General features: G+C 42.5%; 4 protein-coding genes and 1 pseudogene across 17 annotated transcripts in view; 3 read left to right on the top strand and 2 right to left on the bottom strand.

The window, feature by feature from the left end:
- CHD9 (chromodomain helicase DNA binding protein 9) overlaps nucleotides 1-16,540 on the top strand; it is a 215,238-nt gene extending 198,698 nt beyond the window's left edge. For all 11 annotated transcript variants that reach the window (XM_035025212.1, XM_035025216.1, XM_035025214.1 and 8 more), the window contains 5 exons: nucleotides 3,064-3,203; nucleotides 3,497-3,718; nucleotides 7,174-7,302; nucleotides 9,860-9,964; nucleotides 13,015-16,540. In XM_035025212.1, coding sequence (XP_034881103.1) covers nucleotides 3,064-3,203; nucleotides 3,497-3,718; nucleotides 7,174-7,302; nucleotides 9,860-9,964; nucleotides 13,015-13,893 — 1,475 coding nt within the window. In that variant the 3' untranslated portion in view covers nucleotides 13,894-16,540. The remainder of the gene's footprint in view (nucleotides 1-3,063; nucleotides 3,204-3,496; nucleotides 3,719-7,173; nucleotides 7,303-9,859; nucleotides 9,965-13,014) is intronic.
- A 22,628-nt stretch (nucleotides 16,541-39,168) lies between these two features.
- RBL2 (RB transcriptional corepressor like 2) lies at nucleotides 39,169-88,879 on the top strand. Of its 2 annotated transcripts, none has more exons than XM_035025202.1 (22): nucleotides 39,169-39,505; nucleotides 42,009-42,139; nucleotides 44,436-44,636; nucleotides 48,577-48,641; nucleotides 52,382-52,510; nucleotides 55,532-55,692; nucleotides 55,785-55,849; nucleotides 56,477-56,663; nucleotides 60,511-60,677; nucleotides 64,191-64,297; nucleotides 65,213-65,316; nucleotides 67,127-67,264; nucleotides 68,401-68,565; nucleotides 69,096-69,207; nucleotides 71,785-72,054; nucleotides 72,233-72,513; nucleotides 72,601-72,777; nucleotides 76,339-76,410; nucleotides 77,089-77,194; nucleotides 77,806-78,011; nucleotides 78,609-78,773; nucleotides 87,417-88,879. In XM_035025202.1, the coding sequence occupies exons 1-22, from the start codon at nucleotides 39,266-39,268 to the stop codon at nucleotides 87,585-87,587; spliced, it is 3,420 nt and encodes a 1,139-aa protein (XP_034881093.1). In that variant the 5' UTR covers nucleotides 39,169-39,265; the 3' UTR covers nucleotides 87,588-88,879. The 2 variants fall into 2 exon arrangements, with proteins under 2 accessions (XP_034881093.1, XP_034881094.1); XM_035025203.1 differs by lacking the exon at nucleotides 39,169-39,505 and adding an exon at nucleotides 39,814-40,454.
- On the bottom strand, nucleotides 54,181-55,023 carry LOC118023787 (60S ribosomal protein L5-like). The gene is given in 2 exon segments (XM_035025204.1): nucleotides 54,181-54,346; nucleotides 54,348-55,023. Coding segments are annotated over 2 exon segments (744 nt in total). The 5' UTR covers nucleotides 54,926-55,023.
- LOC118023786 lies at nucleotides 60,685-63,635 on the top strand (annotated as a pseudogene).
- A 40-nt stretch (nucleotides 88,880-88,919) lies between the features above and the next one.
- Nucleotides 88,920-98,128, bottom strand: AKTIP (AKT interacting protein). 3 transcript variants are annotated; one of them, XM_035025205.1, is made up of 10 exons: nucleotides 98,005-98,128; nucleotides 95,422-95,535; nucleotides 93,916-94,121; nucleotides 91,903-91,967; nucleotides 91,718-91,818; nucleotides 91,136-91,224; nucleotides 90,961-91,059; nucleotides 90,761-90,868; nucleotides 89,907-89,967; nucleotides 88,920-89,753 (listed from the first exon to the last, which is right to left on the bottom strand). In XM_035025205.1, exons 2-10 carry the CDS (start codon nucleotides 95,461-95,463, stop codon nucleotides 89,643-89,645), a joined length of 882 nt encoding a protein of 293 aa, XP_034881096.1. In that variant the 5' UTR covers nucleotides 95,464-95,535; nucleotides 98,005-98,128; the 3' UTR covers nucleotides 88,920-89,642. The 3 variants fall into 3 exon arrangements, with proteins under 3 accessions (XP_034881096.1, XP_034881098.1, XP_034881097.1); XM_035025207.1 differs by having other exon boundaries at nucleotides 88,920-89,750; XM_035025206.1 differs by lacking the exon at nucleotides 98,005-98,128 and adding an exon at nucleotides 97,553-97,787.
- Nucleotides 98,129-144,179: the final 46,051 nt, after the last annotated feature.

Raw genomic sequence — 144,179 nt, 5'->3', positions numbered from 1 at the left:
CGGGAAGCCTGCTTCTCCCTCTCCCTGTTCCCCTGCTTGTGTTCCCTCTCTCGCTGTGTCTCTCTCTGTCAAATAAATAAATATAATCTTTAAAAAATAATAAGTCAGTAATGTTTCTAAAAATCACTCAGAAATAAGTCAAGGTAGCTGGGTTGTTTGTTTTTTGTTTTTTTAAGAATTTATTTGAGAGAGAGAGCGAGAAAGAGCACGAAGGGGTGGGGAGAGGGAGAAGCAGACTCCCCGCTGAGCAGGGAGCCTGACACGGGCTCGATCCCAGGACCCTGGGATCATGACCTGAACCAAAACCAAGAGTCAGACACTTAACTGAATGAGCCACGCAGGCGCCCGGTAGCTGGGTTTTTTTTAAGAAGGAAAAAGAAAGGGGCGCCTGGGTGGCTCAGTCGTTAAGCGTCTGCCCTCAGCTCAGGTCATGATCCCAGGGTCCTGGGATTGAGCCCCACATGGGGCTCCCTGCTCAGTGGGAAGCCTGCTTCTCCCTCTCCCACTCCCCCTGCTTGTGTTCCCTCTCTTGCTGTCTCTCTGTCAAATAAATAAATAAAATATTTAAAAAAAAAAAAAAAGGAAAAGAAAGACAGACAGACATCACGATAGTATCTAACTGGCTAAATAGAATTATGTTTATGAAAGGCCAAATAGGGTATGTTTATAAATGTACACTTCGGTGTGTATACAATTGTTTTTCCAGAGATAATTATATTAAGTACTTTTTTATATAACATTGGAATAGCAGTAAAGGGAAAGTAAAAAGTAATGTAAGACACTCTCTCTGCCTTTCAGTTGCTTGGTAGACCAAGGCCTACATGTTAAAATATTAGACAAGTCATTAAAAAAACAAGATAATATGTTTTGCTACACAGCACATTATAGTTAAAAAATACTGAAGAAGAGGGAAGTCACTACTGTCTAGAAACTTAGGCAAAGTCCTCTGGAAGAGGTAGAATTGAACAGGATCTGTAAGAGGAAGATCAGATAATGGTCCTTCTGGAAAGTGACATCCGTGGGAAGGGGGAAAGGGGCAGGGAACAGCATGGAGCAGAGACTTGATAGCAGACTTTGTGATAAGACTGACCTAGCTAGTGTGTAAATTCCTACTGGAGAGAGATTTGTATGAAAGCAGAGCCTGCTTAGAAAAGGTGAATCCAGATTATAGACAACGTGAAAACTGAGCTGGGACAGGGATTAGGGTTGGGGAAAGGGGCTGATGTAAGCCATTTCATTCATATTAGAATAAGAAACCATGAGAACTTCTTATAAAATAGAATGGTACTAAAAAAAAAAAATGGTACTTCTAAAAAATGATACTTTGGGAAAGTTGGTGTATTATTATAGCTAAAATGTACTACAGTGAAAGTACTTTCAAATCGTATTCATAATATTTTGTTAATCTGGTTATAATGAAATTCACTTTGTAGATAATGAAAGCTTTTCTTTTTTTATAAAGTTATGTCACATTCCTAGGCAGAGGATCATAGGGGAAGGGAGGAAAAAAATGAAACAAGATGAAACCAGAGAGGGAGACAAACCATAAGAGACTCTTAATCTCAGGAAACAAACTGAGGGTTGCTGGAGGGGAGGGGGGTGGGGGGATGGGGTGCCTGGGGGATGGAGGGTATGTGTTGTGCTGAGCGCTGTGTGTTGTGGAAGACTGATGAATCACAGAATTGTACCCCTGAAACAAATAATACATTATATGTTAATAATAAAACAATTTTTTAAAGACAAAAATAAAAATTAAGAAGTTATGTTACATTCCTATTGTGCTTTTATATGCAAACATGGTTTTTTAATCATTGTAACTAGCCATTCCTTACCATATGAATTAAGGTACCATTTTGAAACTGAGATGTGGTGAATGTAAGTGGCCTGCATAAGGTTACATGACCAGCCAAAGGGCAACTCCTTATTCAGGTATACACTGGACTTGCTCTAAAAATTCTCCTTGAATGATTGCATTTCTCACTATAAGCTGTGAACTATTTAAAAAAAAAAAAAAACAACTCATCCTTAATAATATTTTCTTTTTTCTTAAGATTTATTTATTTATTTTAGGGAGAGAGAGAGACACACAGAGGTGGGGAGGGGCAGAGGGAGAGGGAGAGATTGTCCTAAGCAGACTCCACGCTGAGCACAGAGTCCGACATGGGGCCCAGTCTCACCACCCTGAGATCACGACCCGACCAGAAACCAAGAGTCACAGCTTAACCAACTGTGCCACCCAGGCACCCCAATATTTTCTTCTAACAAGAGAGTTCTGGATTATGTACTTTTTGAGGACAGGAACTGCGTTTAACTCATCTTTGAACCATCATAATACCTCATAACTACGTATAAGCTATTTGATAAATATTTATTCATTGGAAAAAATGGCTGAGTGCATGGAACTGTTTCATTCATACCTCTTACACACATTTTTATTGAGAGTCTACTGAAATGAGGAATGATAAAGGTCAGTTTGACTTGGCAACTAAAAAGTTAGTGCTGATCCTAAAATACCTTAAGGAGGCTGGCATGGGACCAGACTATAGGACATTGAGGAATGCGTTGGTCGTAAAGAAGGATGAACACAACAAAGACCAACCTTTCAAAAGTTTTGAAAGTTATAAAAAGGCTGAAAGAGGCTTATTTTTTGTTTGAGTTAGGCCATGTTTTTAAGTTGAGGAGAAGACTCTAGAATAAGATACTTTGGCACAAGAAAGTAAAGATAGTTGAAAAAACAGGCTTTCAGAAAAGGTAGGAATTAATGGATTCAAAGAAAAAGGAAGGATTTGTCTTGTAGATGAGAAAGACATGCTTCTTCCTCTAAAAGGGAAAGATAAGATGTGTGAATATCAGGGTAAATAACTTGAAGAGACAAGTCAAAAAGTTGCTTATAGTTCTTCAAGTTTTTAAATGAGGAATGGGGGTGTTTTAGCCCAAAAATTGCTGGATTTAGAGTATGTACAATTAAGAACTAACACTTTCATATATTTAGAAAACTGACTACTTTTAATTTGCTTAAGATCTAGATTTTGATCACCATTTTGCATGTTTTTATTTGATTAGGTACTTCCATTCAGTCAACTCTTGGTGCCAATGGAGTTAGATTAGACAACCAGCCTATAGTCAAAAAAAGGCGGGGAAGGAGGAAGAATGTAGAAGGTGTTGACATCCTCTTTTTTAACAGAAATAAACCACCTAACCATGTAAGTAAAAACTGCTGATCCTTGAGTCCAAAATTCAGTCTTAGTAAATACATATATTGCTGTTTTGCAAATGTCTTATAGAGTAAAAATATTAATTAGGAAATTAGATTGTACTTCTGGATTATATCTCAGAGGAATCCAGCACTGACCAAGATTCATGAAAATTTTAAATTTGAAAAATTTAGCAGAATTTTAAACAACTTTTTTCCTCTTCAAAAAGATTTGCTTCACTGGACCAAAAATCGAATGGTAAAGCATAGAAATAAAATTTTCACTTGGTTGTTTTTCTACAGGTTACTTTAGGCTTAACCACCTCACAGATTTCTACAGGGATAAATCCAGCACTGTCCTATACTCAGCCTCAAGGAATTCCTGATACAGAAAGTCCAGTTCCAGTTATTAACCTCAAAGATGGGACAAGACTTGCAGGCGATGATGCGCCAAAGAGAAAGGATTTGGAAAAATGGCTTAAGGAGCACCCAGGTTATGTGGAAGATTTAGGAGCTTTTATTCCTGTAGGTGATGCCTTACAAATCTTGATATATTTTATTTCTGTGGTTTTTCAAATCCATAATCAAGAAGCATACATTTTTACCCACTTATGTAAATATGTGTTCTGTCCAAGAGTAAGGAAAATGAGCAGAAAAAACTAATGACCATTTTTCCCACGATACAACACAGTGCCATTTCCATTTTTCTATTCTGCATTTAATAATAAAAATCACCTCCAATATACAGAGTACTGTGTTCGACCCAGTGAACGTTGTAAAGGTATAAAGTTTCCTCAGGGAGTTTACTTTAAAATACTAATGATCATATTAAACATTTATTGAGACTTAGCTGTGTGCTGGGCATTATACTTAGCACTTAACATATGTTATCTCATTTAACACTCTTGACATCTTTATCAGAATGGCATCATTTTAACTATTTTCTAGATAAATTAAAACACTGAAATTTGAAGTAAATAGTCCAGGGCACACAGTCTTAAATCTAGTGCCCAAACTACTACTCATAAGCTTTTCTTCAAGCTATCACAGTACAGCTTTCGTGGTCTGCAGATTTATTTATTTATTTTAGGGAGAGAGAGAGAGAGAGAGACACAGAGGTGGGGAGGGGCAGAGGGAGAGGGAGAGATTGTCCTAAGCAGAGTTTACACATTGAGTTTACACTAATCGCGAGTGAGAATTGTTAAAGTTATTTTGCATGTTTTATCTCCTGAGATACCTTGTGCTCACTATCTTATAGGCATATGGCTTCCTTACTCACAGAAATCTGTTATTTCATTTTGCAATACTTTACTATCAGATGCTGATATACCAAATTTGCATCAGATCCCCCATACAGTGAAGGTGGCAGGCCTATTGTATCTGCCTTCATTCGAATGGAGAACCCAGTGAAGCTGTCTAGTATTCTGTGAGCTTCTGAAGGACTATATCCTATTCACCTTTGTATCCCAGGACTTAGTACATAATTCCTGATCCATAGAATAGTATCTAGGTCCCTATAAATATTTGCTGAGCCAATGATTAAAAACTGAAAGTCTTTTGAAGACTAAAAACTACTACGTAAAGGTAAAGTTGTTATTTTATTAACAGAAAAAAAATACCTTGTTACTTTTTTTACAAAAAGGAACCACAGAATCTCCACACTCCAGTCCCTACAGTGGTCTTTGTGTCTGTAATGTGTACTTCTTCTAGAATTTTACATCACTATTACTGACACCAGGAAATAACCTGATAGTCTAAAACAGACTGCCTTGGGCTTGGCTTTCAGATGCCTTTCATATCCCCAGTCTTCTCTAAGGATGCCACTAATTCTCAAATAAACTTTAATTACTTTTGATTTTTAAACCAAATAAAGCTTTTATAATTATGAGGGGAGGGGTTTTCACTAAATATGATGGGTAAGCATAGAACGAATACTGCAATTCTAACAATAATGAGAATCATTAGTTTAACCCTGTAACTTAACATGTTAGAAAATAACATTTATTTAGTCAATAGATTCTTATTGAGTTAACTACTATGTGCTAGTCCTCTTTTAAGGGATGGAGGATAAAACCGTGAACAATATAAAGTTCTTGCCCTTGTGGCAGTTCCACTGTAGTCTGTAAGGGATTCTCCTGTCTTTTTCTCATCACTGCAAAGGAATCTTTATTAATTTTTTAAACTTACAAGCCATTCATCATTTTCACCACAAATATTAACTTTTTATCATAATTTTTAGGTAACATTATATAATATTAAGATTTTAAAACAGCATTTGTTGTGATAAAGAATACAAGACAATAGTTTGATTTCTGAAGGATACTTTTTTTAAAACAGCATTTGTCATATAATATGAGATAATAATTAGTTTTGGTTTCTGAAGGATATTTCACGTTACTGATTTCTTAGCTCTCACACTCTACTGGGGTATCTCTCTAGCTAAATAATTATAACATGATATAGATCTATAATAACAGGGGTATGTGTAGAGTGCCATGGAAACAGATAAAAGAATAATGAACAACTCTGCCTAGGGCAAGTATCTGGGGAAATATGGAAAGAAAATAGAGATGACACATATGACCAGTGGATGATAAAGAATAAGTAGACATTTGACCAGGTTAACACAAGGGGAGGCTAGGCTAAGCTCTGTAAAACAAGTATGAAGAGTTAAAAAGGATAGGACTTGAGGGCATGTTCATAAAACAGCGGCCAGTTTGATATTGTAGGGTATGTGAGGCAATGAGTGGAGTAATAGTAACTGGATAGAAGAGGTGAATTTAGGTCCAGGCTGTGAAAGGGTGGGTCTGCCATGCTGAAGAGTTTGAGCATTGGCCCGAAATAGCTACAGACCTCAAGCCCTGCTTTGTTAAATCATAGAGGTAAGCAGTATAGTTTGACGGAAAGAGTTTCATTGCCAGATACTACCACTGGCTGGTTGCATGACCTTAAGGAAGGTAACCTCTCCAAGCCCTGGTTCCCGTTCGTAAAATGCAAGAATAGTATCTTTTAATATCGTGACGATTACTTGAGGAGAGATAAGAGAGACGGTTAGTGAGATGAAGAGAAGAGGAAAGCCACAGCTGGCACAAACATAGATTCTGTCAGCACAGAAAAAAATCTGATGTTTCAGATGAGATTTATCCGGAGAAAAAGCAAAGAACTGTACAGTTTAGAGGAGGCTGCTCCAGCATCATCAGCAACTCCTTCAGACGACACTAGGAACACGTGATCTGTCAGAGCTTAAGGGAAAATCTCATTTCAGGAGCCAGAATGCACACAGAATGATAGTGTTTTGTTCATGTGATGGCCTTGAGTATTTGTTTAAATATATAATTTGAGGAAAAGATGTATATAATATTTCTTAAAGTCATATTAATATTTTTATTAGATAGTTGACCCTTGAACAACACTTGAGTTTGAACTGTGTGGGCCCACTTATACGTGGATTTTTTTCCAGTACAGTACTGAAAATGTATTTTCTCTTCATTATGATTTTCTTAATAACATTTTCTTTTCTTGAGCCTACTTCGTTATAAGAGTACAGGATATGATATAAATATAACATGCTAAATATGTGTTAATCAACTGTTTATATTATCAGAAAGGCTTCTGGTCAACAGTAGGCTATTGCCAGTTAAGTTTTGGGGGAATCGAGTTATATGTGGATTTTCGAGTATGCACGGCAGCACCCCTGATCCCCATGTTGTTCAAGGGTCAACTGTATTAAATATAAAAATATTTAAAGTAATTTTAAAGTGTAACGAAAGGGTAAATTCTTTAATATTATTTATGTATATATATGATACATATATAAACTGAAGGTAAAATATATAAGGAGATATTATATATCTTCAATATTTAATAGTATTATATATATGTATCTTCAGTATTATAGAATTAAATTACTTGGATCAGCTTTTTTGTACTGTTTGCACAAGTAAAGATTTTAAAGCTGTTTCTTTGGTTATATGTTTTAGAGAATGCAGCTCCATGAAGGGAGGCCCAAACAAAAAAGGCATCGTTGCAGAAACCCTAATAAACTCGATGTTAATAGTCTTACTGGAGAAGAACGTGTTCAGCTAATTAACAGAAGAAATGCCAGGAAGGTGTGTATATATTTATTGTTAATCGTTTATATTTAGGAGATCTTTAGAATACTACTTCATTATGCCATGTTTTCCAACAGACCTGAAAATGGGTTAAAACTGGCAGATTTGTGGGAAAAGACATGGACTATAATTTTATGCAATCTAATTTCAATTCCCACACCTTTGGCTAAGCCATGGAATAAAATAAGTCACTTGACACATCAGCGTGTAAGCAGTGTGACACTGCACGAGGGCCCTACATCCAAAGCAACAGTTCTCAGCACGGGGCAATTTTGTCTTGCAGGGACATTTGGCAATGTCTGGAGACATTTTTGGTAGCCCCAACTTGGGAGGCAGGGAGGTAGGTTTCGGGGAGGTGGCAGGCAGGGGAAGGATGCTGTTGGCATCTAGCAGGTAGAGGCCAGGATGCTGCTAAACATTCTACCGTACATAGGACATTCCCTCACAACACCCATCCAGAATGCTCATGCTGCAGAGGGTGAGAAACTGATGAGAGAGCCACCGTTCTCATCAGGCCGTCATAGATGTACATTTTTATCGCTGTAATTTCCGATCAGATGGCCATAAAGTATCTTGTTCCTTTAAATCAGCCTATTAACATAATTTTCTGACAGATGAAAATAAAATGTCTTAAACAAAGGTACCTTATAGAATAAGGGCACTGCTGTTTATCTTACAGCTTTTTTGACTGATGAATGATAAGAGTCCGGTTTTTCCAAATTCTATTTCTAAACCAAATGTGGCTCAACATTTATTTCCCCAAATTGTTTTTTTTTTTTTATGGATTGGTAGATGTCTCCTTCACCTCGAAAGTAAATGATAGAACACTTACGGCATCCTTTTGTAGGCTAATAGCTCTGATATTTTTGTTCTGTTTTTTATGCAGATAAGCATGCAACAAAATAAATAAAAAAGAAAAAGATGGCCTCAGAGTAAGAATAGCAAATTTCTCTCACAAATCAAATTACCCTAACAATTGTTTTAATACTGTTACGTGCACCAGCTCATTAAAATTAATACTGATTTTTCCCCAATTTTATAGAGCTTATTCAGCTTTTGTTAGTACTTTAAAATGATGTCACAGGGAGATTAGGGGAAGAACAAGATGACATTTTAGTAGCATTTTACTTAATTTTGTGCTTATATAGATGGTGTTACAAATCTTTGTAGTTCATCTTATAACAAAAGTTAGCATTACTAGATAGGAATAAATTAGTCTTAGCCAGTTTTAAGGAAATGGAACAATTTTGTAATTTTACTTATTAGATATTAAACACTCCTAATTTTATCTTTAAATGTTATAACCTGACAAGGGGCCTGTTCATTTCCTTTAATTTGTATTGTTTATTGTTCTGAGTCTCTAGCGCATAGGCTTAAGGATTGAAAAGAATCTACCTGCTGAATCCCCATAAACCACCCAGAGGGCCTCCGCTTAAATTGGAGCTTAATAAAGGGGGTAACAAAAAGGAGAAGGCAAACAGAAACCACAGAGACTAAGTAAAGACTATAGAAAATACTAAAAAAGCATACCTACAGGTATTATAACTATAAATACCTATAACTTACAGGTAGCATAACCATATTAAAATCCTGTCTGTATTCTATCAAGAGATTGTATATATTTAGAGACGTATGGAAAGAGGAATTATAATAGACTCCAAAGGAACATTAAGGTGGTAGATCCAAATCATTTAAATTTCAAAATATTTTGTTTTAATTTCCTACTAATTATTATATGTAGTTTTTAAATTTTTTCACATTGTGATTAGTCGGTTATATCACTGTTCACATTCAAAAGATGTATATATCTTTTCTACTGTATTTCCCTGTATTTCTACTTCAGGGTTTTAATTTACATAATGGGTAAGAGCATGAGTTTGTGAGACCTGAGTTTTAAAGCTGGCCCTAACGCTTCCTAGCTAGCTTTAGGCAACTTCTGTAACTTCTCTGAGGTTTATTTCCTTCATTTGAAAAACGGAAATAATACTGTCTCAAAGGATATAGTGAAAACTAAAATAAGTTTACATACTTAAAGTCCTAAGCATGATACTTGGCATATAATAATAAGAACTTACTATTTGTTATGCACCAGACGCTGTGCTAAGACACTTGAGTTGTTTCATTTTTATCCTCATAAAACCCTATGAGGGAAGTGTTATTGTAATCCCCTTTTTATAGATCAGAAAATTGAGGCTCAAAGAGATTTACTGATTTGCCCCAGTTCAAATAGCTGGTAAGTCTGAGTCCGGAGGGTATATGCTCTTAACTAGGCTATATTGCTTATCCAGCATAGCAAGTACACAGTAAATGGTAGTTATTCATTTTACTATTTTCGTCACTTTTTAAAGCATTTAAAATTCACATTACCACGTGTCTGTATGGTATATTAGCAGTGCTTTTGGCTTGTGGTAGTCCTTTTTAATATAGTAGAGATCGTCAAAGGTAATTCAAGAAATACATGTGTCTTAAACTCTGTATAGCACAGAATAAAAGCAAGAAATGTCTTCATATTTAATAGTGTTTTTAAGTGTATAACAATCTTTTTCATTTACAGGTTGGAGGTGCATTTGCTCCCCCTTTGAAAGATTTATGTAGATTCCTGAAAGAAAATTCAGAATATGGAGTAGCTCCTGAATGGGGAGATGTTGTTAAGCAGTCTGTGAGTAATTTCATAAATACTAACGTACCTATCATCTTAAAAATTAGATGCCATTTAGTCAGACTTAGAAAGACAACTACCATATGATTCCACTCGTAAGTGGAATCTAAAACCAAACCCAAAACAAACAAAAAGCAGACTCAGATCTATAAATACGGAGAATAAACTGATGGCTGCCAGAGGGGAGGCGGGTGGGGAGAGGGGCAAAACGGATGAAGGGGGAAAGGGAGGTACAGGCTTCCAGTTACAGAATGAATAAGGCATGGGGCAGAGCATAAGGAACATAGGCAGTGATACTGACCAGCGGAGGTTTAATTCCTTCATTTGAAAAACGGGAATAATACTGTCTCAAAGGATATAGTGAGAACTAAAATAAGTTTACGTACCTAAAGTCCTAAGACACCTGAGCTACTCTTGTGGCGAGTGCAGCATAACGTATAAGCCTGTCAGATCACTAAGTTGTACACCTGGAACTAACATAACATTGGGTGTCAACTGTACCAGATTAAAAAGAAAATCAGGGGCGCCTGGGTGGCTCAGTTGGTTAAGCGACTGCCTTCGGCTCGGGTCATGATCCTGGAGTCCTGGGATCAAGTCCCACATCAGGCTCCCTGCTCGGCGGGGAGTCTGCTTCTCCCTCTGCCCCTCCCCCCTCTCATGCTCTCTGTCTCTCATTTTCTCTCTCTCAAATAAATAAAATCTTAAAAAAAAAAAAAAAAAGGAAATCAGCTGCCATTTAACTGTAGCAGAGATGAAATTTTAAGTTAGGAATTAACAATACTGTGTGAACAGGTGCCGTGTTGAGTCTGCAGTTTTTATTTTGCAGTACACATTACAAATTTCTCAGATGTTTGCTGAGTTAGAATGCAGAATCAATATATACTGATCTGTTTTTATTTTAACCTCTAAGATAACTATACGAGCAAGGCCACAAAGATTAACCAAAGATGTGGGGAAAGAAATATATAAGGATATTCATCATAGTATAGTAGTAAAAAACTGGGAATATATTAATGGTCCATCCATATATTGGAAAATTGTGCAACTGTGCAAAAATTATATCTTAGAAGAACATCTAAAGACAAGGGAGGAAAAGGTCACAGTGTGTTAAACAGAGTAGTAATTAAGCTCTCGGAAAAGCAAAGCATGGTCACGTGGTAAACGCTGAATAAAAAATAGCTACTATTTCTACAAGTGTCCAAATGAAAAGGGCAGGCTATAAAACTATGTTCATTATGATTCTATTTATTTTAGAAACGGAAGTGGGGAGAATTGTAGAATCTGTATATACGCATAAGGGAAAAATGAAATACACATTCTAAAATGTTAGCAGTGGTTCTCTCTGAATGGTAAAATTACGGATGATTTTTTTTCCCTTGTATTTCTTTGTTGTCTTGTTTTCTGGAGTGAACCCTAATGCTTTTGTAAAGAAAACAAGTAAGCTGATCAATTCAAAACAAAATTTTAAAATAGCACCATGAGAGTCTTTGAAACTGCCGTCTAGGGGCACCTGGCTGGCTCAGTCGGTAGATGATGTGACTCTTAACCTCAGGGTCGTGAGTTCAAGCCCCACGTTGGGCGTGGAGCCTACTTTAAAAAAAAAAAGGTATTGCAGCTGCTGTCTGGAGCGGTCACAGATGGCCGCCAGGAGGCGCACGTGGCTGTTGCGCCCTTGAGCACGGCTGACCCACAGCGTCACATCAGTGTCGCGCGTACTGCGTAGTGATCGGACAGGTGTGTGCTTACGCTGTGCTCAGCAAGTGCCGCCACCACCTGTCACCGCACAGCACTGCGACAGCGTCCCTGACTGTATCCCTGCGCTCTGCTCTTTATTCCCGTGACTTGGGGCCCCCGAGTGGCTCAGTCAGTTCGGCGTCCAGCTCTTGATTTGGGGTCAGGTCATGATTCCAGGTCCTGAGATCGAGCCCCGCTTCAGGCGCCGCACTGGGTGTGGAGCCTGCTTAGGATTCGCCCTCTCTCGGAAGTCAGGATGGCCGAGCGGTCTAAGGATTCGCCCTCTCAGCCCCGCGTCAGGCTCCCTGCTCAGTGGAGAGGCTGCTTCTCCCTCTCTCTCTGCCTACTTGTGCTCTCTATCTCTCTGTCAAATAAATAAATAAAATCTTTAAAAAAAAAAAAAAAGGATTCGCCCTTGCCCCTCCCCCGATTAATTAATTAATTATAAAAATTATTCCCGTGACTTATTCATTCCATAACTGGAGCCTGTGTCTCCCACTCCACTTCACCCATTTTGCCCACCCCCCCCCCACTCTGGTTTGGGATTTTGAAGACTTAAGTTTGGAAAAAATAAAAAAATACCTTTATTTTCATAGATTATATATTAAAATGGTAATATTTTGGTAAAATTATGTTAGACTGTATTACTAAAGTTAATGTCACCTGTTTCTATTTTACCTTTTTTAATGCACCTGCTAGAAAATTTAAAATTACATATGTGGCTTACATTGTATTTCTATTGGACAATGCTGGTCTAGAGGTTCTACACTCCTACCACCTTTAGGAGTTCTGAGCCCAGAAAGTCACGAGAGAATCACTTGAATATCTTTTTCAGCATGGCTCCATCTCCCTCCCTTATTCCCAAAGTGACAAAGGTTCACATGAAGCATCTCATTGTAATCGTAACCTCTCACTGACTTTCTCTGTCCTTTCCTTATCGTTCTTCTAGCTTGGAAGAGGGGCACTCCTTTCATCTTTTAGAGTAATTGATGGTGCGAAACATGTAAGGGTGTGGAAGTAACCCTTATGAGAAAGTGTCTTTGGACCTCCTGTTTTCTAGAACTCTTCTACAAACGTGCGCCTCACAGTGTGGAAGAAAGCTAGAGGCCCCTTCCTGCTCTTTTACCCTCTGAAAAAATGAGCAGTGGACGAACTCTTTCCCACCACTACTTACAATATGGAATGAGGCTCTCTCTTTCGTACTTGATTATGTTCTAGCAACACAGACTCAGCTTATGAATAATTACCGATTTTAATGTGATAGCTATTGATTTTATTCTAATGTAGCTATTGTTGCTGATTTTTTTTCCCCCCAGGGATTTCTTCCAGAGAGTATGTATGAGCGTATTCTCACTGGTCCTGTTGTGAGAGAGGAAGTCAGCAGGCGGGGGCGACGGCCTAAAAGTGGAATTGCCAAGGCCACGGCAGCGGCGGCGGCGGCAACTGCCACCAGCGTGTCAGGCAGTCCTTTGTTAGCCAACGGATTACTTCCAGGTGTGGATCTCACGACCCTTCAGGCCTTACAACAAAACCTACAAAACTTGCAGTCCCTGCAAGTCACCGCAGGGCTGATGGGAATGCCTGCTGGCCTTTCTTCTGGAGGAGAAGCTAAAAACGTGGCCGCCATGTTCCCCATGCTGCTGTCAGGAATGACTGGCCTACCAAATCTGCTGGGCATGGGAGGACTCCTGACAAAGCCTACCGAATCTGCAACCGAAGAGAAAAAGGGAAATGACTCGAAGGAGCTAGAAGGAAAAAAAGAAAGGACAGAGAGTCATAATTCAGAGAACGGGGGAGAACACTCCGTGTCGAGTTCTCCTTCCACGTCCTCCACTGCTGCATTAAGTAGAGCTGCAGCTGCCAGCCCATTAGCTCTTAACCCACTACTGCTCTCTAATATACTCTATCCAGGGATGCTGCTCACTCCAGGCCTTAATCTCCATATGCCAACTTTGTCCCAGTCCAATACTTTTGACGTACAGAAAAACAAAAACAGTGACTTAGGCTCGTCTAAGTCCCAGGAAGTAAAGGAGGAAGATTCCAGAGTTAGAGATCAGGAAGACAAAGGGGGAACTGAAGCAAGTCCTCTCAATGAGAACAGCACAGATGAGGGTTCAGAGAAAGCCGATGCTTCGTCTGGATCTGACAGTACGTCATCGTCGTCTGAGGATTCAGATTCTAGTAACGAAGACTGACTCCCAGACTGCACTTAAATTATGAACTGATTTTGGATTTTTTTTTCTTTAATTATGAATTGTAAATACCCCAGTGTTGAGTGCATCAATAACTTACTGACCGAACATTTCAGTTATTTGTTTAGAAGTGCAAACTGCTTTCAGAGACGTTTTGCATGTAATATTTCTTAAGATCCATAAGTTTCTGAACTCGTATGTACTATCAAATACATAAAGGTGTAAAATTACAACAAAAAGGCATTATAATTTTGTTGGGGGTTAATTTTATGAAAATTATGCTCAATAAGAGTTGTATATTTAATATATTTGCAGTGAACACAGAATACTTTATGCATATTACTGATTTAATTTGAATATAGTTTTACAGCCTCCTTGACACCTATAATTTACAGATCAAAACTCAGCAATAATTTGGGCAGCTAATGAATGTCATGAAAGCTGTAGAATCTACATCACCATCCATTGCTTTAATTACATGAAAATGCTCTAGTGTCGTGATGCACTGCTGATGTTTCCAATTCAGGTACAAGTGTGTTTTAAAGAAGAAATAAGTTTCCCAATCAGCCAATTTAACTGGCTACCTGTTACCTCAGCTGAGTTAGTTTAGGAAGTTTACATTCGTTTCTAATTCTATACTTGTTTTCAGGGGTTTTTTAAACACATCCTATATATCATGTTAATCTGGCAAGAAATATGACTTGCTTTTTGCTGAGCTTAACTCTGATATCAGTAAAATTAAGTCATAAAAGAATCCTGTGTCATGGGACTTTGGCACCCTCTAGACGTACTTAGTTTTACTTTTTCAAAGTTTGGCCTCCTATAAGAAATCATGTCTCTGATGAGTAATGTCTGTTTCCAGGGTTCAGAAAAGGCAAACTCATGAAATACCACTGAGAAGAACTTTCCACACAGCATACTTCATGTAAAAGAAATCGTTTGTTTGCTTTATTTGTGTAGATTTCTATTTGTGTTTTATGTCATGGAAATATTCCAACATTAACAGATCATAGTGATAAAGTAATATGCAGAATAGTCTAAATTCTTTTTTTTTTTTTAGTTTCTAGGTATAAGCAGACTAAAATGTTGCCCAGAATCAGTGTTGGGTTATCAGTTTATATTAAATATACTGAGTTGGCCCATTTTGAATATGCACTTTGAATGATCTCAAAAAAATATATACAAGTTATACCTGTAAACCACAAAAATGAAGCCCAAGGCTTCTGATCAATTTCTTAGAACCCTTTATCATGTAAAATTTGTCTGATATTTGATTTGTGATACAGTTTCTCCTGCTAAAGCTGCTACTAATTCTGACAAGATGGAGAGGTCCAGGATCCCTGTCATGTACATTTAAAACAATTAGAACTGAATTGGACATAAAATACCATTTACATCCTAAGGAGAGAAAGATGTTAGCATTTTTCTGGTACTTGAATAAATCAGTGATAAAATTTGCGAGGGGCTAAACTTAGGGGGGAAAAGTACCCCACTTCTCTCCCGCAGAAAAAAATAACTTTTCAGTACGTTTTGATAGAACTCTGTTGTTTTGTCATGAATCCAATTATATTGGATTCTCCCAGATCTTTACCAGTAAATTACGTTTCTGTATGTAAGATAACTAATCCCTCATTAGAGAGACAGTGTTACATGTATTTACAAAATCATATATGTTCCATCGAGATTGTATTGATTTTTGTATTTTTTCCCAAAATAGTACTTTGAATTGATAGTTCTTTATGCAATGTCTTAGCAATAGTCACTATAATGCCCATCCAGGAGAAGTGGGTAGTAATTCTTCATCATGAAAATGATATATTACATATTTAGTATCTTCCCTTGGCAGTATTGCACTTTTGTTGAACTAGAATACACCTATGAGATAGCCAAAGTTTTTCAAACACAGTTAACTTAGTTTGCCGGTGGGGTATTTCAACACCATCCATATTTCCCTCTCTCCCACTAGTTCTACCCACATAATCTTCATTCCTTTCTTTCCCCAATTAAAAAAAAATGGGGGGGAGCCCTAGATCTTGTCACTAAAAATCTAATTTATATCAAATTTATGAGATAAAGTATTTTCCTAATTATGATCAGATGAATTTGGTTAACATCTTAGTGATTCTCTTTCTATGTAATAAGGCAATTGCAGTTTTCAAAGCATTAAGGCTAATACTATAACGTTAAACTTTCTCTTGGGTTTCAAGACACTTCTATTTAGTATTGATTGGGGAAAAGTTGTCCAGCTGTCAGCTTAAAAAAAATGCAAATATGGTTGTGTAAAGTTAAGGGTTATAAGGAAAAAAAAAAATCAGTAGAATTACATAATACTAAAGTTGCAGTTGAAAGGATATCCAAGTATGTGTTGGTAGTTACTAAAAGAATTATAGCTGTTATTGCCTTGTATTTATAGCCCTTGTTTCAGGTTTCATGATTCAAGTCTTAGTCCAATTTTTCTTTTGGACATTTGCAATATTTACCAGTTGTGTTTTGTGTAGTCCGAATTTGCTTTCTGTAGTTGAGCAAACGTCTTAAAAAAGTCATTTGTAATTTATTAAATTACTTTCTATGATGTTCTATAGAGCAAATGGAAGTTTAATTATTTTTTATTAAACATATTCTTTGACTACCCATGATGTCAGCGTCTGTACATGACAATACTCCTTTTTTTAATTGACTTTTATCTATAATTTATCATAATCCAGTTGTGAAAGAAACCCTAGTCCTGAATCTCTAAAAGGAAAGTATACCTTGGAAGAATTTTTAAAAGACAGAAGTTGGCTATAATTACATCCACAATATCATTATATCCTTAAGTTTTCTTCCCCTGAACCTTAAAAATGTCCAGAAAGACTCAGAGATGTACCTCACCTCGTAAGGGAGTACATTTTGGATATCTGTAATTATTTTTCCCCTTGGTCTTAAGAGTCTTTCCTAATTCATCACTATTGTTTTTAGTGTTTTTGTAAACATGAAAGAAATTTAGTTTTCCCCTAAATAGAAAAGTAGAACAGAAGAGTCTCAACATACACTCATTTACCTTGGAACCCATTTACCTATACTTTCGTGCTTAGAAAACCTTTTTTTTTTTCTCTTTTGTACAATGTAGCATGTAAACACAAGCCAACTACTTTGTCTAGTGCTCACCCAGAGGAACAGTATCTGTCTGTACCAGTGCTAGAGGAAGATTTGGCTATGTTAGATGTTTCTGAAAGAAGATACACTATGTACAAAACGATGGGTTCTGTGTGTTGAGAGCTATAGGAGGGAGAGTGATTTTTGACTACGAGTAATGTTCATCTTCTACAACAAATTTAGAATTTAATCTCTACGTAAATACAACTCCAGTACATAAGCTGTTTATTTTAAAATGCAGAAAAGCACAAAGAATAAAAATACTTAAATCATCATAAACCCACCCTGAGATAAATCCTGTTCATATAGATACCCAGTGTTTTTATATGTATGTTATATACATGTAGTGGGTTGAATCGTGTCGTCCACAAATTTATGTCAACCCAGAACCTCAGAATGTGACCTTATTTGGAAATAGGGTCCTGGCAGATGTAATTGGTTAAGACGCAGTTATACTAGGTGAGGGTGGGCCCTAAATCCAATGACTGGTTCCTGATAAGAAGAGGAGAGGACACACAGACAAAGGGAAGAAGGTCATGAGCCAACAAGCAGAGATTGGAGTGACATAGATGGCCCCGAGGAACAGGAAGGAAGGTCAGCAACCACCAGAAGCTAAGAGAGCAGCATGGAACATATTCTCCTTCAGAGCCTCCAGAAGGAAGCAACCTGGCCAACACCTAGATTTTGGACTTCTGGCCTGAATTGTGGGAGAATAAATTTCTGTTGTTTTAAGCCACACCGTTTGTGATAATTTGTTATGGTAGCCCTAGGAAACTTATACATTTTCATATTAAAGCAGTATTATATGGGACATAATATTTACTGTTCTGCCCTTAATATACTGACCTATGTCAATAAGTACCCTGCGTCGTGATGTTTAATACATAGTATTGTCTCATACAGATGTAATTTATTTAACTATGTACTTAAAAAATGGACATTTGGGTTTCAAATATGTATCTTTTGCATCCATCCCGAGGACTTCCTTAATCCGTAGAAGTGAAACGACTTCCTCTGTTTTTAAGGATTTTGATTTGTGTTGCCAAGTTTACAACAAGGCCATGAGTAGCAATTTATACTACCCCAGCAGCATTTTGTGCATGCTCACCCCAAAATCTTACCAATACTGTGTATTGTCTTTTGAAGTAATCTTTGCCAAATAGGCAAACGTACCATCTTGATGAATTTTTAAATTATTCTTCCTTTTTCTTACTAAAAAATAAGACATACATATTCTAGAAAATTGGGAGGCGGGGGGGTTGAGGAGGAGGAGTTGGGGAAGCATAAAGAAAACCAAAACCCCCATAATGTTGAACGCTCAGAGATTTGGGTCATTTTTCTTCGCATATACATATTATATATTATTTTGATAAGAATGGAGTTATACTGTACATACCATTTTGTAACTTCTTTCACTTATTATATCATGATAATTTTCCCATGTCATTAAAGAATCTTCCACAGCATTTTTAAGGACTTTCTCATTCCACTGTATAGACGCAACATAATTTATTTAATGCCCAATTATTGAACACTTAGATATTTTTCAGTTTTGGGCTAAACAATGATATGTTTGTAGTTAAGTCTCTTCATACACTTGGGATTTTTTCTTTAAAATAAATACCTAGGCATGAGATAGTTACGTTTGGATTTTAAGACCAGTTGGATTGTACTGTTTTCTACCCCAACAGCAGAGCATAAAACTACTTCCTTCCCTGTGTCTCTTTTGCACCCCTGGGCATTCGAATATTTTTTAATCTTTGTCAATTTGATAGACAAAAAAATAGATTCTTGTTTTAGTTTACATTTCTTTGACTATTAGTAATATAAACTCTTTCATATCTCTTCCTAAGGCCATTTGTATTCTGTGTATTAACTGTTCATGTTCTCTGTGCAATATCTGTTATGTAAGAGGTAAATATTTTTCCCAATTTGCCTGTGAATTTTGCTTTTTTTTAATGCGCAAGTTTTACGTTTTTATGTGGTTATTTTGATATTCCATTTTTTCACATTTAAGTTTCTGATGTTTTTCCACAGAAAAATCTTTTCACCCCCAAATTCTATACATGTTTACTTTTTTTTTTTAATACTTAGTGCCTTTGTTGACTTAGAATTTATTTTGGTAACATACATATGGTATAAGATAAGAATCCTAATTTGAATTTTTTTAATAATTATGCAGTATCCCAGCATTATTTTGTATATAATGTCTCCACTGATTTGACATGCCTTCATTGATCATAATTAAATAATTCATGTATGTATATGTGAATTATTTAGATATATATGAATTTAGATCATATCTATCATAAATATGCATGATGTATCTATGATATATCATGTAAACAGTAAACATAGGAAAACTGGAGTGGCTATACTAATAAAAGATGAACTTTAAAACGAACAAATGTTGCTAGAAATTAATGAGAACATTTTTTAATGTTATAAGAGTCATTCATCAGGAAAATATAACACTTACATAGGCACCTAACAACAGAGCCACAAAATACATGCAGCAAAAACTAACAAAACTGAAAGGAAAAATATACAAATCAATGATAATGCTTGGAGACTTCAATATCTAACTTTCAGCAATGGCTACAAGAAGTAGGCAAATGGTCAACAACAAAACAGAAGCCCAAACAACACTATAAACCAACTGGACCTAAGAAGCATTTGTTGAACACACCACCAGATAATAGCAAAAAAAAATTATTCTAAGGCACACAAGACCATTCTCCAGGATAGACCATGAAACAAGTCTCAGATTTTAACCATACTAAGTATGTTTTCCAGACACAATGGAATGAAATTTGAAATCAGTTACAAAGCATGGATATTCACAAATATGTGGAAATTAAACAACACACTCATAAATAACCAATGAGTCCTAGAAATCTCAATCTCAAAGGAAGTTAGAAAATAATTTGCGATGAATGAAAGCAAATACACAACATGCCAAAACATGAGATGTAGCCAAGGCAGTGCATAAAAGGAAATTTATGTGTAAACATCTACATTAAGAAAAAAAAGCCTCAAATCAATGTAACTTTCTTCTTTAAGAAACTAGAAAAAGATCAAATTAAACCCAAAGCAAGAAGTCAGGAAATTAAGATTTGAGCCTGATTAATGAAATGGAAAGTAGAGAAAATTGGGGCACCTGGGTGGCTCAGTCGTTAAGTGTCTGCCTTCGGCTCAGGTCATGATCCCAGGGTCCCAGGATCGAGCCCCGCATCCAGCCCCGCATCGGGCTCCCTGCTCCGTGGGAGGCCTGCTTTTCCCGCTCCCACTCCCCCTGCTTGTGTTTCCTCTCTCGCTGCCTCTCTCTCTGTCAAATAAATAAATAAAATCTTAAAAAAAAAAAATTTATAAAACCAAAAGGTAGGTCTTTAAAAAAAAACAACAAAATTGACAAACTTTCAGCTAGACTGATCAGTAAGAAAAAAAAAAAAAGCTTCAAATTACTAGAATCAAAAATGAAAGGGAACATCCTTACAGAAATAAAAAGGATCATAGGGAAACTTATGAATAATTGTATGCCAATGAATTAGATAAAACTAGATGAAATGGCAAATTCCAAGGCATAAACTAGTGAAACTGAATCAAGAAAAAAGAGATTATAACAAAGAGTCTAATAAAGTAATGAGATTAAATTACTAAAAGCAACGAAAAACACGATAAAATCCCTGGATGAGGTGGCTTTACTGAGGGGAGAGGAAAAAAAGAACACCTGTTCCTCACACACCCTTCCAAAAATGGAAGAGGAAATATTCCCCAATTTGTTTTATGAGGCCAGTATTATCCTAATACCAAACCCAAAGACACCACAAGGGAACTGCCTATTGATAGCCCTTATGACTATAGAATGCAAAAGTATTCAACAAATTGCTAACAAACTGAATCCAGCAACATGTGAAAAGTATTATACAACCCTGACCAAGTTGGATTTATCCCAGGATTGCAAAATTGCTTCAACAAACAACTGATGTACTAGTCGCAGAAAAAGGGTGGGGGGAACCACATAATTATCTCAATAGATGAAGAAAAGAAACATTTCACAGGGAAGTGTGTAGGGGGATGGGGTAAATGGGTGATGGGCATTACAGAGGGCACAGGGTGTTATATGCAAGTGATGAACCACCAAATTCTACCTCTGGAACTAATAATACACTATATGTTAAGTAACGTGAATTTAAATAAAACCTAAAAAACAGTTATTGATTAAAAAAAAAACATTTCATGAGATTCAACACCCTTTCATGATTTAAAAACAAACAAAAAGGGTAGTAGAGATAGAAGAGAACTTCCTCAATCTGATAAAGGGCATCTATAAAATACCCATAACTAACATCAAACTTAATAAAAACTGATTTTTTTTTTAAGAGAGAGAGAGAGTGAATGAGGGGGAGGGGCAGAGGAGAGGGAGAGAGAGAATCTCAAGCAGGCGCCACTCGCAGAGCCTAATGCAGGGCTTCATCTCACAACCCTGAGATCATGACCTGAGCCAAAATCAAGAGCCAGTCGCTTAACCTACTGAACCACCCAGGCACCCTAACACTGAATATCTTCTAAGCCAAGACAAGACCAGGGTGTCCACTCCTGGCACTTTCCTCGAACATTGTTCTGGAGGTTCTATTCAGGGCAATAAGGCAAGAAAAGGAGAAAAAGGCATCCAGACTGGGAAGCAGGAAGTAAAACTCTCTATTTGCGGACAACATGGTCTTGTAAATAGAAAATCCTAAGAAATTCACTAAAAAACAAAAACAACTATTAGAACTAATAAACAATTTCAGCAAGGCTGCGGGGTCTTACAAGTTCAATATAGAAAAATAATTGGATTTCTGTACAGGGGCAAAAATAATCAGTAAATGAAATTAAGAAAAATTTATGATAGAATCAAAAAATACTTAGAAATAAATTTAACAAAAGAAGCGCAAAACCTGTACACTGAAAACTAATAAAACATCGTTGAAAGAAATTAAAGAGGACCTAAATAAATGACAAGAATCCCCAAACTAACCTACAGATTCTGTGCAGCACCTATCAAAACCCCAGCTGGCTTCTTTGCAGAAATTGACAACTGGATTCCAAAATTCGTATAGAAATACGAGGACCCATGGGTGCCTGGATGGCTCAGTTGGTTAATCGTCTGCCTTGGGCTCAGGTCGTGATCCCGGTGTCCCGGGATCAAGCCCCGCATCAGGCTCCCTGCTCAGCGGAGAGCCTGCTTCTCCCTCTCCCACTCCCCCTGCTTGTGTTCCCTCTCTCTCTGTGTCTCTCTCTGTCAAATAAATAAAAATCTTAAAAAAAAAAAAAATTTAACTTGTCCAAACCTAGACTCTTGATTACTCCTCACCATACTTCTAGTTGCTCAGACCTAACACGTGTCATCCTTGACAACCGCCCCCACCCTACCCCTCTGTATCCAGTCCATCAACAAATCCTGTTCCGTATTTCCATTTTCTAGGTTAAGGGAATGAATTCAACATATGCATATAATTTTGCATTCTCACAAAATCCACTAAGTTGCAGTAAAGGGAATTCTTTTACTTCTTTTTTATTTTTTTTAAAGATTTTATTTATTTGAGAGAGAACACAAGAGAGAAAGAGAGTTGAGGATAAACAGGAGGGAAGGGGGGGGAAGGGCAGAGGGGGAGGGGAGGGAGAAGCAGGCTCCCCAGTGTGCAGGGAGCCTGCCAGGGCTTGATCCCAGGACCCTGAGATCATAACCTGAGCAGAAGGCAGATGCTTAACTGACTGAGTCACCCAGGTGCCCCAAGGAAATTCTTTTAAATGACAAACCCATAGTACAGGGAGAATAGGGAGAAAAAAACAGTTGCAAAACTTCTGAAACTGAAACAGACCACTGAAAATTGACAAGTCTCCACAAAAAGTAAACAAATTGACAGTAGGAAAAGCTGAAAACTGGGAGTTCCTTTCTATTTGCTAAATGGGATGCTGCCAGATTGATTCATGCATTGCTTAGTAAAGCTAATTAGATCTTCAGGAAAGAAAAAGAAAAAGAGAAAAGAAAGAGAAAGAGAAGGAAAAAGAGAGAGAAAGAGGGAAGGAAGGAGGGAAGGAAAGAGGGAGGGAGGAAAGAGAGGAAGGAAGGAAGGAAGGAAGGAAGGAAGGAAGGAAGGAAGGAAGGAAGGAAGGAAGGAAGGAAGGAAGGAAGGAAGAAGGAAGGGAGGGAGGGAAAGGAAGGAGAAAGGAAAGGAAAGGAAAATGAGAAAAAAGGAAAAAGAGAAAAAAGAAAAAAGAGAAAGGAAGGCTGAAAACTAATCCAAGTTACAGTTCTGTATCCTGAAAAGGTTTAGGAATTAGCAATACTGAATTCATCTACAACTGAGGATAAAAGAGTGACTATTAACGGAAAAAGTGAGTCTTAGAACCCCTTCCACACTCATGACCACTGACTGTCCCTCTCGTGTCTTTGCAGAGGTCTGGAGGTCTGTTACATGGAAAGCTGTTTCTGCACCAGGTCGCCCCTGGCAGAGGCAAGGACGTGGCCTCCATATGGAAACAAAAGGATAAAGTGACTGATACTAAAGCTTAATATCCTGAGTCATTTTCCCCTAGTTGGCTCCCTGAATTCTGGCATCCAGACTTCTATTTTGCAGCAGGAGATTAAAAGACCGTTCCCTGGGGACTCCAATTTTTTCCTGAGAAAATACTTTAAAAGCTGTATTTCATGATGCTTGCCCAACAAATAGCACACTTTGATTACCCCATGCGGTGTTTCTCAGTGGGGGGCAATTTTTCCTCCCCAGGGGACATTTGGCAATGTCTGAAGACATTTTTGGTGTCACAATGTGATGGTGGGTGTGTGTCCCTCTGGCATCTGCTGGGTCGATATCAGTGATGCTGCTAAACATCTTACAATGCACAGGACAATCCCTACCTCCCACCCCACAACAAGGAATTATTTATCGGGTGCTAAATGTCAGCAGTCCCAAGGTTGAAAAAACTGTGTCTTACAGTCATCAAGCCTCATTTATGTACTGAGAGCTTCCTATTAGCTTTAAAAAAAAAAAAAAAAAAAAAAACCTTGGGCACCTGGGTGGCTCAGTTGATTGGGCGACTGCCTTCGGCTCAGGTCATGATCCCGGAGTCCTGGGATCGAGTCCCGCATCGGGCTCCCTGCTCAGCAGGGAGTCTGCTTCTCCCTCTGACCCTCTCCCCTCTCATGCTGTTTCTCTCTCGCTCGCTCTCTAATAAATAAATAAATAAAATCTTTAAAAAAAACACTTTATTGCGATATAATTTATATACTACAAATCCACCCATGAAACATATACAACAGACTCTAGTATATTTTCAGAGTTGTACAATCATCACCACAATCCAATTTTATTTTATTTTATATTTTATTATTATTACTGGGGGAGTTGGGGAGAGGCAGAGGGAGAGAGAGCATCTTAAGCAGGCTCCGTACCCAGCGTGGAGCCCAACGTGGGGCTCGATCTCACAACCCTGAGATCATGACCTGAGCTGAAATCAAGAGTCAGATGCTTAACCAACTGAGCCACCCAGGCAGCCCAGCACCACAATCCAATTTTAGAACATTTATATCACCCTAAAAAGAAACCTCATGCCCATTTTCACCCATCACCTTTTTATCCCCCAATTTTTTTTTAATATTTTTTTAAAGATTTTATTTATTTATTTGAGAGAGAGAATGAGATAGAGAGATCATGAGGGTCAGAGGGAGAAGCAGACTCCCTGCTGAGCAGGGAGCCCTATGTGGGACTCGATCCCGGGACTCCAGGATCATGACCTGAGCCGAAGGCAGTCGCCCAGCCAACTGAGCCACCCAGGCGCCCCTATCCCCCAATTTTTAATTGTGATCGGATTGCCAAGATCTACCAGACATCAGAGGAAAACTTTTAACACAGAAGATAGAAATCTAAACAAACAACAAAGAGCAAGGAACAGAAACTGCAGAGAGGAAATCTTTCCAGAAGTTTTCAAAGAGATGAGAATTGTATTCATGAGAGAAAAAAGAAGAGGAAACAAATGTACATTAGCATATGTATAATATTATAGTAATAGATTATATTTATATAGAATTCAGAGAACAGAAAGTCAGTAAAAACATGATAGCAGAGATGAAAATTCAACAGAAATGTTAAATAGGATTATTAACTTGAGAAAATGTTTCAGGAAATAAGCAAAGAGATGGAAGGTTAAAAAAATAATAATTCTAAGAGCAATTTAGAAGGTCCAATATTCCATAGGGACAATAGAGAGAACAAAAGAAAGAATATCTGTGAACCTAATAATTCAAGAAGATTTCCCAAGATCAGAGGGCATGAGTTACTTCTGAATGTCCAGCATGATGAATAAAAATAAACCCACACCAGAACAATCATCAAGCAATTTCAGAATACAAGCGTAATACTTCCAGATATGGGGATCGCATGTAGGTGGGACAGACTAGACTAGAGCAATGGGACTCAAGAAACTGCCACGTCATCACAAAGATCCCTGCTCTTTGGGGGTACTCCCTTTTTAATTCTGGGACAGGATGCACCGGTAAGTTACCCAGATTCTTCTCTGCACTTGGCTCATCTTCACCACAGGCTGCTGAGTTCCTGCTCTCCCTATGGATGCTGAGTCCCAGGCTAGGCCCTGCTGACCTAGTCAGCAGAGGACACCCATTTCACCCCCAAAGTGTTTGGCCTGGCCCTATTCCTGGGAGCCGGAAGAGCCTTGGACAAGCTTACAACTGACCCTACAGAGCAGCCCACTTCCTCTGACTATTCCCGGACATCCGGCTCTGACTCAGACCTGCCCTACCAGATCCTCCAGCTGTAGTGAATGCTCTGTTTCTCGGGACTCACTCAATGACCTTGCCCACTGACTTCCCAGCAGGAGCCCTTAGAAAGCCTCCAAATGGTAAAGCCAAGACCAAGTCCCTGAGGCCCTGTTCAGCTTCCGTGCTCCTGGGAGCCTGCCTCCAAGAAGGAGAGGCAGGACTACCCTTCCCTGACACCCCTATGCTTGTGCTTGCCTCCCAGTTTCTCAAAACACAGCACCATCCTGTTTAGAGATACATATATAAGCCATGAAACTGTAAAGAAAAGCAACGGGAGGGGAGCCTGGGTGGCTCAGTCATTAAGCGTCTGCCTTCGGCTCAGGTCATGATCCCAGGGTCCTGGGATCAAGCCCCGCATCGGGCTCCCTGCTCGGCGGGAGGCCTGCTTCTCCCTCTGCCTCTCCCCCTGCTTGTGCTCTCTCTCTCTCTCTCAGATGAATAAATAAAATCTTTAAGATAAAATAAAATCATAAGCCAGACCATGTCAGCTCTCTGTTCAAAACCCTCCTCTGGCATATTCCACTGTAATCAGAGTGACAGCCCGGGTCTTCACCTTGGCCTGTGAGCATGCACGAGACCAACCCCCACATCCCCCTCTGACATCGATTCCTACCACTCTTGCCCTTGTCATTCTGCTCCAGGCGCACTAACATCCTGGCTGTCGCCCCAACACACGAGGCACCCTCCCACCTCAAGCCCTTTGTATTCACTAGTTCTTGTCCTGCAAAGCTCTCCCTCAGGATCTCTGCATCACTTGCTCACTAACCTCAGCCAGATCTCAGTGCCAACGTCACTGGCCTTCTCTGACCATCCTATCTAAAATAGCACGTCTCCTGTCATTGTTAAGAAAACAGAACCCAATATCTAGATTTTGCTTATCTGGACAGTGAACTCAACAGGGCTTGGTGACAATGGATGAAGGACTCAAGGAGAGCAAGTGGGTGAGCGGTGGAGTTTCCAGAAGGGAGATGTAACGAGGCTGGGGGCAAAGCAGGTTTGGGGAGGAAGATCCTGAGTGTATTCTGGACGTGTTTACTTTGTAGCGTCCGCCAGCCCTGCAGGTAGAGGTGCGGAGCCAGCACCCTGGCACTCAGAAGACAGGTGCAGCCCGGAGATGCACTTGGCAGTGGCCGCCGGCTGGAGATCAAAGCCGAGGGAATGGGTGAGCTTGCCTGGGAAGAGAAGGCAGAGTACCAAGAGGAGAGGTCTGCGGACGGAGGCCTGAGAGGCACAAAGGGGACCGCAGAAGAGAAATCAGACAGGTAGGAGGGGAGCCGGGAGGGTGGGTTTCCCAAAGGCCAGTGGGAAAGCGCGGAAGAGCTTCTTTGGGAGACGGTGGTGACTGTCGGAGGCTGCTGAGGACAGACGCGAGGGACTTAGAAATGGAAGTCCCAGAGTGGGCGGTGAGAAAGTTGCAGGGGCAGGGAGAAGTCAGGGAAGGCAGGGATGGGAGACTGAAGTCTCTGGAGGCTGGCTAGGGTGGGTTCCTACGGAGAGTCTGGAACGCACTAGGGAGCGTGTTGAGTGAGGGGTCATCATCAACGGCAGGGGGTTCCTGACGAGGTTGGCGGGGCGGTGTCCAGGGCACAAGCAGTGGGTTTTTCCTGGAGAGAAGTCACTTCCTCTACTCAAAGAGGACAGGAAGCAGGAAGGACCCAGGAGTCCTAGTTCAGGATCATTTCTACCAACACCAAACATGCTCTTGTTTCTTTCTCCTTTTTTTTAAGACTTAAGTTATTTACTTATTTATTTATTTATTGGAGAGAGAGAGCGAGAGTGCATGCAAGTGGGTGAGGGGCAGAGAGAGAGAGAGTCTCAAGCAGACACCCCGCTGAGCACAGAGCCCATTGCTTGGCTCGATCTCATGACCCTGAGACCATGACCTGAGTCGAAAACCAAGAGTCAGAAGCTTGACGGACCCAGCCACCCAGGCGCCCCTTGTTTCTTTTATCTTAATGCAACAGCAAATGAATGAACAAAACAAAATTCTTCGGACCTCACACCCCTCCCTGGCTCCTGTACTATTTTTCTTCTCCGTTTTGCAGCAAAACTCAAGAATTCTCTACATTCTGGGCGCCTGGGTGGCTCAGTTGGTTAAGCAACTGCCTTCGGCTCAGGTCATGATCCTGGAGTCCCGGGATCGAGTCCCACATCGGGTTCCCTGCTCGGCAGGGAGTCTGCTTCTCCCTCTGACCCTCCTCCCTCTCGTGCTCTCTGTCTCTCATTCTCTCTCTCTCAAATAAATAAATAAATCTTTAAAAAAAAAAAAAAAGAATTCTCTACATTCTGATTTCTCTCCTCCCAAGCCCTCCTCGATCTGGTTATCGGTCACCATTCACCATAACTGCTCTTGGTGCACATGACCACATTGTTACCAATCCAGTGTCCATTTGTACATCTTCTTGTATCATCAATATCGCTACACATGGGTGCTCACTCCCTTTCCCTTGAGACTCTTTCTTCACTTAGCTTCAGGGACACCACACTGCCTGCCTTTTCCTCCTTCATTGCTCCCTTTCTGCCTCCTCTCTTCCTCCTCTTCTCTCAGACCTCTGAACACTGGAGGCTGCCCTTCATCCTCTTCTCTTCGCCACTCACACTCTCGGTGGTCACACCCCAACCTCATGGCTTTACAAACACCATCTCTGCCGGACACAACACATTTTGTATCTTTATTTATGTAGGCTACAGCGGCAGAAAGTAGAGAGGGAGGAGTAACAGGAGGTGTGCTTGAGGAGGTAGGTGGAGGAGGCAGATCCTGAAGGATCTTACAAGGCCTTTTCTCAACCTTGGCTTTTACTCTGAATCAGATGGGAAGCATTGAAGTATTTTGAGCGGAGGAGAGACAGGATATGACTCACTCTTTGAAAAAGTTATCTTAGCTGCTCTATTAGTCAGGGTTCTCCAGAGAAACAGAACCAATAAAAAAAGAGAGAGACAGAGAGACAGGGGAGGGGGACAGGAGAGAGAGAGACTGATCAATTTTAAGGAATTGGTTCACATGATCATGCAGACTGGAAAGTCCAAAATTTGCAGGTGCGCCAGCAGGCTGAGGACCTAGGGGAGAGCCAATGGGTTCTTCAATGGGTTAAAGTTCAAAGGCTGTCTCTAGTGGAATTCTCTTTTGCATGGGGGAGGTCAGTCTTTTTGTTCTAGTCAGGCCTTCAACTGATTGGATGAGGCCCACCCACATTAGGAAGAGCAATTTGCTTTCCTCAAAGTACACTGACTTAAATGTAAATCTCATCCATAAACACCCCCACAGAATCATTGAATAATGTTTGACCAAATATCTAGGCACTTTGGCCCAGCCAGGTTGATACATAAAGTTACCACCACAGCTTCTACATTGAGAAGAAATTGCTGTAGGAGGAAGGACAGAGGCAGGGAGACCAGTTGGGAGGAAATTGCAATAATGCTGGTAAGACATGATGGAAGCTTGGGCAGGAGGATTGGCAATGGAAGAAATGAGGGTTGGTTAGGTTTTGAATAACTGAAGGCTGAGTTGACAGAAATTGCAGGTGAATTGAATGTAGGAGGTGAGAGAAAGAGGAATCAAGGATGACTCCAAAGTTTTTTGGCCTAATCCACGGGAAGAATGCCAAAATGTGGAAAAATAGAAATGATGGGCTCAGGGCATGAGCTTCAGTGACATGAGGAGTAAGGGTCTGGTGGGCACAGTGGACAGCAGATAGGACACAGCCCCTCCTCCTGGCCTTGAAGCCTGTGGGATATAAGGAAAAGCTGAGGGTTCCAGAGGGGACAGTGAAAGGACAGGTGATCATAAAGGAGAGGGAGCTTTCTTCCTGGCTGAAGTCACTGAGAGAGTGAGATAACTGGAAGCATTTACATTCTTTTTTTTTCTTTCTTTTTTTTTTTTAAATTAATTTATTTTGGAGAGAGAGTGCATGAGTGATGGGAGAAGCAGAGGGAGAGGGACAAGCAGACTCCATGCTGAGTGCAGAGCCTGATACATGACTTGGTCTCATGACCCTGAGATCATGACCTGAGCAAAAACCAAGAGTTGGCGATTCAACCAACCGAGCCACCCAGGTGCCCCAAGGGCTTACATTCTTCTTCTTTTTTTTTTTTAATATTTTATTTATTTGAGAGAAAGAGAGCACAAGCAGGGGGAGAGGCAGAGGGAGAAGCGGACTCCCCGCTGAACAGGAAGCCCAATGCGGGACTCGATCCCAGGACCCTGAGATCACGACCTGAGCCGAAGGCAGATGCTTAACGGACTGAACCACCCAGGTGCCCCATTCTTAATGATGACAGAGCGAATCAATCTAATCAGCACAATCAATTTTATCTTGGGAACACTGCGCTGGAAATCAAGCTAGGTGTTTAGTTCATTAATATTTGCTGAACACCTATTAAGGGTTCAACACTGTTCTAGGTTTTAGGGATAGAGGTGTGTCACTGCCCTCCTTACCCTAAAGCCTTACGTGGCTTTATCTTTAGGAATCGAGTCCCAAATCTTTCCCAGGTCTTTGGCTTCATCTCTATCCACACCTCATGCCTCTTCTCGATTTTCACACTTAAACCACATTCACATTCCTGCAATTCCCTGAACCACCCATGCCTTTTCCTGATTCAAGGTCTTTGTATAAGCTTTTTTCTCCACCCGAAACCAACCCTCCCTTTAGCTATGATTTGATGTATGTATATATTATGAAATGATTAACACCGTAATCTTAGTTAACATCTATAACCATGCATAGTTACACTTTTTTCTTAGATTTCTCTTCAGGGAAATGAAAGGGAAGAAAGGAAAGTCTTTGTCCACCTCCAACCGCTCAGTCACCCCCACTCCCACCCCTGCGAGTGCATGTGCACAGAACACATACACACACACGGTTAAGGGCTTCTGTGATGCACGCCCACAGCTCCCTGAATTTCTTTTTTTTTTTTTTTAAGATTTTATTTATTTATTTGAGAGAGAGAGTGAGAGAGGGAGAGCACAAGCAGGGGGAGGGACAGAGGGAGAGGGAGAAGCAGACTGCCCGCTGAGCAGGGAGCCTGACGTGGGGCTTGATCCCAGGACCCCTGAGATCATGACCTGAGCCGAAGGCAGATGCTTAACCACTGAGCCACCCAGGCGCCCCCCTGAACTTCTTTTTTTATAACATATTTATACTTGACAACTGTTCTGGGTCTATTTTCCTCATGAGATCACAAGCTCTGTGAGGACAGAGACCACACTTGTCTCATTCACTACTATATGCTCAGTCGTTGGCAAAGTACTTGACCTAGAGTAGGTAGTTGCTAAACATTTGTTGAGTGTTCGAAAGGATTGATGGTATGCTCTCTGGCTAAGTGAATGAATGAATAAATGAACGAATCAGTGAATGAATAATGAGACCCCAAGTAAACCTCTGAGCAATGAAGACTGATTGCCTTTTAATTATTATTATTATTATTTTTTATTTAGGGGCGCCTGGGTGGCTCAGTGAAGCGTCTGAATCTTGATTGTAGCTCAGGTCCTGATCTCGGGGCTGTGGGATCGAGCCCTGGGTTGGGCTCTGTGCTGGGCAGGGAGTCTGCTCAAGATTCTCTCTCCCTCTCCTTTTGCCCACCCACCCCCTCTCATGCATGCTCTCTCTCTCTCTGTAAGCTTTTTTTCCCACCTGAAACCAATCCTTTCTTTCTGCCAGCTATGATTTGATATATGTATATATTATGAAATGATTAACACCATAAGTTTAGTTAACATCTATAAGATTTATTTATTCATTTTAGAGGGGGTGAGGGAGGAGAGGGAGAGAGAGAATCCCAAGCAGACTCCCTGTTGAGCATGGAGCCCAATGTGGGGCTCAGTGCCACAACCCTGAGATCACGACATGAGCCAAAATCAAGAGTTGGAGACTTAACCAACTGAGCCACCCAGGAGCCCCTAATTCTTTTTTTAAAATTGAGATATAATTGACATATAACACTGTATTATTTTAGGTGTATAGCATAATGATTTGTTATATGTGTATATTGTAAAATGATTACTACAATAAGTAGTTAACACCCATGACCACACATAGTTACACATTCTTTTCTTGTGATGTGAACTTTTACGATTTTCTCTCTTGGCAACTTTCAAACATGCAATGCAGTATCATTAACTATAGTCACCATACTGTACATTATATCCCCAGGACTCATTTATTTGATAACTGGAAGTTTGTACCTTTTGACCACCTTCACCCATTTCGCCCACTCCCTACCCCCTGCTTCTGGCAACCACCAATTTTTCTTTGTATTTATGAGTTTGTTTGTTTTTAGATTTCACATATAAATGAGATCATACAGTATTTGTCTTTCCCTGTCTGACTTATTTTACTTAGCATAATGACCTGAGGGTCCACCCATGTTGTTGCAAATGGCAAGATTTCCTTCTTTTTATAGCTGAGTAATATTCCATTTTGTACGTACATATACATTATCTTTACGCATTCATCCATCGATGAACACTTAGGTTGTTTCCATGTCTCGACTATTGTGATAAGTGCTGCAATGAACATGGGGGTATCTCTTCAAGATCCTGATTTCAATTCCTTTGGATAAATACCCAGAAGTGGGATTGTTGAATCATTTGGTAATTCTATTTTTTTTTTTTTTTAATGTAGACTCCACACCCAGCATGGACCCCAATGCAGGGCTTGAACTCACGACCCCGAGATCAAGACCTGAGCTGAGATCAAGAGCCAGGTGCTTAAAAGACTGAGCCACCCAGGAGCCCTTGGTAATTCTAGTTTCAATTTTTTTAAGGAACTTCCATACTGTTTACCAAAGCAGCTGTACAATTTTACATTCCCACCAAAGTGTGCAAGGATTTCCTTCTCTCCACATCCTCACACTTGTAATTTCTTATCTTTTTTTTTAAAGATTTTATTTATTTATTTGAGAGAGAGAATGAGATAGAGAGAGCATGAGAGGGGGAAGGGTCAGAGGGAGAAGCAGACCCCCCCCGCTGAGCAGGGAGCCCGATGCGGGACTCGATCCCGGGACTCCAGGATCATGACCTGAGCCGAAGGCAGTTGCTTAACCAACTGAGCCACCCAGGCGCCCAATTTCTTATCTTTTTAAGAATAGCGACTCTCAGAGGGGTAGATGAACCATGAGAGACGATGGACTCTGAAAAACAAACAGGGTTCTAGAGGGGAGGGGGGTGGGAGGATGGGTTAGCCTGGCGGTGGGTATTGAGGAGGGCACATTCTGCATGGAGCACTGGGTGTTATGCACAAACAATGAATCATGGAACACTACATCTAAAACTAATGATGTAATGTATGGGGATTAACATAAGAATAATAAAAAAAAAAGAATAGCGATTCTAACAGGCATGAAGTGATGTCTTATGATTTTGATTTGCACTTCCCTGATAATTAATGATGTCAAGCACCTTTTAATATATCTGTTGGCCAGGGGCACCTGGGTGGCTCAGTCGTTAAGCATCTGCCTTCGGCTCAGGTCATGATCCCCGGGTCCTGGGATCGAGTCCCTCATCGGGCTCCCTGCTCCGTGGGAAGCCTGCTTCTCCCTCTTCCACTCCCCCTGCTTGTGTTCCCTCTCTTGCTATGTCTCTCCCTGTCAAAGAAATAAATAAAATCTTTAAAATATATATATACATATCTGTTGGCCATTTGTATGTCCTCTTTGGAAAAATTCTATTCAGATCCTCCATTTTTTTACTGGAATTGTTTGTTTCTATTGAATTGTATGAGTTCTTTATATACTTTGGATATTAATCTGCTATCAGATATATGACTTGCAAATATTTTCTCCCATTCTGTAGTTTCCCTTTTATTTTGTTGATTTTTTTTTTTTTTTTTTTTTTTGCTATACAGAAGGCTTTTGGTTTGTCATCGTCCCACTTACTTATTTTTGCTTTTGTTACCTTTGCTTGTAGCATCAAATCCAGAAAATCATGGCCAAGACCAATTTTGAGGTGCTTATTGCCTTTGTTTTCTTCTAGGGGTTTTACGTTTTCAAGTCCTACGTCCAAGTCTTTAATACACTTTGAGTTGATTTTTGTATATGTGTGGGTTTATTTCTGAGCTTTTTATTTTGTTCCAGTGATCCATGTGTCTGTTTTTATGCCAATACCATACTGTTTTGATTATGACAGCTTTGTAGTATAGTTTGAAATTAGGAAATGTGATGCCTCCAACTTTGTTCTTCTTTCTCAAGGTTGCTTCGGCTTTTGGGGGTCTTCTGTGGTCAAGATTGATTTCTTAAACTCAGTCATTAATGTCCATGCCCTCCACTCAAAGCAAGGCCCTCACTCATGCCCTGTCGGTCATTAACTTGACACACACTCCCAGGCACCTCTGTTACTTTGTTTGCAAGCACTCCTCCCCCCAATAAAAGAAAGGAGAAAACGTGTTATCGGCAGGTCATATGGTGACCTCAGTGAAAAGAAACATCTGATAGCCTGAATGAGAGAAAAAATGTTATTCACAAATTAGACAGAGTGTCTTAAAACTCAACTGTACAAAGCAGTTAAAGGTATGCTGCCCAATACCTACTCCAACAGACCTCAAGGGCATTATCATAAGGCAATGATGGTTTATAATGGCAATTGTTTATAATTATTTTTTTAATATTTTATTTATTCATTTGAGAGAGAGACAGAGAGAGAACATGCAAGGGGAGAGGCAGAGGGAGTGGGAGAAGCAGACTCCTCACTGAGCTGGGAGCCTGACATGGGGCTAGATCCCAGGACCTGGAGATCAGGACCCAAGCTGAAGGTAGATGCCCAACCATCTGAGCCACCCAGTGCCCCTATAATTGTTTAGAGAGGACTAAAAGGACATGTTGTATTCATTCCATATTGCGAACGCTTCCCTGTGTATTAAATCTAGCTAGTTTTTTTAAGATTTATTTCTTTATTTGAGAGAGAGAGGAGAGAGAACACAAGCTGGGGGAGAGACAAAGGGAGAGGGAGAGAGAGAATCCTCAAGCAGGCTCCCCGCTGAGCACAGAGCCTGATATGGGGCTTAATCCCAGGACCCAGAGATCATGACGTGAGCTGAAATCGAGTCGGCTCCTTAATTGACTGAGCCACCCAGGTGCCCCTCAATCTAGCTAGTTTTTGTAGTTTATACTGTGGATTGAATTTTTAGCAGGCAGATGCTCATTCACAATAGGGAAAGCTGGTTTGAGGGGCTTATAGTATCAGTCCATAGGTACAGATGCCTGACTAGAATTAATCACAGATAAAATGCTGGTTAACTCAGGTCTCAAGAAGAGACTCCTCACATACCACGTGAAATATACATTGGTCTCAGCTTTGCCTGAGTCGATAGCGCCCTCAACTGGTTTTTGCTGGTACCAACACCTCTGTCTTTGAATAATTGTGGGAGCCGCATAAACAAATTGGAAATTTGTTTCAACAAAACAAGTGGAAGGCACAGTAGCCATAAAAGCCATCTGATCACTCATCTGAAAGAAATACAACACTTATAGCTTCATGATCATAGGAAATAAATTTAAAATTGTTTTTTAAATTTAAGAATAATGACATTCTATCGGTTTCAGGTGTCTATTGCCGTGATTCGATATTTTTATACGTTATGAAATAATCCTCATGATAAGTCTAGTTACCATCTGCCACTGTCTAAAGTTATTAGAATATTACTGACTCTATTCCCTATGTGGTACATTACAACCCTATGGCTTATTTATTTTATAACTGGAAGTTTGTACCATTTAGTCCTCAAATGTCAATTTCATTGTGGGTGGGAATGTGAAATGATAGAGCTACTTTAGAAAAAAAATTGACAGTTTCTTATAAAGTTTAACATTTACCATATAGCCCAGTAATACCGCTCTGTCTTCATCTGCTAGACTTCTCCCTCTGTGCCCATGTGGCCTTTCCTCAGTCTGCACATGTGACTTTCTTATGCGGCCACACATTTATGACCTCATTTAACCTTAAGTACCTACTAAAAGCCCTGTCTGCAGATACAATCACACTGGGGATTAGGACTTCAACATATGAATTTGGGGAGGACACAAACATTCAGTCCACAGCACACTCCTAGGTGTTGACCCAAGAGTAATGAAAAACTTATGTTATGCAAAAGCATTTACATAAATGTGATGGTAGCTTTTCTCACAATTGCCCCAAATTGGAAACAACCAAGATGACTTCAAGTGTTGAATGGGTAAATAAATGTTGGGACATTCATACGATAGAATATTACTTATCAATAAAAAGGAACAAACTCCGGGCACATGGATGAATCTGAAAGGCATTATGCTAAGTTGAAAGAAGCCAGAATCAAAGGCTACATATTGTATGATGACATTTATGTGACATTTTGGAAAAGAGGAAAAACTATGGGGACAGAAAATTGGTCCATGGTTGCCAGAGGGTATATAATGAGGCACTTACTAACAAGGGGCACTAGGAAATTTTTCAGGTGATAGAAATGTTCTATAGTGTGATTGTGGTGAATATAACTGTATGTATTTGTCAAGATTCATAGAACTGTACACTTACAAGAGTAAATTTTACCACTTGCAAATTATACCTTGACGAATCTGACATAAAAGAATAAACAGAAGGATACTTGAAAAAATTCACTTGTATATACGTCTTTGCTGGAAGAAAATAAGAAAGGAATCCATAAAGAACTCTGAGCACAAAACTTATCAGGATAAAATTTTGTTGGAGTAGAACGGGAATATGAGGTAAAGGAGAGAAAGGTAGGATATAAAATTTCTAACTGTTAAAGCAAAGTTTTGTTCATGGATTTTTAAAATGGATGATAATGAGTATCAAATTGTTATGAGTCCATTGGCTGTAGGTTAGTAACAGTTTTGTTTTAAAAGGTTTATAGTTGCATGTTGGATATTACACCTGATTAAACTTTTAATGAAAAGTTTTAGATGTCAACTTTAAAATATGCTAGAAGGTAGCTCTTTTAGGGGGACATGACCAAAAAGTTTCAAGACCACTGTGTTTTGTTGTTGTTGGTTTTTTTTGTCTTATAGAAGTTTATGCGAAGATTCATAGTTAAGCCATGTATTTTAAGGTCATATATACAATGTAAAAATATAGTTATTTTCTAGATGACTGCCATTTATGGGCTTTGACATTCTATTGGGCTAGCATATCACAACAGGGTAAGGATTTTACACATGCAAAATTGAGGCTCCTATAAAAACAGTTGATAGATAGCATGTCTTATCCATAGGTGTTTGATTATTTCTTCTTTTTCTTTTTTTTCTTTTTTTATGTAGGCTCCATGCACAGTGTGGAGCCCAACTCAGGGCTCAAACTTATGACCCTGAGATCAAGACCTGAGCCGAAATCAAGAGTCAGATGCATAACAGACTAAGCCACCCAGGCGCCCCAGTGTTTGATTATTTACTGCTGCATAACAAGTCATCCTAAAACTTTGTGACTTGAAAGAATAATAATCATTTCTTTTGCCCACAAATCTGCAGTTGGGCGGGGATCAGTGGCAAGGTTCATCTCTGCTCTGTACAGCATTAGCTGGAACAGCTTGATGGAAGGCTGGAGGATCTGCTTCCAAACTGGCTCATTCAGTATGGCTGGGGCTGAGGGTCAGGGGCCTCAGATCCTATGCAAATGGTCAGAACTGCAGAACTCTCCTCCAAACCTTTGTAGTAAGAGATGACCAAACCATAGCACAGCTTCTAGCAGCACAAGGCTGTGCCCTAGGATGACTGCAGTCCTGCATGAAAATGCCTGTCTGAGAAAACTCAAGGCTGTCAGAATTTACCTTTTGTTCTAGCCAACACCTGATTTACCCAAAACGGCTTCCAATGGTGACTCCCTCTGTCCCTTTGAGATGTGTATGTATCTTCTGCAATTTGAAGTGTCTTTCTCAATGATCTGAAAGCCATATAGGGCCCCTGTCTCCTAGTCTCTGTGGGAAGATAGAATCCTAACTTCTTTTTTTTTTTTTTTTAAAGATTTTATTTATTTGACAGAGAGAGAGATAGCGAGAGCAGGAACACAAGCAGGGGGAGTGGGAGAGGGAGAAGCAGGCTTCCCGCCGAGCAGGGAGCCCGACGTGGGGCTCGATCCCAGGACCCTGGGATCATGACCTGAGCCGAAGGCAGACGTTTAACGACTGAACCACCCAGGCGCCCCAGAATCCTAACTTCAATAAATTGCCTGCTAGTAGCTACAGCTGGCTTGATCACATTGAGACTCGCCACCCCTTTGTAATTTTTTGGTTGAGCGCCACTCTCTCCCATCCCTCGTCCTTCATTCTCCCTTTAAGTCATCCTATCACCTCTGCACAGATTGGAATGGAGCTCAGCTCCTTCACTTATGGTCAGTAGTGTCTGAATAAAATCTGTTTTCACCCCTTTAACTAATGCCCAGCTTTGTCTACCATTGATAATACGCTCCTCCAAGTAACCTGGGTTTCCTCACAGTATGGTGGCTGGGTTCAAAGGGTCACTGTATAGAGAAGGAAGTGACCCCATGGCAATCAGCAATACATTACTGGTTCCTCAAACACAAAAATGGTTTCTACTCTACCCACTTATAAATCAAAGAGGATTGTTATTAAAGTGATTCAAGTCTGAAAGAGAAAGCAAAATAAAAATAAAGGAATAAAGTTAGGCCAACTGAGGATAGTACAAACCTATCACTTTGAGTGAAGGTAAATTCGCCCTTTGGGAAATAAAACAATTACTGCTTTTTTTTTTTTTTTAAGATTTTATTTATTTATTTGACAGAGAGAGAGATAGTGAGAGCAGGAACACAAGCAGGGGGAGTGGGAGAGGGAGAAGCAGGAGCCCGATGCGGGGCTCGATCCCAGGACCCCGGGATCATGACCCCAGGGGAAGGCAGATGCTTAACGACTGAGCTACCCAGGCGCCCCAACAATTACTGCTTTAAAAAAAAAAAAAAATCCAATGTTTATTTGAAAGGCTCACATAAAATTAAAACATAGAACGAGAAATTAGGAGCGATGCTGAAATTCAAACTTAGGCAAACAGTCCCTTGCTTGCTACTGTTCTTATTTTAGACATAAGGACATTCAGATAGTGAGTATTAATTTTGGAGATACCTTGGATACGAAACCACCACAAGTCAATGTTTCTGGGGTGTTTTCTCTTCCATACAGCGCTGCCGAATGGTCCCACCACGGGGACGTACTTAAAACGTAGCAAAGCCGCTTTTATTTTAGCCCAAGGAACACTACGTGGGTTGATTTTTTTCAAAATAGGATTTTTGACCCGCGTGGGCCTCCGACTCGGACTACATTTCCCAGCAGGCCATGCTCGGCACTACGGGTGCCTATATGAGGTCTAGCTTCCTTGGTGGCGGCGCAGTCGCCGTGCGGACGGCCGACGGGCGGGCGCTCCGCGGTTTGAATGGCTGCGGGCTCGGGCCCTCAGCTCACCTGAGGACCGGCCGCCCAGGGGTGCGCTATGCCGTCCGGAGGCGACCATTCGCCGCCGCCCCCGCCTCCTCCTCCGGCGGCGGCGGCCTCGGATGAGGAGGAGGAAGACGACGGGGAGGCGGAGGACGCCGCGCAGCCGGCGCGCTCGCCGGCCCCTCAGACGCAGCAGCGGTTCGACGAGCTGTGCAGCCGCCTAAACATGGACGAGGCGGCGCGGGCCGAGGCCTGGGACAGCTACCGCAACATGAGCGAGAGCTACACGCTGGAGGTGCGCTCGGGGGGGAGAGGAGGGGCTCTCCGGGCCTAGTCGTCGCGCCCCGCCGCGGCAGTGGGGCCCCTCCCCGCCCCGGGTCGGGCGCCCCGCAGGGACCCTCGGGCAGGCCCCGGGTCTCCGGTCCCCAGCCTGCAGAGCGGCGGGAATCCTCCTGGGCCCCTTGGTCCTGGAGACCGGGCTTTCGGAAAGCCCTTCGCGGCCCTGCAAGTGAACCCCGCCTCGCAGCTGCTCCCTGTCGGCTTCCGAGTGGGGAGCACCTCTTGCCCTAAAGTGGCAGCGCGAGGCTGAGGTCGTGCCGGGGTCACGTTGCAAAAATACAACCACCTTGTTGGCGGAGTGAACAGGTGCAGTTGTTGAGACGGTGAAGAGAAGGGGAGGGGACTTGGCTGTGCTCCCGCGGAGAGCAGCCCGATTTTAGCGCCTCGGTTGCTGGGCTGCTCCTTCGGTTCTTTTCCTGCTGACCCAAATTGCCTTTGTCCCGGCACTGCATCCGCAGAGTAAGCGCGTCGTTAAGTTTCGGGCTGTGTTTGTGTGTAAACTAAGGCGAATCTTCCCGAGGGCAAATGACACGGGCTTTCTGCCTACCTGCACTTGGATAAATGCCCCCCGTTTGTCCCTAGGAAGTCCGGGCTGCGACGACCTTGAGGACGTTTTGGTCACCCCAGACGTTGCACAGGACTCTGTAGCCGCTGTGATTTAGGCATGTTTTGTCCCTTTCTTCGGACGGGGCTTGCAGACGAGAAAAATGGCCATTCTAGCCAGTGAGGCTCAGCTCTGTAGGCACCTCCCCTTTGTGGACCAATGGGAAGTGACACGGAAGTCTGGATTGTTTATCAGCTGTTTGCTTGTGTGTGGCATTAAACGGGAGGCCAAATGATTTTCTTAAGTTGCTTTACAGTTTGTGGAAAGAGCGGGGCAAATAGAACGGGAAGGCCTAACCAAGGTATTGTTTAATTATAATAATAGGGTGTTTCTGCCTGCATGTAACTCACTAAGGTTACTATTTATTCTTGCATTAATAGAATCTTATTTCAGTTCCTTCTCCTTGTAGTTATATCTACAGGGTGGGGGGAAAGGCTGGTAATATGGTGGCTTTAGAACTTGACAGACCTAGGTGACTTTGGACAATTTACTTAACCACTCCCAAACTCAATTTTGTGATACGTAAATTTGAGATATTTGTACCTACATCAGCGTTGTTCTGAAGGTTTAATAAGGTAATGTATAGTTTCTTGCACATAAGGCAGTCATGGGCAGTGCTGGTGCTTGAGAGTTTACAGAGCTCCTTCCTATGCTTAGGTGATGTGGCCGAATAGGCCACATTCCTGTTTATTTCTCAGTGGTTCTGTGGTCAGTGGTTCTTTGGTGATGGGCGTAAGTGTTTCCAAGTAAGCTCTTATTTTGTCCTCACGATAATCTTTTAAATTGAATAGAACAAGTATTATCACCATACAGCTGAGGTATTTCAACTCATAGGGATTAAGTTGTTGAAGTCCAGTGTTATATAAGCAAGTGACAAACAATTGATGGTTAGTAAATTATTTTTGAAAACACATGTTTGATGACTCAGTTTTTTAAAGACTTGGATTTCAGATTCTTAGCTCGGTTTACCCAGTGAATGAATGAATATTCATTTATCAAATATTTCTTTATCACCTCTTCTTTGCCAGATACTGTTGTAGTTGGTGGGGACAGAGCAGCGAACAAAACTTAAAAATCTCCGCCCTTGTGGAGCTTGTAATCGGGTATGCTGTAAGATAACATAGGATGTCAGTCTCATGGAAGTGTACAATGGAAAATAAGACTCATATGATATTTTTAAAAAGGTTTTATTTATTTGAGAGAGACAGAGATAGCAACAGAGATAACGAGAGAGAGAGAAGGAGCAGGGAGGAGAGGGAGAAGCAGACTCCCCGCTGAGCAGGCAGCCTGATGCAGGGCTTGATGTGGGGCTCAATTCCAGGACCCTGAGATCATGACCTGAGCCAAAGGACACTTGACTGACTGAGCCACCCAGATGCCCCTCATATGGTATTTAATACAGAGTATTGGTTATAGAATTTTATCTTTTCATTTCTTGTATTTTCTGTGCTTTATTCTTGTAACTCATTTCATTCTCACAGCCCTCGGATAAGAAAATTGAGTCTCTGTGACTGTTAATTTGTCCCACACTGGGACACCCAGGGCACGTATGCTGAGAGAGTGAGCCAGGTAGAATCTTTATTGCCCTTTATGATCTTGCAAGTTACATAGCATCATTTTTGCCTATGCTATTATTTGAGACAGTTGAAAATGAGGGAACAGAACACAGATTCCTATCTCTCAGTGTGAAAATGTCAATGTCAAAGTATAAGGAGCACATGGGATAGAGCCATCATTGAAAATACAGTTTCCCACCAACATAAAAATAGCGCCTTCCATTTAATCTAAAAAGTTTATTATATTGAAATGTTTACGTAGCTCATTAGCTAAAACTGCATTTTCTTTTATTTTACAGGGAAATGATCTTCACTGGTTAGCATGTGCCTTATATGTGGCTTGCAGAAAATCTGTGCCAACTGTAAGCAAAGGGACAGTTGAAGGAAACTATGTATCTTTAACTAGAATCCTGCGATGTTCAGAGCAGAGGTAACTATGTCAGAGTTTGAAAGGTAGAATGTGACAAATATGAAAGCTCAAAAATCATACTGATAGTAAGAATTCTGTCATTATTTCCCAGGCGTTTGTACCTATAGAGTGCTGAATTTAGAAACTAGGTCATGGTTTTCCTTTACCACATCTAAGCATCTATTATATTTTACTCTTTAGTGAAAAGTATTGAAATTTTAATGTATTAGGCATTTGTATGAAGGTTTTACTATTAAAGGTTATGACTTACCATTGTGCAGTATTGGCAGAATTCTAAATAAGGCTATTGAAAACTTTAGGATATACTCTAAATTGTAAAGGGAAAAAATATGGCATTAAATTTAAAACTACATGCACAGGATTTGTATTTTAATATATGGAATGTGTAAAGACTTCTCCATTTCCTGTTTGGGGGGGATAGGCAACACTGTTACAATCAATTATTGAAAGGGTCAAATACTGTTTTAAAGAAGAGGCAAAAATTGCTTTTTCTATCTGTTGTGTAATTGAATTGATTACATTTATTATTTGTGCCTTTTGGGTGAATTTTCTTTTATGACTTGTTAAAGATTTGTGGAAAAAGAATATTTGCCAGTTTGTGGGGGAGAATACCACAGTCAAAATTTATGTACCTAATGGCTTAAAAAATTGCTTACTATTAAAATAACAAGGGATGTAATATTTTAGCTGTAGCCTATTTATTAACCTTGAACTCCATCCCGAGTTATATTTAGGCCTAAGAGCAAGAGACAGTGCATAAAGAGTTGAACCCCTGAGCTGTAAACCTGCAGAAGTGGACTTAAGGTACAAAAGTATAATCGTTACGGAGAAGAAAAGGGGAGGCAGAGTAATCCAGTTAAGTGATGGATGAGGAACTTTAGAAGCAAAGGTCAAATTATGGAATCTTCATCATAAACCGTAGTAAATCAAACTTATCCAACATTTTAATGCAAGTAATACAGTCCCTAGGCTTCAGTTGTATTTCCATTTCAGAAACTCAGTTTCTATCTTTAAATTTTTACCTTTGAGTTCAGATTATTTACTTTTCTGCCATAATGAACTAAAATGGGTTAAAAACAAAGTATGTCGGGAGAAGATATTTACAATGTATATAACTGACAAAAGATCAGTATCCAGAATTATATAAAGAGCTACTAACAAATGGTTGCATGATTGACAAACAGCTACTAAACCAGGGGTAAAGAATGTGGTTTCCCAAAAGTCAGAACTCACATAGCTAATAGATGTATGTGAAGATGCTCAATTTCACTAGTAACCAAGGAAGTTCAAATTAAAAACAAGATATCTGTCATTCTCATCAGATTGGGGAAATTTGAAATCTGATAAAACCAGCTTTGGTCATTATGTAGGGAAACGGGAACTCTGTATTGCTGGTGTACATTGGTGAGAGTATAAATTGGCATGGCCACTTGAATGGGAAATTTGACAATATCTAGTAAACTTGAAGATGCACAGTCTCTAACTCAGCAATTCTACTTCTTAGTGTCCCTAAAGAAGCTCTTACATACATGTATAAGAATGTGTTGATTACAGCATTTTTTTGTCATAATGTAAAATCAGAAACCTCAATTTTCATTAGTTGGGGAATGAATGCAAAAAGTCATGGTAGTTCATATGAGGGAATATTTTTAACAATTAAAATGAAAGAGATCTGCATGTATCAATGTTAATCTCAGAAACATTGAATGAAAAAGCAAGTTGCAGAATGCTCCTTACAGTATGATACTATTTATGTAAAATCTTAAAGCCACACACACAAAAGATACTACGTACTGTTTATGGATACATATAGATGTATATAGTAGGTATGCTAAGTAGTAAGTATTATAACACGGATTCAGACTAACTTTAGAATGGTGGTTATCTTTGGGGAGGCAGAGGGGGGCATGGGTTTGGGGAGGAGTACAAATAGGAATTTGGCTGTTTTTGTAGAACCTGAAGCAAACATGGCAAAATTTATTCAATATGTTAATGTTTGTTAAATCTGGCAGTTGGGTACTTAAGTGTTGGTTACATTACTCTAATTATTTTGTATTTTTATATTTTTCATAATTAAAAAAGTAAAACCCTCTGGTAATCTCAGAAAAATAGATTAGGAGAATCAGAGAAATCAACCAACCTGTAAGAGATTAAGCTAGTCAGAGGCATGAATTGTGATTTTATCACTGTCTGAAAGTAATATAATTTAATGAGTTAAATTTTTGATTTAATTATATTTGTGTACCCTACCTTTGTGTTAATTTTGAAAATATCTCATTTTTTATTTTAATATCAGCTTAATTGAATTTTTTAACAAGATGAAGAAGTGGGAAGACATGGCAAATCTACCCCCACATTTCAGAGAACGTACTGAGAGATTAGAAAGAAACTTCACTGTTTCAGCAGTAATTTTTAAGAAATATGAACCCATTTTTCAGGACATTTTTAAATATCCTCAAGAGGAGCAGCCTCGTCAACAGAGAGGAAGAAAACAGCGGTATGTTTTTATATTTGTTAGGAATATATATTTTTTTTTTTTTTCTTATCTGTGCTACAGTTCTGATCCCTCAGTTTGTGTCCCTCAGTTTATTTTGTTAGTTTGTTTTGTTTCTTTGGAGAGAGAAAGAGTGCATGCACACGAGGTGGGGGGAAGGGCAGAGATAATCTTAGGTAGGCTCCAAGCCCAGCGAGGAGGCCATCATGGGGCTCAGTCTCACAACCCATGAGACATGATCTGAGCAGAAATCAAGATGTGGTTGCTTAACTGACTGAGCCACCCAGACACCCCTATTTTGCTAGTCTTAAAAAAAAAAATGTGATTTCATAAATACACTTTCTTTCCAGTAGCTCTCTTTTAATAATAATTTCTTGCTTCTCATTTCGTGTTAGCCATGAAGAATTTGGCTTCCTTCATATTGTAAAATGCATGGAATTATTGTTTCTGTAAACTTTCCCTTTTCATTTAAGCACCCAAAAATGCAAAAGTCAGATCTTAGATATTTTCGCCAATTGGCCACCTTCGGTATAGAATTTGACTCCTTAATTTTCTGTTATTGGCTATGTTGACTATTTCTATTATTTGACTTTTATGTCCAGCTTAGTAACAGATAATCCCCTCTGAACTGGCTTTTGTATGTATTTTGAAGTTTATGATCAATCAAGAGTAGAGAAACTGGATGCGGGAGAGTAGGGGACCTGAAACGATTATGAATTTGTGCTTTCTGATCATGTCTGCAAAATCTATAAACTTACTCTGGCTCAATGTTTTCCATCTTTCCTGATAGATAAAGGCAATCATGTGATGCAAATTCTCTACCTTTATCATGAACACTTTTTCACAAACTAGAAATGGAAATTGTTCTTAAGCTAGAACTAGAACAATGTTGACAAGAAAAGTCAGGGAAAAGGAGTTATAATTGAATGAATAATGTCTGCCTCTCTTTTCTTTCTTTCTTTCTTTTTTTTTTTTTTTTGCCTCTTTCAATATAAAATTTTTTCCCAAATTGTGAAGGATGTTTACAGTAAGTGAGGAGCTTTTTTTTTTTTTAATTTTTATTTATTTATTTGAGAGAGTGAGCAAGTGAGAGAAAGAAATGGAGCAGGGGCAGAGGGAGAGAAAGAAGCAGATTTCCTGCTGAGCAGGGAGCCCAACATAGGGCTCGATCCCAGGACCTGGGATCATGACCTGAGCTGAACTGACTTAACTTACTTAAGTTAACTGACTTAACTGACTTAACTGACTCAGCCACCCAGGCGCCCCAAGTGAGCAGCTTTTAAAAAATAAAAGAAACTATGTACTTTCTTAGATAGTTGACTCCACTGCTGAGGAAGCAGCTGCTCTAGTTTGCTTGTAGTTTTGGAGAACTATTTCCAAAGTTTGGATAGATGCTTTGTTCTAAGTCTGAGCGAGGCTGATGTCATTTACAGAAAGATAGAGAATATCTTCTTTCTTTGGAGTGTTGTAGAAAATGATTTTTAGATTGCACTTGCCTTGATATTTAGTAGTGTATGTATACTACCTAATTGTAGTTAAGAAAATTGTAAGATAACTTTATTTTAAAAATTTTACATTTAGATCACTCTGTATACATTTATTAGTACTTTTGGTTAATAGTAGTAACATATACCATTTACTGAGCATTTATTATGGGGACTGTTCTAAGGTTTAAACCTGTATTACTTCAGTGAACCCTTATGACAACCATATGGGGTTTCTGTTACAAGTGGAGAAAATACGCCCTTGAGAGGTGAAGTAATTTAGTCAGGGTCACACAGTGAGTGTGGAGCTATTATTGAAATTAGTGGTCTGCTTGCAGAACCCATATGCTTCACCATGACTCTGTACTACATCTCACACATACTTTGAATATTTGTCACTGGGTATTTATTGAGAACTTACTGTGTGAAGTATGTTGTTAGGTATTATATAGGACACAAGTATTTATTTATTTTTGAGAGAGAGAGAGAGAGAATCTTAAGCAGGCTCACCGCCCAGTGCGGAGCCCGACACGGGGCTCAGTCCCATGACTCTGAGATCATGACCTGAGCTGAAATCAAGAGTTGGATCCTTAACCGACTAAGCTGCCCAGGTGCCCCAAGACACAGGTCTTTAAAAAAAAAAATACTGGGCGCCTGGGTGGCTCAGATGATTAAGCGTCTGCCTTCGGCTCAGGTCATGATCTCAGGGTCCTGGGATCAAGTTCCGCATCGGGCTCTCTGCTCCTTGGGAGCCTGCTCCTCCCTCTGCCTCTCTCTCTCTCATGAATAAATAAATAAAATCTTTTAAAAAAAAACCAAAAAACAAGACCCACAGCCACTGTCTTTTGGGGGCTTACAGTATAGTTGTGGAGAGGAGGCATATAGAAATGTGAAAGATAACAAACGTACAACTTCTGAGCCAAAATTAAACCACTGTGCATGAGCCAGTCCACTAAGGTTCCATGAAATAAGGAACGGTTGGTGGGATTTCGATGGGTGAATTTGGAGGTATAGATAGAGCCTTCATTGCATGGGATAAAGTAAGAATACACCAAAGTGGCAAAGTAAGAGGCAGTTTGGCCTAGTAGGTTAAGTTCTAGGGTTCTCAAGTTAAAGATTCAGTTTTTAGAGTGGCTTGAGTGTTGAGCTAAAAAGTTTGGCTTTCATCTAGGTAGGCATTAAAACGGAATAGTTCTCATGTGCCTGCGGTAGGGAGGCCACTTGTATTTTGTATTTTTTTAATTTTTTAAAGATTTTATTTATTTATTTATCTTAGAGCATGCACGAAAATGGGGAGGAGCAGAGGGAGAGAGAGAATCTCAAGCAGACTCTGCGCTGAGTGTGGAGCCCAATGAGGGGCTTGATCTCACGACCCTGAGATCATGACCTGAGCCGAAATCAAGAGTCAGACGCTTAACTGACTGAGCCCCCCCAGGCGCCCTGAGAGGCCACTTTTAAAAAGCAGGGCACTGACATTTAATCCTCGCCATGGACTGGTGACTTAAGTACAAAACTATGCCCAAGTAGAATAATCGTTCAGCAGATGAAGAGACTGAGGCACATGGAGAGCAAGTATGCCTTGCGAAGGACAGTGGGGGAACTAAACCCCAGTGTCCTGATTCTTCTCAGAGCTCCTTGTTGGGGTGTGGAGACCACAGATGTCTTATCTAAACATCACCAGAGGTTCTGGTAGAAAAGCCAAGAGCTTAAAACAGCTCTGAACCTCCCTTCAGCAGACAGCATTGGCAAAATAGAATGGATCGTCTTAACGATAAAGAATAAAGAATTCTAGGGCGCCTGGGTGGCTCAGTCGTTAAGCGTCTGCCTTCGGCTCAGGTCATGATCCCAGGGTCCTGGGATCGAGCCCCACATCGGGCTCCCTGCTCCGCGGGAAGCCTGCTTCTCCCTCTCCCACTCCCCCTGTTTGTGTTCCTGCTCTCGCTATGTCTCTCTCTGTCAAATAAATAAATAAAATCTTTAAAAAAAAAAAAAAAAGAATAAAGAATTCTAGGAAGCCCAGAATTTACATTAAATAGTCCTTTTGTGACTTGATGTAATCTGGAATGTCTTTAGGGAGGGAGGGTTTAGAGTTCATCAGCTGTGATAAAGGAAAGAAAAAATGAGAGAATAATCTGATTGTATACACGGATCTGAAAGCAGCATTAGCCTTGCTGATGTCATCAAAAGAACTGTTGTTACTCATTTTCTACCTTACCTGTCTTGACCTTGAGAACCTTTTATAGTTCTTCAGAATTTTCTTTTTTCTGGGATGAGCTCTTTCCTTGGCTTTGTCCTGACCAGTATTTGGTTGGAGCAGAACTTTTTGCACGTTTTCTCTGTGAAGTGAATCTGCTCTTACTCCCTTTAACGTGGGTTTGGTGTGTCACCTACTTTATAGTCATTTCTGATGTCTTTTTCAAATGCTTCTGTTATCTCATGACTTTTTTCCTCCCCCAAAGGCGACAGCCCTGTACCGTGTCCGAAGTTTTCCATTTTTGTTGGGTGCTCTTTATATACGCAAAAGGTAAGACAGAGCAATATTTATCTAGGTGTTAGCTTATTTAAATGTTCACATACTACTTTTGTCAACCTGTAATGTGTATCAGGGAAAGATGCTCACTGAAAAATTTCTTAAGGGTTTTAGTCTCAGATTCATTTTTAAGTATTGCCTTTTCATAAAAGTCTTTTGAATTTCTTTATAATGTCCAAAACTTCTTTTGTTAAATGGAAAATCCTTTAATTTTGTTCTTACGTAACATCTTTTCCACTGAAAGCTATTCTTCTGAGTTATGGACTGAAAACACATTAGTGGTCTGTACTGGTATCTTGAGCTGTATTTTTCATGAGCCACGTCTTACTTTGCTTAGTGTGACTGCTCATCCTCAGTTTGTGTAGTTCGGATTACTTTTTGCATTTTGTTCAGATAAATATACTTGCTCAAATGCCTTTGGATACAATTTATTTTCTCCCCCTTCTCATCTCCTGTAACTTACCCAAGGTCTGTATTCAGTGAAATATGTTTTGTTTTGTTTTTTTGGGGGTCCTCTCTAAATTTCTACGTAGATATGATTCTTAGTAATCTCAAAAAGAAAAGAAAATACAGTTACATTAATTACACAGACTATATAGAATGCCTTTGCTATTAAGAAAACCCAATAAAATACAAAGTTATAATCAAAGAATCATAGAGCTAGAAGGAATTTCATAAATGTAAGAGATTCTCATTATTAGATCAAGTAGCCCAAATTATTTACTTTTAAGATTGGTAACTGAAGCCCAAAAACTAGCTGCTAGAAACAGAGCTGGGGTTTGAACCCACATCTAGCTCTTGGTTTCATGCCAGATGTGAAGGCCCTCTAGCAAGGATGTGTCACTCCACTGGTCTCGGGGTTTGATGTATCTGATTATAGCTGGTCGTCTCTCACTAGTTCAGTGAGAGCTCAGCCCTCCTCCCTGAGCTACATGGTTGATCGAAGGTATTATGCTAACTGAAATAAGTCAATCAGAGAAAGACAATTATATGGTTTCACTCATATGTGGAATATAAGAGTGCAGAGGATCACAGGGGAAGGGAGGGAAAACTGAATGGGAAGAGGTCAGGGAGACAAACCACGAGAGACTCTTGATTCTGGGAAACAAACGGAGGGTTGCGGAGGGGAAGGTGGATGGGAGGATGGGGCATCTGGGTGATAAGCATTGGGGAGGGCACGTGATGTGATGAGCACTGGGGGTTCTATGCATCTGATGACATATTGAACTAATGATGTACTATATGTTGGCTAATTGAATTTCAATAAGAAAAGAAAAGAAAAATCTTAATTCTGCCAAAAATAAGTCGTTAGTTATTTTGTTTTCCATCACACTGGCATGTTTCTTTAGTGGAGATAAATGTGATATGGTAAGTGGTACAAAATAAAGGCGTAGGAGCATATAAACTGTTCTCATAGTGTCACTTGCTGTCACTTTCAGTTTGCTGTGGCTGGTTTTATACACAGTATTAGTCTTTTCGTTCGATTGTGGGCAGGTGCATCCGACTTCTGGGATTTTTATCTGTTTTGTTTATGTCTCTTACGGTGTCCGTGTACCTGGGAGTGAATGTGTTTGGTACTACGTAAACTATTTACAAAGAATGTTACAGTCCTTATTTACATTTTGGTCTCACTTGATCACCTGGGCTGGCATATTTTTTGTCTCTGCAGTGTTTGAGTTTTATTATTCCATCTATAATTTGTTTAATCTGAAGAGTCTGTCTCCCCACTGTCTGACACTATGATCTTTTATGATTCACTAGGATCTTTTCTAATAGAGTTGTTTAATTCGTTTTATTCCGTTCTTGATTTAGTTATTTGGAGAGAGTTGTACTCTTCTGTAGCCACCTTTCTCATGGCTTCCCTGCAGCATATGGGCAATCCCAGATTATCTCATTCCTGATACATAAGCCAACTTTCTGCCTGTTATCTTTGTTGACTTCCTGTGGCGAGTATACACCAGTGACAAGTTTGGGCTTGTCATCATGAAGGGCTTTGTGGCCTGAAGACCAATCAGTTCCTGTTTTACACTCTCCAATCTCCTCATTCCTGATAAATAAGCCAACTTCAGAGTTTAAACAAGTTATCTTTATTTGAAAGATAATTTACCTTACAAAGTGAGATTTATTTCTAAAGTCAGGATTTGAAATGTAAAGTATGTCAGGTTGGGACAGCCTTGGAGTTTAAGATTCTGATCTTTAGGGGCCTTTCCGTTTTTTCTTAGAAGTTATAGTGCTGCTGTTTTGTTTTGTTTTTTTTTTCCCCTTTATGGCAAGTACAAACCAGTGACAAGTTTAGGCTTGTCAATCTGATCGGCTTTATAGCTTGAAACCAGTAGGTGCCACTTCCTGTTTTACATTTGAGAAACTGAGTATACTTTAATATTAAACATCTTTATAGTGGAACCAGGCAAGTTAGTTTGGTTCTTATCAATGCAAAACTTAACCTATTATCAATTGTCTTTCTGACAACAGAAAAAAAATTTTCTCTTTAATTCATTTAAGTTGATTTGTTGAATGTTTTCATCTATACAAAAAGAGAGTTATCCTGATATGTGGAGGTAAGTGGTAACTTTCTTTGGAGGAAAGGAGAGGGGGGGAAAAAAAAAGCCTGAAACAAAGTAATGTGTGTGTGTGTGTGTGTGTGTGTGTTTGCATGTATTTGGGCAGGCATTACGTGTGAAAACGTTGAGGTTTAGAAATAATCCCTCAGATGTATGTTAGCTATTAAACTTGAATTCATGTGATGTTATAAGGGTGTAAAATCACTAGGAAGCATGCATATGCAGTGTTAAATGAGAAAAGGGATATGCTCGAAGTTATAAAAGAGATCTAGAAATATTTCTTAATTTCTAAGAATTAAACTGTATACCTGCCTATAAAAACTGATTTCAGTGTTAAAACTAGCATTGCAGAAATGACATGTTTCTATAGGTTTGAGTTTTGGTTTCTTTTTCCTTTGTTACCATGCATCTACGTTATTCCTAGGATATTAGCTCTAGACTTAAATATCTTTCATTGTGATCCTGTTGCTTAATTTGAATGAGTTTGTGTTATTGTGGAGAAAGTATCTAAAATGTTACCGTTAGGAGTCTGATTATAGGTTCTGTTCTGGTCTTTTTAAAGTATATACATGAAAAACTCATTTTTTAGTTATTCCCGTCTAAGGGTTTCTAGTAATTTTTTTTTTTTTTTTTTTTTTTTAGTTTCCCTCTTAGAACTACTTTTTGTGCATCCCAAAGATGTTGGACCATTGTTTGTTTCCATGTATTTTTTTTTTCTTTTTGTTTTTAATTGAGTTTTAAATCTTAATTCCAGTATAGTTAACATACAGTGTTAATTAGTTTCAGGTGTATAATATCTACTAATTTTCTTGACAGAAAAATGTTTTCACATAAAAGAATTTCGTATAGTTTGAGATAATTTATGAAGTTGTTTGTTTAAAATTTTCAAGGAAAAAACTAGTGATAAAATTTTGGTCAGCTACTAGGGATTTAATGCTTATTTACTGAATGTTGAGTGGATGAATGTTGTTTTTAGTAAAGTTTTGGTTTTCATTACACTTATTTATTAGACTTTAATATTTCAAAATGTAAATTTGCTAGAACACTTCATATAACTTTTGAGTCAGCTTTGGTACAGTGTTGTAAATGTCATTTTAATTAAAGGAAGAAATTACTTTTAAAATATTGTAAAGTTGATGCAAATATACTTGATAACTGTTTACATTCCTGTAGGTAATTTCCCCATGATTAGTGATGATTTGGTCAATTCTTACCATCTTCTGCTGTGTGCTTTGGACTTGGTTTATGGAAATGCCCTTCAGTGTTCCAATCGCAAAGAACTGGTGAATCCTAATTTTAAAGGTAAGATTATAAATCGGAGATTACTGGACAACTCACATTTCTACATTGTGTTTACTCTTGGGAGTTGTGCACATACCACAGGTTTCCAGCATCAGAGAATATAAGTGCTTTGAAAAGCTCCATCATCATGGTTCTCCAGAGTACTTACAACTACTTATCACTAGGAGTTGAGCTCTCTGTAAAAATACTTATGGAAAAAGCAATTGCAAATATTACAAAGTGTAAAGTCTTACCTGACAACTTGAGAAGTTTCTGCAATATATACTCAATAAGAAGAAGGAACTTAAAAACCCAGAGTAGCAAAGTGACATTAAAACTGATGTTGTTTTTCTACATTGCCAGGCTTTGTGCCTGACACAAGTAGGAGCTCAAAATGGATTTATTGAAATACTCTTCATTTCAAATTTTTTCCTACAGAAGAGAAGTAGTAATGGTTGTAAGTAAGTAAAATGAATTTTTAGCTCTTAAACTAAAAGATGAATAGAAATGATTATTTTGGCAATGCATTTAGCAGGTTTTAAAGCATGTAATTTCTGTGAATGATATATAGTAAGAGACCAAATCATAACTTACAATTAAAATTATAAATATTAAACAGTATTTATAGAGCTAGTATATAATGCTGTTGCTCTTTGAATAATACCATGGTAGGGATAGGATTCTGAGTGATTTTCAATTTGGGGTGGTTGCAATTAGAATTTTAGCTTGTCTTGGGGCGCCTGGGTGGCTCAGATGGTTAAGCGTCTGCCTTCGGCTCAGGTCATGGTCCCAGGGTCCTGGGATCGAGCCCCGCATCAGGCTCCCTGCTCAGTGGGAAGCCTGCTTCTCCCTCTGCCTCTCTCTCTCTCTGACTTTCATGAATAAATAATAAAACATTTAAAAAAAAAAAAGAATTTTAGCTTGTCCAACTCTCAAGGTAGATTTTTAAAGTTAGGAAGTTAATTACCTAGTTGCTCCTGCTTTGGTACATTTAATGTTTTTCATTTAATGTGTTTTTTTTTCTCTCGTTTCCTTCCTTACTCCCTTTTATGTTTCTATATAGTGGCTGCTTTTCATTTTTCCACTCTTATTTAGTTTTTCTTATACTGAATCTAGGGCAAGAATAAGCTGTAAATCAATATGTTAAATGCTTCCAATATAATGAAATGAAAGCTTATAAACTATATATATACTTTGAATAGTAATGTTTTTCAAAGTCCTATTTTTTATTTGAATGTCAGACTTATTTGCAAAGTTATATTTTATTTTTATGTTTTTTAGATCTTACAACAATATACAAAAATTGTTTCTCTTTTTTTCACGTGTCTCCAGATAAATAATTGAATAACTAAAATCTTTTGAGTAGTGATACACTTTACTTCTATTTGCTATTTATTTGTTTATTTTTGCTTAAGTATAATTAACATACAATGTCCTATTAGTTTCAAGTGTACAATATAGTGATTCAGCAATTCTGTACATCACCTAGCACTCACCATGGTAAGTGTAGTCACCATCTATCACCATACAATGTTACTAGAATATTACTGACTATATTCTTTATGTTGTACTTTTCATCTCCATGACTACTTATTTTATTTTTATTTATTTATTTATTTCAGCTGCTTGGTGAATAAGTTTTTTTATTGTCTTTATCTGAAAAATCTTCATAGAAATTGTGGTTTGGTTTGTTAGCTTTCAGCAGCCTGCTCCTGAGCTCTAAGGAAGCTTGCCTTCTTCTGAGCTCCCCAGTCTTTCTTCTGGGTAAGAGACATTTTTGGGGGATGGTTCCACCTCTTCTTTTTAACTTCTTTCTTAGGCTTCTTCTCATAGACTGGATTCTCTCATATAAATGAGAGCTTTCTTATTCATCTCCTCCACCATGTCTAGAGATACTTTGTTCTTTATGTATTGACAGAATTGTTCCTTGTAAGCATCTTCATCTTCTTCCATTAGGTAACACATACAATCTGCAACGTTCTGACCCATGACATGCTTCCAATCTTCTTCTGCGTTGACTTCCTTGCTTTCCAAATCATAACCAAGGAATTGTTTGGTACTGTGAGTGACAGACAAGCCTCCATCCACAGCTCCCTTGAGGGCCCCCAAAACTTTATTTCCAGTAGTAGTTCTGGCCAGCCACGCATCCAAATAGCAGGTGGAGGCACCAGGTTGATCACCAGTGCTTTCCACATTGCATTCATCTCTAGTCATTTCCACTTGGCCTTCATAGATCTTGTCCCTGCCAAACCTGTTGAGGAGCCTGCAGACTAGCAGCAGGTCTGTACAATATGCTGTAGCATAATTTGTCAGGCCAGACTTCACACCATACTTTGTGAGTTCATGAGCGTGAGCTGCACAGACTATCACATCTCCTTCTATATGGGCATGAGCAATCTGACAAATGATATCTCTGTTGGTTACATGGACCATCATCCTGTATTTAGGTGTGTTGTACTTATTTTTAACCTGAATTACCAAGCATTTCTGAACATAGTTATCAGTCTTACCCTCTCACCTTCTAAATTTCACTTGGTATCTCTTGATGCAAGCCTTATTCTTGACAACTTTACAAACGCCATCCTACAGAACAGAGACTGGTGTCTGAGGCTCACCACAGACCAGCACATCCTCACCAATGCTTGTTATTTCTTGCCTTTTTGATTCTAGCCATTCTGACCGGTGAGACACAGGCGTATCTCATTGTGGTTTTGATTTGCACTTCCTGATGCTGAGTGATACTGAGCATCTTTTCATGTGTCTGTTGGCCGTCTGGATCTGCTTGTGTTCCTGCTCTCACTGTCTTTCTCTCTGTCAAATAAAGAAATAAAATCTTACCAAAAAAAAAGATTACTGCCTATGTTTTCTTTTCTCTATTTGCTATTTTTGAGGTAAATTTAGAGTCAAATTAGGCCCTTATATATTGTTTCCTGTATACTTACATGCTAACTCACATGCTGATTAGACTCTATTTTCATTTATTACAATTTGACTTATTGAATGCTACCTGATCTCTCTCTTCTGTGATTTTATTCGTTGTAGGCCTGTCTGAAGATTTTCATGCTAAGGATTCTAAACCTTCCTCCGACCCACCTTGTGTCATTGAGAAACTCTGTTCCTTACATGATGGCCTAGTTTTGGAAGCAAAGGGAATAAAAGAACATTTCTGGAAACCCTATATTAGGAAACTATATGAAAAAAAGGTTTGTAAGTAGTAAAGAAGTAATGTGAAAATATTTTCTGGGGAAAGATTTGTTTTGATATGATGACTTAAGGATCTTTTCTTTCATCATAGCTCCTTAAGGGAAAAGAAGAAAATCTTACGGGGTTTTTAGAGCCGGGGAATTTTGGAGAGAGTTTGTGAGTACTTCTGTTATCAAACTGCTTTAGTATTTTAAATTGCATACTTAGAAAACCTTAGAGTTTACTGTTTTTATTGTTTGTACCCTGGAAATACAGAGTATGTTTTGTGGGAGAACATAGGAAAGCAGTGAAAAATTCCATCGACTGTTACTCTAAGCACATTGTTTTAAATTTATTGAAAATTGTGTGGCTGTTCTTTAAAGCTTTAATAGTTAAGCTTTTGGATCATAATTTTTGAGATAAAGAAATTCTTTTGGAACTATATAGGTTAAACACAATGATGTGGAAGTAGTGAGGTCTTCACAGATGCCTAGAGCAGCTAGGAAAGATAACTCAGCATGTCACTAGAAGCTGCACCTGCCAGGCAGACTGGTACAGGGCACCCACCCTGAAACACTGTCCGCAGAATACACCTGTACGGAGGAGCGGCTTCCTGTAGCAAGCTTGCGTTTCATATACCTCGGTTTTTATAATTAACAATGGTCTGCAGTTTAGCTTTCACAAAATTATTAGAACTTTTTAGTAAATTAAAAAAATGAAATAACTAAGTGGCCTACAACATGAATTGAAATGGCAGTTCTGTGAGTGTATATGTTGTCTGTTCTCCTTTTTTTCCCCCTCTAGTAAAGCCATCAATAAGGCCTATGAGGAGTATGTTCTATCTGTTGGGAATTTAGATGAAAGGATATTTCTTGGAGAGGATGCTGAAGAGGAAATTGGGACTCTCTCCAGGTGTCTGAGTTCTGGTTCAGGAACAGAGACTGCTGAAAGGGTGCAGATGAAAAACATCTTGCAGCAGTACTTCGACAAGGTGAGCTGGCTGGGGCCAGGAGAGCCGAAGTGCAGGTGCAGACGGGCCGGACGGGCCATTTTATGTGGGTGACTGTGTGTGTGTGTGCGCGCCCATGTTGTACTTCTTCCAGTATGAAAAAGAAAATGCTTGTCATACTTAATTGAAAAAGTTGTCTGTGTTTACTGACTTAATTTTTGTTAACATCAACTTTCAAAGTTTTGGGGTAGATCTGAGAGAGCATTTAATATAAATTTAAATGAATGTATCATGCTGATAGCTGTTGGTTTTGAAAAAATGGGCCAGTAATATGCAGTCTTTATTTATTGAACATAGTAGACACAGAAAATGTCAGTTGACCTGAGGGGTGCCTTCATCTAGACACTAGGGAAACTGAGAATCTGTAGTCTTCAGGAAAATTCCATTAAACAGAGTTTCAGGATCATGGTGTTATTTCTTGCATACACTTAGGGTGATGGAGACTAAGAGTTTCCCTTCTGTTGTATGATGTTCAGAGAAAATATACAGCTTTTGACAAGTGCCTCCAGAGGTAGTGTGGGTAATTCCAAGGGGTAACTCACCTGTAAGATCAAACTTAAGACTGCTTTGCTTATTCATTCAACAAATATTCTAAAGATATTCTATATGCCAGATAGTGTCCTGGACGCTGGGGATACATCAATGAACAAAACAGCCATGAATATGAATATCCTGTTTTATATTCTAATGTGGAGAGATAGATAACCAAACAAGTAAATATACAGGACATCAGATGATGATATATGAAGAAAAGTAAAATCGAGTAGAGGTACAGAGTACTGGGGAGAAGGGAGAAAGGGTGGGCTTTGGGCTGCTAGACATAGGGCTGTGGGGAAAGGCATCTCCGAGGAGGTAACATCAACAGAGATGTGAAGTAAGTGAGGAAGCAAGTCATGTGAAGAGCTGAGAAATGTGTTTTGGAAGCCCAGAGGACAGCAAGTGCCAAGCCTTGCTGTGGGAGCATGGTTGGCTTTTTGGAGGAACTGTGAGAATGCTATGTGGTAGGAATAGAGTGAGTGAGTGAGTGAGTGAGTGATTAAAAAGTGAGGGGCGGGTGGACACAAGGGACAGGAGTTCCATATCGGGCGTTGGAAGCTGTAGTAAGAATTTTTGCCTTTCCTCTGATTGGGAGGAAAGCCAGTAGGAAGGTGTTATGGAAGACAGTGACTGGATCAGTCCGATTGACATTTTTAAAGGTGCCATAAGGAAGCGTTTCAGGGGGCAAGGTGGAAGAAGGGAATTAAGAGGCTGTTGCAGTCGCTCTGGTGATAGCTCACGGTGGTTTGGACCAGAGCAGTGGTTGTATTGGGCCTATATTGTGCGGATGGCACCCACATGATTGCCTGATGGCTTGGATCCAGGATGTGAGCGAAAGAAGACAGTGATGACTCCAGGGGCACAAATGGTGTGAAAGCTGAAGTCCTTATGAAGGCCTCTAAGGTCCTCAGATACGCCGAGCATACCCCAACTCAAAGCCTGCGCTCTTGCTGTTTCCTCTGCCTAGAACATGTTTCTTCGAGATACTCATGTGGTTTACTTCCTCACTTCTTTCAGGTCTCTGATAGACTGACCACTGTACAGAATAATAACCACCAACTTCCTCCCCAGCCTTCAGCACTTCCTTTCCCTCTTACTCTGCCATTAGTGTTCCTCTTAGTATTTGTCACTGTCTTAAGGTAAGTGGGTAGGTAGAAAGGATTGTTTGTCTGACAGTAAGTCAATTAGATACAAAGATAGGAAAAGAGAAGGAGTCGATTGTTACGCAAAGCTCTGGGGTACTCCAAAAACTTAGAAGTCTTTACTTGGAGAAGGAATGTCCTGATCTTTAAAAATCTCAATATTTATACCTGAGTCAGAGAAAGGCTCCTTAATCAGAATGCACGGGAAGCCTTAAGCCAAGAACTGAACAGTACTACCAAGAAGCTGCACGCTGACCTGGAGGACTGTGGGCAGAAGGCTGTTGGTGGGAGTCCTGCCTTGTTCCCTCTGCAGAAGCACTGCTCCCTGTGGGCGGTGTGAGACACGGCTGGCTATTCTTGCTTTCCTGTGCGTGTGTGCAAGCTGTCCCCTCCCAGCGCAGCGCTGGTTCACAGACAGGGAGGAAGCTGGCTCCAGGAAAAGCTGGCTGGAGCAGGGAGGAGCCTTCTGAATGTCCTTAACCTACCCAGGTCATCTTACCGATCTAAAAAAATTATAGAATTAATTTCTTTGCAACCAAGTGGAAGTCTTGGCTCTATCCTGTTTAAGTCACAGAGGAAGCATATAGATTTTGATGTGTATGGCGATCTTCTGTGCTTATCTATATCGCATTAAACTTGAGTAGTTTGTTTTGCTGGGTGAAGATTTTGCTGGGTGTTTTTCCAAGTATCTCTAGAATAAATATACTTACTACATAGGGAAACATAGTTTTCCCTGAATATTGAAAAACACTCTTAAGCTATCTTAGCCTTTCAGAGTTTATTAGAAAAAATAGAAAAGATGTTTCACTAGCATATGTATTCATGCTTAAATTCTCGGACATGAAGTCATATATTTTTCGTATTTATATTCAAGAATGTTGACTTAAATGTATTTCCCTGAAGGTGCGTCTCCTTTAGGGGGGGAAAAGATAGATTCCTGTAACTAAAGGTAAAGGAGGGGCAGGAAGGCTGAAGAAAGCTGTTTGTTCTGTGTCAGGCTGTTCTTTCATCCAGGAGTGTTGCTGTGTCCCACCTCTCTGAAGCAAATGTGATGATTTAGATGGGCTTTTGTTAAATCATGGAATTCATCTGGGCCAGGTTTAATTCACCGCTTGCTTTTGTCAGTCTGTAAGTAGTCAGAAAAAAGTAGTAGATGGGAGCTGTGAAATTCTGTTTCTCAGGGATATTCTTTTTTTTTTTTTTAGATTTATTTATTTATTTATTTATTTATTTATTTATTTGAGAGAGAGAGAGAAATAGAGAGCACAGGAGGGGGGAGTGTCAGAGGGAGAAGCAGACTCCCTGTTAAGCAGGGAACCCGATGTGGGACTCGATCCCGGGACTCCAGGATCATGACCTGAGCTGAAGGCAGTCGCTTAACCAACTGAGCCACCCAGGCACCCCTTCTCAGGGATATTCTTAATAGTTTATTGCTTATTTGTGCCTTTCGGCTTAGGTTTGAAGTAGGGATACTAGGGAACTATGCCTTATCTTAAAGGTTTAACTTTTTCTTTTTTTAAAAAGATTTTATTTATTTATCAGTGAGTGAGAAGGACAGGGGAGAGGCAGAGGCAGAGGGAGAAGCAGATTCCCCGCTGAGCAGGGAGCCCCATGTGGGGCTCGATCCCAGGACCCTGGGATCATGACCTGAGCCGAAGGCGGACGCTTAACTGACTGAGCCACTCAGGAGCTCCTTAAAGGTTTAGGTTTTTTTTTTTAAAGATTTTATTTATTTATTTGAGAGAGAGAATGAGAGAGAGCATGAGAGGGAAGAGGATCAGAGGGAGAAGCAGACTCCCCGCTGAGCAGGGAGCCCAATGCGGGAGGACTCGATCCCGGGCCTCCAGGATCATGACCTGAGCCGAAGGCAGTCGCTTAACCAACTGAGCCACCCAGGCACCCCAAAGGTTTAGCTTTTAAGAGACAAACTTCCTAGTTGGCTAAAATACAAATTGTCCTTTCACACATCTTCACATGGAGGGCGGTAGCTCCTAGTGGCGTTAGTATGTTTAAATTCCAAGAATGGTGATATTTGAATCATTAAAATGTATTGATAAAGTCTGATTGGTTTAAATTCTCGTTTGTGAAGTAATTAAAGTCATTCTGACCTAAAGTAATGTTCTCTCCGCCCCCACCCCCCCCCAATTTAGTCTAAAGCACTTAGAATCTCCACACCACTTACCGGTGTGAGGTACATGAAGGATAACAGCCCTTGTGTGACCCCAGCGTCCACGGCAGCACACAGCTTGAGCCGTCTTCACGCCATGCTAACAGGCCTCAGGAATGCACCAAGTGAGAAACTGGAGCAGATTCTAAGGTTAGTTTGAGCCCTTCTTGCCTTCTAAGATTTGAGTGTTGACCATTCTCTATTTTAATTTTTTAACTTTTAGTGCCTTAATTCACTCATTATTAATCGTATACCAGTTGCATGCTCAGACCCTGTTGTTAGTCTGTGGAGGTCATAGTAATATGGGATGTATGAATAGAAGGTGATCATTTTTCCTCAGTATCTTCGTGTGTTCCAGCTGTTATCACAGAAGACCGTAGACTGGGTGACTTACAAACAACAGTATCAAGGTGCCAAGATGCAGTGTCTGGTGAGAACTGCTTCCTGGTCTTTTTTGCTCTCCTCACATGGTGTGAGGAGGCACGGGAACTCTCTAGGGCCTCTTTTATAAGCGCACTAATCCCATTCACGAGGGCTCCACTGTCATGACCTAATCACTCCCAAAGGCCCCACTGCCAAATACCATCACATTGGGGGATTAGGTTTCAACATGAGAATTTGGAGGGGGAGCACAAATATTCAGTCCTATAGCACTCAGATTTCTTTTATGTAGTATGGGAGACAGTAACTAACAACACTATACACTGTAGATTAAAGCACCAAACTGTTACCAACTGTTCTATCTTAAGATTTCAGGGAAAGAGGGATCAATAAAGATGGGAGTTGTCAAAGGACTCCATGAAGAGGATTGGACCTGAGCAAATTTCGGAGGGGTGGGTCAGATTTGAAAAGATAAACACTTATATTCATAACTAATGTCAAACCACTGTAACTTCTGTAAGTTCTATAGAATACCCTTACCCTGAAAATGAAGTTAACTGCCTTCAGTCCTCTGATCTAAGACTGGTGGGAATATCATTGAGCTTTAGTGAAAAGCATAATAAGCGGAATCTCATGACCTGTGCTTAGTTTTTGTAAATTTATTTCAAAAAATTACCTCCAGGGCCCCTCCTAGTTCTAAAAAGTATAGGATTTGATGACACAGACCCTATAGGAGCCCATTTTATTTTTGGTGGTATAGTGTAAGAAGGCCCAGTATACATACTTCAGTAATTTCTTATTCATAGCTGGACTCATTAAACCATGAAGTCTGCTTTATTTATAAACTTGATTGTGATTAATATCCAGTAGGCTATGTCTGTATGGCCTCTTCCTAAGTTGCGTTTCTCAGACCTTGTTTACGTAGAATAGAGAAGCATTTTATAAATACATTTTAGAAGACTGACTTAGTCTTTATATCTTACAGATCTCTTTAGAATCTCTAACCAGGTGTAGCAGCTTCTTTAATCTCAAACACCATTAGTGGGGTTAAATATTACCAGTAAATATCAGGTGAAGCCAAAGAGTCCTGTTTCCTGAAAGGTACCTGTGTGTGTTCATAAATAAAATTCTGCTTGTATATGACATTCAGTGGCTGACTCCAGCAGGCTTATAACTGATTTTTATTTTCTTTATAATTCTCTCAACTTGCTCAGCTTTTACAATGAATATGTGTATCTGTGATCACAATAAACACATAGTTGCTTCGACACAGTCATGCTGGGCTGGCATCTACACCTGCAGTTGCACAGGGCCACAACCCCTGCTGTGCCCACCACTTCCCATGATCTCTGGACCACGGAGCCCCACAAAGTGAGCGAGCGTCAGGCCTTTGTGAAAATGCATAAGCAGGATCCGAGCATTGTGCACACCGAGGAAATGCACTTCCTGGAGGAGTGGATGGAGAGCATGGAGGGTACAATACTACCTGCTACTCATAAAACTAAATCAAGAAAATATCAAGAAAGAAAAAACAGATAGTCAGAAGGCAGAGGAAAACATAAAGACAAACGAACCGTCAAGTGAGGAAAGTGGTCTAGAAGTTGACAGTGAAGGTGTGATTGAACCAGATACTGATGCCCCTGAAGAAATGGGAGACGACGGTGTAGAGGTGACTGGGGAAATGATGGATCAGGCAAATGATAAAAAAAAGTGGCTGCCATTGATGCCCTAAATGATAGGGCACTACAGAAAGCCATCGACTTGTTCACAGATGCCATGAGCTGAATCCTTGCTTGGCCATTCTGTATGCCAAGAGAGCCGGTGTCTTCATCGAATTACAGAAGCCAAATGCTGCCATCCAAGACTGTGACAGAGCTATTGAAATAAATCCTGATTCAGCTCAGCCTTACAAGTGGCGAGGGAAAGCACACAGACCTCTGGGCCACTGGGAAGAAGCAGCACATAATCTTGCCCTTGCTTATAAACTGGATTATGATGAAGATGCTAGTGCAATGCTGAAAGAAGTCAACCAACCGCCCAGAAAATGGCCGAACATCGAGAAAGTATGAGTAAAAAAATAAGAGTGAAAGATCAAAGAAAGAATAGAAAGTGTTAAGAAGGTTCGGGAAGAACATGAGGGAGCCCAGAGGGAGGAAGAAGCCAGATGACAATCAGGAGCCCAGACTAGCTCTTTTCTAGGTGGCTTTCCTGTGGGAATGTGTGGAATGGCAGGGGGCAAGCCTGGAATGGAAGGGATGCCCCTGGGCTCAGTGAAATTCTTAGTGACCAAAGGTTCTTGCAGCCATGCAGGATCCAGAAGTTATGAGTGGCCTTCTGGGATGTGGCCCAGAACCCAGCAAATGTGTCAAATAGCCGAGCAGCCCAAAAGTTACGAATCTCATCAGTAAATTGTCAAATTTGGAGGTCAAGCATAATGCCCTTCAAACGGATAAGACCCTTGCTGAAGGAAAAACAACTTAGATCACCTAACGGATGTCGCAGTAATACGGTGTACCTCTGACCTCGTGGAGTGAAGGCTGGGGTGCTGTGAAGAGAATCCCTACCCCTCGGCCCCATGTGCAACCCAAACATTTTGTAGTGGTTTGCTATTGGGTATTCATTCACATAATGTTTTCCTACCAGGAATTCCTACTAGGAATTTTAAACCTTAAAAATACTTAAAAACAAGTTAAAAGGGTGTGTTAATCCCTTAAAAAAAAAAAAAAAGATGAAAATGTTATAAAGGCCCACGTGATGATAACTTGTATAATGCTTCTGCATCGAACATATATTGCCTTTCTGATTTAAAAAAAAAAAATTAATGAAATAAACCTCGTTTTGGAGGAAAAAATGTAGAGTGCCAGTAATGGTTTATATGAGTCTGTAGTATAGTTTATATACCTCCTCATTCTGTTTTCTTCCAGGAGTTCCTAATGGGAGTTGTATTGCCCTCTGAGGAAACAGTTGAAGGCAATTTTGTTTGTTACCAGTGATTGCAGATGTGTAGGGTAGGTGGGGGCCAGTCAAGAAGGCTAAACTTAACTGCAGTAAAGGTACAGCTCCATGCAAGAAATATTTTTTTTCCCTCAAAATGGTTATAACCAACACTTTTGATAAGGAGGTATGGGATTTCCTAGAATAATTTGGGAAGTGTATAGTTTTTGTTCAAAGTATTTTATATTTACAGGTTAGTAAAATTACAGAGTTGTAAATAGTTTATTACTTTGTAACTGGGTTAGACCTTTAAGTTGGATAATTTCTTACTCTTTTTTTTTTTTTTAGGACGTGTTCCAGAGATCCAACACAGGCCATTGCCAACAGATTGAAAGAAATGTATGAAATATATTCTCAGCATTGCCAGCCAGATGAGGATTTCAGTAATTCTAAAGGTAAGGCTTAATACTGTCCATCTTGTTCTCATCTTTGATTTTTAACTACGTGGAGTCCTTTCTTGGTAAGTGAATCAGAAATATGAAGAATAGATTTAGGACTTTAGATTGAGGGCTACAATATGGATGTCCAATTTTTCTGTTAACCAAGTGGTTTCTGGGCCCGTCTCCATAAGAGAAAATGTAGACCGAAGCCTGGTACTTTGTTTGCAAAATCTTTAGTTTCATTTGTAGGCTGGGTATTATTAAATTTAGGAGTATAGTGATTCTTCAAAGTATTAAGAATGAGTTCAAAAGATATAACTGTTTTATGCCCATACCTGTTCTAGAAGTTGTCTGATGTCATGAATTAGAACCAAGTATGAGTAGAATAGTAAACCAATTATATATACCTCTTAGCATAGAGCTGCTCAGTTCAAACTTACCAAAAAAAGAAAAAAAAGCGTGACTCTTAATGGAACGCTATTACAGTTTTTAAGTGCAAATTTCATTTCACAGGGGCGCCCGGGTGGCTCAGTCGGTTAAGTGTCTTCCTTAGGCCCAGGTCATGATCCCAGGGTCTTGGGATCGAGCCCCGCATCGGGCTCCCTGCTCAGCGGGGAGCCTGCTTCTCCCTTTCTCTCTGCCTGCCACTCCCCCTGCTTGTGCTCCCTCTCTCTCTCGCTGTCAAATAAATAAATAAAATCTTTTTAAAAAAAATTTCATTTCACAGTTTTAGAAAAATGTTAGTGTTACTGTGGCTACCATGAAGAAAATTAAGAAATCTCAGGAATGATTGGTGTAGCAGCTGTAGGAAGTGCATATATATGAAGTAATTGGTTGGTTTTTAAATTTTCTTTTGTGGGCAGGGAATGGGGTAGACTCACTTTCTACAATATGTTCTTTGCATGTGACTCTTGTCTTTTATTTGTGCAGAAATTGCCAGCAAATACTTTCGTTTTGCAGAGATGCTTTACTATAAAGTATTAGAATCTGTTATTGAACAGGAACAGAAAAGACTGGGAGACATGGATTTATCTGTGAGTAAATCACCAATGTATTGGTCAGCACAAGAAAATGTAGTTTCCTTTTAGCCCTACCCATACAAAACCCAGACTAAACCAAACAAAGATAAAACCGTAGCTTTGAGGGAATAAGATTGGCAGCTGAGGAAACTCCTGTCTTCGCCTCCGGTCCCCACTTAGTGTTTCTCAGTGTGGCAGGCCGTGTACTAGAACTCACGGCTTCTGTGGGCAGTAAGACTCCATAGTCAAAGACTGAAACATTCAGACTTAAGGTAAATTGAGTTTTTAGAATGCATGGACTTACTAACCGGCATATTCCCCGAACAAACCTTGTATAGCAAGAATAAGTTGACTGTTGACTAGATAGGACTTTAACATAAATATTCAGCCATTGCTCTTTGACTAAGAAAATAATTTTTTCTAGATTTTACTAGTCAAGAAATATAAATTGATTTTGAAATAAGTATTTACTTTGAAAGACATAAAAGTGCTTTTTAAAAACTATTTTAGAAAAAATTGTAAAACTGACTGATAGTTGTTCTAATTTCATGTAACTATTTACATTTCTTTTTTATACATAAAATTATGGGTGTAGGAATTTAAAAGGCTGTTAAGACAAATTTTTAAATTTTGAAACACATACAGGAGGGTAAATAAAACAGTTGCAGTTTACGGCTGATGATAAGTGGATACCTTTATACCCAGCCAAGAAACTTACTAAAACAATTTTTTATTGTGGTAAAATATACATAACATAAAACTTACCATTTTAAGCATTTTTAAGTGTACAATTCAGTGGCATTAAGTACATTCATGGTGTTGTGCAACCCTCACCACCAGCCATGTTTAGAACTTTTTCATCATCCCCAACTGAAAGTCTGTACCCATTAAGCAATGACTCCCCATTCTCACTTCCCTTGAGCTCCTGGTAATCTCTACTTTGTCTCCACAAATTAACCTGTTCTAGGTGTAATCATACAGTATTTGTTCTTTTGTGTCCCACGTATTTCACTTGGCCTGGTGTATTTGAGGTTCATCTGTGTTTTAGCATGGCAGAATTTCATGCCTTTTTAAGGCTGAATAGTATTCAGAATATTATTCATAATCAACAGTATATAATTGTTTGCCTTTTTTTTTTGGTCAAGTTGTAGGAGTTCTTTATGTAACATTATATATGATTTGCAAATATTTTCTCCCATTCTGTGGGTTGTGTCTTTATTTCATTGATAGTGTCCTTTGATAGACAAAAGGTTTTAATTTTGATGAAGCCCAATTTATGTTTTTTTCTCCTGTTGCCTATGTTTCTGGTGTCTAAGTAACTTTTTAATTCAAAAATAGTAAATGTTTATGTACAGATTTGAGAAATTAATAGCCAAAAAAAGGGGGGGGGAATGTGATTATGTCTCCTGAGAGGAGTGTATGTTCACTTGTGGCCCATGACCATCTAGCCAGTCACCTGCCTTCCAGCTGTCTTTTTTCTGACAGTGGCCTATAACTGTAAATACTGTTTTGTAACCTCTTTCCACATTATTATTCCCCTAAGCAGCAGGGCGTATGTATATTTTTGTTAGGGATATAATTTTTTATCAGCTACATTTCACAATATGTAAGATTTTTGGAAGTTCTTTTACATTCTTGTAATATTTGTTTTGCTAAAACATGGGCTTATTACGCTAAGAAAAGTTCTGTAAGAAAGTAAGCACATACTTCTCACTAACTCAGAAAATAAGACTTCCTTTGATATTTTTATTTAACTTTACTGAGTAGGAAATGTCTTTGTTAGAGTAGGCTAATATTTCTAAATGTTAATAACTTTGTTTTATAGGGCATTCTGGAACAAGATGCATTCCATAGATCGCTTTTGGCCTGCTGCCTTGAGGTCGTCACTTTTTCTTATAAGCCTCCTGGGAGTTTTCCATTTGTTACTGAAATATTTGATGTGCCACTTTATCATTTTTATAAGGTATTTTTAAAAATCTGATACTGATAAAGAAATTGTAGATGCGACCAACTTCCTAATTCATTTTGCTGCCTAAGTACATCTCTTCTCTTTTTAATAATATATTTAGTAGTTTTTACTCTATCTGGGGAGAAAAAATAGAAGAGTCTTAAGAACTAGTTAAATTCTTCTCAGATAGTATAAAGACCTATTTGGGGTAAAAGCTTCATTTGATTCTTCCTTTTATCTGCTATAGGCTTTTAGAATACTTTCATTTTATTGGCTAGGAAGCCTTAAAAAAAAAAAAACAAATCAGTAGCTAATCTTATATAACAACCTTTTTAAATTTTATATTTTAATTAAGTAGGCTCCACACCCAGCGTGGAGCCCAACGCCAGGCTTGAATTCATAACCCTGAGATCAAGACCTGAGCTTAAATCGAGACAGATGCTTACCTGACTGAGCCACTCAGGTGCCCCAACCTTTTTTTATTTTATGGAAATAACATTGAAAAGTGTCTTTCAGGAGAAAAAAATTCTCTTTCACATGTTATATAGAAGTGCAGAGTGATGGCAATGATTTGGTGGTAATTGTTTTTGTCTTGATATCAATTTAGTGTATGGGTTTATCTTAATTCTAATACAGTAGTCAAAAATCAGTTTTTTTAGTGGCATGGATTGAATGTTTAGACTTTTTGTTTTATTTATTTATTTATGTATTTATTATTTTTTTAAGTAATCTCTACACCCAACGTGGGGTTTGAACTCACAATCCTGAGAGTAAGAGTCAGATGCTCTGCCAACTGAGCCAGCCAGGTGCCCCTAGAGTTTTTAAATGTGAAATGTTAAGAGTAATATTTTTCAGCTTTAATAGAAAAGGCATCTTTTTTCTTTGAAAAATGTTTAAAATATGCCATTATACAAGATTTTCTGTAATTCCTACATGAATTTTAAGTAATAGTTATTTATAAAGACAGTGAAAGGAAGACCAGCTGTTTCAAAATAGTACTATTATTTAGATTTGTAATTTTTGATGAATTATCTGTTGATCTATAAATATGTAAAAAAACCAAAATTTACCCATTTTGCTTCACACTTAATAAACAAGTTTTTGGTGACAAAAATAATTATTAAAGCAGGGCATTTTTTTAAAAATTTCAGGTGATAGAAGTATTCATTAGAGCAGAAGATGGTCTTTGTAGAGAGGTGGTTAAACACCTTAATCAGATTGAAGAACAGATCTTGGATCATTTGGCATGGAAACCAGAGTCTCCACTCTGGGACAGAATTAGAGACAATGAAAACAGAGTTCCTACTTGTGAAGAGGTTTGTGAAAATACCTTAACATCTTTCTGTAACAAAAGTACATCAGTAACTAGTCTGTTTATATTCTTGTTTCACTGAGAGCAGTTAAATTTAGTGTCTTTGTTATGGGAAGTGGGGGGGTGGCAGTTGTGTTTAATATGGTACAGTCACCCCTGTATCTAAGAAGAAACCCCTGAGTCTATGAGTCAGAAATAATGTGTGATTGCCCTAAGGTTTCAGTGCCAGAGTAAGAATTCAGTGTTCTCTCTTAATTTTCTAGTCAAGTTTCTGTACATTAGAATGGTTGGTATTCTAATTCTCTAAGTCAGTAATGAAGACTGATTCATATTTAGTATTCAGCTATTAGCTTTGAATTTTTTAAGCCTGCCAGACTTTTTTTTTCAACTTCAGTATGAAAATGGAAAAGACAGCTGATTTTATTTAGGTTGACTAACTGGTGAGCCAAGTTTTCTTTTGCCTTAGATTGTGACTGTATTTCTAATGAAAATGCCTTTTTGAGTAAGACACTCTGTGTATATCATTCTTTATAGGTTATGCCACCTCAGAATCTGGAAAGAGCAGAAGATATTTGTATTACTGGCTCTCCTTTGACTCCCAGAAGGGTGAGTGAAGTTCGCGCTGATACTGGAGGACTTGGAAGAAGTAAGTTTAAAATACTAGGGGGAGTATTTGGGAGCCTAATATCTGGGAATTGAAATTCTATCTAAAACTACAAGTGAAGTTAATAGAGTCTATATAGAAGAACTGTTTTGTGCATTATAGTACCACATGGATCACTTAAAAGTAGTGCTTTTGAGGAATATTTAAGAACACAGGGAAGATGCATGTAATAACAAGTGACTATAAAAAGAGAATGCTATATATTAATGTGATTCTTACATTTGAAGTGTGTGTTTACATATAAGCATATAGAAGGGCTGAAATGGGAAAACCAAACTATTAAGAACAATTATTATTGGATGATAGAATTCCAGGTGCTTTCTGTAAAGTTTTTAAGATGATTATGTATTTCTTCTAAAATCAGAAGATGGGCAGCTGGGTGGCTCAGTTAGTTGAATGTCCAACTCTTGATTTTGCCTCAGGTCATGATCGTGGGGTTGTGGGATTGAGCCCCGAGTTGGGCTCCACACTTGGCATAGAGTCTGCTTGAGTTTCTCTCCCTCTGCCCCTCCCCCTGCTCGTGTGCACGTGCTCTCTCAAATAAATCTTAAAAAAACAAAACAAAACAGAAAAGCTTCTTTTAAATTTTTTATTATTATGTTATGTTAGTCACCATACAGTACTTCAGAAGTTTTTGATGTAGTGTTCCATGATTTATTATTTGCCTATAACACCCAGTGCTCATTGCAATATGTGCCCTCCTGAACACCCATCACCGGGCTACAGAGCTGTATGATGCAATTAGGTATAGACAAGCAAGTGAGTTAAAAGTACTGAATGGCCAGAGCGAGTTCAGCTTTGACTCTTGTCAGTCGAGCTGTGCTGTCCTGGTTAATATGACAGCAGCGCTGGCCCAAGAAGTACAGAAAAGAGAAGTTTCACTATTCATTTGGTTATATTTAGGCAGCTTTTTTAAAAAAGTAATCTCTATGCCCATCATGGGGCTCGAACTCAGAACCCCAAGATCAAGAGTCATATGCCCTGTGGTCTGAGCCAGCCAGGCTCCCCATCAGGCAGCTGTTTGTAACATCTTCCAGGTTCAAGGTTTAAGTTTACATAGTTGAGACAAAACTGCTTTTTAAAAAGTGATTCTGTAAATTCAGAGAGTTCTAAATCCTTAGATGCCATTAGAAGGATATTGTTTCTAGATCAACCTCTTAATGTAATTGATAAGCACTGGCTGTAGACGAAAGATCAGTTTTAAAATCAGGAATCACTTTATGTCAGTGCATACTCAATAAATATGGATGATCTCTATGAAAATGTCCTGATTTCTTGGAAGAGGTATCATAATGGCCTAACTATTTTTCTGCTTTTATCCACCTCAGACCCACAGATCTGACAGCCGGTCTTCCTCAGTCCTGTATCTGTATTTTTTCCTTCCCTAGTCTATGGATTAGAACTTGACTTTAAATTTCATTTTCTTTGTACTCATCACTTTTCCAATTTCAAGGTCTCTTAATGCTTTACAAGATAATGATCATAATGCATTCTTTCCAACTGCAGCTTTGTTCCAAATACAAATCTAGTGAGTTTATTGGCTTTTGTACCATTGAGAAATTTAAACGTTAAGCTGTAGGCTGTCAGGACTACTCCTGTCAATCCCCTTATGACCTCCCTACATACATTTTTTAATTTAAAAAACCTACTGATGTGTTGTTGAACATGCTGCTTGAAAATTCAGCCACTGTCAGCCACTGTTGTGAATATTTAACAACAGACCGTGTCATGAAGTTTACAGAGTTTGTTTCTACTTACGATGGTGAAGAAGTTTTGGAAATAGTGGTGATGGTTGCACAACATTGTGAATGGAATTAATGCCACTGAATTGTACACATAAAAATGGTTAAAATGGCAAATTACATGTTATATATATTTATATTAAAGAAACTAATAACGTAATATACCAAAAACCATTGAATTGTACAATTTAAGTGATTAAAATGTATGTGAATTATATCTGACTAAATTTAAAAACTATAATAAACTAAGCTTAATTGAGTCCAAAACACATATATCCATTCTTGCTGAAGAACATTACTGAGTGTTAGTAATTTTCTGTATGTGGAAAAAGGACAAAGATGAAAACTAATAAAACTGGGGTGAAATGCTCCCAGATGAAATCATAGTAATATCAAGTCCCCTTGTTGAGTAGTGGCTTTACAGTGATATCACATTGTACGTGAGTGTTAGGTAGAAATTGAATATGGTCAAAAGTATTGTAGGAAAATAGAATAATTCTTTAAATTGCCCTTAAGTCATCAAGGTTCTGTAGCAGTAGAGGGCAGAGTTTGGTTTGATTTAGCCGAAGCTGGAATAAAGTAGGGAGCATGTGAAACAAATAGAGAAAATTCCTGTGTTTAAATTTTGCTCTTAATAGTGTCTGGTTGAGTTTTCATTAGTTGAATGTAGCTATGATATGACTCCTGTAATTTTTGTTAATGAAGTATTTCAGACACTGATTAGTTTTGAACTTAAGAGCTTGGATTCAGAAGTTAGGTCTGAGTTTCCTTGAGTTAAACCGTTTGTTTGATTTGTCGTTGTTGTTGTTGACTCTAGGCCTAACATCTCCAGCCACATTATATGACCGATACAGCTCCCCAACAGCCAGCTCGACCAGAAGGCGGCTGTTTGTTGAGAATGATAACCCCTCTGATGGAGGGACACCTGGGCGCATTCCCCCACAACCCCTAGTCAATGCTGTCCCTGTGCAGAATGTATCTGGAGATGCTGTTCCTGTCACGCCAGTTCCTGGACAGACTTTGGTCACCATGGCAACAGCCACTGTCACAGCCAACAATGGACAAACAGTGACCATTCCTGTACAAGGTAAGGAAGTTGGATATTGAGTTCTTTCTTGGTGGCATTTATTGGAAAGTCACTTGAGATTTGGCTGGAATGACAATATGAGGGAAGAGTGGAGCAGGGAAGGAGGCTGGGAGGGGGGAAATTGGAAGCCTATGCCTGGAGAACCTTTCATCCTCATTTTCTCCCTAACAAACTGTAGGTATTGCGAATGAAAATGGAGGGATAACATTCTTCCCAGTCCAGGTCAATGTCACAGGGCAGGCACAAGCTGTGACTGGCTCCATCCAGCCCCTGAGTGCTCAGGCCCTGGCTGGAAGTTTGAGCTCTCAACAGGTGACAGGAACCACCTTGCAAGTCCCTGGTCAGGTGGCCATTCAACAGATTTCCCCAGGTGGACACCAGCAGAAACAAGGCCCACCTTTAACCGGCAGCAGTATTAGACCCAGGAAGACCAGCTCTTTATCGCTTTTCTTTAGAAAGGTAATTTTTCCTATACCCTTACCAGAGCAGAAGCTTGGGAAATATGTCAGGTAAACAAAGTTTGAAATGTTTCTGTTTATCTACCAGGTTTACCACTTGGCAGGTGTCCGCCTTCGGGATCTTTGTGCTAAACTGGATATTTCAGATGAACTGAGGAAAAAAATCTGGACCTGCTTTGAATTCTCCATAATTCAGTGTCCTGAACTTATGATGGACAGACATCTGGACCAGTTGTTGATGTGTGCCATTTATGTGATGGCAAAGGTGAGTACCATTTGGAATATAAAAGGAAAAAGTAAAGATGCCACTTCCGTACTCTCAGAACACTTTTAACAGTTTTATTGAGATAAAATTCACTCCATTCATTCATTCATTTTTAAGTAGGCCCCTCACCCAGCATGGAGCCCAGTGCAGGGCTTGGACTCACAACCCTGAGATCAAGACCTGAGCTGAGATCAAGAGTTAGGACGCTTAACCAACTGAGCCACCCAGGCACCCCTTAATTCACTCATTTAAAATGTACAACTCTGTGGATTTTAGTACGTTTACAGATACGTGCAACCATCACCACAGTAAATTTTAGAACATAATATTCCATTGTATGAATATATGATATTTTGTTTATGCATCAGATGATGGTCATCTGGGTATTTTTGGCTATTATGAATAATGCTGTCAACATGTTTTCATTTCTCTTTGGTATGTACCCAAGAGTGGATTGCTAGCTAGGTCATATACTGTGTTTAACCACTGAGGAACTGCCAGACTATTTTTTCAAAGTCCCTGCACCATTTTGTACTTCCACCAGCAGTGTATGAAGGTCCTCATTTTTCCACCTCTTCATCAGCACTTTTTTTTTAAGATCTTATCTATTTGACAGAGCACAAGCAGGGGGAGTGGCAGGCAGAGGGAGAGGGAGAAGGCGGCTCCCCGCTGAGCAAGGAACCTGATGCAGGGCTCTATCCCAAGACCCTGGGATCATGGCCTGAGCCAAAGGCAGATGCTTAACTTACTGAACCACCCAGGAGCCCCTCATCAGCACTTTTTATTATCAGACATTGTTTTCTAAAATAACTTATTGAGGTGAAATTCACATAATATAAATCAGCCATTTTTTAAGTGAACAATTCAGTGGTATTTAGTACATTCCCAATATTATACACCCAATCTTTATCTTGTTCCAAAACATTTCCATCCCTGCAGAGTAAAACTACTTATTAAGTAGGTTGTCTGCATTCCCCCTCCCAGTAGCTCCTGGCACCCACCATTCTACTTTCTTTCTCTATGAATTTGACTATTTCAGATGCCTCTAGGAGTCATACAGTATTTGTCTTTTTATGACTGGTTTATTTCAGTTAGTATAATGTCCTCAAGATATATCCGTGTTGTAGCATGAGTTGTAATTTTCTTCCTTGTTAAGGCTGAATGAGCTTCCATTGTATGGACATACCACATTTTGTTTATCCGTTCATCCATTGATGCCCACTTGGGTAGCTTCCACTTTTTAGCTATTGTGAATAATGCTACTATGAACATGAGTGTATGAATATCTCTTCAAGTTTTTAGTTTCATTCTTTTTGTATAGACCCAAAAGTGGAATTGCTGGGTCATATGGTAATTCTGTGTTTAATTTTTTGAGAAATTTGCCATATTTTTCACGGCAGCTGCACCATTTTACATTCCCACCGGCAGTGCATGAGGGAGTTCTGATTTTTCTACATCCTTGCCAGCTTCTTTTCTATTATTATAGTCATCCCAGTGAGTACTGATTGGTACATTCTGGTGGTTTTGACATATATTTCCCTAATGACTAATGATGTTGAGTGTCTTTTAGTGTGCTTATTGGTTGTTATTTGAGTTTTTGATTCTGGCCAACCCAATCATTTGTTTACTGGTCATTTGTTTATCTTCTTTGGTGAAATACTAGTTTAAATCCTTTGCCCATTTTTTTATTTGGATTGTGCTTTTTTGCAATTGGGCCGTAGTTCTTTATACACTCTGGATGCAACTCTCTTATCAGATATTTGCAAATATTTTCTCTCATTCTGTGTGTTTTTGCACTTACTTGATCGTGTTATTTGAACCGTAGTAGTTTTTAATTTTGATTAAGTCTATTTTTTTCTTTGTTGCTTGTACTTTTGCTGTCATATCTAAGAATACACACTGCCAAATCCAAGGTCATGAATATTTATCTCTGTTTTCTTCTAAGAGTTTTATAGTTTCTCTCTTACATTTAGGTCTTTGATCCATTTTGAGTAACTTTTATACATGGTAGGAGTCTATCCAAAGATCAATTCTCTTGACTGCTATGGGGCACCTGGGTGGCTCAGTCATTAAGCATCTGACTGGTCCTGGGATCGAGCCCCACATCGGGCTCCCTGCTCCCGCTGCTTGTGTTCCCTCTCTCGCTGTGTCTCTAATAAAATCTTAAAGAAAATCAACTCTCTTAGCAACTTCCAAGTATATAATACGGTATTGTTAACTATAGTCAAATGCTAGATGTTAGATCCCTAAACCTTACTCATCTTATAACTGGAAGTTTGTACTCTTTGACCAACATCTCCCCAATTTCCCCACCCTAACATATGCATCTTAACTATATCAAAATCAGCTTCAGATTTATATTGACTTAATTCCAGTGAGATAAAGAAGTATCCTATGTAGCTGTTTCCTTTTGATCTTTTGAGGTGTATTGTGATACATGTTACATCCATAAGTGTTATAAATCCAACAATTGCATTGCTTTTATAATTCTATGACTTTTAAAGGAGCTGAGAGAAGAAATATATTCAATGTACATCTTTTGTTAATTTTATTTCTGATTCTCTTTATTGGTTCCTGTGGTTTTGAGTTGTCATCTGGAATCATTTCCTTAGCCCAGTACAGCGTTCCTCCTCCTCCTTTTGTGCTGTTTTTGGCAAATATATCACATTTCTGTATGTTTTAGGCTCTATAAAACATTATATATGTATTGTTTTATACAATGGCTTTTTAAATCAGTTAAGGAGAAATAAATACACATTTTATGCTGTCTTTACAGTTATATAATTATCTTTACCAGGGCTCTTTTTTGTGTGTGTGTATTTGAATTACTGAGGTCACTTGCTTTTAGTTTGAACTTTTAGTATTTCTTCTAAGATTGGTCTTTTAGCAGCAAATTGTTATTTATTTTGTATTTTTCATTTTTGAAAGATAACTTTGTTGGACACTGAATTCTTAGTTTTGCACTTTGAATATGTTGTTCTACCACCTCTTAGCTTCTATAGTTTCTGATGAGAAGTTGCCTGTTCTTTTTTGGGCTTCTCTCGAGCTTACTGTATGTCTGCATTTATCCTATACTTGGAATTCTTAGAGCTTCCTGGATGTGTGGGTTACTATTTTTTAAATAAATTTGGGAAGCTTTCAGCCTTTATCATTTTTTTCTGCTTCTCTGTGTGTGCTGAATGATGTTCACAGATCCCTGAAGCTCTTAATTTTTCTTCATTCCTTTTTCTGTGTTCTTCAGGTTCCACAGTCTGTCCCAAGTTTGCTAATTCTTTTTTTCTTCACCAGTTCAGATCTGTTTTGTCCTTCTGGTGAATTTTTCATTTGTTAACTGTACTTTTTTATTCCAGGTCTGTGTTCAGATACCACCTACTCCCTCTTGTTACTGAATTTTAGTAGGTTTTCCTGAATAGTTCATTTTATATATGCCCTTTGGACCATTTCCAGAGACTTGAAATGGCTGTTTATATGATTTTCACCAGTTTGGGGAGAAGGTTCACAGAGCTCTTCAAAATACTTTGAAATCAATTTCTCTCTCAGAATACTCTTATTCTTTGACAGGTCACAAAAGAAGACAAGTCCTTCCAGAATATTATGCGTTGTTATAGGACTCAGCCACAGGCCCGGAGCCAGGTAACTACATTTTCTCTCAGGGCTGAAAATAAAACTTAAAGTGTTCAATAAATATAAAAAATTAACCACAGTTGATTCTGTGGCCTTTTCTCCAGGCTAAAAACTAGGATTCTACGTTAAGGAAGTCTTGTCTTTAATACTCTTTAATCACTGAAAGACAGCTTTACATCTTCATTAGTTTAAGTCCTCTTTTCTCCAAAAGGTGAGGAGTGAAATATTTGATTCCTCCTTCATTTGGATAATCCCAAGATAGATGTCAATTTAGGAAGTTGTTTGGTTTCTGTGTACCTTTCAGGCTGGTTTAGAAAACAGTACATTTAACCAAGACAACATTAAATGAAAACTTAAAATGAGTTTTATCTTTAATACTATTCAAGGAGTAGGTATGCAAGATCTTTGTATCTGACTTAGAATAACTTGATTTTATGGTTGGGTGCTAGCACTGCCCTTTATATTATAGTATTAACGGGCCATAGTTGAAATTTGAAGCCAGACAGGCCCCAGTGGAAAGCCCGGCTGTTATTTAACAGATATATGACCTTGGCTGCATATATTAATCTCCCTGAGGACAACAGCTCTTACTACATAGAGCCACTGTGAGAATTTAATAACATGTCAAGGTCCTGTAGGCCAAGATGTGCTCAATAAATCTGTCCCCTTCTCATGGTCTCTCTAAAGGTGTATAGAAGTGTTTTGATAAAAGGGAAAAGGAAAAGAAGAAATTCTGGCAGCAGTGATAGCAGAAGCCATCAGAATTCTCCAACAGAACTAAACAAAGACAGAAGTAAGTGTTTAGGGTCTTTATGAACACTTGCAAAATTAGGAGCTTCTCACTTTTTAGGCCTTTTAGACTAAGGGTTTTTTTAGATGAAGGATTACTAAATGAAATCACAATTATATTAAAATATTGGCAAAAAATTTGTTGGAACAATAAACAGAATCCTAAATTTAGTGGCAAAGTTGTTGGCCCTTCCTCCCGCAGCTTCGAGGCACATTGTGCATAGCATTTTTCTCCAGGGAAATTAGAGAAGGTTTCAGGCAGGAATTTCTTGGCCTGAGTTCCAGAAAAGTCTGGCGTGCCAACTGAAAGCATGCTATGGAAATACCAGCCCTAATTGTTGATTTGCATCACTTAATGCAGGGCACAGGTCCTAGAAAATTTGGTGTAATTTATTAGTGAAAACTACTCGGTGAGCCTTTGCATGGTGGGGGGTGAAGTTAATACTTAGGCGTGTCTGTGCTTTGCTCCCTGGGATGAAGAACAGAGTGCCCGTTTGCTGCCATTAAACAAGTACAGTGGGTAGCTGTTGGCCTTTCTCTTACTGAATTTTCTTCTGAAAACAATCGTGCATGAGTAGTCTTTCTGTCGAACACCCTCTGTTCTACCTGCTGCAGCCAGCAGAGACTCCAGTCCCGTCATGAGGTCGAGCAGCACCTTGCCGGCTCCACAGCCTAGCAGCGCCCCTCCTACGCCAACTCGCCTCACAGGTGCCAACAGTGACATGGAAGAGGAGGAGAGGGGAGACCTCATTCAGTTCTACAACAGTATCTACATAAAGCAAATTAAAACCTTTGCCATGAAGTACTCACAGGCAAACGTAGTAAGTTTGACAGGGATTATTTCGTACTTTTTTCACTTGTGAGGGAGGAGAAATAACTTAGGTTGAGCTAGTCTTAGACATCATTTTTTGTTAAATAAAACTGAGGAAATCTCTAACAGAGATTATTAACATGCCTAACCGACAGAATTTCTTTTTATTGTGAAACATTAAACCAGATGGTATTTGGATTCCCTACAAATTACTGTAATACAGGAGAGCGAGTGCATGCATTCACGTCCAAAACTTACCAGCTACGGTAACCTTCCAAGTTCCTTGACTTTCTCTCTGCCTCTTGTCTCTTCATATATCAAATGGGAATAGGAGTAGACCCTAGCTTATAGGGTTGCTGTGGGGATTAAATGCCATAATGTATTAAAAATGCTTAAAACAGTGACGGGCACAAAATAAGCACTTAAGTGTTATTTGTATGGTTTTAAGTGTAATTGTGGCTGCTAATACATTACTGTTTACTCTTCAAAAAGCTGCTCCTTTAGTATATACCTCTCCACTCTTTCAATAAAAACCATTTTCATAAAAAATACCTGGTTAGAAATTTCGTTACCTTTCTTAGGAATACGGATTTTTTTTTTTAAACAGATGGATGCTCCTCCACTCTCTCCCTATCCATTTGTAAGGACAGGTTCTCCTCGCCGAATACAGCTATCTCAAAATCATCCTGTCTACATTTCTCCACATAAAAATGAAACAATGCTTTCTCCTCGAGAAAAGATTTTCTACTACTTCAGCAACAGTCCTTCAAAGGTGAGCCTAACATAAATCTTGGCCTTTATTAATCCCAGAATGCCTAGGATGCTGGAATTGGGGTTAATGGGAAATGCTCAGTACTCACATGAGTGATGGGAACTACCAGGGAAAAGTGACCAGTAAGTCCCAGTGGAGCAAAAACCAGGGGCTGGGGGGAGAACGTTAAGGCTGGAAGTAAAGGATTTAGATTTATTTTCATTGCTTTTCCTATTTGTGCATTTATAGTTCACTCTCCTGTAAATCTGGAGTTTTATGGTTTTTACTCCATTTAAAATCCAAATTTTTGTTAGGAAAATTTGGATTTCTAAACTGATTATAGTGTGTGTTTCTGGGACAGGTAGTGTCTCTGTCCTTTGGATTCTTTGTCTAAGGGGAGAAATGGACATTTTGTATAATGCAGTGTGATAGTCCTATTTAGTACAGATTTGTGTGGCAGCATCTGCCTCCGTCTGTGATGGGGAGGGAAGCTTGCATGAGGCCTTAATGGAAGAAAAGCAAGCAAGATGCTGAGGTGTGGAAGGAAGGGCTATCCAGGAAGCACCAGAAAAGGAAAGAAAACAATGTCCTTGAGGCAGTAAGACTAGATCACTGGGAATCATGTGCTGTGTTTAGGAGTACAACTCGATCCTAAAGCCCCTTACGTGATGCTCATATTGAGAAAGAAACACACATAACCAAAAAACCAATGTCAGTATCATGAGGAGAGGTTAGATGGGGAGGGTACTGTTCTAGAGTGAAGGGGACTAAAGAGACAAGACACCCAAATGCAGTGCATGATCTTTGATTGGATCCTGCACAGAAAAGCACAGCTATCAAGGACATTTTTGGGACAAGTGGGAAAATTTAATGTGGACTTCAATGTTAAATCTTTAAATTTCTGTTTAATTCCTTTGGTATTGATGATAGTACTGGATTATGTAGGAGAATGTTTAAAATATTCAGAGGTACAATGTGACTTTCAAATGGTTCAGCTAAAAAGAAAATTATAGAGAGAGAACAAATGTGGTAAAATGTTACTGATTACTGGGTGTTCAATGCACTATTCTTTCAACTTTTAAAGTAAAAAGTTGGGGAAAATGAGTAAGAAAGCAGCAAAACTCTTAGAAAATGGAAAGCCTTTTCCATTTTCTGTTACAGTAGTAACGAAGCTGTCACATGCTTTGAGTAAACGTATCCCTTGTAGAAACTTCAGTTAACCTGAATAACAAAGACATACTGATGTTTCTAAACAGGAAGACCAGATATTTAAAGATAGTTTTCTCCAGGGCAGCTGGATGGCTCAGTTGGTTAAGCGACTGCCTTCGGCTCAGGTCATGATCCTGGAGTCCCGGGATCGAGTCCCGCATCGGGCTCCCTGCTCAGCGGGGAGTCTGCTTCTCCCTCTGACACTCCCCCCCTCTCATGCTCTATCTCATTCTCTCTCTCAAATAAACAAATAAAATCTTAAAAAAGATTATCCTTAAAAAAGTTTTCTCCAACCACTGCATAGGCTTGATCTGATTCCAATGATATTGCCAATGGGATTGTGAAAGCTGGGAACATAAATTAACAATAGCCCCAAAAGCACTGGAGGAGATGACTGACAGTCCCTCTAATATAGGCACAGCTCAGAGATATTGCAGGTTCAGGTCCAGACCACTACAGTGAAGCCAGTTAAATGAATTTTTGGATTTCCCAGTGCATATAAAAGTTACATTTATACTAACTATACTATTGTCTGTTAAGTGTGAGTTAAAAGTGTTCATACCTTAATTAAAAAATATGCTAACCATTTAGCTGAGCTTTCAGTGAATCATAATCACCAAAGATCACCATAACAAATATAATTAAAAACTTTGTATCAAATTTTGGTAATTGTCTCAAGATTTCAAAGACAAAGTAACAAACCCCACTGGAAAATGTCACTGATACACATTATCTGTGAAGCACAATAAAGCAAAGTATGCCTGTGTTAGATAGTCACCCTATAACCAAATAAATTCCATCTGGATTAAAGAGTTAAATGGAAAAAAGTGAATACTCAGTAATACAAGTCAGAATACTCAATTCAAAAGAAAAAGGAAAAAGGAAAAAAACACATGGGAAAATAGCAAACAAATAGCAATTAAATGTATATGGTCTAAATATACCAATTAAAAGGTAGAAATTGTAAGACCAGACACAAAAGACCTATTTACTGCTTACAAGTAACCCACTTTAAATATCAAGACACACGCAGTTTAAAGTAAAAGGATGGTAACTCAGATATCCCATTAACTGATGAATAAGTGCATGTCCATACAGTGGAATATTACTCTAATAAAAAGTACTGACACATGCTACAATATGGATGGCCCCTGAAAACATTATGGTAAGTGAAAGTAGTCACAAAAGGATAAATATTATATGATGCCATTTATATGAAATGTCCAGAATGGGCAAATTTATAGAAGCACAAAGTGGATTAGTGATTGCCTAGGTCTGGGAGGAATGGAGGGTTTCTGTTAATGGGCACATGTGGTACTGAATTGAACAATTAAATGTGGTCATGACTGCACAACTCTAGGAACATACTAAAAACCATGGACTTGTACACCTCAAATGGGTGAATTGTATGGTATGTGAACTATATCCCAATAAAACGGTTTTTTTAAAAAAGGTAAAAGGATGGAAAAGGTTATATATAATCTGCTAACAGTAATTAATGCAGCCACTCCCAACTTTCATATCATTAATAAGAACATTATCACTGATAATGAAGGTCATTTCCCAGTCACAGGGCATAAAATCCTAAATAGAAAAAGAAATTTATAATCCAGAGATTTCAACATCATTGACAGAACAAGTAAACAGAAAAAAATCACTAAGGATATTCAAGATGTGAACAACCAAATTGGATGACATTTATAGAACACTCCAGCAGCATCAGGTGCACATGGAACATTTACTGAGAGAGACCACATTGAGGACTATAAAAAAAAAATTTTTAAGGATTCAAATAATGTATTTTTTTTTTACCACAACAGAATCAAATCAGAAATCAGTAACAGAGATACCTGAAAACCCCCCAATTTTTGCAAACTAAATTGCATATTTCTGAGTCAAAGAAGAAAAGAAATTAGAAAGTATTTTGAACTAAATGAAAGCCTGACATACCAAAATTTGTGGGACGCAGCAAGAGGAGTGCTAAGAGAGGGAAATTTATAGCACTAAAATACTTATGTGAGAAAAGAAGAAAGGTCCCAAATTAGTGACCTAAGATTTCACCCTAAACAACTAGACAAAAAGGCAGGAATCAGTGAAATAGACAAAATACAGAAAATTAAGACCATTAAAAACCAGGGTTTTTTGTGCAGAGCTGTATCAGTATTTTAAAAATCTTCTCAGACTAATCAGGATTAAAAAAGAAATGATGAATCACTAAGATCAGAAATGGGAGCTATCAGTACAGGTCCTACAGATATTAAGAATATATAATGAAGGTTAAACAACTTTTTGCCAATAAATGTAATACTGCAGATGAAATGGATGAATTCCTTGAAAGACACAGACTTCTAAAACATACTCAACAAGTAATCTCAGTGACCCTGTATCTATTAAATGAACTGAATTTGTAATTTAAAAAATTCTACCAAATACTTAAGGAAGATACAGTTGACCCTTGCACAACATGGGGGTTAGGACACCATGCCCCATGCAGTTAAACATCTGTGTATAACTTTTGACTCCCCAAAAGTTAACTATTAATAGCCTACTATTGACTGGAAACCCTACCGAGAACATAAACAGCTAACTAACATGTATTCTGTATATATATTATGTACTGTATTCTTAAAATAAATGAAAATATTAAAATCATCAAAAAAAAAAATCAAGTATAAGTTGACCCATTCAGGTCAAACCCATATTGTTCAATAGTCAACTGTAATGCCAGTTCTATACAAACTCTTCTAAAAAGTGAAGGTGATAATTTATCGCAGTAGTTGAAGAAAAAACATTTGACAAAATAAAACCTTTATTCATGATAAAACCTCTCAGGAACTTCCTCAATCTGATCCAGACTGCATACCAAAAATATCTGCACCTACCATCATACTTAGAAGGCATTTAGATGTCCACTACTAAGATCAGGAACAAGGCAAGGATATCTGCTCTCACCACTCCTATTGAACATAACTCTAGGCCCTCACATATATAAGGCAAGATAAAGAAGGCATACAGACTGAAAAGGAAAAAATAAAACTGTCTCTATTCACACATGATTTTCTCTATAGAAAGATCAAAATCTAAAAAATGTTAGTGGAGGGCGCCTGGGTGGCTCAGTTGGTTAAGCGACTGCCTTCGGCTCAGGTCATGATCCTGGAGTCCCGGGATCGAGTCCCGCATTGGGCTCCCTGCTCGGCAGGGAGCCTGCTTCTCCCTCTGACCCTCCCCCCTCTCATTCTCTCTGTCTCAAATAAATAAATAAAATCTTAAAAAAAAAAAAAAATGTTAGTGGAACTAGTAAGATTAGCAAGGTTATATGACTAATACATAAAAATCAAATTTGGGGCACCTGGGTGGCTCAGTCGGTTAAGCATCTGCCTTCGGCTCAGGTCATTATCCCAGGGTCCCGGGATCGAGCCCCGTATCGGGCTCCGTGCTCAGCAGGGAGCCTGCTTCTCCCTCTCCCTGCCTGTCTGCCTACTTGTGATCTGTCAAATAAATAAAATCTTTAAAAAAAAAATCAAATTTATTTCTATATACTAGCAACAAGTAAGGAGTAAAAATTTTCTAAAGCACCGTAACATTAAATACTTCGAAGGGTACCTGACTGGCTCAGTCAGTAAGCATCCAGCTCTTGATCTCAGCTCAGGTCTTGATCTCAGGGTTGTGAGTTCAAGCCCCATACTGGACAAAAAACAAAACAACTTAGGGATAAGTTTTGACAAAAGATGTACAAGACTCATATCCCGAGACCTATGCAACACTGGTGAAGGAAAGACTGAAAATGGAGAAATTCCATGTTCATGAATTGGATGACATTTTCAAGATGTCCGTTTTCTTCCACTTGATCTATATATTCAATCCAATTCCTGACAGAGTCCCAGCAGAATTATCTGTGCAACAAACTGGTTCCAAAATGTATATGAAAATGCAAAGGAACTAGAATAATTAAAACAATTTTGAAAAAGTTGGAAGACCCACACTATCTGATTTCAAGACTTCACTATGAAGCTATGGTAATCAAGACAATGTGGTATTGGTGAAAGGACATACAAATTGATAGAATAAAATCCAGAAATAGACCACATATACATGGTCAACTGATTGTCAACAAAGGTGCAAAAGTAATTTAGTTGTTCAACAGATGGTGCTGAACTAGATAACCATATACAAATAGTAAACTTGCACCCATACTCTGTACCACATATAAAAATGAATCAAAATGGACCATGGACCCAAGTGTAAAACTTACGAAACTTCGAGGAGAAACCATAGGGGAACAAAATCTTTGTGAACATGGTTTACACAAAGACTTCTTAGAAGATAACAGAATCAAAAGCACAATCCATAAAAGACTGATAAATCGAACTTCATCAAAATTAAGAATTCCTGCTCTTTAAAAGATAGAAAAAACAAGCCGCAAACTGGGAGAAAAGTTTACAAACCTCTTATCTGATAAAGGATTTATTTCTGCAACTATAAAGGATTATCAAAATGCAAAAGGAAAGCCAACCAACCAAATTTAAAATCAGACAAAAGATTTAACACACTTCATTCATTACATGCCTATTAGGATGGCTAAAACCAAAAAATGACAGTAACAAATTCTGGCAATGATGTGGAGCACTTGGAACTTTTATATATCCCTAGTGAGAATGCAGAATGATTCAGCATAGCTCTAACACCTGGAAAATAGTTTGGCATTTTCTTATAAACATGCCCTTATGGTATAACCAGTAATTTCACTTCTAGGTATTCACCCAAGGTTCATACAAAAACATGTACATGAACATTTAAGACTATTCCTAATTGCCAAAAAATGGGAAACAACCCAGATGTCCTCCAGCTGGCTAACAGATAAGCAGACCTGTGGTACACCCGGATAATGGCCAACTGCTTTGCCGTAAAGGGGAACAAACTACTGATACACCCAGCAACACAGACGAACCTTAAGTACATTGGTGCTTTAGTGAAAGACACTGGATTATGGTAGGCCACTTACTGTAGGGTTTCATTTCTATGAAATTCTAGAAAAGGCAAACTATAGGGACAGGGAGCATAACATCATCAGTGCTTGCTGGCTGGGGGTGAGTAGCTTAACTAGCAATGTGGGAATTTTGGGGAATGAAGAAACTGTTCTTCACTGTGGTAGCTACATGATTGTCAAAACATTCACCAGTGTACAATTTATATGGGTGAATTTTACTGTAGGTAAACCTTTAAAAAATGACATTTTGTGCAAAAAAAGATCAAGCATCTAGATTGGTGGCTTTCAATCTTGCCTATCACCACCTGGAAAGATTAAAAAACATTGCATAGAATTAGGAGTTTCTCCAATAAATAATAGCAAAATTAGACTGTTGAAGAAACATTTGTCATCATGACTTAATAGATGATAGCTGAGATCAGAAGTACCTTGAGTCTAGAACCAACCTGTAATAGTCTAACATTTACACACTACCATGAGAAAAGAATTCTAAATTACCACGCAAGGTAATTAACATGATTTGGGATCATTAGTGACACTTGTCAGGGCAGTTTCAGTGGACTGGTACAGTCTGTTGAGTATTGTTAACATTGTTTGTAGTATTAAACAACTGGGAGGAAAAAATACATTAATAGGGGATTAAACTATGATAGACATACAATATAGCAACTAAAGAGATGTGCATATATACTGATATGGGATATATACTGATATATATGCTGATAAGATCTAAGATGCAGTGTCAGTTGAACAAATATTCCAAACAACACATAAAATATGCCATTTCCATTTTTTTTAAGTAGGCTCCACACCCAGCATGGAGCCCAACATGGCACTTGAACTCACGACCCTGAGATTAAGACCTGAGCTGAGATCAAGGGTTGGATGCTTAACTGACTGAGCTTATCCAGGCACCCCTGCCGTTTCAATTTTTTTTTTTTTTTAAACCTCACTTTAAATAGACAGTATTAACATTTCTAGTGAGTGCATTCGTAGATAGAAAGCAGAGGCTATAAGTAAGCCTGATTTGTTCAGTGAATGAAAAAGTAACAGGTGTCCCAGGAACTGGTGAGGACAAGAAATCTCAGCATATGTCTGTATGAATTTTTTTTTTTTGGAATAAGAATTTATTCGTGTTCTAAATATGTACATATTGTGTAAATAGTGATGTGTAAGATGTGTATTGTATATAAATTATATGTAATTTAACACATTAATGTACTATATATTAACGTATGGTATAAATGTGCTATGTACATTAAGTTATAGTTATACACTTATTTCATATAATATGTATACAAATAACATTTATACAATAACAGTTTAAGGAATATTCAAGTAAATAGGAAACTAGAGATTAGGAATGCAAGTGGGTAGAAGAGAAAGTCAAAGGAAAGCTTTCTTAAGGTGGTTAAGATTTGAGAAGGTGCATATGCTAATAAGAACACTGGTGATTTTATTTAAAACCTCAAAAATTTTTAAATAAAGAATAAAATATGAATAAAATAAGTCTAGGATTAGCTTTAAAACAATCTGGTGAATGGGAAATGAATGAGGGTATAGATCAAGTAAGACTGGCCAAAATTGGTGCAGTGGGGTGGTAGTTATGGGAGGATTCATTACTCTCCTCTGCCTACTTTCCTGTTTGAGATTTTCTGTTAAAAAACCCAGGTGAATATGGTGAGTATATTTTCCATAAGGAAACATGGGATAGTGAAGCAAAGCAGCATGTGAAAAAAAATTTGTGACCAACAAACTACCAGAAAATAACGTGGCAACTGACTTTTGGGGCTTTGGAGAAACTTAATGCTAAAGGCACTATATATAGGTCCAGTCTCACTAGCATCCAGGCAGTTTTTCCTCAATCAGGGTTCCTCACATTAACCACAGAACACAGAAAATAATTTGCCAAATTTTTCTCAATTCTCCCAAGGATGAAAAATAACTAGTACCTTCTAGATCATACTAATAAATTACCTACAATGGATACCTTAGGGAATTAAGGCTTACTTGTACTGTGAAATTCCAGTTGAGAACTGCTAAAAAAAATGAGTAACACTAGACTGAAAAGGGCATAATACTGTATAAAATCACACTATTTTTTAAAAAAGAAAAACGGAGATGTGTGGAATTGACTAACTATGGCATAGCAAGGTAATGCTCCATAACTATTGTAGAAAAAAAAAATCACAAATTTGCAAACTCTTATTTTTGGAAAAGTGTACATCAGAATCACCCCTGGAGCTTGTTAAAAAATAGAAATACTCTGCCCTCCAACCCAGATAGTCATCAGTGTTGGCCGGCTGAGAAGTGAAATCGGGAGGATATATAATTTAGTAGGTCTTTTCTTTATAAAGATGTTCAAACTCTTTAAGTTAAATTCTTAACTCATTTGAGGTTCTTTGACTTACCACTGAACTCTGCGTATTAGAATTTAAAGTTTTGTATTTTTTTTCCCCCCACTCTAGAGATTGAGAGAAATTAACAGTATGATACAGACAGGAGAAACTCCAACCAAAAAGAGAGGGATTCTTTTGGAAGATGGAAGTGAATCACCCGCAAAAAGAATTTGCCCGGAAAATCATTCTGCCTTATTACGCCGTCTCCAAGATGTAGCTAATGACCGAGGGGCTCACTGAGGTTAGTCTGTTGTACTGAAACTGTCTTTTCACAAACTCTGTTCAGCAGCACCATTAAATGCATGCTAGATTATGGGGCTTTTCCCAATCTTCTGGTATCCTTGGGATATCTCTACTCATCCCAACTGCCTTTTTCCTACCACTCAGTGCTTGCCATCAAGGCTGCTTAGAATCCAAACACGGATGTTTTAACTCTTCAGCAACGCTTTTGCAAGTATTACAGGGAACAGAGCGTGCTCAAATATATGTGTAAGAGGTCTGTTGACGTACTCTGGCAGAGGGACTGGGTTTCTGTTCATTCCTTCCTGTTTTGTGGTCAGCTTCTGGCCCTCATGAAAAGCAAAACAAAAACTTAGGTGTTTGTCCCAAAACGCTTGGTAGGAGTTAGGAGGTTTTTGCATTCCTGAAACAGAACAAGGGAGAGAGCCCAGATCTGGAGCTCCTAGATTATTATCCCAAGTCTCCCGTTCCCTTTGTGTAATTCTTCCCTCTCCCCGTTAGGTGTGGTACAGTGTGGTAAGTGCTGGATTGTTTGGTGTGCAATGTGTGAGTGAACTTGTAATAAGAAGTGGCACTTTAGGGCTGTAAGAAGCATGATTTTGTAACCCAGATGTTGCTGTATATTTGCGATGGCACTTTCTACAATGTGAACTTTATGAAGTACAAAACTTCCAGGCTAAACATGCAATATCATCTTTGATGCTTTTGTACTTTTTTTTAAACTGTTCAAGCCCCAGTAGCCACCTTTGGGCATGTGTTTTAAATTATCCAGTTTTTTGTTGTTAATAAGGATCAGTTGGCTAAGTAAAGATTGTAAATCAAGCTGAATTAAGGGAATATGAAAAATTATGACCTCTTCTTTAGGAGGTAGTTATCTGAAAGACATGTGTCTATTAAGGTGATAAATTTAAGATATCTTTGGGTGTGTTCCTGGCAGTTTAAAAAACAGATTGGAGAATTTAGGTTTTTATTAGTACATAGTACCATTTATAAAAATTAGAAATGTTATTTAACAGCTATTGAATTATCTATATATACCTTTATTAATCACTATTCCAGCAGTTTTAAAGTTGAATGAATAATCTTATTAGGGAGAAAATTCAATTGTAAATTGAATCAGTATAAACCAAGTTACTGGGTAACTTCATATTGCTCTGAAAGAAATATGGAACTTACACTGTTCAGTTAGAATAGTGGTGCAAAAATATTTATAAAACCTCTCAAGATACTTACTGCTACTGTAATTTTATATGAAAATAAGTGTATTTTTCAATAAAGCATTTATAAGTTAATCTTTGTTTAGTTATATTGAGAAAGGGGTAGTTTCCTGCATAAATGACAAAGAACAATCATTTATTGGTTTATTTTGTCTCTACAAAACACATTAGTCATTCATCATTTAAATATCTGACTTCATTAGAAACCGTTTTAACACTTTCTCCCTCCTGCCATAAAAATACAGTAATAAGTAATTTGCTTTAAAAAAAAAAAACAAACTATGAACTAGTGTTCTGGTTTCCTCTCACTCACCTAATGTGTACCTCAGTGATTGATTTAGACTTCTATCAATCAGTAAAACACATAGACACCTGGTAGCTGGCTGAAGACTGAGGTTCAGATGATCTTCCACTTACAAGTGCTAATCAGCTATGGAACCTGCTCTCTACCTCTCTTCACGTCCTAACAAACATATATACAACTGAAACCACAGATGTCAGAGTCATTAGAGAGTGCCGAACTCTGTCTACTCTATTAGTTTAAATGAATGTAACTTACCTTTAGCGTTATATTCAGAAAAATACGTAAGCCTCGAGATCCCCAATAATTTGGAGTACTGAACTAGATAACCACCCTAAAGACACATCTGACGGAAGTAATGCATTACTTAAAGAGAGGTTTCCAAAACTTGCTGTTAGAACCTAAGCATACATGGACACACTGATACCAGTCCTCGTTCGCACAGTTTTACTCTTCCGGCAGTCCTTTGCCATCGGTCAGCTCTAACTAGGCCCGAGTCCGGCAGGAAAGTGCACGGTGCACCAGATTCACCAGCGCTTAAGTTGCTACTGTTTTCTCTTCTTTACTGAAAGGTTGTACTGAACCAGGCTTTACCCATGACAGGCCAGCAACATGAACACTTTTATTGTGCTGTTCTTCAGGCTTCTTCTAGGCATAATCAAAAACAGACATTAAAAATAGGACTGATGGCGACACTGGCACTGTATAACCTCATTTCCCAAAAAGTTATTTGTACATAATAGTCTCCAATGAAGACATTTCCGAAACAGTTAATGATTTCGAAAATGGTTATGTACTTACCTTCTGAGTCAGCATCTTCTCTCTGGCTTCATCATGTACAGAAGGATTCCATGGAGAAAAGCTTAAGGAAGAGAAAAATATTAAAAAACTGCTTTGGCTTGCTAAATTTGTAGAACATCCATTTATTCCCTTAACAAAACTTAACAAGGAGCAATACTCCATTGTCAACATGTAAGTTTTAGATGTGACTCTAGATGATTCTCTCACAGGGTAACTATCCCTTATAAAGCACTTACACGCGTCAGCTCATTTCAGCCTCACAACCATCCCTGAAGTACTGTTGTTTACAGATGAAGAATGTGTGGCAGTCAAATTAAGTCATTGCTCTGGGTCAGCCAAGTCAGTAAGCGCAAAGGCCAGCCCGTCTATCCCACAGAGGCCAAGCTCTTACCCACTGTACCACGCAACCTCCCAGAGAGCTAAATCACCAATTCCTCAGTGATGCGTCTAAGGTTAAGTATCATAGTGCTAAAGCAGCCCACTGTTCACTCTTCAGTCTCCCTCCTTTCCCCAAATCTGAACGTCGGGGGAGGGGGGATATGGCAGTGGGAGGGGCTCCAGCTACAACTGCCGGCTGAAAAGCAAAGTCTGGACATTTGAACGTGCGCATGACAAGGAGCCTTAGGAAATCAGAGTCACTCAGTAGCTTGCTGTTGGCACAATATGCCAGTCGACATACAGCTTTCTGTTTAAGGGATACCCGGGAGCTATCAGAAAGCGAGCGGCCAATAAATTATAAAGGTTGGAGGCTAACAGATGATACACTTTCCCTTTAAATCCCCATTCTAAGACCACCCGGAACATGGAAGTACAGGACGGCAAAGTGCAATTTATCTAGATCATGTACCACTTACCTAATTGCATAGGGGTCTTCTATTTTAGGTTGGTCAAACAAACGAGCAGTGCACATCTTAACACTGTCAACCACTTTACTTTTAAAAAGCTGAACATCTTTTTCATACCTGTGTTAAAAGTTTAATTCAAAAAGTTACCAACATAATCTACTTAGCTGCATTTTCAAATTTATCTAAAAGGACAAAGCAAAGTAACATACAGCACTGCAGCCTCTGGGTTTAAGGGGCTTGATGTATCAATCTTGTAGAACACTCTCCTTGCGTACATTAAAACTTGCCAAATGTGATTATGGTTCCGCCTAAAGAGAAACACGTAGGATCACTGAAGCATCCTCTTGCTGACTTAGGTCCCCAAAGTAAACCTTATTTACTAACCTCCATTTTGCAAACGCTCTCTTCACATCCAGTTCACCTGAGGTGGGATCGACTAGTGGGTGAAAGACGGGAATATCAAACACCAAGCGCTGTGTTTAAAGAGAGACGTGTCTTTAATGGAAGCAAGGAGCTTATTAGGCCCATACAGACATGTGTAAAGGGAGCTTCAGGACAAGGCAGTCACGGTGTTTTAAGTCAAACTGCCTCAAGAGGGATACTTGACAACTTCTACCATCTTCCCGTAAAACTCAATTTTGCAGCGGGGGGGGGGGAGGTCCCCCGGGGCCCTGCTGTAGCATGGCGCTGCCATGCGCATGGTTGGTGCTGGATGTAGGGCGGCCGCCAGCCTCCCTCGCACACCCCGAGCAGAGAAACAAGGAAAACTAACGGCAGAAGCTGGCGTGGCAGCAGATGCAACAAAGCACAACAATCCCCTTCAAAGACGGACTGTGTAGACAAAACATTTTGGGAAACTGAAATCGTAAAATCATGAGCTCAGGAAAAGAACCAAGAAATCTTTCAAGCCCTTTAAGCCCTCCTCAGACCCAACAAGTGAAGCCAGACTTGACTTCAGTTACTTACTGGGCAGTCACCATCTGGGTAGTTGTCAGGGATGTAAACTGTAAACTTAAACACACCATCTTGATACAGTCCATGCCGTATGAAAATGACTCCAAACCACACTGTGGGGAAAAAATAAACAGTTAAGGCCCAAGTTTGTGTTAGAGGAACCAATATACTAGAAATTAAGAGTGACTCCTTCTTACTTAATGCAGAGCGGTAAGATGGCTGCACATAGACACCTGGTAGCTTCTGCTTCACAACCAAGGTACTAAAACAGAAGCAGAATAATGAAATTGTACGGATGTAAATGACACATACGGATCAAACAACCCTACACTCACTTTTCGAGAGAAGGACTAGTCCCTCGAGGGGCAGCCGACAGCTCTCACACAAGCCAAGTCCTCACCACCTCACCTGGCCCAGACTCTCGCCCATTTCCCAGCTTTACAGACGAAGCTCATAGAGAAACAGGAACCAGAGAGGGCCCCAGACGAATAAATTCAAGCCAAGCAGGGATACACAAAGAATCAAGTTTTCCTCCCAGAAATCAACTTTCCCAGAACATCACCTTGGAAACCCAACCAGTAGGGAATGCTGTACAATGCAACCTGATTTAATATGCTGGACATTAAATTTTAGGGAAAAGAGTGTACAATTTTTGCTTTTGTGACTGTAGACAATAGATTGCACCCACACACATTCAAAAGCCTCCTGAAGCACAATTTTAGGTAGTAAGGATAAAAGTTCCATGGAACTGCCATCACTTCAGTGTCCTCTTAAGTGTGAACACCAGTCCACGTGGCAGAGGGCCGTGTTCAGATTTGCAGCATTCTTGGTGAAGGCAGGCGTGTGTGTGAGGCGCTCCCCCTATGCTCTCCCTCTCAAGCGACCCCCCAACCCGGGCGCCTGACCTCTGTGGGCCCGGCAGCAAGGGAAGACCAGTGCGCCGACAAAGGCGGTGCCAGCTCTCTGGGGACCTCGTCACTGTGTGCCGAAAGGAGTAAGGCTGAGACCGGAGCTGGAACAATGCTGACCTCGGGCCTTAAAACATGTTTAACCTGCCAAGCCTGAATTTTATTGAGAAACAACTTGTTGAACCTTCGTTGTCTGTTATTACCTATTTACCATCACACTTCTTTTTAATCCTTTACTCCGTGTTTAAGTCACTAAGATGCAGCATGTCAGCAGCAGGTGCACCTACTCCAGTGAGGCCGGTCTGTGTGCTAAGACAGACCGCAGATTCGGGCCACAACAGACGCCTGTCCAACTCGCTGCCCAGCCTCACACACAAGGCCTCCATTATAAAGCCAGAGGGCCCACTGCGGCGCTGGGGCCGCAGACCCTCTGACCGCTCCCACAGGAGTACAGCGAGGGAACGCTTGAGGATGCTGTGCAAAGGAACTTAATGACAGAAATCAAGAATTCATCCTCCACACCTGGGCCCCGGGAACACGGGATCAAACCCGACACTGCCCGAGCCCCTGCGGTCGGCGTGGCCAGCACGCTGGGCACACTCCTCGCCTCCCGCTACCGACACGTGTGACTTCAGTCCGACTTTCAGCTGCTGGGACTCGTCCGGTTCTCACCTGCACGGAGCCCGAGTCTTTGTGACTTCCCTGTCACTGCCTACTTCTGCCTCTGCGGGTCACAAGGCAGGAGTCCAATCCCCTTTGTCATGACAGGCCTTCAAATACACGAGGGCAGCTTTAATAAGTACCTCCTACGTGGTCTCTTCTCCGAGTCGGCGGTTCCAGTTCCTTCAACTGTTGGCTCCTGAGGTCTGGCTTCCTGACCTCAGCCTACTGGGACCCTCTCCTCGGTCTGTCGCCTCTTTCAAGGTGGGCACCACAGGGGAGCACGAGCCTCCGGCTGGGTCTGACCCAAGAGGGCACAGATTACTACCTCCCACTGTCCCGCTCTCCACAAGCGCCCCCTCAGGCGGGGACTTCCTCACCTCATATAAAGGAACACCAAAATTACTCCGTTCCTGACCGGCTTTAGGTGCTTCGTCTTCATCTCTTCCTCTTGCTCTCCAAAACAGACACGGAAATGCAAGCCTATGTTTGCCTTTAAATCTTATTTACCTGATATTGGAGGGGGACGCATTTGAGCTTTAAGACTGAACGACACAGGCATTTACGGAGTGCACCAGAATAAATTTCATTTTTCACCTTCAAAGGTCAGTCAAAATCTAACCAGATAGTTTAAGCACTTACAATTCTGCAAGAAGAGAGTATTCCAGGTAGAAGGGTCCATAAGAAGCATGTGTGCCATTTGCTGACTGTGCTGCCGGGGCGGGGGATGTAGGCTTAGTTATGGGCAGAGCGTTTTTGGGAATACAAGGCAGCTGTTTCTTCGGGGCGGCGCGTGGAGGGCTGGTTATCACGTCCCCTGCTAATGCCTTCTCTTCACCATCAGATCGCTATTCAAGATGAAGTGGTGAGAACATTTGTTAGCATGATTCTTAAATCACGAGAGTACATGTGACGTACGCTTATCCCTAACCTAAAAGCTGGAATGACTCTTTCACAAGGATGTTCTAACACCACGACCAGGAGGAGTAGAAAGTCCTCTGAGTAGGCAGGCCATTAGAAAGAGAACAAAGCTAAAGGAAGACTGAAGCAACAGGAAAAAATTTTAAAGCTACATCCCACAAAAACAACGCCAATATTTACAGGATGTACACGAAAAAGAGAAAGAAATGGTTTCCTCTGGTGACCCCAAAAAGAGGGCAAGGGGTTACTTAGCAATTAGACAACTGTATGAGAAGAGTCCCTTGGCTCCTACGTGCTGTAGAAGGTCAGGTGTGAAGCAGCTCAAAACCAACGGTAGAGGTGACTCAAACTAGCCACCACCTGGCATGAGCACCTCACTTAGAAACAACGAATGAAGCTACATTCTCACTTGCGCTGCTCTGATTCTGATCTTGTCCCTGATGGAGATGATCAACATTTGGACTCTCCCCAGCACAGACTGTCAGTCAGCCTGAGTCAAAGACAAAGGTCTACATGAGTGAGATGAAACCACCATATCATAGGCACTCCTTGGCTCAAGTACAGCCAAAGGCTGTTTAAATTACCTGCATTAAAAATGGATATCATGCACAGAGGAAAAAAGATGATTCCTGGCGGTGGTCTCTTAGACGTGGGGTTATGGGTTGTATTCATTCTCTTTTTGTCTGCATTTTTTAAGCTTTCCTAAAATGTACTGTCTTTACAATTTAAAAATGGACATTTTGTTTGGAAAAATTAAACCAGTGCCCTCAAATCTGAGTTGGCCACATTGGACTGGTCTTTCTCAAAGCTGCTCTGACTGTGGAATCTTGCAAATTAGTAAAAAGACTACTACAATTATGTGTCCCAAATTTCATCATGTGTAAATATACCATAAAAAATAATCTTAGAATTGTAATTACCAGGAAGATTTCTATTTGAGATGCTATCTCAGTCTCAGAAACTAACTTTAATCAGCAAAATAATTATTTTTCAAAAGTAAAACCTAGGGGTGCCTGGCTGGCTCCATCGGAAGATTCTTGATCTCAGGGTTGTGAGTTCGAGCCCCACGGTGGGTATAGAGATTACTAAAAAAAAAAAATAAACTTAAAAAAGCTAAGCAAAGCCAGCTAATTTTGTTAAGATTATAGGCAACCTCGGAATGAATTATTTTTGACCTCTACTTTGACTCAAATGGGTTTCCTCGCTAAGTTTATTAACTATACCTACTTTGCGGACAGAACCTGCAGACATGCTCCAGAAAGGGTTCATAACGTGGACTCCAAACAGAGAAATTCAGTGGTCTGTGTCATCAAACTCTTCTGTCCTCAGAAATCACTTTACCTAAAAATGAGATGGGAAAACATAGAAACATACCAACATCAACAGTTAAGATTTCCAAAATAGTTAAGAACTAAATCTGACACTCTAAATAGAAATTCAGCATAACATTATATAATATATAGCTATAAAAATTAGGGGGAAAAAGTGTTCAGAAAGTTCCCTTCAATACCCCCTCCCTCTTCTGAATCCAATTTCTTTCCCACCTTTAAATGCCTACAGGAATCTGTGTAATGAGTCCTTGGCCAGGATTCAGAATATTCAGTGACACAGTTCAGCTTTGGTGCCAGAAATGCAGAAGATACGGACAGACTACAACAGTTGCTCCTAGCATAATATGTAGGCCTTCGGTTGCAGGGAAAGCTGGTGCAGGATGCACTGTACCTACATACGCCAAAGGCCTGTCACTGTTCAGGGCTACGGGAATTAAAGAGTCAAGGGGTTGATTTGTGTCTTAAAATTACTCTTCCCAGCAAAACTAGTAGCCAAAGACATAACAGAGAGAAGGTAGAGCAGGTAAGCTAGAGAGGGATAACTGGGTCCTGGCAGGATCATGCCCAAGAAATGGTCTTTTTCTCTGCTTAATGTGTGGAAATTACCGAATTAGATGCTGAAGGAATGGCCAAGCAGTACATATCAACGCAACAGAGGAGTGCAGAGACATTTCACAAACAAATCTCCCAGCAAAGCTTCAAGTAGTGGACAAGAAAGTATGCCTCAAAGGTCACAAAGTCAGTGGGTCATTTACTAAAAATACAGAGGAGGAGGCAGAGGAAAAGCAGCAAGCCAAGCTGTAAGAACAACTTCTCCGCTCTGGTGATTCTCCCCAGGCTCGGTTATGTGGAAAGCAGAGCTCCTTCTCTGAATTCCTACTTGCACCCATCCAAAAGGCTGAAGGTTAAAAGGGTCAAAACTTAGCAATATTCTACTAAATTCATAAGCAAATCATTAGAGAACCCTGTACCAAATGTCCCTGACAGCAAAAATTTGTTTTATGACAAGCCTATGATATCCGCAGGTGGGTACCAAGTCTCCCATACCTCGCCCGTGCCAATTACTGCTGTTTTCCTTCCACGACATAATGCCACCCGTTAATTAAATAAAAGGAATGAGGCTCCTAGTTCTTCCACTAACCTGTTGACTTACACCCAATAAACAGCAACTTATTGCTGAGAGCTCTCCACAAATCTGCCTTTAAAGGTGACTAGGGCACAGAAGAGAATGGCTGGGACATCAAAAATGTGTGCAGGCATGTTCCCGTTTGGCCCAAATGAAAACGCTGGTTTTCAGATCCAGAGTAATGTACAGCACCCAGCTGTCATCTAGGACACATATGACTTAACAGAGGATCCCCTCCCCTTGGGACACAGTGCTCACCACCATGTAAATTTACCCGAGTGATTCATTCACCTGTATGGTCCCTTCCAAGTCTAACACCTAATGAGTCTGTAACTTTGCCTTTAGGAATCCAAACTTGCCCCCAGTTCCTGTTCTCTTTAAGCAGGAGGTAGTTTCTACTGCTGCCTGTGTTTCCAGGAGCATCATAATCACCTGAAGTAACTAGCACACTTTTAGAGAATAACTACACTCTCAGATGTCTAGTCTACCCAGACTGGGTTCAGCATTTTCCAACAGGACTGACGTAGATGGAAGGAAGCCTTAGGACACAATTTGAGAATTTCTGCTGGTTCGGCCATACAAACCAAACAGGACGGTCTTCCTTTACGTCATACAGCTCAGAAATCAGTGGACCTGTACAAATGAGCTGAGCGTGGCTTGAGCCAAAACTTAGAAGAAGGGTGCCGCTTTCCTACGTGCCACGGCCCCTAAACAGCCACTAACTTAATACATCACCCCGAACAGCCTTATATTCCACGTTAAGAGGAGACAGAATACGGCACCGAGAACGGACGAAAAACAGCCTCGACCCTGGCCCGGCGACTCGCTGCGGACAGCCGGGACCGGCACCCTCGCCCGGGGCGTAAATCCATCTCCACACACGCACGGAATCCGGACAAACCTGTCTCGAGGCGAGGCAAGGCAGGGGCCATGTCCCTGCTTCGCAGCTAGCTCGAGGCCGACCCGGGGCCCGCGAGCCCCTCCGGTGGGGAGCCGAGGGCCTCCAGGGCTCGAGGACGCCCCCACCCCCAACCACGGCGCAGGACGGAGGCGGGGAGGGCGGGCCGCGGACGGGGTGAGCCGGTCGGGCTCGCCTCCCTCCCTCAGGCCGCCGGGCCCAGCACCCCGACAGCTCCCAGCGCCCGCAACCGCCGGCGCAGCAGGTGCCTGCAAACGCGGACAGGTGCCCGGCCCCGCCCCCGTGTCCCAGTGCGGCCGCCGTCGCTACGGAGTCGAGAGCGCCGGGTAAGGCAGGCAAATGCCGGGCTGAGGACGCTATTGGCCCAGGTTTAAAGACTCCACGGCCCTCCCGTCCCCCCGCCTCCCCCCCAGCCGGCCCGCAGTGCACCTCACCTCGGCGTTTTCAACGCAGGGCTCCCGGTTGCTGAGCGCCGTCGCGGCCCCACAGCATCTCTGGCCACAGCGCCAGCCCAGCCCCTGCCTGCTCCCCGCCCCGCCCTGCTCTCGGTGTCGGGCCCCGCCCCCTGTCCCACGCCCCTCGGCCCGGACGCTTCCGCCCAGCCTCCCGGCGCCAAGTGGCTCTCATACCTGTCCGTCAAGGACGTTCTTCCGGGGGGCGTTGGGACGACAGCACTCCGCCCTGCCAATCAAGTCTGCTCCGCTCGGGTGGGGCAGCACTTGTCCCTCCCCTTATGTAACAGCGCCCAGAGTGAACTGTCAGTCACGGAAATCTCGGCCCCAGGGGAGGGATGGGGAGGAAACAAGCACCTGAACGTAATTGGTTACGATATCCGTCAGTCATCATAGAGGCCCGCCCACAGGTTTATGCGTGGCCACTGCAGCCATTTAGGGAGGCTGAGAGTGCGGATTTTCCAAATCCCGGCGGGGGCAGGGCTAGGGCGGGGCCGGTTTCCCTGAGAGCGCGACTTGTGGGCCGGCGCGGCCGGGGGTGGGAGCGCCGCGTTCCGGGGGTGCGCCGCGAGCCCCGAGACCCCCTCGTCGGGCCGCCTCTGTCCGCCCGGAGCGGGAGGGGCCGGGGTGGCTGTCAGGTCGAGGGAACCTACTGGAGCGTTTTATGTCACATTGAGAAACGCGGTGTTCCCGGTCACAGAATGGACGAGCGCATGGTGGGAGCTCAGCCCTGTCAGCGCTTGGCGGTAGCGCTGCCAGAGGAGCTTTTAAAAAATGTACCAATCAGGGGGCGCCTGGGTGGCTCAGTTGTTTAAGCGACTGCCTTCGGCTCAGGTCATGATCCTGGAGTCCCGGGATCGAGTCCCGCGTCGGGCTCCCTGCTCGGCGGGGAGTCTGCTTCTCCCTCTGACCCTCCTCCCTCTGATCCTCCTCCCTCTGATCCTCCTCCCTCTGATCCTCCTCCCTCTCATGCTCTCTCTCACTCTCTCTCTCAAATAAATAAAATCTTAAAAAAAAAAAATCATTAAAAAAAATGTACCAATCAGGGGGCGCCTGGGTGGCTCAGTCGGTTAAGCGACTGCCTTCGGCTCAGGTCATGATCCTGGAGCCCCGGGATCGAGTCCCGCATCGGGCTCCCTGCTCGGCGGGGAGTCTGCTTCTCCCTCTGACCCTCCCCCCTCTCATGCTCTGTCTCTCATTCTCTCTGTCTCAAAATTAAAAAAAAATTGTACCAATCAGACTGAACCTGCAGAATCCGAATCCAGGGGGGGCGGTGAGCAGCAGGAATTTACGTCTGTCACAAGTTGCTCTGGTGATTCTGGTGCACGCTGAAGTCTGGGGACCTCTTCCATGGCAACATAGCTCCTGGTCCCCCGACCCTGTCTTTTTACGCACAAACCCTCCCTCTGATCCAGGACACTTTCACCACGTCTAACCCTTTACTGCTCGAAAGTTTTCCACGGAAGCCAGTTGGGGCTGCAAAACAATCTAAACTCAGCCCACCTTCAAGGCACACCCCATGCTGGCCTCCTTCCCGAGTTCCCTCTCATTTCCCACGCCTGTCTCCAGCCCCATTCTGATGGCCGCCCTTGGCTTTCACGCTGCCGCGGCTTTTCTTAGATGGTGCCTTCTCTCTGGACGCCCTTCCACTCTGCACCTGGCTCAGTATCCTACACTCCTCAGCAGAGGAGAAGTAGCCCCTGATCAGGTTGTTCCATTTTGGGCTGCCTTTTGAAATCCTGGTAAAATGACCTTGAATGGCAGGCAGCCAGCCAGACTCTCCTCTTGTTAATCCCCAGGGCTGGTTCCAAAATCCAACTTCCTCCCCTGGCCGAAAACACTCCTGAGCCACTTCCTTTTGTGCAGGGTGAATACACTTATGAATGTTGTTGTGCCCTTACTATTTTCAGTCAATACCAAGAGGAAGGCAAGCAGGAAATCCTTTTCTCTGGCCACAGGTGGTCTCCCCTGGCACCTCTCTAGTCCAATCCCAAAGCAAGGGGATTTATCTCACAAGGTAGGGCAAGCTCCGGGAGTGGCCCCCCCCCCCCCCCCCCCCGGGCTTCGGGACAGAGGCACACCCAAATGTGACAATGCCTAGCAAAATAAAAGGATCCTTTTCTTCCAAGGGTCTTTTCCAAAGAGCAAGAATACCTTATCCAGAAGTCGTCAAGAATGCCCGAGTTCCAGTAACCCAAGATGAGTCACTGGGTCTCCGTCCACAACTGAACCAATCAAGGGCAAGTGGAATGAGGCTGCCATGATGGGCTAGGGCCAATCAAGATTAACCCTGGATCCCTGGACTTGAGGCAGGGCGATGACATGATCAGGTTTGTATTTTGAAAAGGCCACCAGAGTAAGAGAAGCTTTGGGAAACCATTGCAGTCGCTGAGCAAGAGACAGGTGCATTAAGGTAATGGTGGAGAAGGCGAAAGGGATGCATTGCAGAGATAGTTAAGAGGTGGAATGGACAGGACTGGGCCATTGATAAGACATGAGGGTAGGGGTACAAAGACAAAGGGGGTATCATGGATGACACCTAGATTTTTGGCCTGAGCTACTGGGCAGATGGTGAGAACATTCACCGAGATGAGTGACAGTAAGCCATTCTGACAGGAAAGCCTGTCAGAATGGCTAAAATCAACAACACAAGCAGCCGCAAGTATCGACTAGGATGTGGGGGGAAAAAGAACCCTCTTGCACCGTTGGTGGGAACGCAAACTGGTGCAGCCACAGTGGAAAACAGTATGGAGGTTCCTCAAAAAATTCAAAATAGAACTACCCTACGATCCCAGTAATCATACTATTTCCCCCAAATACGAAAATACTAATTCAAAGGGATACACACACCCCTATGTTTATAGCAGCATGGGAGGGTGGGAAATGGGAGGAGAGTTCTGTTTCCCATAGATAATGTTAGGGTTGTTTCTACGAGTACTGTTGCTTCTGTACCTGATATCCACGTCCCTCCTCTTCATTGCTGACAGGGCCTCAGTGTTTACTGAGGAGTCCAACCCTTCAGTGGTTTCCCATAGCCCTTCGGTGGAAGGCCAATGGCATGGCGGGGCCAGCACCTGTTCAGCCCCATCTGCCCCAGGCTGCAGTCACTTGCATTCTTTTAATTCCTCTGAGGTGTGATGCTCTCCCACCCCACCCCACCCCACTGCAAGGTGGGACCTTCAAACTGGTTGTTTCCTTTGCCTGGAACCTTCTTTTTCTCCCCTATCACAGATCTCAGCTGAAACACCACTTCCTCAGGGTGAGTTTCCACTTATTTGGGAGAGGACGTATTAGTGTCTGTCTCCCACACTACACAGTAAGCTCCATGAGGCCGGGACCATGTGTTTCTGCCTTCGTGGTCTCCCCAACAGCCAATCCAATGCCTGGATGTAGTAGATATGCAAGAAGTATTTGACAAATGAAGGACAGAAGCAACTAAAGTAAATTTAAAACCTGTATGCCCCCAGCCCTGCAGCAAGAAAGTAGCTTATTACAAAACAAGGATGATTGACTTCAAGGGAAATGAAGCAGCCTCAAGGCACCATTTCTTTAAGACTGAAATAGATACTCTTCAATATGGTGCTGGGAACACTGGATGGCTACATGCAAAAGAATGGAACTGGACCACTTTCTCACACCATACACAAAAATAAACTCCGAATGGATTAAAGAGCTAAATGTGAGACCTGAAACCATAAAAATTCTAGAAGAGAACACAGGCAGTTCTTTCTCTGACATCGACCGTAGCAACATTTTTCTAGATCCCTCTCCCAAAGCAAGGGACACAAAAGCAAAAATAAACTATTGGGATGACATCAAAATAAAAAGCTTCTGCACAGCAAGGAAAATAATCAACAAAACTGAAAGGCAACCTATGGAATGGGAGAAGAAATCTGCAAATGGCATAGCCAATAATGAACTTCTAAACACCCAAAAGCAAATAATCCAATTTAAAATGGGCAGAGGACATGAGCAGACATTTCTTCAAAGAAGATATCCAGATGGCCAACAGACACTTGAAAAGATGCTCAACATCACTGATTGTCAGGGAAATACAAATCAGAACCACATTGAGATACCACCTCACACCTGTCAGAATGGCTAAAATCAACAACACAAGAAGCCGCAAGTATCGACTGGGATGTGGGGGAATAAAGAACCCTCTTGCACCGTTGGTGGGAATGCAAACTGGTGCAGCCACAGTGGAAAACAGTATGGAGGTTCCTCAAAAAATTCAAAATAGAGCTACCCTACGATCCCAGTAATCATACTATTTCCCCCAAATACGAAAACACTAGTTCAAAGGGATACACACACCCCTATGTTTACAGCAGCATTATTTACAAGAGCCAAATTATAGAAGCAGCCCAAGTGTCCCATCGGTAGATGAATGGATGAAGAAGATGTGGTGTGTGTGTATATTTTAGTTATTTATTAAATGGAATATTACTCAGCCATAAAAAAGAATGAAATCTTGCCATTTGCAACAGCATGGATGAAGCTAGAGAGTGTGATGCTAAGTGAAATAGTCAGAGAAAGACAAATACCATATGATCTCACTCATGTGAAATTTAAGAAACAAACAAAAGGAAAAATAAAGAGATAAACCAAGAAACAGACTCTTAACTAGAGGGAGCAAACTGATGGTTGGGGAGGGGGAAGTAGGTAGGGGAAGTCTGGGTGAAACAGGGAATGGGGAATAAATAGTGCATTCATCATAATGAAAAAAAAAATAAAGTAAAATCTCAGTAGCCACAATTAATACTTTTTTTTAAAAGTTTTGTTTTTTGTTTTTTAAAGATTTATTTATTTGAGACAGAGAGAATGAGAGAGAGAGCACATGAGAAGGGGGAGGGTCAGAGGGAGAAGCAGATTCCCCGCCGAGCAGGGAGCCCGATGCCGGACTCGATCCCGGGACTCCGGGATCATGACCCGAGCCGAAGGCAGTCGCCCAACCAACTGAGCCACCCAGGCGCCCCCACAATTAACACTTTAGAATAATGTTTTTTTCTTGTCCACGTTAAGCTTTGGTCTAGTGCCTTTTCATTTATGTGTAAACCAAGGAAACAAAGAGACATGAAAACAAAACAAAAAATTAATATAAAGTACTGAGACAAAACTGAAAATGTTATATAGGTAAGGTTTAGAGTCAATCACTTCATTATTCTAAATTTTTAGAGCATATCTGGTATTGGTGTCAGAAAATGAATTCTCGCTGACTTTTTTTTTTAAGATTTATTTGACAGAGAGAGCGCACAAGCAGGGAGAATGGGAGAGGGAGAAGCGGGACTCTGCTGAGACTCCCTGCTCAGCAGGGAGCCCGACGCAGGACTCGATCCCAGGACCCCGGGATCATGACCTGAGCCAAAGGCAGCCGCTTAACTGACTGAGCCACCCAGGCGCCCATTGCTGTCAGACTTAGTAGACACGGGGGCTGTACGAGCACTTGGGTCTCCTGCTCACATTCTAATCAGAATACTCACTGAATCCATTCTTCGCTTGGTCCCTGGGAAATTAATTGTACAAAGCTTTTAGGTCACTGATTTACTGCTGAAGGAAGGCCTTAACAGAAGGAAGGGGTAAAAGGATGAAGTTTAGCTGAAATTTGTATGTGTTTCATACACATGCACAGACGAGCCAAGATCTTTAGTTCACCCCATTTGCCCCTGAATCCTTCTATGGAAGGCGGCTTCCCATTTAGTGTGGTACATGTATCACTGACTATACATGTTATTCAAGATCTAGATGATTCCATAGGTATACATTTATTTTCATAGGTCAGAAAAAAATAGGTCATTTACACATCAAAACTATGATTTTAGGGATAGTAATGTTTAGTACAAGGCCATAGTAGGATGGATCCAAGGGAAGCTATTGATAATCCTATAACAATGATCCTTAGATGGGGCAGAAATCATGAATTTTTGACAATTATTGAAGTTTGGGAAACACTGCTATGGAGGGATGACATGGCTTTTGTCCTTTTTGCACCTTCACGGATCATCACCATTCTTGCCATCACAACACAAATTGTGGTTTGGGGTTGTATCAGATCTTCCCCTGCCCTAGGCCCCACAACTCTCTTCCCCATTAGTTGCTTAGTGGCTGGATAGACAGATGTGGGGATGATGGGTAGGTAGATGAAGGGATGAATTTTACAGATAGACTACAACATATCAAAATCAAAAATCAGAGTAGCTGATGGACCACCATGAATATTTATGCTTTAAGGAAAAGCAAGCAATCTGCAACATCGCAGCTCACAGAGGGCTGGAAAAGAATAGATTTCCTTTTATAATCAGACAGCATTTTGAATATACAGAACACTGCAAATAACCACCCACTCTTAGCTGGCTGCCAAGTCTACCACCAGCCGCAAGAGCAATCTTCTCTACGACTGGCGTTATCTTTGCAAAACCACCTCACTCTGTGGTTGCAAAGCATTTGGAAAGACGATAAAGGCTTAACTTTAGCTGGAGTGGGAGATTCAGACAAAAAAGAGAGAGAAAGCAATAGTCATCCACCGCTAAATAATGCTGTGGGCAGGACACTGTTCCAGACAAGACACCTTCCTTTCTCACAATCGGTGAATATCATGAAGGACACCTAAGGGGTCTCAGTGATTTTGAGAGTCTGCCACCCATCATCTCTTCCAACTTTTTATTCTGGAAACTGTTGGTCATACAGAAACGTAGAGCTTATGACCATCCTTATATTCACCACCTCAATTCAAAAATGGTTAATGGTTTTGCTGTATTTCTTTTTCCTAACTCCCCCCCCCCCCCGCCCCTCAAATCATTTATAAGTAAGTTGTAGTCATCGTGACCTTCACTCCTAAATACTTCAGCATGTCTGTCCTAAGGGCAGGACATTTCCCTACAGAACTATAGTACCACAGTCACCCTTGAGAAAATTCTCTAAATCCCTTGTCTCCGTGGAGGCCCACACCTACTTAAATCACCCTAGTTGCCTCACATCATGGGAAAGAAAAAAAAGCTTTTATGGTTTTTATTTTGTAAGCCAGGATCCAATCAAGATTCACTCGTTGCATTTGGTCTCTTCAATCCTATGTTCTAGAAGCCTGCCATAACATGGACTATCTGAACAGACCAGGATGTTTCACATTCTGGATTTCTTGTGATGTTGTGTAGCTTGGTCCTCTTTCCCCGTATTTCTTGCAAACCATTAGGTCTGAAGACTTGATTCGATTCACCATTTCTGGCAGGAGTATTTCCTGAGTGAGAAGCTTCTAGAACTCCACCAACTACTGATTTAGTAGAACTGCATCCTAGTGATTATGCATGAAATATGCTCTGTGCTAACGCAAGTTACTTGAATATCTGGTACTGTCAATATTAGTCAATTTTGAAGTTTCCAGTTGGGTGTTTTGGCCATATCTACTTCCTGCTCTGAAGGCTGACTTACTGTCGATGACTCTGTTCTTGTCTGGAAATCAGACTCGTTCTTATGGCCACTTGCTGGGTACCTGGCGAAGTTGAATCCACGTGGGGAAGAAACAACGTAGTTCAGAAGACACGAGGTGGCAAGCTGTCTGCTAGTGAAGGTTAGGGAGGGCAAGCAGGGGAAGCCTAAGGAGGGATGTTTATGGATTTCCCACTTCGACATTTCTACATCCTCCCTGGAGCCAGACTCAGGTCTCAGGTGCCCGCTAACTGGTATCCTGTAAACTTTTCTCTCTCCTTCTCTGATGTGACAAGGTCCCAAATATTCTTTAATGTGTGGAGAAGTGAAAACCAAGGCTGCTGAAGAATAGGAAAGCCAGGTACACCGTTGCTGTCTCGGGGAGTGTGAATCTGCACAAATGAGACCGCAGAGACTGGGACTGAGTATCCCAATGGGTTCATAGCGATGTATTTTTATTTTCCCCAGTAGCAGGCAGCAGTTTCTCCTGACACCCTTTACACGGCCCTTCCTTTTCAACTGACGCTAAAAAGCAACCCATTCCCTGCTTTAACTTGGCTCTAAGCCTGGGAAGGCTCTGGGTGAGTTTAAGGAACCCTTCACTCCTCCTAGTGGGTGGTCGAGCGCCCTCTGGTGGGCAGCGGGAAGAATGCATGCAGCAAAGATTAATTTACCTGTTTCTCAGAGATTAGAAGCACATTCAAAACACACCCATTTCTTAAAAAAAAAAAATCCTGCATCTACATTTGCATTCCTAAAAAATAATCATACCTAAAAGAGTTCTGTTTCCCTCAAAGTACTTACTAGTCTCAAGCAGGGGAGATCCCCATCGGAGGGGCTCAAGTACACAGAGAAGAGGAATGGATTCAAAATGGGATTACTGACCCTTTCACCTAAAATACCTTAAACATCCTGTATGTATCATCTCAGAAGCCATTCTTCAGGGCTGCCGCGCCTAAGAAAATTAATGCCGCTAGCCACCCCCTCCTTTGGCACCCTTGTTACGATTGGCTTCACCCCTCTGCCCCTATGTTCCTCCCTCCATCAAAACCGGAATCTTCATCCCCTAAAACAAAGGATTAGCCACAATTCAACCCTTTCGCACCGACTTAGGGCTCAAAGCCTTAAGGAGTTGAAGCATTAACAGTAATTTCCAGAGCACAGGGATGAAGTCTGTCCTCCAGGGATGGTCTGGGGAATGAGGGGACAGGGATGAGATTGGGAGGGGTTGAGGGCTGGGAGCGAGAAGACAGTTACTACAATCCTCTCCCCAAGGCTCCACACTCACCCGGCACCACTGCCCAGTACAAGGCCAGCCCCGAATATGCACATGTGATGAAGGACCAGGTTGGCAAACTGGGGGAATGTGGTCTCTGACTGAATAGGTGTTTAGGTCCGTGGCCCCAGGGAGGTGCACACTCCTAACGATCCAAGTTATGCAAGAGTTAGGCTGTTACCCGAGAGTCATGTGACCCAGCTTCGCAGGACAGATATTCACTTTAATCATTGCTCGAGTCAAAGCTGCGCTGGTTGCACCAGGCTGGTGGGATCCGCAGGCTCCTTCCAGAAGGAAGATTAGCCCCAGGTGATGAGCCCTCTGGGGTTAGCTGGGAAATCCTAACTACTGAGAAGTTTTGGGAGAAGACCTGCTGCCCCCGACCACTATCCATCTGTATCTTCACAACCAGTATCCCTGTTGCCTGGGATCTTTCTACCTGAAATCACAGCGTGGGGTGCAGGGACTCTATCTGCCACCACCTGGGGGTCCTCCCGTCTCTCTTCCCTTCCGGAAGAGCTGTAGACGCTTAACGCAGCCCCCTGTGCCCAATGCAGCTGTGCAGAAATGTAGCTGATTTGAAGGTGTGTCGCTATTGCTTCCTGGCCGGAAATCTCAGCAGTAAAGTTCAAGGTCACATTCACGGAGAGGAAGGAGAGCAAGGGACTGTTTCGCACAACAGACAATCCCTAATTCATCTGTATGCCTCTACTGCTAGGACCCTGGCCCGAGCCACCACGACCCCTGACATCTCATGGGGATGACATTATCAGCCTCCTCGCTAGGCTCTGGCTTCCTCCGCTTCCTCTCAGTCTGTTCTCAACATGGAAGGTAGAGAGAGCACATTAAGCCTCAGTCTGTTCTCAACATGGAAGGTAGAGAGAGCACATTAAGCCTCAGGTCAGGCCGTGTCACTCTCTGCTCGAACCCTCCAATGGTTTCCCATCTCCCAGACTAAAGGCCTAGGAGACCCCAGGTAATCTAGCCACTGTCACCCACTCACCTGTCCTCAGCTCCTTTATCTCCTAAAACAATTCCCCTTCTCACTCCATTCTAGCCTCAATGGACTCCACTGTTCCTGGAATAGGCCAGGCATGTGCCTGCCTCAGGGCCTTTGCACTTGCTATTCCCTATACTTGGAAAGCTCTGCCCCCAGATATCCATGGGGTTCACTCTCTTACTACAATTTTTTCCCCAATCAAGAACATGGTGTTTATTACATTGTGGCTTTCAATGTTGATACAGGAAAAGTGACATGACTAGTTATTTTATTCTTAAATGGTACAAAGAGCTGTGCTGAAATCTGCCCAATATCTGCTGATACCGAAGACTACAGTTACCAAAAACAATTGCCAAAATTATTTTTGTAATATTCCAGTTTAAAATGACAAATTGCTTAGTCAAGACATAATTGTGAGTAACTGGATTTTTTCAGTGTATGATTTCCTTATATTGGGGAACTAGAAATTTGCATAGCAAAAGTAAAATTTCTATGAACACATATGCAAGGATAGTTCTGATTTTTTTTTTAAAGATTTTATTTGTTTGCGAGAGAGAGAATGAGAGACAGAGAGCATGAGGGAGGAGGGTCAGAGGGAGAAGCAGACTCCCCGCTGAGCAGGGAGCCCGATGTGGGACTCGATCCTGGGACTCCAGGATCATGACCTGAGCCGAAGGCAGCCGCTCAACCAACTGAGCCACCCAGGCGCCCTGTTCTGATTTTTTTTTTTAGTTATATAGTTTCCTTTTTAAAAACCTACTTTATTGAGGTGTGATGGACATACGAAAAGCTGTGTTTCATATAACAACCTGATGAGTTTGAGATAAGTATTCACCTATGAAACCATCACCAGAATCTAGGCTATAAACCAATCCCTCACCTCCAGAAGCTTCCACCCACTTTTTTTTTTTTTACAAGAAAATTTGACATCTACTCACTTAGCAAAGTTTTAAGTATACAAATTTTATACTTAAAACTAAATTGGATTGTTAGTTATGGGCAGGTTGCTATCCAGCATTCTCCAGCATTCAGCATCTCTGCATAATGGACACTTTGTAGCCTTTGACGACACCTCCCAGTTTCCCCATCCCCGGACCCTGCTAACCACTATTCTACTCTTTGCTTCTGGGAGTTTGGCTATTGCAGATTTTCTAATACACGTGGTATCACGTAGTAGGTGTTCTTTGAGGTCTGGCTTATTTCACTTGTCTTCTAGATTTATCCATATTCTCTCAAATGGCAAGCTTTCTTTTTTATGGCCAAATAATATTCCATTATAGATAAATACTGTATTTTCTTCATCCATTTATCCACCAATTGGCTGTTAGGTTCCTTTTAGGTCTTGGCTGTTGTGAATAATATTGCAATGAGTGTGGCAGTGTGGACAGCTCTTCAAGATTCTGAGTTTAGTGGTGCCTGCGTGCGCTCAGTCATTTAAAGCATCCGGCTCTTGAATTTGGCTCAGGTCATGATCTCAGGGTGGTGGGATCGAGCCCCACATCGGGTTCCGTGCTCAGCACAGAGGCTACCTGTCCCTCTCTCTCTGCACCTCCCTCCGCTCATGCTCTAAATCTTTAAAAAAAAAAAAAATCCTGCTTTTAATCCCTTTGGATATATACTCAGAAGTGAGATTGCTGGATCATAGGATAGTTCTATTTTTAATCTTTTGAGGAACCTCCATCTCCCACAGTAGCTGCACCAATTTACCTTCCCACCAACAGTGCACAAGGGGTCACTTTTCTCCACATCCTCGTCAACACTTATTTTTATAATTGCCACCTTATAGGTGTAAAGTTATATCTCATGATGGTTTTCAATTGCATTTTCCTGATAGTGATGCAGAGTACTTTTTCATATAGCTGTTAGCCATTTGTCGTAGGTCTTCTTTGGAGAAAGGTCTGTTCAGGTCCTTTGTGCATTTTTAAATTGGGTTATTTGTGTTTTTGCTGTTGAGTTGTAGGGGTTCTTTAGGTTTCAGATATCGGCTTTGATCACATATGTGGCTCACAAATATTCCCTCCCATTCTGTTGGTTGCTTTCTCATGTTGGTGGTGCTTTCCTTTGCCATGCAGAAGCTTTTTAGTTTGATGTAGTCCCACTTGTTCATTTTTGCTTTTGGTGCCTGTCCTTTTTGTGTTATATCCAAAAAAAATCATCGCTCAGATCAATGTCAAGGTGTTTTTTGGCCCCTCCATTTTCTCCTAGGAACTTCAGAGTTTCAAGTCTTATGTTTCAGGCTTTAATCTATTTTGAATTGATTTTTGTGTATGGTGGAAGATAAAAGTCTAATTTCCTTGTTTTGCACGTAGATACTCAGTTTTCCCGATGCCATATATTGAGGAGACTATCCCTTCCCCATTGGATCTTCCTGGCTCCCTCATCAAAGATCACCTGACTGTATATGCTTCCCATTATTTCCAGGCTCTCAATTCTGTCCCCCTGGTCTATGTGTTTTTATGCCAGATGGGAGGCTGTCTCCAAGCCAGAGAGAGAAACCTCATGGGAAACCAGCCCTACTGGCATCTCGATCTTGGACTTCCAGCCTCCAGAGCTGTGGGAAAATAAATTTCTGCTGTGGATGCCACCCAGCCTGTGGTATTTCATTATGGCAGCCGAGCAAAGTAAGAGTGTAAATATTTGCTGACCAAATGAATGCCTTTCATGGGCCTGAAATGGTTGCTTTTGTCACAGCTGGGGACTGACTGGCTTCCTTGTTCTTCTCCTTCCCATGTTAAGGTGGGTGTTCACTGCGTACCCCCCATTCCTGGGGGTGGGGCATAAGCCACCACTTAGCATTAATCACGGATGCTAAGAAAACAGGAAATGATAAAGTGAAGGTCAAAGCTCTTGATGGTCACAATCTCCATGGGTAAAAATGGGCCCCAACAGCTGGGCGCCACCATCTGTCTCCGTGGATTCTTTGACCGGTCTTTGCCACCACCGTGTTAGCAGAATTCTCTCAGCTGTGGCCCAACAGGTAACGTGAGTGTGGGAATGGAGCTAAGTAGGAGCCACAGGCCTGCCTCCTTGCTTCTAAGACAATACAGGCCAAAGAACAAATGACCAAAAATGGCCCCAGGTTGCCAGTTTGCAAACCCCTGCAAAGCAGCTTATTAGAGCCCATTTGGGCTAGATACATATTTTCCTATGAGGAGTTCTGGGCAATTGATCAGCCATCAATCTGTCTATTGGGGTGGGGGTCACCAAGGAAAGAAAGCCTAGGAAGTTTTTTGTTTTTGTTTTTTAAGATTTTGTCAGAGAGAGCACAGGCCGGGAGAGCGGCAGAGGGAGAAGCAGGCTTCCCGCTGAGCAAGGAGCCTGACACGGGGCTCGATCCCAGGACCCTGAGATCATGACCTGAGCCAAAGGCAGACACTTAACTGAGCCACCCAGGCACCCCGGAAATATGTCCTTTTTCATGTGATGGATAAATAAAGCTGGGGGTGGCCCAGCTAGATATAGCATTTGACTCCAAAAAGCAAGCAATCTAGTCAGAGAGTCTATTGTTACTTATGGACAGGTTGCTATTGAGCATTTCTCCAGGATTTAATCATCTTGCATAATGGACACTTCATAACCTTTGACAACACCTCCCTGTTTCCCCGTCCCCCAGCGCCTGCTAACCACCATTCTACTCCTTGCTTCTGGGAGTTTGACTATTGCAGATTTCTAATACATGTGGTATCACGCAGTAGGTGTTCTTTGATGTCTGGCTTATTTCATTGTCTTCTAGATTTATCTGACAACTACAAGAGGGGTCAGTCCATCAGTCCCTTCCTTGGATGGGCCCCCGCTGGGCTCCAGGAGAGAGGTACAAGAGGTACCAGAGGCAGATGGCCACATTACTGATCGGACCTGGGATTCCGAGCAAGCCGGGACGGGAAAGAGAGGCATCTTTCGATTATGAAAAACATGGTCTCTGGTAGCCCTGTGGGCCGGGCTGAGTGGCTCCTAGAGGCATCCATGACCTGTTTATTCCGGAGAAGGATCACATTTTCTTCCCACTTAGCACTCTGCAAACTCACAGGCCGAGGGCCACCCCCAGTATTTACCACACAAGTCCTACAAACGAGAGAACAAGCCACACTCAGGAAGAGGAGGGCCTGTCCATCAGCTGAGGCCTTCTGTGCATTTATACCTGTTTCTGCAGTTCTGCCCCTGCTGATTTGAATAATTCTCAGAGCTAGTGGTTTTGGGAAGTTAAAGGGGGGACAGTGGCACCTTGGTGACAATTAAGTGAGCCTGGGGTGGGGGGGGCCTCTAACGGCTGCCGTTTTTCTGGTTGGGGGGGCTCATCACTCTTACTCTGCTAACACAGAGGATGCAAGAGATGGAGTTCAGCCCCAAACAGTGTGACAAAATCCCCTCCGTGACATCTCGCCTGGTTTGACAGCCATGGGGACAATGTGAAGATCCTCTGGTGACAGCAAATACTTCTGCTCACCACCCACCCCCCGCCCCATCCTGCTTTGCAAACCACACATCTCACAAGTCCCCTGCAACAGGAGAGGAAGAGACAGGGTCAGACGTGTGTCCGAGGGACAGCCCCATCTGAGACAGGATCAGAATAGACCAAACATGCTCTGGCTGCCGAGGGCCCCAGGCGGAAGGGTCAGGAGCATTTCTGCATAATTCGGACTGGACTGCTCCTTTGGCTGGGCCATGTCAACAAGCTGTTAGCTCTGCCGTGTGGACGGACGGAAGGCTGGGGGCTCCTCGCCTGGGGGGGGCGGCGTCCACCTTGGACCCGCACACGTAGGCAAATCCATAGGCTGATCTCACACGGAAGCTCCCCAACATTTGTTTTCATGGTGGGGAGCCCATCTCCTGGTGCCCCTGAGCTTCGGGTAGCCTGGAACAGGTGGGGTTACGCTTCCGATTCTTTGCGGGTGATGCCCTTCATGAGAGCACACAGCCTGTCCACATCCTCACGCACCATTCATGTGGTTTTCCAAGACCTGCTTCTTCTACCTGCTTCTCCAGCCCCCACCCCAGACCCATCGCTCCAGCAAGAACAGAAAGACACCCGCCGCAGCAGCCACTTGCCCAAGAGCCTCTGGAGGCTCTTCGCTTCTACAACTAAAAGCCTGTCTGCTCCTAAGAAAGAGAGAGAAGAATTAGCCCCAAGCCACAGGGAGAGATGGGGGCGGGCAGATGGGGTCCAGAAACCCGTCTCAATCCCTATCCTGCCATGATTGCCATGACCAGCCGGGCCGTGGGTCCCATCCCTTGTAGGAAGAGCCTCCGCTTCCCAAACCGTGAAATGGGGAGACCTGTCTCGAGTTCCTCGTCCCTCCCAGCTCTCAACCCTTTGATTCTCAAGATTGTGAGTCAGAAAGGATTTTAAGAGAAAATAGTGCCATCCTCCAACGTTGCAGAGGAAACAGAAGCAGAAGGAGGGGAGGGGAGGTTTCCAGAGCTCTAGCCAACCAGCTACACGCGTGAGGGGTGGGAGCTGTGGAGGGGGTCCGAGTGGGTGTGCACACGCGTGTGTGGGCTGTGTGTGTGTGTGTGTGTGTGCGCGCCCACACGGGAAGGGTCAGGGTGGGAGCGAGGCACAGAGAGAAGGTCTCTTTCCTTTCACAGATCACCCCCGAGATCTTGCCTTTACAGGTGGAACTGAAGATAAATGGATTAGCCAGGTGAATAAACCTGTATTAAAAAACCTTCTGGAAAAAAAAAATCAGTTTGAGAGAGAAGATTTGAGAAAATAAAATATGATCAACTGTGTCAGCTAGCTTGAATAAATCGATGACTGCAAGTCTGGTAAACAATTTCTGATCTACGGCTCCCACGGTAGCCTTGCTGCTCGGTAGTTACCTTAGTAATTGGACCATGGGATGAGGCCAGGCCAGAATGAAAGGCATTAAAAATGATGTTTCTTCAAGTGAAAATTAATTTATTTGCTGACCAACAAAGACCAAAGTAATTTCAGAGTTTTAAGGATGGTGAGACATCATAAAATTGTTTATACTTTTCACCCCTCCTTAAATTAGGCATGGAACCCAAATGGAAATGAGAAAGAGACCAGCCTCTCTGTCCCCTCGCAGGATACTCTGAACACAGAGGCCGGCGGCTGACCCGAGCGGGGTGCAGGTGCCCGGGGCGGGGGGGACTGGGGGGTACGGGAGCAGGGGGAAGGAGGGCCAGGCAGGACCCCACGCCCAGCTCCAGACAACCAGTATCTACTACAGGCAAAAATCAAAACACCACGGAAAGTCAGAGGAGCTTGGCTTTTCTGCTCTGGACTTGCTCCTCACGAGAAGGCGGCAAGTTAAAGCAACAGCTTTTGGTGCTAGAATGGGTCAGTCTCAAGAAGAATAGAAGTTAAGACCTAAGGTGGTGGCGTGCACCTGCTCAGAAAAGGCAGGTGGGTCTGGGGCGGTGGCACAGGTGGCCTGGAGGGCGGGCCGTGTGGGCACGTGTGCCTTGTGGGGCTCAAATGTCCTCACAGCAGCCAGGAGGTTCCTTGTAACGGGGATCAACATAGACCCCACTCCAGCTTGAGCCACTGGAATACAGGAGCCGCCTCTTAGCAGCTTGTCAAGTGTTGTTTTAGAAAAGGCCCTTTAATGGGTAGAAAGCAGAATGCTTTCAATAAAGTAAGTCCTGAGAAGCAACGAGCTATCATTCACACCCAGTGGATCATCTGTTCATGGGCCTCTTTTTCCAATTCCCATTTCAGCGACTTCACTGTAGTCGCTTCCTCGAGATGGGGGGTGTTCCCATCATTGAAATGGGAGCCGATCTGCAGTGTTGGCCCAGCTCCCCAGCTGATGGTTGAACTTCTACCAGCACGCCACGGCCCACAGCCTTCTGTGGGCTTCAGGCTGCAATCCTCACAGTGGGCCCCTTCCCTCCGGCCTGCAGTGTCCCTAGCTCTCCCCGCCGCCCCCTCTGCACCAGCTCACGAGCCCGAAACATGCTCCTTGGGTGATCTCTGGGACGGCCTGTTCCTTCGGCCCGGGATGCTTCTTTTCCAGATCTTTGTGTGACCATCTTCCCCTTTTTCAGGCCTCGGCTGAGAAGTCACCTCCCCCGGGGGTTTCTGTTACCTCATCCTCTTTGGTCACTGTCACAATGACCTACTTTATTTTCTGTTTACCTGGCCTGGCCTCCTGACTTAAGTTTCCTTAAGTGTGGTCATCTGAACTCACGCATTTCCTCAGAGTCCAGCCCAGGGCCTGGAGCATCCCAGGCTGCTAAATTGAATGAGTGAATGAACGAATGATGAATGAATGAAAATGAATTATTGAATGAGTGAATCGTAGAGAGCCTCAAATACCACCATGGACTAATCACCGTTTTTGGTCACTATTATACCTCCATTTCTGTTCTGAAAGTAGATAATTTCAGAGACAATCCCACTTCCAATGGTGAAAACCCTCGAGGGAGTAAGTTTCTCCTTCCTCCAGGTAAAGGAGGCCAGAAGAGCCTGGGCTAGTGGAAGAGGCCAAGCAGAGAAAAAAAAGGCCACCAAGTACAGACTTTGCTCATCTAAATCTGCCGAGTGACAGTTCTAGGAGCTGAGTTAAGAGCTACGGACCATCCTACCTGCCGACTACAACTCCCTTTAAAAAAAACAAAAAACAAAAAACCTCTCAGACGGAAAAGATCAGACAATTTGGTAACAGACTGTGTTGGAAAATGTATCAACACACATGCACTCTCATCTGTGGCTCTTGGGAGCTTAAACTGATACCTCCTTTGACACTATTAAAAATCCCAATGCACGTGCCCTTTGACCTAACTATTCCACATCTAAAAATTTATCCAACAGATCTGTGCTCTGACACAGGGACAAAAGTTTGAGTTCACAAGTTTAGTAATTGTGGCAAAAGATTAGCAACAATGTAGGAGCCCCTCGGTGTGGGGCTAGTTAAGCCAATTACAGAATGTCCAGAAAATGAAATCCTATAGAAAAAGAATGAGGAAGTTCTTGATGTGCTACCAGGGAATGTTCAAGATATATTAAATGCTACCATTTGTGTAAAAATGGGCAGAGTGAGACAGATGTATGCACAACACACTGGGGCCAAGAACAGCTCTGGAAGGATGTACAAGGCATCGGGGACCTGGCTGAATCCGGGTAAGGAGGCAGATGGCCAAGAAACAAGAGTAAGAGGACTTTTTACTGGGTGTTGTAAATTTCAATGAATTGAGAAATGCCATCTCTTATGCCAAACACTTAACAAACATAAGCTATAGATTTGGCACGAGAGCAGTTGAGAGAAAATTCTGTAGCTCAGTCCTGTTGATTCTGCCCAACTTTCCTTGCTGGAAAGGATGAACTAGATGGGGAAGGACTTCTAACTCTGGGACATAACTGACCTGCTGCCTTCTTTGGTTTCTGCACATGTCCCCGGCCTGGGGCTGCAGACCACCTCTGCTCTGCCTACATTCGCACACGCAGGGACTTCAACCAGTCTACACACCAGGCTCCCAGTCTGTGTCTCCAGCCTGGACCTCCCTCCTGAGCTTCAGACTCATGGCGTCAGCTGCCCAGGTCTGTGCTCAGACGTGGTCACCTCCAACACCACGGCATCGGCCCCGGCATGCAGCCCTCCACAGGCCTCCCGAAGTGTAAGCGGTCATAACCTTAGGGTCATCCCTCCCTCACCTCTCCCTCCACATTTAACCTGTCAGCAAAACTGGGTCACCCCAACCCTAGTCATAGCTCAAATCCACCCACGTGTACATGTACACTACTCCCCCTGCTCACCTGAACTATTGTCAAAGCCTCCCGCCTGGTCTCTCCCTGACAGCCCTGAAAACACAGCCAGCTGGACCCTGTGAAAACCCAACTCAGATCATGTCACTCTTCTGCTCCCAACTCCCAATGGTTTCCTATCTCAGAGTAAAACCCAAAGTCCTTGCAGTGTCCCCTATGACACTCTGTAATCCCTTGTCCTCGCCCTACACTCTGGCCTCATCTCCTACCACCCTCCCCCTTACTTGTGCTGTTCCATCTACACCAGCCTTACTCTTCCTCAAATATGCCAACCACAGGACCTTTGCACTTGCTGTTCCCTCTGCTTGGAAATTTCTTCTTCCAGACAATGATGTGGCTCACCTCCTCGCTTCCTTCAGGCCTTTACTCAAACATCACCTCCTAGGTGAGGTCTACCTTGGTCACTGTATCTGCAGTTATAACCCTCCTCCACTACCACTCCCCCTTCTCCCCAATAAACCATGTGTTTTACTTATTTATCTTGTATATTATCGATTTCCCCCTCTTGCATGTCTGTTCCACTAGGGCAGGGATATTCGTTTTCTTTATGGCTGTGTCCCCAGAACTCACAACAGTGCCTAGCCCATAGTAGATGCTCAATAAATATATGTTGGACAAACATATCCAAGTGGTTGGCTCTCCGGCCAGTGGTTGGCAACCTCCTTGAGTCTGTTTTATTGCATAAGGACAGAATTCTCAGCAACGGCTCTGAGGGGCTTAAGCAACATCTCTGCGGCTCATGTTGCTCACCTGTAGGGCACCTTCTAGAGGGGCACCATCTGTCGCCCTGACCATCCTCAGCAGGCAGAGTCCTGTGCATCCCTAATCCCCAAAGCTCTTTCTTTGGTGCTACACTGAGGTTACCATAGAGCATGCGCCAGAAATCCAAATGCCCACAGGTATCTGACAGGACATGGAAATGAGGGGTGTGGACCAGGCCTGGGCTGGGGTAAGGGACAGGCCCAGCCAAAGGGGCAGCCTCTGTCCAGCTCCGGCCAGCCAGTACCAGGCAAGGATGTGGATCACCACAGTTGGGTCTTCTGGTCTTTCCAGGGAAACCAGAAATCTGTTTTTTTAAATGGGAGGCCTCCTAGAAAATGCTCAAACACTGAGGGTTTAATCAAACCCATCCTAAGGGTCACTAGTTGGAGACCTCTGCATGGACCCTGGACCTTGCAGAAAGCTGAAGAGGGGAGGCCCTTGGGACAGGTTCTACCTGTGGTTGTGATGCACTGGAAAAAATTGTGTTTCCTCTCCAGTTTCTCTAAGGAGGGTGGATTCCAGCAACTGAAGGATCTGCTTTGCCGACTTCAGCTCTATTCTCATTGTGTGGCCTTTGCTCTGCTTAAAGAGGGGGTTCACAAGTTTATGTGGGCATGCAAGCTTAAGGAGGGGAGACTCCACTCAAGCGCATCAGAAAGGAGTAAAATGAGAGAAGACGACAGAGGTGGGGAGGGAGGGGGAAGAAAGGCTGGAGGGGCCGACAAAGAACAAGGAGGCCAAATGGGGATTTTTATTCATCGGGAACTATGGGGCGCTCCTCGTGGATCCCTTCCTTGGTCTGGGTACAAAATCTTTACTCAATACGTTTGTGCCCGTGCTCTTCATCTCTAGGGGGAGGAGTTTGAAGAAGGAGGAAAGGAGTGAACGGACATGAGTCTCTGTGGCCAAATTTAGTTTTAAATACCGATCCAAAGTTGGGGGCAAAGACCCAGGGATTCCACTCATAGGCCTATGTGCGTATATACACAAAAGAATTGAAAACCGATGTCCCAGCAAAAACTTATACACAAGTGTTCATAGCAGCAGTCTTCACAAAATCCAAAGGTGGACGAATGAACGGATAAAACCAACATGGCGCATCATTCAGCCATAGAAAGGAATGCAGTACTGACCCCTGCTACAACATGGATGAGCCTCGAAGATGTGAGGCCAAGTGAAAGAAGCCAGTCACAGAGAGACCACATATTCCAGGATTCCATTTATCTAAAATCACCAGGACAGGCAAATCTAGAGAAACAAAATAGCAGTTGCTTAGGACTGAGCTGGGGGAGGGGGTGGGGTGACTACAGGGCAAATAGCTAAAGGGGACGAGGTTCATTTTTGGGGATGATGATGATGGTGATGTTCTAAAACTGGCGATGGTCGCACAACTCTGAATGCACTGAAATCCATCGGATTGTACGGTTTGTGAATTACATCTTACCAAAGTTATTTAAAAATAAAAAAGTTGGTGCCACACCCGCGGAAAATTCACGATCCACCAGGTACCATGACTCACCCGCCAAAAACCTAGTGCCAGACACGTGCTCAGGGAGAAGCCGGACGGTGGGGCAGGACTGGGCGGGCTTAAGACTAGAAAGCTCCCTGAAAGTAACCGCCATCAGCTCAAGAAACCTGACCTGTGAGCAGAACATCAGCCTCTTTGCGGCACCGAAGTAAGAAACGGATGGAGGGACAGAAAAGTTACCAGCACCCTTTCCTGCCGGGGACAACCCCCTCTGCCTTCCACAGCGAGCACAGCGGCTCTGCCCTCCGAGAACAAGTTTATTTCATAAACTCAAGCCTGCACCCAAGACAAAGTGTGCACGTTTAGAACTAAGGCTCTTTCAACTAGAGATTAAGGGGATCAATCTAAGGAGGCGGCGGCTTGAAATGCAGGGACAGGTGACATAGCAGCGGCTGGGACCATGGTCTGTCTGCGCAGGGACCAAGGCTGGGAGGGGCACAGGAGTTGGCATCTTCCTGGTTTGTTTCCAAGCACTGACACATTGTAACAAAGGGCCCAGAAAGCTCGCTGGAGCCCCCGGCTTGGCTGCGACCCTAGAATGTACGGAGGGGGGCAGAGCCGGGAGCCCTCCCTGGGCTCCCTCTGCAACTGGCTTCCTAGCAAAGCCCAACTCCTTGGTGGCACTTGGGGACACGAGGGCAGTCCCAGGGCTGGTGGCAGCTGTCTCTTTCTCCCAGCACTGGCTTGCTCTTGGGCCTCCTCCTGGCGAAGCCCCTTCCGTTTGCCCCCATGGGCTAGATCTGGAGCTTCCAGAGCCTTCACTGTCACGGCCTACAGCTCAGCATCTTCATTTGTCATCAACAGGACAGGCATGACACTGACCCCAGATGGTGTCTTCACGGCTGTTTAAGGAGCAGATTCACGTAAAGCACATTTGTTCCCCTTATACTGGATGTGAGCGTGGGTAGTGGGGGATGCGGTCCCCGGGTCTGTCGCCGCCCACATGACCAGGTTCGAGCTGAGCCAGCAAGATAAAGCCTCGAAGGTGGCGAGATAAAACTAACGAATGTTTGTGCTCCACACACACAAAAAAGGCATCCTTTGTGGGAATACCAAAGCAAAACCATGGGCAACTTTCAGATTAACTGTGGTTTCTCCCCAGCCACACTCTGGGAGAGCCCTGCCTCCCTGAGGGGGCTTACCCGGCAGCCCCCCAGGCCCGATAGCAGGCCAGTCTCTGCAAGCCTGCCTTAGCCGGCCATGCAGGCCCCACCTGCTTCTCCCCAAGATGGGGCAGACCTTCTGGGGCAGGTTGCAAAGGGGCTCCGTGCCCACCCATGTGCGTGCCCCTCTCCTCCCTGCGCACCCACCTGGGTGTCCGGCCACCATCAAGCGATCGTCAAGTACTAAGGCCACGTCCGCTTTCCTCTCCACAGAAATAATCACCGGGAGCCCCTTTGATTTGCAGGGAAATCGGGGCTCCTGGCTGCACTCCTTGTCAGGCCGGCCCTTTGAACAGGCTCACTCCATAATTTAGAGTTTGAATCTCGTTTTAAATGGCAGTTAAAAATTGTATGTGGCAGTTCACAATGAAATTTAGCTTGACAGCTTGGACATAAAACTAAAAATAAATGACTTCACATCCAAATAATAAGTAATAACAATGTTAGCCTGCATAAGAATAGCAGGGCTGGATTCAAATACAATATTAATTTTAGGAATATGAGTGACTGGGGAGAGACAGAGGCAAAGAAACAAATCCTTCATATAGCGCCGGTCTCCTCTTATCCCCCAGGCAACTGGCTGGCTGGTACCTCCACCGCCCGGCAATTACGTGCTGTAATGGAGCCGGCACAAATAAGCAGAAAGATTTTATTAAACCAAATGAGCAAATCATCTGCGTATTATTGCGATTTGATTGACACTGACAAGTGTCGAGCAGACGCGGATGTGAATATGATAAAGCAGCTTGCAGAAAAGCTCTTGATAATGTTACTCTTGATAAAGTTGCCCGGCCACCCTCTCTAAGTAAATAAAGGGGAGAGGAAGATGACGCATATTAATTCGCCTCATTGGCAGCCTCCTGGGGGGTCGGGGGGGGGGGGGCGGGGGGGGGAGAGTTGCAATGGGTTCAGGGTATGGCATTTTATATGAATACCAAAATTGCATCCGTGATTCGCACAGACTTTACGATAATATATTAATATTAAAACTAAAGGTCATTCCACGGAACGGTTAAGCTGCCTGAGCTGCAACCTTTATACCAATAACAGACTCTGGAAAGTAAGTGAGAAATATTTGAATAGTCCAAGAAATATATGTTTTCTTTTTTTTTTCTTCTTTATTTGGGAGGCTTGCCGGCTAACATTAGCTCAGGTGGCCCCTCACCCACCTGCCTTCTCCGGGGACAATTACGGGGCTACCTGGAGAATGGCTGCAGCGGAGACAGCTGGTGCTGCCAGGGAGGAGAGGTGATTAATTGCCACAGGCCTCGGGCCCTCCGCGCGGCTGCAAGGCGCTAATGACTCCCTTATGAGCCGGGGACGCGCCCCACCGCGCGGCTCCACGGAGTCAGCACAAAACTTTACGCGGCTGCTCGGGGGCGCTCGCAGCAAACAGGCCAGCGCGAGGCGGGCTCTGCCTGGGACGATTTAAGGCGAGACCCACCTGAAGGCAGGGGGCCGGCCGTGAGGACCTCTGGAGCTCCCTCCAGGGCGCGGCTTGCTCTGATTCGGTTAGTCGGGCTGGCGGGAACCAGAGAGAGCCCTGGCTGGACCGTGCGTGGCTGGGCGGGCGGGCTCTGAAGTCCTCCTGGAAGAGAGGCTTGGCACTGGGAGATCTGCCAAATTGAGAGGCCGTCCAAGTTGACCCGGTGTCCAGAGAAGGGGGTGGTGGTGGTGGTTTTCTCAGGGTCATGGGCAGATCCACAAGTGTGGTCTCTTAACTCCAGGTGGACAGAGCGCCTGCTGCGCTGGAGGCAACCCGGGCAGGCTCACTGGCCTCCGAAGCGCAGCAGGGACCTGGCCGCGTGCGGGAAATTGACCACGCGGGGCGTATTTACACCGCGGAAATTGGCAGACACTTTACATCAGGGCTCCTTCTCCACCTGCCAGTTTTTAGACATTTCACCGGCTGACTCCCCACAAGGTATGGGGGGGCGGGGGGGGGGGGGGGGGGGGGGGGGGGGGGGGAGAGTCCACTTTCCACAAGCATCTGGGTTGTTGCATGTTTACTGGCATGACCTTGTGTGGACACAGATCACAGTTTATCTAGTAAATATCTAGTCTTCACGATCCCCATTTGGTGCAAAGCAAGAGGAAGGGGGAGAAAAGGCTAAATTAAGTCCAACCTAATACAATAATTCTAACAACTTCTCTAGGCAATTTTCTACCTTTTTTGGGAAAAGAGCTTGGGCTCTGATTTCTCAGACTCCTGCCTCTCCGGCCGGCTCTGCTCTGAGGCAGCACCTGAGTGAACGGGGAAGGCGATGGCAGGGGTCTTGAGGGGCTGCCTCTCTGCGACGGTGACCCCTGGCTACTGGTCCCCTGGCTGACATTCTGGTGTTGGAATTAGCGATCTGGGCCCCCGTGGCCTGGTCAGCCTCATCTTTGGCAGGTAGATGCCCCTCCCACCCACAGCCTTCTGGCGTGGGCAGGCCGGTCCCCTTCTGCCATGGAGTCTCCTTGTCCTTCCTGGATGGGGGAAGCTCCTGGTTGCACCTACACTGTGACACAATGGAATGGGAAGGCCGCTCCGGAAAGCTGTTCTCCTCTGCCAGACCAGGTACCACCCACTTCACCGTGCTGTGATCCAATCCAGGTCCGTGCAGAGGCAGGGGATCTGTTTCCAGGGTCCTCGGGGGAGCTGACGGAGAAATACCTCCCCCATTCCTTTTGGCCACATCTTTCCCTCTCCAGGCCAGAATATGGAGCAGGGAAATAGAGACACACAGACTGCTTTCTTCTCTCTGACCCTCCCACCTTCCTCCTCCAAATCTGCCAAGGCCAATGCAGTTCCTCCACCTTAGCGTTTTTCAATCTGTGAGCCATGACCCATTGGTCGGGGATGAAATAAAGTCAGTGCTTCCTGACCAACATTAATTAAAAAGACAAAGACAATTTTAAAAGTGAGAAAATACCATATAAAACAAGGCTAAGAACTATTCTCTGAAATGTGTTTTGATTGTGTGTGTGTGTGTGTGTGTGTTCTGGTTAAAACTGTAAAATGAGTTTCTTACAGAAAACATGTCTGAAAGTCACAGTTCCGTATCCTATTCTCTTGTTACAGGGCAACAGGCCACACGGGTCAAGGGCATCAGGGGTAGGACCTCCACCCCGGGAGGCCCCAGACACTGCTGCTTCCAAGCTTGGCTCTTGATCTGCTAACCGGGGAGATAACCCAGAAAATCTCCCCAGCACAAGTCTGGCTTGCCATGCAAAACCGATTTTGAATGTCAGAACTCTTTCTTCTTGCACCTTTTCTGTAAGCAACTGTGACCTCTCCTTTTGCCCCAAGTAAGACCGAGGCCTCCAGGCAGCTTCTCCAGAGCATCGCATTCAGAAAGGCCAAAGAGAAAAGGGGATTCATATTGCTAGAGAGATTTCTCCCGTTACACACCGGTTGTCTAAGAGGTTGATCTGCCAAGCCTCTCTCATCCCCCCCACAGGACCTTCTACTCGCTTAGGCAGCTGCCCACGGGCACCTGTGGGGCCTGAGCCACACACGGTCTCAAGAGTTACTCAGAATAAACTGCCGTGCTTCTGGGAAGCCTCCATAATGCACCCTAGTTGCTGATGCCTATGTGAGCGACGCTTGGCTTCCATGAGCAAGTCTACAGGAAATTGTGAAAAAGCCAAATGACTTGGAGCCTCTTCCACCGGGACTAGGTTGGTGCAGTCCTAGCAGAGTCTCTGGGACATGGGGTAGGCCCTTGCTAAAACTGTGTGGGATCAATATGGACTCATGTGGGAGATGGGCCAATTGAAGGGCCTTCCATATTTCTTCAAAATATTTTTGTAATGGGGGGGAGCCTGGGTGGCTCGGTCAGTTACGCATCCAACTCTTGATTTCGACTCCGGTCATGGTCACAGGGTCATGGAATTGGGCTCCACGTTGTCGAGCTCCACACTGGGCATGGAGCCTGCTTAGGATGCTCTCCCTTTCCCTTCCTGTCTCCCCCTTCCTTCCCTCTCTATATTTATATAAATATATTTAATGGGTTCCAGGAACACTTAAATGGGGGTACTCCAACCACATCACATCACTGTATTAAAATAAAAACACCTTATGTGTGTTCTTTTATGGATTTGCTAACAGGCAGAAACCTGGGATGAATTAAGTGATTTCTGCTTTGTCTATTAATCTTGGAATAAAACATTTTTGTTTGCTTGTTGTTCTAGAAGAGTCCATCGTAAGAGCCCATCATTTAAAATAAATATGGTTTACAGGGTGATACACCAGAGTGTTGCATGCTCTTTGTGTCTTTATACACATACCCTTATGGCTAGTAAAAGTGAGATACACACCCATCAATGTGTTTTATGCCCTTCTGTTCCAGAATACACACAACGATAATATCATTCCCTATTTAATTTTGAATACTGGTGGGAGGGAAAAATAAAAAAGGCTATATATTTTTTGGAATAATAGGTCTTTAAATTCTAAGAACTTCCAAGGGATAAAAATCAGTCAGATAGATCTTAAATGTTAACATAAGAACACAGGGAAATGGCAGTTAACAGAATTGGAAACCACAATTGCAGGCTATTCAAGGTCTGTAAGATATATGTATACTAATCCTTGCTTTCTTTATAGCCCACTGTAACCAAAACTATTTTGAATGAGGAAAGTTTTCTCAAGGTACCATTTTGAACAGTGTTTTTCCATCGCCTGCGCTCAGAGCAAGCTTTGTAACTGGGCCCTCAAGACTTAGAGAAGCCAAACCTATACTATGTTTTTGTTTGTTTTGTTTTTTTAAGATTTTATCCATTAGGGGGAGAGAGAGAGAGAGAGAGAGAGAGAAACAGGCTCCCCACAGAGCCCGATGCGGGACTCGATCCCAGGACCCTGAGACCATGACCCAAGCCGAAGGCAGATGCTTAACCGACTGAGCCCCCCAGGCGCCCCCACACCTATACTACGTTTCTAATTTTATTTATTCGTTTATCCCATCATTCCATCAGAAAATACCTATTAAACAGCAGAATATGGGCTAAGACCTTGGAAAGACAGACAAGGCCTCTCCCCTCTCAAGGCCTCATAGTAGAATGTAGGTTCTAGTAGGAGGAGATGAAGTAAACACGTGGATGATTACAGATTGCTATCTGGGTTATGAAGACCCAGGTGAGGTGATGGAGGACACCTGCTGGGGAGGGAGGGTGAATTTAGCTAGAGAGGTCAGGGAAGGCCCTTGTAGAGGCATGGAGAGCCAGCCATGGGAAGGACCAGATCAAGGCCAGCTTGGCAGGGAAGCACCTGGGCTACGGACAGAGTAGGAAAGGGGTAGGGGGGAGCCCTGGGAAGAGGGAGAAGTGCCCAATGACAGGATCCAAACCACACAAGGCCTTGAGGATCACAGGGAGAAACCCATTTTATGTTAAGAGCCATTTGAATACAAAGATCATACTACCTGGTAGCTTTATTCATAATTGCCAACAAATAGGGAAAAATTCAAATGCTCCACTGTTAATGGATAAACTGTGGCACATCCATTTAATGCTGTGTTGCTCAGCAATAAAGAGGAACAAACAGGTGGCACCACAGTGGATATGTTGCAGATGCATTAGCTCACCAGTAAGAGCCAGACTTTGTATCGGTTATCTATGCTGGGTAACAAATTATCCCCAAACCTAACAGGGGTGAGGAAGTACAGTCTGACCCTGTGTCCGAAAGGAATATTGGAAATATTTAAGAAGCAGAACAGCTAGTTGGAGAAGTTATGACTATGTGGTCATCTTGCTTCTAGAGAGCAAGAGAACTTTCTATCATCCTCCACAAATGAGCCTTATCCATGGAGCTTTGTGAAGCAGTGGAGACAGAACCATACAACTCTCAGTACTCATTAGTCACATTACTGGAAGCAAAATGTACTATTTGATCAGACCAGCTGGGAAAAGAGAATGTCCTGTGACATGACCTAGCCATGATAGGCATGAGCCAGCTCATGACAGATCTACAGCCACAGAGCCCTGTGCTGGCTCCCCACCAACACCTCTGTGACCCCAGACCCTCCAAGCTTCAAAGCCTCAGTGTCCCTCACCTGTAGAAGTTGGGGCTAGGACCTAATCTCTCAGGTCTCTTCCATCTAGAAGTTATTAGCCATCATCCTGTGGTTTAAGAACATGCTGCTGCTTGCTCCCAGGCAGAGCTGGGGGCTTCCTCAGTCGTTTGAACATATCCATGCCTATCTCCCAGGGCCATTTGGGTACCACCTTCCTGATTTCTGCCACATCTGCCGGCCACCTGCTTGACTGTTTACTTCATCTTTTCCTTCAAATGAAGTCACTTTTTATAAACAAACTTATGTTTATTTTAAGAAACTTTGTCACGATGGTGGACATAAAGAAAAGGTCCAGAATTTTCCACCAAGGGGGGGAAATTAGTGAGACTTATACATTCAAAGCCACCTATAAAGTAAATACAATGAAAGCAATGTTTCCAAGTTTTGGTTCAATACCATTAGGGTTGGAGACTTGGATCTAGGTTTTTTTTTTTTTTTTTTTTTAAGAGGCAAGATTGAAGAGAGGCATTATAGACCTATTAGCACCCAACTGAGCCATTCTCCTTGCTTTATCTAAAGGCTTCAAAGATCACTGAAAAGGGAACTTTGTCCTTTGCTGATTTAGTACTATTTGATGCTGTATCTACATGCCACCCGACACCATTTCCCGTTATGCACCAACATGGCATCCACACTTTGGGAAACGTTGAATTTGACATGCATTATAGTTATTTCAGACTTGGTTCCCTTGCTTCCCCTGACTGGGCTCCCAGTGACAAGGTAGCTTCTGGTTTCTGGGTCTCTGTGCCCCTGCCAGACATTCCCTGTTACTCCTGCAGAGTTTGGTGGCTCTTGCACAAGTCACACCCTACAGAAGTGTAAGAGTGAGCAAGGGGGAGAAAGGAGGGCAGCCACCATCATGGTTATTGTTACCACGTCAATGAGCTTTGTCTGAACTTCTGAGGAGAAAGGAGCACACCAAAGGAAGGAGCTGGGCTAAGTACAGTCTTGAGAAGATTTTGAGAGATTTTGAGCCTCTAAGTGGTTCAAGTCTACAAAACAGAGGGTGCTTGGGTGGATGTTAGGCATCCGACTCTGAATTTCAGCTCAGGTCATGATCTCACAGTCATGAGACTGAACCCCTGCATCAGGCTCTGCGTTCAGCAGGGAGTCTGCTTGTCCTTCCCCCACTCTCCCCCCCCCATTCATGCACTTTCTCCATCTCTAAAATAAAATTTTTTAAAAAGTGTGCAAAACAGTTACATGGAACACATAAAAGCAGTGAAAATTTTGGAGAGGAATTTTTTAAAATTTAAAGACATGGGATTTGGGGTTTCCAATTTTTTTTCATGAAAAATTAGAGCTGAGTCTCCCCTGTCTGGAGAGAAAACTGAGTAAGGAGGTGCCTTTGAAGGCTGGAAGGTCCACACACAAACTCGTACAGCTGTGTTCATTGTAGCATCATTCACCATAGTCAAAAAGTAGAAACGAATGACCACCAGCACATGACTGGCTAAATAAAAAGGTGGCATATCCAAACTGGAGAGTCTGCTTCAGGCATACAAAGGAATAAAGGTATGGATGCGTGTTACAACGGACCTGGAAAACACTATGCTAAGTGAAAGAAGCCAGACACAAAAGGCCGCATATTCTGATTCTATTCATATGGGATGTCCACAACAGCCGATTCACGGAGACAGAAAGCAGATTAACGGTATCCTGGGGCTGGGAGGAGGATAGGATGGGGGAGGTGATGTCTAAAGGGCATGGGGTTTTCTTCTGAGGTGAAGAGAAGGTTCTAGAATTGATGTGGTATGTGAGTGATATCACCATAAACCTGTTACACACCATGCATACACCCCCCCCTTACACACACAGCTTGGAGGCATGTAGTTTTGTAAGCCAGCTGGGAGGGCTATGAGTATGCTGACGAAGTTTGCTTGGAGCAGTGGCTGCCCCATGGGAATCACCTGGGGGGCTCCAGGAACCTCTGATGTCGGCCCCACCTGGACTGCACAGGGCAGAAGCTCTGGGGGTGTGACTGGCCTTCATGGTTTAAAAATCTCCCCAGGTGATTCTCAGAGGCAGCCGAGATGGAGAAGAGTGGTTCAGAAAATTCAGAAATAAAGAGGTAGACTCAGCCCAGATGTAGGCCTTTGCTCATCACCGGATTGGCCCTCTTTTGCCTGGATACCTTTCTATCCCACAAAACCTACCCTTTAAACCTTTACCCTAAGTAAACCTTACTTTACAAATAAGTCAGCCGCACAAGAAGCCACATGCTCAACGTCATCAGTCATGAGGAATACACAGATCAAAACCACAACAAAATACCACTTTACACCCAGATCACACCCATCAGGCTATGATAAAAAAATGAAAAATAAGGTGGGCGAGGATACGAAGGAATCGGAGTCCTTGTACGTCCACTGTTGGTAGAAATGTAAAATGGTGCAGCCGGTATGAAAAAACAGCGTGGCAGCTCCTCAGAAAGTTAAACCTAGACCTACTCTAGGACCCCCAGTTCCACTCCTAAGTATATGTCCAACAGAACTGAAAACAGGTCAAGTTAATGCACATATATGCGTTCCTAGCCGCACTAGTCACAAGAGGTAGAAATAACCCAGTTGTTGAGCAGTGATGAATGGATAGACAAGAATGCAGTATATCCACACAATGGAATATTATTCAGCCTTAAAAAGCAGTGACATTCTGACCCCGGCTACCACATGGATGAACCCTGAGGACACTATGCCAAGTGAAATAAGGCAGACATGGAAGGAAAAATACTGTAGGATTCCACATCTAGGAGATCCCTAGAAGCAGCAATTTCATTGAGACAGTATGGACTAGGTTACCAAGGGCTGGGGGAAGGAACAAATGGAGAGTTATTTTTGAAGGAGTAGAGAGTTTCTGTTTGGGATGATGAAAACGTTCTTCAGATGGTTGGTGGGGATGGTCGCACAACGCTAACATACCGCATGCTGAATTGTACACTTAAAGATGGTTGAAATGATCAATTTGGTGTTGCATAGATTTTACCACAATTTAAAAAAATTAAGAATTAAAAGAAAAAAAAACCCACAATGGCAGGCACGGAGAGATCTTTCCATACTTCACAGGGAACAGACCCATTAGAAGCAGTGGAGGGGAAGATCCCACGATGGTGGGTCACGTGCTCTCTCTCTCTCTGCACCTCGGTTCCCTCATGAACAAAAGGAGGGGAGCATGGTCCACCCGTCTCTGGGTGTGATGCAGACTGAACGAAATACATAAAGCACCACGCACAGTAGCTGGTATACAGTGAACACTCGAGAGATGGTAACACCGTCATTATCCACACCCACACCATGTGTCTACTCTTGACTCCGATCTCCATTCAAAAGGTAGGGTGCGTTTTGGGGATCATGAAAATTTTCTGGAATTAGTGGTGGTGATTGTACAACCTTGTGAATATACTACCACTGAATTCACACTGCAAAATATATGGAAATTATATATTTTTTTTCAAAAGGGCAGGCTGTATGTATAGTCCTGTGGCTCTCCATATGCAGACACACAATTGCGTGGAGGGTACACACATTTGCTGAGTGGCAAAGTCACGACCACCGAGGCAGAGAAAGGCCTGAGAGCCGCCATCTTGTAAGAGCTCCCACCCCATGGTATCAGCGACCAGCTGAGGCTGGGCCCCCGGGCACTTCAGTCATCTCTGTTCTTTTAGGTTAATGAGAGGCCCCATCATCTCAGGGCACCTGGGACAACCTGCTTGGAAGTGGGGTTGGTACCTCCAAGTCCACCACAGACAATGTCACCCCTCTTTAGCCACCCAGGGTCGGCGGTGGGGTTGGGGGGCTGCCAATACCTGCCACAGCTGGGCTGGGAGTGTGGTCATGTGGGTGGGGAGCCTCCCCCCAAAGAGGCAGTGAGGAGACCTGAGCACTCGCTATCACCGGGGCGGGGACACCAGCTCCCTAGCAGACACCATGCAGGAGAGGTGTCCTTTTAAGGACAAAGCCAGAGACGGGGACCCGCCCGCCATCTCCTGCCTGGAGCAGCCCGTGCCAACGTCTTGGGGCCAGCCCAAGTTGGCTCTTTAGTGCCATACTGGGCGGGAAGGGAGAAGTCTGCACCCACCAGAGGCACAACCAAGGCTCTGGGGAACAGGGCTCCGGCGAAACAGACTCAGGTTCACAGACATCCCAGAGTCCACAGTCTCCCCACCCCCTTCCAGGCTCACACTCACCGCCTGCAACTTTCACGCTGCCTCCTTCCTCGAAGCTCTCTGCACTTGTCTTTCAGAACAAACCTGCAGGGCCAGAGGGATGGGGGAAGACAGACGGCCACTCGCCGCCTCACCCAGCTTCGATTTCCTCCTGACTGACCAGAGGGCTAACAACGCCGGCCTTTAAACTGTTGGGAAGAGGAGGTGGGATAATGCAAATCACTCGGAGAGGGCCAACAAGCTCCAAGCAAATGCTCAGAGTGGCACCTGCTTCCATGGTAACAATCGTGGCCAACACCAGCCTCACCTGCTTGGTCAGTGCCCGCACCTGGCCACTGCTCCACGTGGCACCAGGAAGGAGTCCTCACCTGGGGACCAGCAGCCCGCGCCAGGGACCCGAGAGCGTGGCCCAGCTGGAGGGAGGGTGCGGATTCAAGCCTCTGTGGTCCAGGTGGCAAGAGTTGAGCTGGCAGCAAAGGGCAGATTCTAAGATTTCTTGAAAGAAACTTGGAGATTCTGGTATGCTGGGAATGGGCTGGAACCATTTCCTTCTGGGGCCCGTGAGACAATTCTGGCCCATGATGATCACGTGACAAGGTGGAACCCTAGCAGTACCCACCCTGAATCCATCACTGGTTGATGGAAAACGCCCGAACCAGAGTAGCAAAGTGAATGTGTGGGGTCTCAGGAAAGGAGAGAGAGAACCACCAACGTTTCAGGCTGGAGGAGGATGGTCTCTGAGGCCCGCATATAGGAATCCAGGGGAAAATCGTCCAAAATAATGACAAGTTCAGTGTTATGATTATTTAGGAGAAACATCTAATATACTTTAAGTACCTCAATAAACATTTGAACTTAAAAAGGTAAGTTACGATAAGTCACTTGACCCTTACAGATGACTTACCAGGTCTCATTTCCTTCTGAAAACAAGGAGAAAGGAATGAGCTACATCTGAGGGGGCTGAGGGCTCATGCTATTTAGGTGATTTATTGAAGGTCAGCCAGCCAGAATGATAGCGCTGGGCCTCAGGTGCCAGCCCTGGTGAACTTTCCAGACAAATTCGTGAGCCTTTTGTGGGCTGGATGGTGGGAAAATTGTCAGAAAAAAATGACAAGGAGCGTTTCCATTCGGGACTTACCTTCAGCTCGCTGTGTCACCCTGGCCGGCTGACTTTTCTCTGGGCCTGGTTCCTCATCTGTAAAACGGGGTCAGGGAAGAGGGTCTCGAAGACCCCTCTTTTGCTCTGAGAATCCAGCAATGATCTGTGAATAGTTTTTCTAATTTCAAAAGCAGTGGAGCCTCTCCTTCCCATCTACCTACTGGAGAGAGAGACTCACCCATTTCCCAAGCTAAAGCAGCCCTTTTCCCTAATGTAACTTTGATTTTGCTCTGAAATCCGCTTCCTACTTCTCTGACTCGGGACCCCAAAGGTACAAGTTTTCTAATTCCATTGTCTTGGCTATTTAAAGTGTTCTCGAACTCTGTTTAAAGGAATCAAAAGTATGCTTTTGGCTTTGAGACTAAAAGGTTTGAATATCTGTTTTGTTTTGTTTTTAAGAAAAATGACGGGTATCGGCCCTTAGAAAAATCAGCTCACTTGGAGACCTCCGTGGCATTATTGCCTTCTTTAATATTGCTGACAGTCTCTTGCAAATGTATCACAAGCTGGCGTTTATTAGTGTGAGGCACAAGTAAGGGGCATGTTATTTGATTTGAATAACAGCTCGGAGCTACAGTTTGAGTCCAGAAATATATTAGTCAGAAACAATCTCATTTAATAACACAGAAACTAATAAAAGAAAAGTATTCCAACTGATTCAGAATTGAATTTATGAATATTGCTTTAGCAGGATTAATGATCAAAACCCCAACCTGTTTGTCACGTTATAACTGACTTTTCCATTTAAATGCAAAAGCAGAAGTCAATGAGTCCACAGGATTGTATATTGCTTTGAAGAAAACCAGTTCATTTTACATGTAAGCTTCCAAATTGGCAATAAACTTTAATTACAGGGTCAGATAATCAAATTATAATCAAATAGCCTCACATAAAAATCTATGTTTGAAATTAATGAGATACAAGGCTGCCACTTGGTATCATTGCACCTCTGTAACTTACTAACAGACATTTCATTTTCATTCAAAAGTCACCTTAAGGACTTTCTCCTCAATTTCCACTGTGTCGCTTAATTTGATTTAGAAAACATTTCATTCTTAGACCATACAGCCCTTCGGATTTTCATATTCATCTCTGCATTTTCCCTCCTTTCAGTGCGGGGGAGGTCTGTTTTATAATTGACAGTGGGATTTCCAAATTGGCACTCTTGTAAACCTTTCCAACAGTGAGGAGGGTACATATCTATCTGGGTCGGGGAAGAACCTTCAAGCTGGTGCCAGGTGTCATCTGAGAGAGGCACATTCACACCACGGGGCTGAGTGGCCCCAGAGGTTTTGCCAAAGGAAAAAATGTGTATAGCTTAAAATTACTTGAATTATTTTGAAATCAACAAATACATCAGCAAGTGAATGGTGTTAACACACAAGACGGTCCCCAGCTTATGATGGTTAGACTTATGATTTTTTGACTCTTAAGATTTTGCAAAAGCAGTATGCATTCAGTAGAAACTGTACTTGGAATTTTGAATTTGGGTCTTTTCCCCAGGCTTGCAATATGTGGCAGATTCCTCTCTCGTGATGCTGGGCAGCCCCACGATGATGAGGGTAAACAACCAATCAATACACCTGCACCATTCTGATTTTCACTTGCAGGATGGCATTCGGTAACTCACATGAGATTTTCAACCCTTTATTATAAAATAGGCTCCATGTGAGATGATTTTGCCCAGCTGAGGCTAGGGCAGGTGTTCTGAGCATGTCTAAGGTAGGCTAGGCTGAGCTACGACGTTCCATAGGTGAGGTGTATTAACGTGCATTTTCATCTAGGGATGTGTTTATCAGCATGTCACTCCTTTGTAAGTTGGAAAGGTCTGTACTGCTCCACGGTCCCATTAGATACCGACAAGCAGAATGCTCAGTTGTTTAATACAGAGTTAAAACCTTCGCATTTTATCTTTAAAAGCACTTTCCTTGTGTTCTTCAGTAGTGGGAGCTTTTGTTTGTTTTGTCAGAATGAAGAAGAGCCAGAAGCTGGGGCTCCCTCTTGCTGGCAAGCAGGCGAGCGGGGACCAAGTTAAGAGCTGAGAGGTTTAGAGATTGGAACGTAAAATGGACACTCTTCTCTCACTGACGTGCTTTCTTTTGCTAAACATTAGATTTTTCTTGAGCTTTTCTCCACATTACACAATAAATGGGGCATATAGCATCTGACAGAGTTGCCAGATTAAAGTTTTTAGTATAAGTATAACCCAAATATTGCATGGGATATACTTACACTAAAAAAAAAATTTCATTCCTTATTTATCTGAAATTCAAATTTAAGTGGACATCCTGTATTTTTATTTGCTAAAGCTGGCAATCCCAGTCTGAAATAATAGCAATAATAAACTCACCTTGGAGTGGTCAGAGCTTGGTGCCTTCTGAAACATTAAAGGATTTCATGGTGATTCCCTCAACATTCCCCAAGCTTGCCTGAACACGCAATCACAAGTTCTTTAAAACTACAGATGCCCAGGCCCATGCTGGAACTGTTGACTTAGTAAGTTCAGGGTTTGGCTTGAGAGTTCATATTTTGACATGTTTCCCAGGTGATTCTTGGCATCAGCCAAGTTTGGAAAATACTGCAAATATCTCTTGTCACTACATCACTGAGAAGCAGTGGTGGATGGAGTACCAGAGTTAAGCCAAAATTATTAACCTTCATTCCAGCCGGGAAAATCGTGGCCCAGAAAAAGTATGGGGAGTTGCTCAGCTGTATTCAGGTCCTTGGACCTATTGAAATATCATCCTCAAAATATTTTATTCCATTGTTGCTTGAAGCATAAGGCCTTCCGGTTTGGAGATGGACAGGTAGAAGGTATGTGACCGTTATTTTTTGTCAATGTAATTAGATCTTTGCTGTTTTGTCTGGCACGCTCAAGGGTCCCACTGTGAGCCACGGAAGTGTGGGGTATCGATCACTTCTGCCTCCAGTCTATCAGTAATAAGGCGATCCTCGCTGCCTCAAGCTTTCCCACGGGGTGGGGTGGGGGGCGGGTGTTACCACTAGGAGCAAAAACAGGCAGATGAATTGAAAGCTGGTAAGTCCCACCCAACAGGGGCATGCCCTCAGTGTGAGGGTGGAGGGAGGGTGCCAGGCGGGTGAGCAGCGCGGCCTCGCAGGTGCTCCCTCCCTGCAGGCCCCCGGGGACACTGGAAGATGGGGGCCCACATTCCGGGGCAGGTAGAACACCATTTTCGCGAGAACCAGAGCCTGAGTCTCACCCACACTCTCAGCATGACACATGTGCAGCAAAGGGAAACTGCCAGGATGTCAAGGTGAGAACATTCAATAAAAACCTAGAGGCCCTGAGGGTCCGCCCACGCAGCCCTGCTCTGTGCAGCCGCCGGCCGGGCAGGCACGTGGGGTGGAAGTGTGACTCCTAAGAGAAGTGTGACTCAGAAAAGAGCAAGGTCTGCTTTCTCCTGCTCCTGGCTCCCCCTGCCACCTCCCCTTTGGGGGCGGGGGTCTTCTTGCTCCCTAAGGACTAAGCACCTCTTCTGTTACATGGATGAGCCGCCTGAAAGGCAGGGCTCCAGCCCATCCCCGTCCCCAACCCCCAAGCCCGGTGACCTTGGTTGGGTGACCCTTGTCTCTGCATCACCTTCCACCCAGAGGTGACATCAGGTTCTAACGTTCTGGGGTTCTCTGCTATATTCTTTCCTTTTTTTCGTGACTGATGAGAGTCAATTAGGCACCCAGTAAGAGCAAAGACAAAATTTAGTTTCTCCTTTTCAGCTGAAGCTGGTTATTTCTGCCTCTTCTCTTTCCAAAATTAACCCCCCCAAATGACTTTTGCTGTGCAGTCCTCGTGTAAGATCTGCTTGTCACTATCCCTTGAGTCGTTTCCATCCCACATGAACCCAACAACTGGAGGGATCATACGGAAGAATGTTTCAATTCCAAAGAAAATGATCTGCAAGTCTTCCCTAAGCCAGTGTACTGATTCCTTAGATCACACCTCACATTTGAGAGGTGCCAGGATTTTTTTTTTCAAAGACCTAATGAATGTAATTGCCTCCAGAGGAGCCCGGCTCAACCTTATAAAACATGCAGGGCAAGGCGAAGCACCTGTGATCACAAACAGTGGATAGGATGTGGAAGAAGGAAGAATAAACCAGGGGTGACTTGAATTCTGGCAAGTGGTGAGGTATGGGTGATGAGGACTAGCATTATCCTCTCTCCCTTCACCTGCCCAACTTGTGGTAGTGCTCTATTGACTAAATCCTTACCAGGTCCCAAACATGTCTGGCTGCCTGTCTTCCAGAGGCGTTCCAGTCTGAATCACCTACGAGGTAGAGAATGTAGCAAAAAACCCATTCTGAACCGGTCTCGCTCCCTCCAGCTGTGAGGCTCAGCAAGGGTCCCCTTCACACACTAATCGCCATCACGCTTACCTCCTTCTGAAGTGGCCAAGACTCAGGGCTCCTCCAGGTAGATGTTGGTTCCGATGTGGCATGAAGTTCTAGGAGATCAACCCTGGATGGCAATTTGATGTATTTTCTTGGAGGCCTCCGTGGGGTGTGCCCTCTGACCCAGAACTTCCATGGCCAGAGGTTCATCAGAAGGAATATAGTCTGTACAGAGCTTTTTTTTTTTTTTTTGTACAGAGCTTTTAATTGTAAAAAATGGGGACTCTGGCATGGGGTAAATAAATTCTGGTTCATTCATATAAAAGCATATCTGCAGCCATTCAAAATCACGTGGAAGAATATGCAGTGACTTGGAAGGATGTTCGTGTCCTGTGGGTTGGAGAGAATACAGTGCCACTGTGAGAAAGACAAAGTTAGTTCAGGGTCATGTTAAGCTGGTCAACCACCAAAGTGGTCATCTTTGGCGGATGGGCTTATTAACGCCTTAGATTTTCTATTCCTTACTTTCTTTCCAAGTTTTCTGCACGAAGTTATTTTTGTATTACTTTTTTTTAATAGGAAAAAGTTAATTGCACTTCTGAGGAAAAAAATAGAAAAGGACAAACAGCTCACCCTTGTGGAACTGACTTCCAGCTTCCATTTTGTCATGAGTCAAAGAATTTCACGTCACCAGGTTTTGAAGGCCTTCCAAGCTCCATCTCTGGTGGTGACCCTGGTCTTTCTCCTTGCCTTTTTCCTGACCCACGTGGGGGTTCCAGCCAACCAGAGGAAGTAGCAGAATTTCTCTGATGAGTCACTCAGGGGATGCATTCTGGCCTGATGGAGCCCTGTGCTGATCACAGAGGCAGATGCAGGGAAGGTGCTAATTAAATGTTTATTCGGTGAATGAAAGAGAATGCAATCTTGCTATCTTAAGGGCTTTTATTTGTTCTCTTGTTAAAAAAGAAAGAAAAAAGTGGAGGAGAAAAAAAAAACAAACCCAAAACTCCATTTAATTCAATTCATTACAAACAGTGGTTTAAAATAGAAACTCCAAACCAATTTTGGCTAAAAGGGTTTCTGGTATATTTTGAACAGCTGCTGTTGTAGGCACAGCCTGAAATAAATAACTTCCAGTGTAGTTCCAAAGCTGCGTTGAATAAAGGGCCTTATTAGCGTTAATTGCAACGGGCCTGTGCAGCTTCGAGGCTGTCACAGAGGAATCTCGCATCGAGATCCTTCCTCGGGCTGTAGATGGAGCCATAACATCACTAAATGGTACCCCAGCAGGCATGGTGGGGCTTTCGTGTGGTCAAAGCCAGATGTTTGGAAGTTCTTCGGCTTTAGCTTCTGAGTGCGAACAACCAGAAAACTCAGACCTTCTTATTTTCTCCGAAGCAGACTGGGCTCCTAAGAAGCCAAGATGCTGGCTGGGTGGCTTGTGCTTTCATTGTCCCGGCCATTTTCCCGGGCTCTCACCTCCTTCTCTGACAATCTCTCGGCTCAAGGGCATCCCGGAGCTGTCGGTCCCACGTCACTGGTGAATTCATGTAGAAGATCAGCCCTCCCCATCACAGGAGCCCGGGACTCACCTGGCCTCCTGGCCCGAGTGAAGCTCAGGTTGGGTGGCCTCAGTGAGTTGGGGGGGTGGGGGCGCCCCCTCCTGTTCCCACGGAGAGGCCTACACTTGGCCCGCGAAGGATCCTGAAATGATGTGGCTTCAGAAACCTCCCTGATGGGGTGCGTCCCTCATTTTCTTTGTCTTGTCTCTCCTGCCTTGTCTGACATGGACAAGGACCCTAAGCGCAGGCCAAGGGAGGTGAGGCCCACCAGGCTTGCCCCTGATGCTCCTCCAGCTCGTCCCTCCAGGTCCCTCTAGGCCCAGCTCACACGCTCCCCCTCTTTCCTGAAGGCCTCCATGCTTGCCTCCAATGGGAATTTCTCTCTCTCTCCTGGGGAAGGACTTCACAAGGGCACATACCATATTCACCCTGGATTCTGGCCACTTGGGTGCACAGCTGTGTGATAAGAATTATTTGAAGGATTTCCCGTGTTTCCTGGTACACAGGGGCCTTTCCCATTCACTCAGGACACTTCCTAGGCTCCCTGTAGCCAGAGAAGAGAGGGTATATATCAAGGACAATGAGCTGCCAGAGTGACTTTCTATCCGTTGGGGGATGGCAAAGTCCCTGGCAAAAACAACAGCTTCAGGTTGCCAGGTGGTGGGCCTAGAGGATGTCCTCACTTCTCTGAGGTGAGGCGGCAGGTCCTCAGGCCCAGGGCCAGGAGGGCAGAGGGAGAGTTGAAGAAGAGGGGGGATGCAGATGCCTGTGGGTTCTTGAGAAGGGGCGGCATCCCTGCCCCATGGACCTCACCCTGGCCACCAGACAGCTTTTCCATCTGAGAGCAGAGGACCCCTGAGCCGTGCTTCCTGGGGAGGACTTAGGAGAAGTGAACAGAGCCTCATGTCAACCCAGCTCAGGATGGGTCTTGGCAGAAGAGGCTTTAGTCGGCTCTGCAGAGTTTCCAGTCTCCCAGCCTGTCATAGGCAGCCCTCGGGGACATACAGAGCCAGGCCTTCCTGCAGAAGCAGGGGTGCCCCCCACCCCCACGGCCCTTGGGTCATACCTGCTCCTTCCCTGCTGCCTGTCTCCAGCAGAGGGATTTCTGTAGTAGCTCTGCCCTTGCACCTGGGAAGATGATGCTGGGGCAGCCCTCACCTCAGGACTGACAGAGCTGGGGGATCAATACCCCAGCTCCCTTGCCCCTCACATGGAGTCTTGTATGTAGTTTTCAGGGAGACTGAGCTCCAGTAGCCTGCCAGGTCACGCCCCCCCCTGCTGGTTTTGGGGACCACCTCCAAATAAAGATCTTGTGGTCTGATTTCAGGGGAACCCAAACTCAAAAGAGGCTCTTGGGAAGAATGATGCCGTAGGAAGCCGCAGAGCCTGACGCCTGTGTGGGAGTGGAGCTCCCTCGGCTGATTTCATCATGGACAGGCGGCCACGGGGACCAGATATGCCCCCCTTCCCAGAGCCTGTCTCCTAAGCCCCACCCTCCTTCAACACACTTCAGGGTACCAAGGGAGGAAGGGGATGGAAGAGTGTGCTTTAAATTACCGTGATTTGTTGAAGGAGGGAGATTGCACAGTGACTTCATCTGAGTTTGTGGCTGCCTCCTCATTGGTGTCCCTCTTCAACGGCCTCCCTCTCTGTTCTTGCCGCTTGAAGGCAGGGAATGGGCCTTGCTCAGCCTGTAGCCTCCCGTGCACCAGTATCTCTTATGAGGGAGGCTTGTTGAGCCAGATTCAGTCCCCCTGGCAATGTGACAAGAAATGCAGATGGCCTTAAGTTGTTAGAGCGGCCCCCAGCTAACGGCCAGCACAGAGCACAGGGACCTCAGCCCCCAGAACTGAATTCTGCCAACAACTAGAAGGAGCTTGGAAGCGGATTCTTCCCAGGGTCTACAGATAAGAACCCAGGCCAGCCGACACCTTGATTTTGGCCTTTCGAGACCCTGAGTGGAGGCACCAGGGAAACCCGCCTGGAATTGTGACCCGTATGACTATGAGACCATGAATTTGGATTGTTCTAAGCCACTAATTGTGAAGTAATTTGTTTCAGCAGCAACAGGAAGCTGATCAACAGGTTGTTGTGGCAACTTTGAGTAATCAATCTCTCTAGAAATACCCTTCGGGCCTCTATCCGTCCTACAAAGCACAGGGGTCAGAAGTGGAGAATTCCCTATCAGGATGGCCTGTTGATGAAGAAAGTTGCAAGCTCCTTCAAGCCCTAAGCGGCCAGACGTGGCTTCATATCCAGTGTGGCTTTAGGTGGCTTTGGCATGATGAGGCAGCGAGGTGGGACAGGTGACCTCTGGGGAGGCCTTGGCATCATAGAGCTTGAGGACTCTTTGCTGACTTTACTCACTTCTCTGTGGCTTTTGGCAGGGACAGCCTGGGAATCTGCCAGCATGTCTGGTTGTGTGGACAGAGAAATGTCCCATGAGCCTGACTGACCGTGCCCTGCCTGGTTCATCGTTTAGTCCGGTGGGATGTCGATGATGCACTGGGGGTTAGCTTCAGGTTTACTTAAGCTCATTGGCTCCTCTTCACCCAAGCAAAAGATCCTTGGAATCCAGGGCTGGAATTTTGCTTTTCCCTCTCAAACTTCTCTGCTTCAACAGATTCGTAAGCCAGTGGCAGCTACAGCTGCCCCCTGGCGCTGTTCATTTATGTCCTGGACTGTGGGAGGGACAGGATGTCCCACGTTGATCTCCGCAGAGGGTAAGTAGCATCGTCCAGTCCCCCGAATGGAGGAAGTGGGAGGCGGTTTCCTGCCTTAATCACCGAGCTCTGTGGAATCTACTTCTTGTCTTGGGTAAAAAGCCCTCCTACTTTGGGCTTGACTTTCATGTCTCTCACTGGTCACTATAGAAAGACTGTGAACTAGGGAAGTAAACAAGTGTGCGTTTGGAAAACCATGTCCCCCAAGGGCGGGGGTTCAGCGGAGACTGACCATGGGGCAGTGGGACCTGGACTCCAGTTTGAACTCTGCCTTGTACTCATTCCTCCCCTCCAACCCCCCGGCCCTCAGCTCCCTCACAAGTGAAGACACCAGACCTCCTTAGATAGCTTCTGTGGCTCTTTTTGGCTTTAGGATCCTAGGATTAAAAAAAAAAATCTGGAAAAACAGACACCAGTTGTTTCCAGCTGCAGTCTCTGGTGGAGGGAAAAGGATTGTAGAAGACTAATTGTCCAGCTCAAATATTTTTTACAGCTTGTGCATACTATGCAACAAAATACATTAATTTTTTAGCACGATCTTGTTTTCCTTTCTGAAATGAATACATCCTGTTATGGAAATTGCAAACATATATAATAGTCCAGAGTATGAGATATGAACTCCCATGTACCCATCACTCAGCTTCCACAATAATCAGCTCTTAGCCAGTCTTGCTTCTGTATGGGAGAGGGACCCTACTCCCTCACCTTCTGTATTATTTTAAAGCAAATCCAAGACATTACATCATTTCATTCAGTAAAGCATTCCACGTTTCTAATTAGGAATAAAAAGAATTACTTGACTCACTCTGAAACTGAATACCCCCATACTCTCCTATAGAGCAGAATAGGCTGGAAATGAAATGTAACTCAGTCTTCGAAGGATTTGGAAGAAACGTTTTCCTTTCATGATTGTTGAGGATGTTTAATACAAAGGAAAGAATCTCTAACAGTGGAATTTCACATATCTGCGGGAGAGGCTGTATTTTGGTGCAGGGCATAGGAGAATATTGTCAGCTACTCTACTGTGGATTGCCAGTCCTGGGGGGAAAATTGCTGTCCATATCTTCCCCATCCTTTTTTTTTTTTTTTTTTTTTTGTACCTTATACATCAAATCCCTCAGTAAATACTGAGAAAATTATTTTAAAGATCTCTCAGGAGTTCAGCAGCCCCTTTCCTCTCATCAGCAAATGGGAAGTTTGGAATCCCTGTGACTATCGCATGCCATTGTCCTCATCAAATTGTGCTTTATGAAATGTCCACTTGGACTCACAGCCCCACCTGTTTGTTACCCACTGGCGTCTCTCTTTGACTCCATTTCAGGGGTGAACTGTTCTGCTTTGTTCCTTTGGATTAGAGACCCCATGACGTTCAACCTGGCTCACATTTTTCCTTTTCTTTTTCAAAACAATAAAACTGTTTTGGAGGGATTCTGGACTACATTAGGTGATCATTTTCAATTTTCATGCAAGACATATGGAAAGACTCACCTCCACTTACAGCTCATTCCCTGAGACTGTCTGACCCACGGCCGACACTCCGAAATGGAAAAGGCCTTCCAGGCAGTCAGCATTTAAGCACCATTTCCCGCCCCTGTCCTGCACTGACCTCAGCTCAAGTCAAAACTCACAGAAATGCGGGACTTGGATGATCCGGGCCATGAAAACTTTTAGTCTGGGGGTGTCCCCCTGCTCACTGATGCCAGGGCTCCCAAAACTCTGTGAAGTGAGGTTGGGGAGAGGGGTGGCGCAGGTGTTTCTGTTCTTTGTTTTCTTTGGGAGAGGGAGAAAGACCAGAGGGAATAGTTCTCTTTGGCCACGGTGCTTCCTTTTTGTCTACTTGAGTTAATGGAGAAAAGCCATAAAATGCTGTCTACCGGGCTCGTTAGGTTTTCCTCGCAGATACAAATGTAAATTACTCTAACATGGGGAATTTTAATGGCTGAGTCAATGTTTGACCTTCAGTAAGTTTCCAGAATTGAGGTGTTTGGGTCTATTTTGCATTCGAAAACACGGGCTTGCACATCACAAGTTAAGGGGTGACAGAAGTAAAGACAGACAAGATCATTTGCCCCGAAGATGGGGTGGGGAGCTGGAAAATTCGGTGCCTGTTCACAAGGCTCACGAGCCTCTTGAGGTGGGGATGAGAGGAACCCCAGAAGCAGCCTGCGGTAGGGGGATTTTAAAGGACAGTTTCTCTGGGAGGAAGGAGAGACTGACTCCGTGGAAGCAGATCCGGCTCTCTGGCAAGGTAGGGCGAGAGGTCTACAGAGTGCAGAGAGGAGAAAGAGGAGACGTAAGGCCGCCCTGGTGTGGGTGGTGGTGGGGGGTGGGGGTGGGGTGGCTGGGAGACAACGGGGAGGGGACATTTTGCTATGGATATGCTGGGATTCCTCTGGGCCTTTCCCCAGAGCCCCTGATGAAGAATATGATTTCTTCTTCATCGCTCTTGGTTGTGGCACGGGACACTGAAGAGTTGTGGTGCTGATGGATGCGGGGGCCTGAGCGGATGCAAACAGATTCGGGTTAGAGTTGTTGGGATGCTACACCTTTCAGGAAGAGGGAAGAAAAGCAAAGTGCAGCCCTGGGAGAAGTGAACTATGGCATGTACTTGGAAGGCCAGACCTCTCTTTCCTTTTTGACAAGGAGTGGCTCATGGCCTGGCCCAGTACCCTCTGGTCTGCCCCAGGGCCCAGGGATCCAGGACCGTCGGGTGTGTCCCCAGCAGCGTGTGGAAAATGGGCCCTGCAAGAGACCACCCCTCCCGCCCCCCCAACCTGCTGGAGCTGGCTTTCCCAGCCTTGCGCTAGGAGCTTCAGGGACTCAGCCCGTCGTGCTGCGCTGGGGTACCCCGTGCAGGCGGGGGGTGGGGGGCTGGGGGAGTGGAGCCACGAAGGACGAAGGCGCATGTCAGCAAGTTCTGCATCCTTCAGGCCGGGGGGACTTGGCGGGCCAGCCGGAGTTTCCTGGATTTGGTTCTGTAGTAGGTGAGGCCAGCTGGCTCCGGAGAATTTTGTAAAGCTTATGTCAGCCTGTGTCTTGGGGTCTTGCTTGCTGCCTGGGAGGTGATGGTGCCGGCTGGCGGAGTCCCAGCGGGTCCTCTGGGGGCCCGTGTGGAGGCTCTGGACTCCGACAGGGTCTTTCAAGCCAGGAAAGGATGGAGGACAGGAAGATGGGGCTGGGGATAGAACTTGGGGTGGGTCTCACAGCCAGAGCTGGTCTCCAGGCCTCAAGCAAGTCGCCCTCCCTGGAAGGAAAGAATTCTTACTGACCTGGAGGACAGCCGGGGAGTGTTCCTGCGAAGCACTCTGCAGGAACCTCGCCCTCCCTGGCGGCACTCTTCCATATGGGGTGGGAGACAGGCCTTGAAAAGGCATTCTTGACCCAGTACCCTCCACGAAGACTTCTTCTCTGGACACAAAAAAATGCTCTAAAGCTCCAGTCTTATGCAAACACTGAAGAAGGCTGTCTTCCTGCCTCTTTGCCTTACTACTATCACAAGACTCGCTCCATCCCAGGCCCGGCCTGGGTCAGGGGAAGTTTGGGGGTTTGCCTCCGAAGCCGGGGGATCTGAGTCAAGGGATGTGTGTGTGCACACTTGACTCCCACTGTTCTGGCCTTCAAGGTCATTTACACTTAAAAACCTGAAGTTGCTCCTTCCTTGGAGCAAAGGGATCCTTTCCCAGGGACTTGCCAGTCCCTCTAGTGCTCCTGAGAATGGACGCGTCCAGTGCAACCCGGGGTGCATCTGAGAGCATCCTTAGCCCCGTGTCCCAGGCAGACTGAGATGACCAGCGGCTCTGTCCGCCTTCCCCACACCAGAAAATAAACTAGCTACAGGCCGGGAGGTAGTAAGAGCAGCTGATGGCCACGGAGCGCTTAGCGTGTGCTAGGCACTCTCCTAAGTGCTCAGCTTGGAAGACTCATTTAGCCCCACAGTAATGCCTACTGGAAGTAGTACTATTTATTTATTTTATCATTTTTTGTAGATTTTATTTATTTGAGAGAGAGAGAGCATGAGCCGGGGGGAGAGGGAGAAGCAGACTCCCTGTTGAGCGCAGGGCCGGCTCAAGCCGACTCGATCCCAGGACCCTGAGATCATGACCTGAGCCGAAGGCAGACGCTTAACCGACTGAGCCCCCCAGGTGCCCCTGGAGGGAGTACTATTTATGAAGCTCAGTCTGCAGAGGGGGGAACAGGCCTGGAGAGACCAGGGCCTTTGGGTTCATGCTGTGGAATCGGGAGCTAAGCACCTTCTGGGGGAGGG

Source organism: Mirounga leonina, unplaced genomic scaffold, assembly GCF_011800145.1.
Source record: "Mirounga leonina isolate KUSES-001 unplaced genomic scaffold, KU_Mleo_1.0 Mir_180, whole genome shotgun sequence".
NCBI lineage: Eukaryota > Metazoa > Chordata > Mammalia > Carnivora > Phocidae > Mirounga > Mirounga leonina.
The sequence above is the reverse complement of the archived record's forward strand: the minus strand, read 5'-3'. Positions and strand labels throughout refer to the sequence as shown.

Coding starts and splice junctions, on each gene's coding strand:
- RBL2 (XM_035025202.1), top strand. CDS start 39,266: ATGCCGTCCGGAGGCGACCATTCGCCGCCGCCCCCGCCTCCTCCTCCG. Junction 42,140..44,435: donor CTGCGATGTTCAGAGCAGAG/GTAACTATGTCA, acceptor TTTTAATATCAG/CTTAATTGAATTTTTTAACA. Junction 55,693..55,784: donor GGAAACTATATGAAAAAAAG/GTTTGTAAGTAG, acceptor CTTTCATCATAG/CTCCTTAAGGGAAAAGAAGA.
- AKTIP (XM_035025205.1), bottom strand. CDS start 95,463: ATGAACCCTTTCTGGAGCATGTCTGCAGGTTCTGTCCGCAAA. Junction 91,225..91,717: donor ACCCAGATGGTGACTGCCCA/GTAAGTAACTGA, acceptor CTTTAAACACAG/CGCTTGGTGTTTGATATTCC. Junction 91,060..91,135: donor AGAGCGTTTGCAAAATGGAG/GTTAGTAAATAA, acceptor GTTTCTCTTTAG/GCGGAACCATAATCACATTT.